This window comes from Hydra viridissima, unplaced genomic scaffold, assembly GCF_058129835.1.
Source record: "Hydra viridissima isolate aposymbiotic clone 2 unplaced genomic scaffold, HvirCarnegie_v1 scaffold_9, whole genome shotgun sequence".
In the NCBI taxonomy this organism is placed as follows: domain Eukaryota; kingdom Metazoa; phylum Cnidaria; class Hydrozoa; order Anthoathecata; family Hydridae; genus Hydra; species Hydra viridissima.
In genome coordinates this window covers 13034232-13177440 of record NW_028324308.1, presented here as the reverse complement: position 1 = coordinate 13177440, position 143209 = coordinate 13034232, and the positions used below count along the sequence as shown (strand labels likewise).

The following is a 143209-nucleotide window of genomic DNA, read 5'->3' as shown; positions in this document are numbered from 1 at the left end:
ACAGAGAGTGGGTTCATTTAAAAAAGTAAGAAAAGCTGAGAGCGATCGACAAATACGTTCTTGCATTGGACTGCGATTAGGAAGAAAAGAAAAAAATGTCTGCAAAAATGAAAATGGAAACGATTCTCCAAAAATACGAATATTTTCCCTTTGCTGAAAAAAAATTGAATTCGAGTAAAATAATTTACGACGATTAAAAAAGATGGGCAACAATCAAAGCAAAATTTTTAAAGATGAATTTTTTGGAGGGTATGAATTTTACAGGCCGGGTGATGAAAAAATAAAAGTTAAAAATTATAATGGGCTAAACTTAATCTGTTGTGGCATGAATTTATCTGTAGATAAAGATGGTAAGTTGGTAGAAGACTATACAGGCCCTTTAGGTAATCATCTATTTTTTTAGTTTCTTTGAAACCGTGGAAAATCTGCGATTTTTAAGATCATTTCATGATCACTGGAAAATCTTTGATTTTTTAGTTTCTTTGAAACCGTGGAAATCACAAGTGATTTTTAATTCTTTTTTAAGAATTGAAAAATGAATAAAATGGAGTCACCAAAACCTCAAACAATGGTTGAAAATCACTTGATCAGCCATGGAAAATTTGTTGAAAATAAAAAAATTGAATTCGAGTTAAATAATTGACGGAGATTAAAAAAGATGGATAACATGCAAAGCACACTTGTTGACAAGCTCAGACAGTCTGGAAAAGTGCTTGAAAAAATTCACAAGCTTGAATTTAAAGTTTATTGTAAACTGAGAAGACCGTTGATGAAAGATGCGTTTGAAAAGAACTACATGTCAATTCACAAAATGATTAAATTACTCCACCTTCTCAGAATTCAGCTGTTTGATGAAATCATGAGAAGTGATTTTAGCAAAACAGACATATACAAAATTAAAAGGCTTTTAAAACACGATATTTTTCATCTGAAATGGATATTGGGCAAAAAAAGTGATGTTGTCAATTCCTTTGACGGAGAACATTACCAAATGATCCAACTCTTTAGTGAAGAGAAATTGCTGATGGAAGACTATGACTCTCTAAAAGAGATGAAAAATCAAATCGACCTCGCCAATTTATTATTCGAATTGGATGAAATGAGGCTTTGAAACCGAAAAAGTTGAACTCGCTTTAAAAAAATCACGACATTAAAAAAGATGGAGAGGAAGTATGTGATTGAATTCGATACCATGGGTCGTGCACATCTGTTTGATGAAGACAAAGAAATTCATGCGGCTGGATGCGAATTTACTGCACATGACGAGTGGGGAAGAAAGTATACGATTAGATTTGATGAAATGGGTCAAGCGCATGTATACGATTCAATAAGCGAAATTTTTGCCAATTATCCTGTTTCATAAGATCATTTTTAGTTTCTTTTTTAGTTCTTTTTAAAGAATTGAAAAAATTGAATTAAGATGAATAAAATCTTTCAGTAATAAAAATGCATTACACAAAAAAGGAGAGAGATGCTGAGGGAAAATGGCGTTAACAAAACATCAAACAATTTGTTGGCTTTGACACTGATCGCGTATGAAAACAATTTGCTCGATAAAGAGGAATTAATGAAAAAGGTGAAAGAAAGAAAACCTGTGGGAAGGCCAAAAAAGCATGCAAAAAAGGAGAAAAAGCCTGTCGATCCTAAATGGGCAAGACTTGTTGAAATTAGAAACCATCCCTTCACTTATAAAATAACCCATGTTAAAACGGGGGAAGTGACTGAATGCAAGTCTCATTACCAATTAAGAAAAGAAACGGGTCACTACTGGAAATACTTTGACAATAAACACGGTTATCAAATAGAAGTGATTAAGTCGAAACGAGATTTTAATTTGCTGAAAATTAAAATTTTTAATAACGATATAATTTGAAATGTGTTAAAGATTTTTTTTCTCCTTTATAAAATGGATAAGATGACTGTGAAAAAGCTAAAAGAGATGGCTGATGACCGAGGTGTCAAAGGCATCTCAAGAATGAGAAAAGCCGAGCTCATTAAAGCTATACAAAATACAAAACCCATCATTGGGTATGGCAGACGCACGACTAAGGCAAGGCCTGCTGCAAGACCTGTGCCTGCTCCTCGTCCTGTTTCAAATGACTTGATTTCGTTTGGTCCTGCTCGCTTGCAAAATCGAGTAACAAGAGACATTGCATCCATCCTTGACACACCTGTTGTCGATTCAACAAACGTTATTACACCCAAACCTGTTCCTGCACCAAGATGGCTTTCAAAAATTGCAACGACTGTCTACAACGGTTTTAACCAACTTAATGCTCTCGTTGATCCCTACGTTCCAACTGCGGTGAAAAATGCAGTGAGCAGCGTGAGAATGGAAGAAACCATCCATTCTCTCAAAGACGTCGTATTTGGTCCTGCTTCAAGAGGTGGTCCATATACAGTAAAGTTTAATATGACTAAGCATTCAGCAGAACGTTCTGCTAGACTATTTTCATATGAGCCATCTTCTCGATACCAAGACATTGTTCCTTTTCTAAACTTGGTGAGGGAGTCTGCTATTCAAACCATGAAAGGAGAAAGAAACACAAAAGCAAGAATTGTTTTAGTCTGTGAAATGACTCGCGTAAGCATCTTAACAGGTGAGGAAACTACACAGACAGCTAACTTTTCATCAAACTCTGAACTTATATTAGAGGGCACAGATGTAAGAACGTTAATGACCGAAATGGAAGAAAAAATCTTGGAACGTGGTGCCAATTACAACAAGATGGGATCTAATTGCGTCTTGTCATAGATTTTAAGAATGGATATCAGCTTTGTCGATTATGAACCTTTCAGAGGCTCTTCCTACATGGAACTACCTGCCAAGTTGAAAAACAAAAAAGCCATCATCAACATGGAAAACAACGACAATGAATGTTTCAAGTGGTGTGTCACCAGAGCTCTTAACATGAAAGCTATGCATAATTCAAGAATTGATGAAGACTTGGTTTTAAAATCTAAAGAGCTCAATTTTAAAGGAATGGAATTTCCTGTAAAGACAACTCAAATCGAAATGTTTGAGAAAAATAATCTGGATATTAGCGTGAACGTCTTTCACTATGAAATGAATAAACCTCAACCTATGCAAATATCCAAATTTCATGATCGAAAGCACTGAGTAAATTTGCGGCATATTTCAAACAAAGACAACAGCCATTATTGCCTCATTAAAAATTTCAGTCGGTTTGCTGGTTCTTCAGCATCAAAGAATCAACACAAACAATATTTTTGCAGAAGGTGCATGCACTATGATCAAGAAGAAAAGCTTCAAATCCACAGAGAATACTGTTATAATAACGCTCCAATGAGAATCGATCTTCCTAAAGAAGGGTCAACCCTTGAGTTTAAAAACTACAACAATAGTATGAGAGTTCCATACTGTGTTTATGCCGACTTTGAAAGTTTCATCAAACCCATCGATGACAACACTAAATATGATAGTAAAGAGTCGTACACCAAACAATACCAAAAGCATGTTCCAAGCTCCTTCTGTTATTACATCGTAGGACCTGATGGCTTTAAAATTAAATCTGAGTACACAGCAGAAAGCGATGAGGACGACGTAGGTAAAATGTTTGTTACCAGGCTTGAAGAAGACTCTATAAAGATTTGTGACGATAGTTATTCACGACAAGAACAATGGAAAGAAAATAAAATAGAGACTGATGAGGATAAGAAGAAGTTTGAAGATACAACAGAATGTCACATTTTCAAAAAGGATCTTAACGGTGATAAAGTATGGGAACACTGTCATTTGACTGGAAAGTACCGTGGTGCTGCTCACAAAGCTTGCGAAAAAAAATATAAAATTCCAAAATTTATTCCCGTTGTCTTTCATAACTTGTCTGGATATGAAAGCCATTTGTTCATCAAGAGATTAGGAGGAAAAAACGGAAAACTCAATTGCATACCCAACAGCGAAGAAAAATACATCAGCTTCTCAAAAAGCATCAAAGTGAGAGATTCGATTGATAAGAAAGGCAAACCTATAAAAGTGTATAGAGATTTAAGGTTCGTTGACAGCTTCAGGTTCATGTCAAGCTCGTTAGAAGATTTGACTGACAACCTTGTTAAAGATTTGTGTGAGGAGTGCTCTAAATTAGACCTTAAGACATGCAAAAAGGACTGTCTTGATAAGAAAGGAAAAAAATGCAAGTGCAAAGCCAATTGTAAAGATTGCGCTTCTAGAAGATCTAAAAAAGGAGACATCATGTGCAAACATCTAAATTCATTCTACAGCGGAGAACAAAGAGATTTGCTACTAAGAAAAGGAGTTTACCCCTATGAATGGGTGGACTCGATTAAAAAATTCTCTGAAACGCAATTGCTTGGCTTGGGACGCCATGTTAAAAGAAACTAAAATTAAATTGGATTTGATAACCGATATTGATATGCTCAACATGATCCAAAAAGGAATACGTGGCGGAATATGCATGATCTCAAACTGACTTGGAACTGCTAATAACAAATACATGCAAGACTATGACCCTTCAAAACCATCTACATTCATTCAATACTTAGACGCCAACAATCTTTATGGATGGGCTATGAGCAAACCTCTTCCCGTTAGAGGATTCAGATGGATGACTGATCTTAAAAATTGGCGCAGCATGCCATGCATTCTTGAAGTCGATTTGAGATATCCTGAAGAGCTTCACGATTTACACAACGATTAGCCTTTGGCTCCTGAAAGATTAACCATTGGAAAAGTAGCCAAACTCGTTCCCAATTTAAACAATAAAGAAAAATACGTCGTTCACCATGAAAACTTAAAACTCTATGAACGATTAGGTCTAGTCATCACCAAAATTCATCGAGGAATCACCTTTGAAGAAAAACCTTTCATGAAATCATACATCAATGGCAACACCGAAAAAAGAAAATATGCTAAAAACGACTTTGAAAAAGAATTTTTTAAACTTATGAACAACTCCGTCTTTGGAAAAACCATGGAAAATATTCTAAAACACGTTGATATTAAACTTGTCACCACAAGAAAAGAAGTCTTAAAATTATCTAAAAGTCCTCGTTATGATCGAAACACCATTTTTGATGAAAAATTAATCGCGATTCACATGAAGAAAACACAAGTCACTTACGACAAACCCGTTTACTTGGGAATGAGCATCCTCGACATCAGCAAAACTTTGATGTTTGAACACCACTATTACTACATGAAGCCTAAATACGGTGATAAAGCCAAACTGCTCATGACCGATACCGACTCGCTCATTTACGAAATTAAAATAGAAGATTTTTACAAAGACATTGCTGATGATGTAAAAAGCAAATTTGACACGAGCGACTTTCCAAAAGACCATCCTGCCATTCAAAACGCTGGATTCAAAGTAGGCGAAAATAAAAAGGTTATTGGCAAGTTCAAGGATGAGACCGGTGGTAAACAAATCACACAATTTGTTGGGCTTAGACCCAAGTTCTACTCTTACTACATCCCTGAAGAAAAAGAAGAACATAAAAAATGCAAAGGGGTTAAAAAGAGCGTGGTTAAAAATCATCTCACTCATCAAGACTACTATGACTGCTTGAAGGATAAACAAGAAAAGCTTAAAACCATGAACGTCTTCCGATCCCATCATCATGACGTTTACACTGAAGAAATCAACAAAGTCGCACTCAGCGCTAACGACGACAAAAGAATTATCTCAGAAGACGGAATTCACACTCTAGCCATAGGACACTACACAACAAGGCACGGTAAGATATAAAAAAGGTAAGACCATAACAAATCTTCAATAACACATTTTCACAAATCTTCATAACACATCCATCTTTGCATCCTTAAGTATGGAAAAGTATCAATGGCTCAGAACCGGCATTTGCCTATATATAACAACAGTTGGCTAGTATAAAATTATTTGGAATTTTTTCAAATGATTTTGATGTCTTATAATAAGTCGTTTAACAACTTCTTATCACCAGTTTTTTGTAAAGTGTAAACAATTTTCTAAAGGGCTAGAAAAACAACCGTAGATGTTCGATAAAATCTTGTTAACTCAAATTGGTGCTAGGTTTATGAATAATCGCGAAGAATGCATAAAGTCGTTTAGAGAATTCGGTTTGCTTGCTACTGTAATAATTTGATCCCTTTTTAACTTGCAGTGTAGCGAACAACTGTACACAAAAGCTGTACACAAAAAGCTATTGAGATTCGCAAGGGCAGTTTTTTGAGAAATCAAAACTAAAGTTGTGGAAGATTTTTAGAATAACATACATTTGAGTGCTGGCAAAAGTTGGGGACTGCCGCAAGAAGATGTTAAAAAGAATTGGATATTGGATGCAGGTAAACGATTAGCAATTGGAACCAGTTTTGCAGAGACGTTGCAGTAAATTATTTTTTAAATAATCCTGTACAATTAGGCGGCTCTTGCTGTGTTGTAAAGATTGACGAATCTCTTTTTGCTCGCTGCAAATATAACTGTGGCAGAATTGTGGAAAGCCAATGGATACTTGATGGTTACAAGTCAACAAAAAAGGAAGGTTTTTTAATCCTTCAACATAATGCAGCAACTCTTTTGCCAATTATACATCGATGGATAAGGCCAGGAACGGAAATTTGGAGCGAAATGTAAGATGCTTACAACACTCTTGGAGCACAAGGCTTTTAACATGAAACATTGAACCACTTACTTCACTTTATAGATCCAGCAGCAAACGTGACAGCTAATAGAGTTGAAGATATGTGGTGTCGCAGCAAAACAAAGCTTAAAGCAATCTTTGGAACTCATGGAGACATGATTCCTGACTATCTCAGCAAATTCATGTGGATGCAGTTTTTATAAATTTAGTTTTTCAGTTTTGTTGCTAACACTCCAACCATTTTTTCTATTCTTTGTATTCCTCAACGATTGTAAAAACCAGATAAATAGTGTCAGCGGTTTGAATTAATGGTTTTAAAACTATCATTAAAATAGTTTCAAAATAGTTAAAAGCAGCATCGTTTTTATAGGAAAAATAGAATACTCAAATGTGAATTAAAGTACTTGTTATTTGTCAAAAATAAAAATAAATAGCATTTTTTTCCGATCCAGACAAAGATCTTCCTGAATCTGCAAAATAAAAATAGAGGGGGAGGTGCAAAAAATAAAAAAATTGATTAGAGGGGGGTGGGGTGGGGGGGTGGTGGGTGGGCGAAACCAGACTAGTGCCAAAGAGTGTCTGGTATAACTAACAGTGAAAAATACAAACATACTTAAATAAATAAGGCTAAAATTGCTGGAGAAACTCATAAAAACTACAAAGAGAATGATTTGGCACCAAGACATACTGGAGCTTCTTGCAGCTTGGTGTTTCCATCTTATTATTTTATTTACTCATGATTTTTTACCACCAATAACTGGTAGTAAATCATAACCTAGAAGTAATAATATAAATCTTATATTATTACCTTAAGATAATGTTTATCATTTTCTTTATTTACAGATGTAATTCAAAATGTATGGAGCTTGAAGATCTGAAGATGTTAGGAAAAGTACTAAACAGTTTGTTACCAAATTTGATAACAAAAAAGACCAAGACACATACTTGCTGTCATTAATTGAAAAAAAGGATATGTTAATTGAAAAGAAGGATATATAGAGTATAAGGATAAAAAGTCCTAGATCTGAAGAACCTAAGAAAAGAGAATTTGTTTTTATTTATCACATTAAAATAAACGCTGTTAGAAAAAAAGTGAGCAAGAAAACCTTTTGTAGTATGCATGGAATTTCTATGAAACAAGTTTGACGTTTTCTTAAAAAGAAATGAACAGCCCATTGATCACAGAGGTAAATCTGGATTATAGTGCAATCCATTACTTCGTGATACATTAACTAAAGTATGAAACCTTATGAAGCCATTTCTTGTTCAAACTGTGTACTACTTCAATAAAGATGCATCATCTTATTATTTAGATGAAAAACTCATTGTGAAAATTATTCACAAGTTATACAAACGAAAATATCCTGATCATCTTTTTAAATATAAGTTTTACTTAAAACATTTCTTGGAAAATTTTGGTTTATAATTTGGTAAAAAGCAAAATGATGTCAGTGGACTGTGTGACGACTAAACTAAAAAATCCACATATTAATGACAATGCAAAAAGAGTCTATCAAGCAGATATTGAGATCCATAAAATACAAGCAAATAAATGTTATATGAAAATACGGGAAGTGGAAACTAAGTACAAGAATGATCCAACTGTGCATTTGATATTATGCAAATTTTGCAACTTTCAAATATCCCTATCCAGGAGATTTTTTATCTACATCAACTATGGTTATATGAGTTTTGCATATATGATCTTAAAACAGCTAAATCAGTATTTTATTCTTATTGTGAAGGAGTTGAGAACAAGGTCCCAATGAAGTATACAATTTTGTGTTTGATTATACTAAAAAATATATTGACAATGATGCCAAAGAACTGCTCCTAATTTCAGATGGTTGCGCTGGCTTTGAAATAAGAAGACCTACTGAAAATATAAGTGCTATCTGTGTTTCTGTGACAGAAGAATACCCAAAGGCAAAAAAGCAACCTTTGGTATTTCTAAAGTCTCACATTTTACATTCCATACCTGGTCTAGTTACAAAACCATACCTGGTCTAGTGACAGCGTGAATACATAAATTGCTTAATCGGTCATGGTTTCCAGCTTTTACAAAAGATGGGTTCCAGGCCGCCCTTACCATCAAATAATACTCCTGCACATAATAGCAAAATGTCAATGAAAAAAAAATTCCAGATTTGAAAAAAATGAAAAAAAAAAATTCCAGATTTGAAAAAAATAAAAGACTATTCAATGTTAAGTAGTAGAGTATTAAAACTTCTATACAGAAGTTTTTGCATGGCTGACAACTTCAACAAACAATGAATACCAGGAAATAAATGATGATTAGCTAAGAAGTTTTTTGATAATCTTTTGATTTATATGTACAAAAAAAATTCATTTCGAATAAGGCATTAATCCAGAGGTTCAAATTAAAAATATTTGCATGATCTATATTTTTTTATAATAAATTAAATTCACAAAAGTTAGGTTTTTTTATTTATCAACCCTGTATTAAGTTTTATAATCACCAAAGACTTTTTTGATAAGAAGCATAATTTTCTTGATCTTTAAAATTTTTAACGGACTTATATCCTTTTTGAAATGACGGGTTCGTATAACTTTTAACAAAACATAGCAATAGATATTTGATGATCACTTAGGTTTGTCAAAGAAACTCAACAATTTTTATAAATATTAGCGGAGGTTCATGTGATGTACCTCAGTATTCTTTTGCTTATTAGAAGTTTTTAATTTTTAATCTTTGACCGCTGGAGGGACCATGGCATTATGCGTCGATCTGATAATAAAAGAGGAAATAGTGTAGAACCAGAGAACTGTTCAACATTTTGAAGTAATTTTTTCACCACACATCAATTATGAGATATTGTTTATTTATGCACATAAAAACGAACTTTAAACTTTTTATCAGATAGAAATAAGTTTTCCATAAAAAAATGCACGATTTAAGGTAGAAATGCATAGACGATTTAAGGTAGTGTTTTTTAATTTTTTGATATTTGATAGAAAAAACGAATATTTATTTTAAACATAAATTTTTCTTTTTTTTTTTTAACTTTAATGCAAATTCGAATTGTAATTAAACAATGAAAAAAACTACATGTATTTACAGAGGAATATCAAATCAGTATTTGAAGTAGCCATCTTTGGCAACATAACAGACTCTGACTCCTTTTGGCATTGATTGGATTAACTTCATACAGAGTTCTTTCTGAATTTCGGACCACCAAACTTTTTCCAACTATCGTTTAAACTTTTTCCAACTATCGTTTAAGATAGTTGGAAAAAGTTTAAACGATAGTTGGAAAAAGTTTGGTGGTCCGAAATTCAGAAAGACCTTCACGGACGTTTTCTTGATTGGTACTATTTTAGCATTTATTACCATATGTTCTCGATCAGCTTCAGATCGGGAGACCTAGCACATCATGCCGACTTTTCTACTTGATGCTCTTTGACTGATAACGCCGTATGAGCTGTAGTTTGGTCTTGCTAGAATTTAGAAGGTAAATTGATTAATTCGGCCTATATACACTTTGCACCTCCAGTGTCCTTGAGAGAAATGAAATCCTTGGTACCAGAAAGGCCTTCTCCCCTCTGTAACCTTGGTATAACGATTCAGTCCATATATCATTCGGACTTAATTTTTTTACTAACTCTTAATTTTCAATAAAAGAACTCAAAATTCGATTTATCACAGAAGATGACTTTGCACTGTGTAGAATCAGGTAGTCAAAAATTAAAGAAGTCAAATTCCACACTCGTAAAATAAGTAGGAAAGCGAATTTGAAGAGTTTTTTTATGGACTATAGTACCACCTGGCGTTCTTATTAGTTCTATCAACTTATAAACCCGGTTTAAAGAAAAACTTAAGACTGTCATTGAACTTACTCATGTTGTAAAAGACATTTTGATCTTCGACGAATCAGACACAGCAAGTGAATGTAAAATCACCCCTGAAAATGTAGAACATGCAACCTTTAACGAACACGACCTAGTTGACGAAAAATTTGAAGATGACAAAAATTTGGGTGAAAATTCTGAGTCAGAATAGGTTTAGTTATTATATTATTTTAATGATGCAAAATGTGATATTAAATTTATATTAAAATTAATTCTTTTTAAACAAATTTTGAGTTTTTTTCAATTTTCTCAAAATTTGCCTAAATTTCTCACAAACTATTTAAGCTGGAAAGGCGAAAAATTCACTGAGGCTAAGTAACCATAATAAGGGAATGTAAGGTATGGTGGCGAACGCTGTTTTTTGTATGTTGCTCTCTCAATATTTTTAAAATTCAAAAAGCAGGCAGTTGCTGGCATCCAATGAGCATATTTCTGTTCCAAGCAATTGTTAAAATTCAAATTGAGTGAAATTTTAAAACTCTTGGCACAAACCATTGATTTTCAAGAGTTATGAGGTTTGGTGTAAGGTTTGGTGTAAGGTTTGGTGTAAGGTTTGGTGTAAGGTTTGGTGTAAGGTTTGGTGTAAGGTTTGGTGTAAGGTTTGGTGTAAGGTTTGGTGTAAGGTTTGGTGTAAGGTTTGGTGTAAGGTTTGGTGTAAGGTTTGGTGTAAGGTTTGGTGTAAGGTTTGGTGTAAGGTTTGGTGTAAGGTTTGGTGTAAGGTTTGGTGTAAGGTTTGGTGTAAGGTTTGGTAAAAGGTTTGGTGTAAAGTATGGTGGTGGATTGTTTTATTCAATTTAAACACAACGTAGATGTGAAAGTTTTTTGAACAACTGGAAATGATGTAAAATGACGAAAATTATGATTTTTAAATTTAGAAAAAAACTCCATTTCAGTTGGAGTCGCAATTGAGGCAGGTGAAGTAGATGGGATTTTTACAAAACATCTGGCATGAACTTCTCGACCGCATGTGCCACAATTTCGTAAATTATTGTAGTTGAGCACAAGAAGCATTGGTTTTAGGCAAAGAACAAAAAAAATCTTGAGCAACATTTTCTTCTGTTTCATCAAGCTTCGTCTTTTTTACTACCAGATTTTTTGAGGTATTTTTATGTTTTAACGCATTGCGAACACATTTTAAGGTGATTTTTATGGTTTAACGCATTTCGGACACATTTTCAGGTATTTTTATATTTTAAATTTCAGATGATTTAAAACCGTGATTGGATTTTTAGCTGGTGTTCCCATCTTCATCGATCCAGCTGTTTTCAATCCATTATGTAGAGATGATGTTGAAGTGGCTAAACTTAGCATGTTGCCCAATGTACTGAGTATCGCAGAATACTCAGAGGTGGTGACTTTTTTATACGCAGCAGTTGAGCTCACCATATTGTGATTTGTTAAAACAAAAATACGGCACCGGTCTACTGGATCATCGTCTTCATTGCCATCACTTTTGGAAAAAACATTCCTGTTAAATGCTCTGTGGATGTTTGGGCATTTTCGTCCCACGAAGCTGGGTATTTGACTTCACAAACATAAACAAAAAAAAAATGTCATATAAAGTTTCATATAAAAAACGTTTAAAACAAGAAAAAGAACGAAACAATTAAAAAGTAATCAAAGCTTACTAGATAGATCGAAGAAAAATCAAACAAAATATTCTTCATCACATCGTTTTTCTTTTGAAACATCAACATTTGCTTCGTCGATTTTACCAATATAGCGTTTCAATGTGGTTTCCGGAAATTGCTCCGTTTGCTTTGGCAACAGACACCTTGTAATTGCCATGAATTTTTACCATTTTGATTGCCTCCAGCATTTGGTTGAAGTCAATTGTTTTTTCTACTCTTGTTTTATGTGAAATATCAAAAAAAGTTTAAAGAAAAAAATAAAAAAAAGCACGAAAAAATTAGCGCAAAAGCCACAGACCATGTCATTTGTCGATAATATACACTTCTGTGCACAAAAAATGATCTGCCAACATACCTTACAAAAATTCTCTTATCTTAGCTTACAATCCAAAAAAATTCCGCCATCTTAACTTATAAGCTAGTGTTAAAAACATGTGACATCACTTTCATGCGGTGCGAATTGAGAAAAATTTAAAACAACCAAAAGTGTTAAGGAAAGCCTAAATGATACCTTCCATACATTTACCTGACTCAATTTTTACGAAATTTTTCCTTTGAAACTGCAAACACATATATCCAATAAAACATTTTTTTTTTCACTACTTTTTTATTCAAAATCACAAAAAATAACGAAGTACATTTCCGTTTGGTACGAATGCTGCATGTAAAATGTTCCACACTATACTTTGCTCAAATCTTTTACGGTCCTGTGAAATCTTTCTGTACACCATTTTCGCCTTTTGAGTTTATCCGTGACTTTGAACGATGGCTTTATAGCTACTTTATATGAACCGACTCCTTTTTTTTTTTATCTAAAATCTTTCTTTTTCCCTACTAATACTAATATTTTTAAACTTACAAACTCACTACCAAGTTTACTGTTGTCGAGTGAGTTTGACGAGCCGCCTCATCATCGACAAAAATGCGTTATTAAATCAAAAATAAAAGCAACAATCGTGTTGTTAATAGAACTAATCACTGTAGAAAACTAAAATATACAATAAATATATATAATAATATATAACATATACAATAAATCAAAACTTGGGATTCACTTAAATTATGGAAATTAAGAATCTTGTGAAGAATGCGATAAGAATTCGGCGAAAACATTTATCGTTTCTTAATCTGAGCAATCGCCAGACTGATTAAACCTTAAAATATTTAAAGTGGTTATAACCCATCTGGAACGTTTTAAAAACTTGATAGAAAAATAAATCTACGAAAATCATTTGAAGATTATTCTTAAGCAGAATTAAAATTCTATTCTTAAACAAGTGAAGATGCGACAAAACGTCCTAACTAATACATTTGTAGTTTATTTCTTAAACTACAAATGTATTAGTTAGGACGTTTTGTCGCAAACTAATTTTTATTTTAATCTTAACTTTTAAACTAAATCGCATAATGTCTACCACCACGTTATAAGAGGTTTTTAAAAGCACCAACTAGAACAGTTCATTCAGAAGTTTACTCTCCAACATAACTTTAACAAAAAAAAACATGATGTAGCCGATGAAAAGTTCAACTACTAATTGTCCATTGTCTTTGTTTTACACAATTTTTTCTCAGTTTAAGCAAGAAATTGTTTAAGGATACTTTCGTTTGGTCGACTTTTATAGGGATTCTATTCCAATGGATTCTATTCCAATGGATTCTATTCCAATGGATTCTATTCCAATGAATTCTATTCCAATGGGTTCTATTCCAATAGATTCTATTCTAATGGATTCTATTCCAATGGATTCTGTTCCAATGGATCGTTACTTCGGCTGTATTTTCCCATGATAGCAGTGAATGGTATATTTGAGGCCTGCATAAAGTTTTCAATAAAAGAACTATTTAAAGGTTATTTGCCTCAAATGTTGAAATGAAAACAAAGAATTTTCAAACTAGTTTCTATATTTATTTTTATTTCTATTTAAATAGAAGAAATATACTGATATTATAAACTTTATCGTACCAATCCGTCAATCGTAGCTATGCGAGCTAATTCGCAAAGGAATTCGATCTGAAAAAAAAAAAAAAAAAAAAAAAAAAAAAAAAAATCCGCAAACATTTAGTTGGAAAAGTTCTTAACTTTCAAAGATTCTTTCTAGTCATCTGTCGTTCACACCGTTGTCATTCATCTCGGTAGTACTTCCAATGTGAGGTGGGGCTTTTCAACGGTTAATTTGTGAATTTTGGTGTACGCTTATGTTTAGGGTGATGGGGTAAGGCGATCGCGGTTCGTAGGTTAGGAAGATTGGGTTTATAAGGGTGTGGCAGTGTTTGGAAAGTTCCTTTTTATTAGCATCTCGTTCATTCTCGCGAGGCTTTTTTATTGTGTTTTATTTAGTTATTACTTTTAGAAAGTTTTTTAATATTTCTAATGTCCTCCCGGCCTAGTCTGCCTCTACATGTACTTTATACACATATAATTGATATATTAATTTCAGCTTGGAAGTATGAGTAGGGGAAAGTGGGATAATATGGGATACTTAATTTTAACGACCTGTAAAATGAAATTTTAAAAACTAATGTTGTTGCTAATAGTTAGTTAGTTTCAATAGCTATCAAATATCATTTCTGTAAAAAATGAGTCTAAAAGCTTCAATACACTTTGAGAAAATTTAATAAACAGAAAATGTTTGGGTATCCCATATTACCCTCAAGGGTGGGGTAATATGGGGCACCTGATCAATGTCAGCTAAGGATGGTAATAAGTTATGCAAGATCTTATAAATCAATGAAACAAAACAAAAATTTATAAAAAAAAACAAAAAAACATCTTTAATATTACAAAAAAAAGAAAAGATTAATAAAAAAGAATTTCAATTTTTAATCGCTGTCAAATTACATTTAAATTCGTCTTCATCAGCCCCTGCACTTTCTGTGTGGGCGTATTTTCTGCAAGTTTGGCACATGACCCACTGCTCTCCTTGGCCATCTTCCGAGAATAAGCCAGTACAGTATATGCATGGAGTGTAATTATCAACCATTAACGCACTCGTCATAGTTGCGCCTGTTTGTTTTGACTTTTTATTTTCAGCTGAAAAAAAGTTTTTTTTTCAATTTTGATTTTCCTTTTGTCTTTTCATTTTTTTCAGGCTTCTCACTAAGCGATTGTTTGTAAGGGGAACTTGTCAGCACGGCAGTAAATCCCTTACGCCTTCTGGTTCTGTTCACCCTTTCTTTGGCTACGGGGTAAGGACTTATGTCACTAGCCAACATGGGTGTATCACTAGAGGTGCTGGCCACTGGCGGATGTTGCGATTAAATGGTTATCTCACTTTCAAGGGTAGGCATTTCTGTTGTTTCTCCCGCTTTAAACTCCCACTCCTCAAATTCATTCCTATTCACTGGTCAAATTCCAGTCTTTTCATATCCATTAACTGCTGTTGCGAGGCTGGCAGTGCGCAGATAGGCCTTCGCAAATATAGAAGTTATTTGGAACTCTGTGCCCAGGATGTGAGCGGAGCCACATCTGAATCTCGGAGTCATAACAAGTAGTTAACGACTTCATAAATGCAAGAGGTTGCATTCTGTGATTGCAGTGCGGTGGGAGACAGATAATTGTTATAAAATGTTGTCTAGCCAAATTGATTACCTTTAAATTCTTGGTATGTGAGGCATGACCATCTAATATAAGTAAAGCAGGGTTTTCCTGACTAGGCTTTACACATTCAATGAAATGTCTGAGCCATTGGGTAAACAGTTCAAGTTGAATCCAGCCAGTCTTATGATAGGCATAAGTAGATCCTGGTGGTGCACCGTCCATAACTCCATTTTCATGCGCTGCCGAGGAAAAATAAACATAGGTTGGATATATGTCCCAGATGCACTCATGCAAAGTATTGTAGTAACCAACCGTCCTCTTTCAGCTGAAGAAAGGATGCCAACTTGTTTTTTCCCTTTCAGTGCTATTATTTTGGCATTATTGGACTGGACAGTGGTAAGTCCCTTTTCATCCACATTAAAAATTTGATGAGGCTTAAATTTTTTCTCATCAATTTCGCTTTCCAAAAGGTCAAAAAATTTTCCCACATTTACTTTATTAAATGCTGTAGCTCTTGCAATGGAAGTGGATTCTGGGGTTCTTATAGATAAGTGTGAATTTTTACAAAACTGTTGGATCTTAAGGTGGTTTATACTAATGAGAAACTGTTGTTGGTTTTTTAGCCTTTTTTTTTTATCATGAATAACAAAATTGGTTATAAATTGTTTATTTTTTAATCTCAAGTTAATACTTAACATACCGAGACTAATAATTAATGTTAATGAAACTACTGGCTAGCTCAATACTGACAATACAATAAAAGCAGAATTAGCATTGAAAATATAATAAGATGAAAAGAAAATAATGGAAATAACGTGGGTAATATGGAATGGTATCCCTTATTACCCCCATTTAGGTATCTCATATTATCCCACTATAAAGCACACATCTAATTTTGTTTTTTTTTATGTACCACGTGGATGGACAACCCTTAAAAGGTATTTTATGGTTAATAATTGGTCAGTTACTAATTAAATTCTGAATATAGTAAGATAGTTTACCTTTTTTGACTATTTTGGCCTCTTGTAACAAAGTCGATGTTCAATACAAACTAATTTTTCAAAATTCACTCAAGATATATAACACTACAGATCTACAGACATGAGAAATTATAAAAGAAAAGTAGACAGGCCAGTAAAATCTAAAATGTTACAAAAAATGATGTTGATACTATTTTCATAGAAGAAAAGTCTATTCGATCGACTTAAGAGCAATAAAACTTAATGTCAAAAAATATCGTTGGATAAAATTATCAAGAGTTTTCATAAAAAAGATGCGCTTGAAATTGATGCTTACTGTTGTTAAACTAGTCTCTTTTTATATGGTGTGCCAACTTACCATGAGATTATAGGCAACTTACCCCGTACCGGGGTAAGTTGCCTATACTCTCGTGGTAATTTGGCACACTATTTTGGGCCACCAATTTTCTTTTTTTTAAATGTTTGACACTTGCACATGCTTGCCAAACTCATATTCTTTCAGATTGCAGTTTGATATCCTCAAAAAAGTTCACCCAGAAATGCACAGAGCTAAAAAACTAAAACTGTAGCCAATTAGCCCCAGTCCCTCCTACTCTCTTCTTTTCGTAAAAACCAAATACCGCACTACTTCCAGCCGTACTTCTTTTTGGTGATTTCTTGGTTATGATCTATTATTATGAATAGCCTCTTGTTTCAATTAGATTTAGTTTAATCACAATACATTTAAATGTAAAAAAAAAAAAAAAAAAAAAATAGATTTACAATAAATTTCAGTTGACGAGCCGCTTCATCATCGAAAAAAATACGTTATTAAATCAAAAATAAAAGCAATAACCGTGTTGTTAATAGAACAAATAAAATTATTATGTTAACATTTTAAGATATTTATACCAGTTACTTCATTTAAAACCTCGAAAATTACATACATAACGGGTGATGACAAAAAAATGAGACTGCGTTCAATTTAAATTTGCATGTACTAATGCCATTAGCTGTATATATATTTTGTATGTACTTTATTGCAAATTTATTCTAGTTTTAAATAAATAAAAAAGTAATTAAAACTCAACGATTTAAAATGAAAGTAAACAAATGTAAGCAAGAGCTTCTCCGTGAACGCGTGTATGAATTTTGCATGCACAATAAGCAAAATGGTAAATATTACACTTATTGTCATTTTAAAGCAGAAAAAATACCAAAAGCAATCATATACCGTATAATTGAAAGCGCAAAAAATGGAATCGGAACTCAAAGAGTTAAAGGAATGGTCGAGTCGCAAAAAAAATGACGAAAAAGAACATTACCAAGTTGAAGACCATATTTGACCACAAGGATGGTGTCTCACAAAGACAAGCAGCTAGAAAATTTGTGTGCGATCCTTTATATGCAAAACATTGAAGAAACACACAGATATTAAATGCAAAAAAAAAAATAAAAATTAAATTAAGAACAGAGTCACAAAAACGCAAAATAAGAACCAGATGCAGTCGATTATACGAAAAATATAAAAATCACGATTGGATAATTAACGATGAATCTTATTTCACTTTAAAGCATAGCATCATTAACGGAAATCAAAATTTCTACTCAAGTAACACTGCTATGACACCGCCGAGCGTAAAATATGATCCAGTTGAAAAATATGAGCAAAAAGTGTTGGTCTGGATTTGCGTTTCGGCTAAAGGTATTTCTATACCTTTTTTTGTACCTTCTCAGCAATCAAACAAGCAAGAATTATACCTGAGCGAGTGCATCAAAAAAAGACATGTTCCTTTCATCAAAGCAAATCATCTAGACGACAATTACATATTCTGACCAGACCTAGAAACATCACATTACGCAAAAACTGTAGTGGAGTATTTTAGACAAAATAAAATTTTGTTGAAAAGGAAGACAACCCTCCCAACGTACCTGAATGCAGGCCTATTGAGGACTTTTAATCTCAATTGAAAGGAGAAGTAAACATCTGGCAAGCAGAAACTATAGATTAACTTTGCAATAGAATAAAGTATTGTTTGAATAAGATCGGCTTTACTGCTATACAACGCCTTATGGGATCGGTAAAAGGTTGAATCGATAATATTCGTAGAAATGGAGTAATAGAAGATAATTAAATATATGTTTTGAAAGTTCGAAAAATTCTCCACTTAATGCATTTTTAGTTTTAAAAAAATCATTTAAAATAAAGTAGGTATGCCCTTTTAAACGCAATCTCATTTTTTTGTCATCACTAGTTATATAAACATTTAAGGTTTTATGGAAAACTTATCTGAAATAGATATACAAAAACAAAATACCCATTTTACATTTCTTAATTTGTCTTTTACTTGTTTCCATAAAACTTCAATCGGATTCAAGTCTGAAGATTGCGCAAACCATGGTAAAACACTAGTATTAAAACATTTGTCGGAAGCCAAATTTGTGTAGCTTGAGCCGTGTGTTTTTGATCAGTATCGTGCTGAAATGTCTACAACAACGGTATTTTCCACTCTGTATAAGATAACATAATGTTTTTTAATGTTTTTATGTAAACACCACCAGTCATATTTTTATTCATCAGAAAAATGGGACACCATACTCTTGTCTCCATGTTTTATGGTCATTTTATTATGCAATCGCTTAAAAACTTGATTATAGGGGTGTCTAACATATTATTTCCCACTGTTTAACAATTTTTTTCCCAAATAACTATTCTGATTTCTATTCTAAGTCACGAGCCGTTGAAAAAAACACAATTTATTCCTATTTATACACAATTTATTCCTGTTTTAGGATGCAACTTTTATGAAAAAGTTAGTAATTTTACTTGAATCATGAAAAAAATACCCAAAAGATAGGAAAATCGCTATTTTAAGTGTTTTTGTGATTTCAAAAAAATCCGAACAGTATTTTGGGACAGAGGAAGTAATATAAACTGGATTTCAACAGTGAACAAAATTTTTTTTCCACATCTTAAACCCATCACAACGTAAATGGTCTCTAGCAAACTCTACACGATCTGCTTCTGTATTTTTTTTCTTAAAAGTGGTATTTTGCGAGGTGGATAACTTTTTAAATCTTGCTCCATTAATCTTCTTGTATTGTCTAACACGAAATATTTGCGACAGTTTCCACTAAAATTTTGAATGTTGAGACAAAAAGGTTTATCTTATTTTGGCGTAAAATTTTTTTTTCCTTTATCTATGAATTTAATAACTTTTGTACTCAATCCTCCAATCCCAAGGAACACAGAATTGCATTCTCTATTTCTAAATATGCAAATCCACCATTTTGCATCTTAACAATAATATTACGTTCACCAAGAGAGCAACTTTTTTTGTTTTGCCCTTTTTGTCTGGCAGTTTCTGTAAGAAATTACTTTACTGGTCAAGGATTTAACTTATTTGCCAAGATGCTAGTTAGCATTGAAAAGAGCCTAAAACAACCCTCGAAGTTATGAATTGGACTTTTGGATGTTTGATTAAATCAGATCACGGTGAGCAACTTTCTTTTTGGATGATAAATGAATAAGTTAGATCCAATTAAACTACAAAATCTTATTAACAGAATGCTAAGATTTATAAAACACAAGAAATTTTTTCTTTTTATGAGAAGAAAGTTTGCCTTATTTTTTTAAAAATATTTAGTACTTAGTTAAAGATTTTAACAAATTATTGCTGGCTTGGCAATTGTAAAAAGTTTCTGTCTTCAATTATGAACCATTTTTCTCGGTTTTATATAGCTTTCTAAAGCTTTTTTGAACGACAAACTTCTTTAACTAATAAATCTCTTTAGAGTTTTCTTTTTATGATGTGCTTTATATTCTTCAGATTTAAGTACTTTTCCGGTCAAAATTTGCAGGTTTTCTCACTGATTTACCTTTATCGATTTCAACAGGATGGAGCTGGCATCTGTAGTAGTGATCGACCGAAATTCTGGTTCCGTTTCTGGATTTTAAGATTTTGGTTCCGACCGGATTTCCGTTTCAAAATGTTACCGAATACATATTATGAAGCTTTATATAACGCTTCAGCGTTGCTATCATTTTAATAAAAGTTGTTAAATGTTTTTCAACAAGATCTTAAGCTCGAGAATTAATGTAAATGAGATTTGTCTTTGTTGGAAAACTAATTAATTTACTTATGTAAGATTATCTTAAATCAATCTTCGTACCTTTTAATATTTTTTATCGCTACTATTTTTCTAAACATTGTCATGACCCAAGTGGACAAATTCGAACCTCTGAAAGATGAATTGGCTCCTGCAACTCAAATTTTATCAAGTAACAGTTAAAAAAATTCATCTTTTTTGCACATTGTCTAAAATCTCAAACAGGATCAATCGCACATCATCTTCCAAAAAGAAAGAAGAGCTAAATAATTTTTGAATTGTCAAAACCTTGGGTTTTAAAACAATTGTGAAAAAATGCAAATACCAAAATCAAATTAGCATTGACTTTGACTAAGGCGGTAAAAGAGTACCTAACACCGCCTCCAACAACCGCAGATGCTGAAGGACTGTTTTTCTACAGCTGAAGATTCTCTCAAAATAAACAGATTTCTTTTAGAAAAACTTTTTTTTGTCTAGAAAATCTTCGAGTTGTTGGATTCCGTTTTTAATTACTTATTTTAATTCGATGTTTTGTTTAAATTAGATTCAACTTTTAAAAAAAATTTTTTGATTATCGGATCCGGTTCTGGTTAGGAATAATAATTTCCGGATCGGTCCGACTCCTGCAAAATTCCAGTTTCGGTCGATCACTAATCCGTAGCTCAAATTATACAAATAACTGATTACAAAGAAAATAATTTTTTAAAATGGTTTCGAATAAATCTGGAAGTAAAATCCTATTGAAAACATAAGGAGTTTCGTTCGTTTGATTTATGCAAATAGAAACCCTTTTTTTGAAATCGTTTGAGATTCTTTATTATTTGATTGTTTTATAGAAATACTTAATATATATTCTATGAATGTAATAAAATTTAGGATATTTTATTTGTACATGAGGTGCTTTATTATTTGTTTACAATAATAAAAATAAATACAAGTTCAAACAAGTTGATGTGATATTTCCACACTTCAGCGTATTCTATGTTTACTTTTTCTCAAGTCATAAGTCAGTTTTTCGTTGAATCCTTTTAGATTAACTGAATTAATAATGTCACTAGAAACATTGCTCCAGTTTGTTGATGCCCTGTGAAATATAACCTTGTGCCCAGGAGTAAAATTGGTTACATATCAATCATTTCGCATGTCTTCTTATTAAACGTTCTCTTTTGATTTTGAAATCTTTTATTAGCTAAAATTGTTCTAAATTATTAAATAGTTTATAAAGCTGAGTCATTGCCTCTTTTTCATTTCTTTTTTTCAATGTTGTAATGTTGAACGTTTCAGCCGTTTTTCAAATGGTAACTTTCTCATTCCACTGTTCAGTTGCGTTACTCTGTGTTGAACATTTTCTAATAAATCAGCTTGTGGCAACCATACACTAGCTGCAAACTCTAATTGAGGTCTTACAAATGTCAAAAAGAAATTTCTCAACAGTTTGACGTTATTAAAACTAGTAAATATTTTTCTGCTCATTTCAGTCATTTTATTAGTTTTGGATAAAGCAGCAGTCACTTGAGTTTTCCATTTTATGGTTTTTGGGAACGCAACTCCAAGATCTCTTTCCAAATTAGATGTTTTTAAAACAATTTCTCCATATCCAAATAAATGTTAAGTGATCCACTATGGTGATAAAAACAAGTGAAAAGATGCCATAATCTTTTCACTTGATTTTATTACCATGGTGGATCACTTAACATTTCTCCAAGAACAACTAGACAACTCAATCTCATTTTCTAGATCTTTTTTTTTTTAAGTTTAAAACCTTTTCTTTGGCAGAAACATCAGCAAATAACTTCTTATCATCAGCATAAATTTTAGTTAGGCTTTTGAGCAGCTTAGGTGAATCATTTGTAAATATAACCAGCAATAAACGTCCCAATATCGAGCCTTGAGGAACTCTACTAAAAACCTCTCTCTAACCTGACTTAAACTTGCCTAAAACTAGTCTTTGGCTGCACTTTTTTAAGAAAGCTTTAATCCACCTTGGAAACAATTCTCCAATACAATAGCCTTCCAACTTTAGAAAAAGCCTTTTATGAGGAAAGGTGTCAAAAGCTCTAAATAAATATAACAGGAAGTTCTAAGTAACATCATTAGGAACATTATTCAGTAATTTTGTTACCTCTTCTTTCAGCTAGTGCAAATCTTTTATATCAATTTTACCGAGATTATGATTTAAAAAACACCGAAAATTTTCTATGTAATTGAGATATGGACTATTGGCAGGTCAATATTTGAAATTCAAATATTTGACCTGCCAATAAGCTATGTTTGAAATTCAAGAATCAATTTTTGATACTACCAAAATGTCTTTGATTTATATTGCTGTTTATGTATATAGAAATGAATATAATGAAAACAATTTGTTCAATCAAGCATTACTTTATTATGAAAAGTTTGGTGAGTACTTCAAGTCTATAGATCGTGGTGGTCTTAAAATTCCCCTAGACAATGTTTGCCAATGGGTTTTTTCTTTTTGATTTGTCTTATTCCATTTGATAAAAGATAAAGCTTGTTTTAAGTCCTTAAATGACATCTTATTGCTGGTTTCTGAACTTTACCATTTTGAAACTAATCAAAAACATTGCAACACACTTGCTAATGTATTTTTAAACAATTTTTGTACACAAATTGCACTAAGATCTAAATAAAAAACCTGCATTAAAAGTTTTAAAGTTATCATAAATTTGTTTAGAAAAGAAATTGTATCTGTTGTTGTTAAAATATCTGCTAATATTTTCTTTGTTTTAATTTTTTTTTTAATTCAAAATTTAAACTTTTTATTACATTTTAATAAAAATATTTCTAAATAAACTGATAAAACTGATTGACAGTCATATTTTGACTCTAAAATATAATTTCATAGCAGTTGCTGATAATCTGTAAAAATAATAGGCCCCAAGTCATGGCTTACGGTTGTGCGATGAATGGGCCTTCAGTATAAATTGATTTTTGATAAAAGAAAAAAAAGAAAAAAAAAAGAAAAAAAAAAGAAAAAACCCGACAATTTTTTATTTGCTATTTCCTTTTTTATACAACAAAAATGTTAAGTATTTCAATTACAAATAAATGTAAAAAAGAATAAAAAACTTCAGGAGCTCTATTTCTTTCAATTCCAGAATGAAGTTTTTGATGCTAAAAAATGTTTTTAATAATAGTCTTTAATAATAGTCTAAAAAATCAGAAACAAAAATCCAGGAAATTTTAAGTTTTCTTACTATAATAAAATAAAAACTCATATACTAATATTTTGTATGTTCTCCTAGTGCTGCTATGACTTTTACTCAAGATTCATTTGATCTATTCCCACCTCAATTTCTTTCCAAAAAACCTTTGAGCAATCAATGATGAGCATGAAGAAGGATTCCACCATGAAATTACAAAGATGGAGAGCAACTATCAAGGCAAATGGAATACCAGCATGATGGGAGACTTCTGCTGGATGCTTTTGAGAGACATCCCGAAAGCAAAATACACTAAATCCTCTAAGAAAACACACTTTTGACTGTGTAATTGTGTCATTCAAGTATATTTATTCAATCACTGTTCCTTATCCTGTTTTACCTGCTGCAACTCTTGAAATATGCACATATATTCTCTGTTTAAACTAAAGTGAGACTGTTTAAATGCCAGAAAACTAGAGGTGATAGAGCAAAACTAGTTATAAATTTGAGTTCAGCACACTAAAGTTAGCAAAAAACATCTATCTCCAGTTTTGCTGCAGATTAAAAATAGATTTTTGTAAACCAGTGTAAACTTTTCTTTTACTTTTGCAAAATCAAACTTACTGTTTTGATTAAATAACGGCTAAAAGTAAGCAGGTGACCACCAGCTTTTTTTTTTTCAATATTTAGATTGGTATTAAGTAGGTTGTTATTAGGTAGGTTGTATTGTTTTACTTACAAATTGACTTGTAAAACGAGTTCAATTGTTTATTGTAAATATTAATATACAATTTAGTTAAACACAAAAAAGATATTGTAGATCACAGCTAGTAGAAGATGAAGTGCTAAAATCTGTTGTTGTTTGATAGTTGATTGCAAGAGAGGGAGATACCCCCGTAACCATGATATTCATACCTATTCCCAAGGGAAACATTAATTGTTTATATAATACTAACCAATCCAAACACGATACATTTAACACGATTTGATTAGCGCAACAAGTTAGTATTTGGTCTAGGAATTAATTCGTGCGGTTTTTAATTGAAAATTGAAGGTTTATTTCAAAAACTAAATGGATGAATACATTAATGAAAATAGTGTCCATCGCTAGTCACTACTTTTGCCCATCTTTCCGGCAATTTACGAATTCCGTGTCAAAAAAATGCTTCATTCTTAGAAGTGATCCAATCAGAGACCCATTTTTCGATATTTTCTGAAGAAGTTAAGCGCTGTCCAATCAAATCGTTATTCATGCAATCGAACAAGTAGTAGTCAGAAGGAGCAATGTCCGGAGAATACGGCGGGTGGGGTAACACTTCCCATCCGACATTTTCCAAATAGTTTTTGACGGGTTTTGCGACATATGGTCGAGCGTTATCATGCTGAAAAATGAGTTTATCATGTCTGTTACCCCAATCTGGTCGTTTTATGACCAGAGCTTGCTTCAAATGCATTAATTGTCGTCGATAACGTTCTCCATTAATAGTTTCACCAGGTGTCAGAAGCTCATGGTACACCACACCTTTCATATCCCACCATATACACAGCATAACCTTTGCACAGTGAATATTCCGTTTGGGTTGTGATGGACCTGGTTCACCTGGCTTTACCCAGGCCTTTTTTCGTTTAGAATTCTCGTAATAAATCCATTTCTCATCACCAGTAACGATTCGATGCAAAAATCCCTTTCTTTTCTGTCTTTCAAGCAGCAATTCACAAATGGTCTTTCTTCTTTCCACGTCTCTGTCTTTCAATTCATGTGGAACCCAATGAGACATTTTTTGAATCATACCCATGGCTTTGAGGCGTCTGGAAACTGTTGGTTGTTCAACTCCTAACGATTTTGCAAGGTCCTCTTGCGTTTGACAAGAATCCTGATCGAGCAATGCTGCCAATTCTGCATCTTCAAATTTTTTCGGCTGTCCTGGTCGCTCTTGGTCTTCCAAACAAAAATCACCACTTTTAAACCGTGCAAACCACTTCTGACACGTTCGCTCAGCTAGAGCATGGTCACCATAAACTTCAACCAAAATACGATGACTTTCCGTAGCACTTTTCTTCATGTTAAAGTAATGAAGAAGAATCCCCCGCAAAAACACTTTATCAGGAACAAAAATCGACATTATCAGTTAAATTAAAAATAATGTTGTTTACGCTTAAATCAAATGATTTATAATGAAAATGATGCGCAATAACAGTGATCTTCGCACGCATGCGTGGCTAAACGAAACGCTGAGACAATAAGTTAGTTTCGTAATCCCTTGTCAAACCGCACGAATTAATTCCTAGACCAAATATTAGGAAATACCATTAAATGCATAAAATTTGACGGAAATGTCTATTTGCTTTTTTTCAAAATTTGCCTTGTGAATAATTATCAGCTGAATCATCATTTTATTTTAGCTTTTATGATTTATGCATTCTGTTCTTCTTGCAATATATCCAGCAAGCACACAACGTTGAAATAACGTTGAAATAACGTTGATCAATGTCGATCAATGTTATTTCAACGTTGTGTGCTTGCTGGGTAGGTACATGTCATTATAAAAAGTCGGCTGTATCCCTAGTATTTTTGGCAAAAAAAGATAAACATAAATAACGAAGTTGTGCTCTTTTGTTGCCTTTGTTCCTAGTTTCAATGGCGCTCTCCGACAAAGAACCTATTGGATACTTAAAAAAGTTGGTGAAAGAATCATCATGAACTAATGCATAGACTGAGACATTGGGAAAACTTAAAAACTGATTGTCAGAAATAAGACCAAAGAGACGCTCAGATTTCTGCTTGAAAAGTTTTGTACCCAATTATATGGTTGCACTTATCGTATGATTGAGCAAGTCCCTAATAGTTTTACTATACTGCTATCTAAATTTTAAGTTCATCGAGTCACAGCTGAATTATTAAAAAAAACTTTCGTGCAATATTTTCAGAATTGGACGTACCGCTATCTGACTAGAGACCCTTTTTTTCAATTGTATTTTAAGTAAATGTTTGAATTTTTTTTTTTGTTTTCAATGAGTTCTTTACAATATTTTGTTGGAGTATTTCTTCCTTGTTTCACTGCTGCGAACTTGCATGCAATATTTAACATCCACTCCATATTGTATATCCATAAATAAAAACAAGTTCTAAGTTTTAATATATTCTCATATGTATTTTAATCTTCATTCCAAATGTCCAAAACAGTTTCCTTAGATTTTTCTTGACATACACAACGCAACATCACTGAATTGATATTTCTTTAAAAAAAATTTTTTTTATAGCACAACTTCAAGTGTTATTACATCATTAATTGTACTTATCAATTTTAAAAAAATGAAGGAAATATATATTACAAAACTTTCTTGAATTTTGACGCTGAATTAGTCTTAAAAGGTTGTTTTCGTTCTACTAGGAAATAAATTTTGTTTTTAAAGTAAGTTAAAAAAAACATTGATCAGGTAAAACAACAATGATGCATCTATGTGTGTGTGTGTGTGTGTGTGTGTGTGTGTTTGTGTGTGTGTGTGTGTGTGTGTGTGTGTGTGTGTGTGTGTGTGTGTGTGTGTGTGTGTGTGTGTGCATATACATATATATATATATATATATATATATATATATATATATATATATATATATATATATATATATATATATATATATATATATATATATATATATATATATATACACACACACACACACACATATTCTCCTCAGATTTATTCTTAATAGGATGAATCATACTTTTATTCGTAAGTAGATGTTCTCCAATTAAATTTTAATTCAATAATATAAATATATGAAGCTAAGAAAATAGTTTATAAAAACTATTTTTTTAAAATTCTATTTAAGAAATCAACCTCAAAATAACAAAATCCAAAAATATGTTAAAAATTAAATTTGCGAATAAAACACTGTTTTAATTATTGAGTACTTTTTTGTGTGCTTGACATGGTCGATTTGCGCAAACTATTTTGTGAAAGTATTACTATCTTATTTTTCCACCAATATATCAGTGGATTGACAATGGCCGATGACTTTGCGATCAGAGCAGCGCCGTGCAAGATCCATGTTGGGGTTTCATAGGTATATGCTGATAAAATGCCGGTGATGGCGTATGGTGACCAACATACAATGAATGACACAAACATCAGTATAAATGATGATCTTGCTTGTTCTTCTTTTGCTTTAAAGAGTATAGTTTCAGAGTTTTCTTTGCCGTAGATTTTGGAAAAGTATTGGAACTTTGAGTGAATGACTTTTGATGTTACTAAACACGAGACCGAAATTATGATAATTGGTATTAAATAACAAAACGTTAGCAACAGTAAGAGGTATGTTTTCTCCGAGGATTTTTTTGCCTGCCATTTAATAGAGCATCTGCTCTGTGTTGGTTCTAACGTAAACGATGAAACTCCAGTCAAAGGCAAAACAGACCAAAACAAAGCATACACCCAGGAAGCAGGTCCGATCACTTTAAATAGTTTTTTAAAGCCGTGTCTTTGAGTCAAAAAGGGGGCGTTGAGAAGAATTAATCTTGAAAGAGCGATAGATGTTAACAACGATATTGATGTCAATGCAGAAAACATTACAAAAAAAGCGGATACTTTGCATAAGTAGTTTGCGTCTGTAAGATACTCGTCCAGAAATAGCTCTGGTAGATAGCCTGATAAACTCTGCAACAGGTCACTCAACGATAGATTTATACAAAGAAAAATATAGCTATTCTTACTCTTAACTTTTTTTAGAGAGTATAAAAAGATGATGTTGAAGACTGCAGTGACCAACGCAATTAGTGACAACACTATTTTAGTTGCTATCATTCCAAAACGTTATGAGAAAAACTGGATCTTGTTTTACTTTTTTGCGGAAACAGCTTCTACTTAATAATTGATTTTGTTATTTTAATAATCTGTTGTTTAAATGTCCATGAACGCGATCAAAACACTGATTAGAATCTTTAGCGTCATTTTTAAACATAACCTTGTTGTTTTGATAACTTCTCGTTAGTTTGGCGGCCGGAATAAATCGACCCGAAAACGGAAAGTATTAAATGATAAATGGGAATCATCAATGGTAAGAATTACAACGAAGATGTAAACACTGTAGACCTGGCTATTTCTATTTCTTTTCTTACGGTGATGCATTATGTAAGAATCAAGTTTAAAAGTTTCTCCAGTCAAAGCATTATTCAAAGCTTGTTTTATAAATTTAGGTTATGCAAGCATGACGCCCCCATTTTTTTTAGATAGTTACTCTCCCAGCCTATTTTAATAGTAAACACAATCCATTTATTTTTCTCTTCAAAGCAGCTGCATGAGAACTTCTTTGATTATTCAATTTTGCCTTTTTAGCACTTCAAATTTTTATGGTGTGCTAAATTATTTACAATGATTTCTTAAATTAAATCCAAAGTCTTTTTTCTTTTTAGTGCTGGGTACATTAAGGATTTCTTTTATTCGAAACATTTCCTGATATAAAAATAAATCTGTTTAAAAAGCTGCCTTTCGCAAATGCGTAGTCATAACGATAATCCTGTTGTAAATATTTTTTGCTCATTCTCCTGTGGTTTTGATTTTTTTCTTAACTGTGTTGGCGTTCTAGTTATCGTATAAAGTCTCAAAAAATTGATCTCTACAGTATGCAAAGCCAAGTGTTACACATCTTTTGAAGAATCTATAGAAGAGAAGTTTTATAGCAAATCCCTACACAATTAAAAAAACACACACAAAAGTGCGTGGTACGGTTTATTATACAAAAACATAAAAAAATGTACGAAGCAAACAAGAAAAAAAGTTCAAAAACCAGTTGAAAGTCGGTATAAAAGTTTGTTAAGTCTGCAAACTTTTAAAATTTATAATTGCTCCTTGAAAATCGTGTTGATTTTTCCTTTCTATTAAAATCTTTTCTCTAGCTGCTGAACCTTTTATCCTTAAAATCAAAATTCAATGTATTATGTAAAAATTCTTTTAATTTATTCCGATTAAGGAAAACATATTAGTTATTCGTGTTTCGAGAGAGTTTATTAATTATTCGAAATTTCTGAGATGATCAAAAGTTTACACTGATTTTCCTTTTAGTTTTATTTTCTCTATCAATTATCAGTTTAACAATAAAAAGATATTTGAGAAAGAAAGCCTTTGAAAGATATTTAAGAGATAAAATGTTTACGAGATATTTGATAGATAATGTTATTGAAAGATATTGGAGAGATAATATCTGAGAAAGATTTTTTATTTTCTTGTAACGTTTAACAAAAATAATTTTTTTGGTAAATTTTGTCCAAGTATTTGTTGTTTATTGCAAAGCAACAAAATTTATTATGCAAGGAACTTTCAAACTTTCAAACTTGTTAATATAATAAAATACAGGCTTAAAATGCTTGTCGAAATGATAAAATATATATTTAGTGTTGATAGTAAAATTAGCCAGCCTTCAGCCATGTTAAGAACATATTAGGAACTGCACCAAAAAAAAAAAAAACACTGATTTTCATTCAGCTTTTTTTTCTCTATCAATTATCAGTCTAACAATTGAAAAATATTTGAGAGAAAAGCTTTGAAAGATATTTAATAGATAGTATCGTCACTTAAGGACATCAATATATACATAACTTAACTAGTAATGTAATATAACATTGATTTTTACTTAAGAACGGTATAAAAGTAAGGAATACATCAACCATTTAAACAAACTAGAGTATCATAATGTATGATACCAACAGCTACTGGAAAATAAAAATAAACGTTGGAAAATTATAATACAAGTAGAAAATTTACCAAATTATAATAACAGAGATTACAAAAGAACGTTACCTAATATCAGTAGTTAGTTATTAACAGTCCTGTATAGGATCCAGCATCATCTTAAAGATTAAGATTACACTGGATTCCATAGAGGTCTGGTAAAAAATAGTTGTTAAGTTTTTGATGAAAAACACAAATAAAATTTAAGCTTAATCATAGTTTTGTGTTCATATAGCACTAATCTTCTTATAAAGAATGATGCCAATAAAATAAAAACTTTCTAAAATAACTATCCACTTTTTAACAATTTAACAAATGATTTAAATATTCAAAATTTTTTGAATATTTAAATCATTTGTTAAATTGTTAAAAAGTGGATAGTTATTTTAGAAAGTTTTTATTTTATTGGCATCATTCTTTATAAGAAGATTCAATTCAAGAAGACTCAAAGAAAAAATGTGTTTCCACATGCCCATTTTTTATTGAAATGTTTTGAAGCTTAAGTCTCAATAATTTAGTTTTAATATTAAATTCTCTCAAGAACAATTAAAAAAATGTTTTTTTCTAGCATAGTAATTTTTGTTTGATTTGATCAGGACCATCAAAAGCATGCATGTCTTTAGCTAACACTCTAAATATCCAAGACATGATCAATGTTCAGTTCAATACATGAAATTCTAGCTCCAAAATGTTAAAAACTCTGAACTCATTCTGGATTTCAAAAAAAAAGCTAAAAATCCTGTACTTTTCAATTTTAAAACCTTCTTTAAACTTACAAACTTTAAGGTTGTAAGTTCATGTTTTGGAGAAATTTACCTCTATTTGCCAATTCTAAAGCTCGTGCTATTTTTTTAGAGATTCTAAAGCTCGTGCTAAATTTAGAGATACTCCTTCACATGTGAATATTCGTACTATCAAAAGATTTTCTTGGGAATCGCCATAGGCATTAAAACGTTAATTTAGAGTTTTTACAAAATTCACTTATAAGTGTTCCTTATCAAAATATTAGCCTGAAAGCACGTGATTTTAAAACTATATTTTTGCATTTGTATGGCAATTTTAGAGTTGGGCCATGTATACCCTAAGACAGACTGGAAGTTAATAAATCAATACTTTTTCTCATCTAAGTCATCATTTTTTTCAAAAATTTTTTGTATCTTTTTGACTTGCGTAAGCACTCTTTGCAACAGCAATTAGAATTAGTGTTCTGTAACTAAGTCTATAATACTTGTTCTTTTTTTCTTCTTTTAGAAAATTCTCCTTAATCTTCTGACAAATTTCATCAAGAATCAAATTTTCATCAAGAAATGGAATAAACATCTTCTTAAGTAGCAAAAGGTAGCTCCAAATAATTTTTAGAGGAATGGAGAACTATTTTTCTTCCAAGTTGTACGCAATGTACACTTACATTTAACAAACGAGTGGTTAACATTAAAATTTTGACTCCACGATTATTTTCTTTTTTTTTTTTTTTTCACTTTATCTTGGTTCCACGATTATGGAGCGAAGATTTTAATGTTAATCACTCGTTTGTTAATTATAAATGTACATTTACTGACCAAACTGGTTTATGGCGGGACATTCTCACATGTACTTAATCAGTGAACTCAAAACTCAATTTTTTATGCGTTTTGAATATTTTGAAGCGAACGACCACACAATAACATACTTCCACAAATATAAAACACTTTTAATGCTGCAAGTTGCTTGCAAACCTATCTTTATTGGGTACTTGATTAAGTTCTCACCGTTTTCAAATTTTTTCAAATTAATATTTTAGTTAAAAACAATCGCATGGTATTTAAGTTCCACCACTTCAATGAATAGTATCATAAATAAGCTTATAAATAACTAGTAAATAACTTTCGGATTGTTAAGAGGAAAAACGAAAGAAATTTTAAACATAACCATCAAGTTTTACTAAAATCAAACATATAACGCATTTCATCGAAGAAAAGTGCGAGAAAAAAGCATTTCCTAAAGACTAAATAAAATCTCCTCGCTAAGCAAGGAACCGTGCTTACAAATCACAGCCCTAAACACCACCACCGCGCTACTCAAAACGCCCACATAGAAAAATCACTAGATTAGTAGGTTAGACTGAGGCACGTTGGTCCTAGGGGTAGGATGGCTTTTTTGAGTTAGTTCACTGACTATGCGCTTAGGTGCGCTAGGAATCAAAAGGAAGATCGGCAGCACTCCTCCCCTCATTTTTCAGAAGTATCTCAGATGTCTGAGCACAGTTGACAGTGTTTTGTCTTTTTATCGATTTTGGATAAGTTGAAATATATTTTGAACAGTTTTTTTAGTGTGTTTGTGTTTACTAGTCTTAGACAGTAGTGCTATAGGTAAGTATCTTGTTTGAAGCTTTAAGTCTGAGGGTTACTTTAATATACAATGTTACACAGTATCTGTTGATAGGTCAAGAAAAAAATAATTTATACTCTAAACATGGCGATGGGGCTGGTTGACCCAGCGCAAACGAGTCACGTCGGCCATGTGGGTTAACGAGTCCCGTTTACTCACATTCATTTTTAGTTCATATTAAAATTTGTTTGTGATGAAAAAAAGTTTTAGTGATAGAATGTTTTTATTGAAATGCAATTTTTATTAAAATTTTTTAACCAGTATCAAAACATAATACATAAAAATTAAGCTTAATAAATCAATAGGTATTTAACAATTTTGTTAGAGTTTCATACTATGTAGGTAATATGTAAACTTATGTAAGAATGCAATAACGGTAAGTAAACTTGCTTTGTATTGTTAAAAAAATGCAATATTAATAATTAAATATTACATATATGTATAATGTAACATTTCTTTGATTATATTTTTAGATCATTTTAAAAATGGTGCGAAATTATGTTTGAATGTCAGAACGAGGAATAGTGTCGCAAGTTACAATGTTACTTGCAGTAATACAAGTTACAAAATATAAAAAATCGCTCAGAAAAATTTGTACAGAGTTCAAAATACCACGGAAGACTTTAGGATGGTATTGCATTAAGTACAATGGATTACCTTCTGCTAATAATGCTTCAGTTTAAAATGAGATGATTCATGAGAACTCAGTGATTCCTCCATTTTGTGATAATAAAAATGATTGTTGCTACTGTTGAAATGCCAGAGCCTAATGAAGTTTATGAGGTAACTACTACACTAAGAGATCTACAACTTCCTAAATCAAACAGAAGACCTTGGAACAAGTTTGGCTACGCCAAAAAATTTCAGGTATATTAATAGTATTTTTCTTTATTTACTGATTTCATTTTGATAGTTTGTTTCTATAATATTAGTTAAGACCCATACACACATGGTTCAATATAAAATGCAACAGGAATAATTAAATAGAATGTTTACGCAATGTGTAGGCTAATTCTATTTTCTTTTCAGGTATTTGAACCTAAGCAGGAAGACTTGCTTGAGCAATACCATATGAAAGTGAGAGACATATACTATGGTCTTACTTCTAAGGAGGTCAGAAGCTTTGCGTATACATATGCTGTTGCCTGCAGCAGAAAAATTTCCCAATCATGAAAAAAATTTCAAAATGCAGAATGTAATTGGTTTCCAGGAGTCTTGAAGAGTCATCCAAAACTTTCTATTCGTTCTCCTCAAGTAACAAGTTTAGCCCACTGCCCTAGTTTTAATCAGCATAATTTTAGATAGTTTTTTGACAATTAAGCAATGTTTTGACAAGGTTGAAAGTGACCCCTGCAGACATATGGAATATTGATAAGACCGGAATCACAACTTTGCAATGACTAGACAGTATCGTCGCTCCCGGAGGCGTTTCCTAGATAGGTCGAGTAACATCTACCGAAAGAGGATCATTAGTGACAGTGACTTTGTTAATACGATCGGCAATAGTGCACCCCTATATTTTATCTTTCCGAGAATTAACTTTAAGTCCCACTTTACCCTTGATGGACCAATAGGATGTAATGGATCAGCTCTAACAACCGTCTTTGCCTAGTTTTGATTGACAACCACAGCTCTTAACTTGATGCACAAGTTCTTAATTTTGGTATCACAAACTCATCCAACACTATGTGTAAATGCTAGCCTTAAGCTACAGCCATTGGATAGAAGTGTTTACGGTCCTTTTAACAAGTTTTCCAGATTTAAATAAAATACCAGGTGCCACTTCTAACCCTTTACTTTTACCACCTACTCAAGAAGTAAGGCGTTTTGAAAAAGCTAAGCCTAGAAAACAGAGAATATATAGGCCTAAAAATCAGAAACGAGTTTCTGCTATATTAACAGATACCCCTGTTAAGAAAGCCTTGGAACATGAACAGAAGACAGCAAAAGAAAAAAAAGAAAGGACTTTGAAACAAAAAAAATAAAACTCTAAAAAACTATTCTTTATTAAAATAGGTGATCTAAATAATTCTAAAACCAGCAAGATTCAATCTTGTCAAACTAAGAGGGAGAAACCGAGCAAGAAAGATGACATTGAAGATGACAACGAAGATGCTTTATGTCTCAAACAGTTTGATGCCTCAAACCTTTCTCAAACAGTCTTCCAGTGGATCCTGTGTTCTCCCATCAGTGCGCACATATGACTTGCATAGAAAAAGAACTCAAGGGTATATGTAATGACTGTTTACACTATAATGATCTTTTAGTCCCATTAGATGAAGACAGTGACTAATCTGTGACCAAGTATTATAATGTATGTAACAACAGTGGTTGTTCTATCATAGCATAATATATTAAATGCTATGATGAAATAACCACTGTTCATTTATATATATATATATATTCTCAAATTCAACTAGAAGTTATTTTGAGGGCCGATCTGCCCAAACCCATGGGCCAACTTACCCGAAGTACGGGGCACATTGGCCCAAGAAACATCATCTTAAATAAAGCATTTTAAAAACATTCACAAACTTATATAAGCTTTTAATAAAACATTTTTTGATTGTATATAGTTTTAGCAACCTTCTCTCATAAAGAAACAAAATAAAATATGAAAAGCGGAAAAGTTAGGAATCAAAGAAAAAAAGCCAACCAACGTGATCGGTCTACTCTATTTATTTTTTAAAGCAAAATATGTCAACTTGATAAAGAATTTGAAGTTAAAGAATTGGAATTATAACACAACGAAGATCATCCAAGCTAAACACTTCAAGAGGAGTTGTCCGCATAAACACACCATGACCTTACACCTGTGAGTACCACTTTTTATTATTGATAAAGAGTGGTATTCATAGTTGTAAGGTCATGGTGAGTATATGTTATCGAGAAAAATTAATTCATCAATTAGTCAGTTGAATCCAAGCATCAAGACTTTGAATAAAAGTATCAACTGGCTATAAAAGTAAATGTATAATTTTGTTTGAACAAACGTCTTTTTCTTCACTTTAAAAAACGGCAGATATTTATTTAAGTACCCAATATTTAAATAGGTTATGATTTATTACTGTTTCACTCTGGTCAAGAAAGCGATTGGATGTTGGTGTTAAGAACTGCTGCTAATTTGAAAGAGAAGCTTCGTTGTCTGTCGTAGATTTCAAACAGCACGCTCAATGTAACATCACAGATATTTACCCAGGTTCATACTATTCAAGTACTCAAGGAAAAAAAAACCAGTTCCACTGGTATGTCCTCTATTACTAAATAAGTCAGAAGCTATATAAATAAAACTGATGACGTGTTGAAGGCGAAGCAGGGAATACATGCAAAGCAGGGAATCAAATATATTTTTCAAAGATTCGAAACATAAGTTTGTTATATTCAGTTTGTTGTGTATATTCGGTTTTGGTTTTAAAAAGCTCCACAAATCTAAACTTTTAATTAGACATTAAAATAATGTTACTCATCACGACTTCTATTTTTAATAACAAAGATTAAATCAGCTCCTTACGTAACGCATACTTTGGGTTTACTTTATTATTTGTTTTTGTTGATCTAAAAGTGGTCAAACTTACGTTAATAAATAATTTTTACAATAGTTTAATACCAACTTTTATCTAGCATTGTATTTTGAATTTCACAATAGTTTGATAATTATGTTTAGTTTAATCTGAATAAAGCTTTCTTTATAACTTCAATTACTTTCTCGTTCTCTATGAAGCGTAACAGACACTAATGGCGTATGTTTTTGACGTTTCTAAATATATAACTTATATTTGATGTATGCTATGCATGAGAGAGAATTGTCTTTTATAAACGATGCCGTGGAAATCGACTTGGAAGATGGAGAAATTACCGTACATGTTATCAACAAAGTAGAAGAAACTCTCGAATACGAGAATTGTGACAAAAAAAACGAAAACTTGTCGAACTTGTCAGACATTTTAAATCAAAATGAACTTCCTTCATATTCAAGTCTTGATTTCATCGCCGATGAACCACCGAAGTACGAAGTTGTTACAGGAAAAAAGCTCTCTGACGGAATTGTGAGGTTATAGGTTTTCTTTTAAAAAACGCTTAAACAGTAAAGGCTGTTTGGTCACAAATTGTCAACACGTCGCAAATCCCACCTGTCGCAATTTGTAATAAACTGTGACAATTTTTGGTGAAAGAGCTGTTGCATTTTTTGATAAAATATATTAACTCGATTCTTTCAGTGGTATCGCAGTTTAATAGATTTCCCATCAAAAGTTTACTACTTTTAATTGGTTTATTATAAATAACTTTTGCAGAAAAAAAGATATCTACTAAATGTCAATGTAACTCATGTATAAAAACCCAGGACTCATATTACAATTGTAGTATGAGCCCTGGATTTTTCTCTTCAGATAGATGTACCTATATCTATTTGAGGAGCTTCTGATTCCCTTTCAATATGGGCTGTTAAGTATGCAGAGCTTAAAAAACTTAACTCGTTACAGTGTACATAGGCATGCAAAAAATTTCATATCAAAGCATTTATTTCCGACAACTTCCTCATCAAACCATTAATTGCCAGTAAAAATTTTCAACAAAGATCTTATTTTGGTTATACTCTTATTTTTATATTCTATAGTAGGTATGGCAAAGGAGAAATACAAATCATTTTATCAACCATGAAAAGATAAAATATCGCAGCTTAATCACTATTATTAAAATTCCAACATGCCTATGAGAAAAGAGTTTTTTTATTAAACAATGGTTAAGAGTTAAATCTTTAATTCATTGGTCATTGTTTATAGGAGTTATATAAGTTCATTGCAATCAAAAGAAGAACTTTAGGAAGAGATGTAGGGAAAAAAAAAATTTTTAACCATAAACTAAATCAGCGTCTAACTAAATATTACACCACTAAAACATCATATCGCACTAAAATGTCCCTAAATTGCAACAGACTTATTACAAATTGCTGTAGGTATAGCAAATTGCAACGTAATTACAAATTATGACAGAGCTAAGATCAAAGTATTTGTGTAAATTTTATCTGCCAAAACCAGGATGATCATATCTCCCTCTCCCATTGATCTTGGTTCTGTATTAATTTGTTTTAAAATGTCGGAAAGTTTACCAACAAATGTCGGAAAGTTTTCCTACAAATGTCGGAAAGTTTTCCAACAAATGTTGGAAAGTTTTCTGTTTGTCAACTCTTTTAATTCGGTATTAATAAGGTATTAATAGTAAGGTATTTCTGACTTAAAAATAATAATAATAAATCTTATCTTCTACTGCTCTCCTCGGTAGCTCTATCTCTTCGTAGTAACCACAATGAAAATTATTGTTTGTTATTTTTTCACAGTCTAGTTGCTGATTAGAATAATTTTAACTGCTATTGTATGAGAATTCATGAATGATTTGCAACCATGTCTAAAATTAATGCAAATTATTCTCTAAAAATAGAGAACTTTTAAGTTAAAATAATTATTTGCTCAGCCTAAAATCTAAACATTTTATACACGTCTCAACAACTTTGCATAAACAAAAATTGCTGAATGCGTTTTACATTTTACAACGCTGACTTGACCTCCCCGAAATGACAAACGTCTTTTTTAATTGAATTGAACTTGTTTTGATTTAATTTAGTTTTAAAATCTTTTGCTCATAATTTAGGCAACTGAATTCTAATAACTTATTTAAATTTTAGTTGTTTACATTTATATTAGCATTTAGACATATTTTGACACCTTTTTTACGGACTTTAAATTAATAATTAATATTACATTTGCAAACTTGTACTGTAACGTTTAAACACACGTGTTGTTTTAGGAAATAGTCCCCGAAGCTGTGGAACAAAATAACAGACAACGAACGTTAGCGTTTCTTTCTAGAAGAAAGAAGTTTTTATTATTAGCCGGGGGTATATTACTTATTGCTCTGGTTATAATAATCTTTTCGCTTGGAATACATCACTTTGTAAAGTAAATAATTTATTTTTGTTAACACTTTTAACAAATAATATAAACTTACAGTTTTTATCAATATTAGATTTTATATTCTCAGTTCCGGTCTCCAAAGTCGTTTTTTTTTACTGTATTTTTGTTGAAAAACAAATCACAAAATTTAGGGAAAACTTCGCAAAATTTTTAACGAGTAAGTTTATTTTTAGTTCGTGAATGTCAACCGACGACCGAATGAGAATCTAAGATTAAAGTGCGTATATTTTACCTGTGAAATAATTTTGTAAACTTTCGTAAATTTATAGAACTTATACAAAGAAAAAATAGGATAAACTGGTTTTAATTCTCTGTACTGATATTTTCTTTGCATCATGTGATTTTCATAAAATTTTAATTATCTGTAATATCAGTATTTCTTTTTTTTTTTTCTTTTCATTTTTCTAAAGAAAGTCCGACGTAATTCTATAAAATGTCCTACATAATTCTTTGAAATGTCCGGCGTAATTCAAGTTTTATTAAAAAGATAAAAAATAAAACAACCAAGCCCAAGTTTCAATGGATTGCAATATAAGGGGCGTAGATTCGAATGTTTGGTCCATAAATTTAAATTTCTATCATCAAAAGCGTTAGGTATTTAAAAACAATCAACACTCAAAATATAGTTATGCGCTTAACCGGAAAAAAGTACATATTCACCAAATCTGTCTAATTATTGAAAGTTGCCCATTAAGGCCAGTACAAATATTTCGATGCGGAGTTTTCGTTAGTTGATGCTGAGGCTCCCACATGGGAAAGCTGGTAATATTTACATTTTTATTCGGAGTGGTAATTTTTTAAAACATCGAAACGACAAAACTGTTAAAACCGCTCTATTGCACCCATTTAATTCAGGAAATTACGTCATTTTGTTTTTAAGTCCAATTAGAGGAGCTTCAAATTGTGTCTCTATTTGGATGGGATTTTTAATTTTGGATTGAGAATTTTGTTAGTGAATTTTGGATGAAAAGTAGTTTAAAGAGCAGAGAGTAGATCGGTAATTCAAGTGATTTTATTCTATGACGCCTTGAATTCACCATTGTTTAGAGCAGAGAAAAATATGTTGAAAAATTAATGATTTTACAATATATTTTTTTCTCTATTCTAAAAGACCGTATTCGAAAAGACCGTCAAAATTTTGATCGCTCTTATGTTACTCATGAATTATCTAATAATTCTATTTCGTAAAGGGGAAAACGAATTATGTTTTATCCTAGTTATTAGGTGCTAAGATGGTTGCCATTTCTTGTTCATTAATTATTGCATACACGTTTGACGCAAATAAAGAATTTTATTGGTGGTCACTAGAAAGTTTTGGATGAGCCACTGCTTAAATCTAAACAATGGTTGAATGCAGCGGTGTTTTTAGCACGTTTTCCTTAGGGAAAGGGTTCCTAAAAAAAGGGTTCCTAAAAAACGGGTTTCTAAAATAAGCATTTTTAAAATCAAAAATAGTATCTTGCAGATAATATTTCTTACAACTATTTGTAAAACAATACGCGAGGATTTCCTTCTAAATCATTTACAAATTGTTGCTTTTTAATGTTTTTTGCTAATTGATGACGTCATTTGTTTTCATTTTAATTTCACGATAGACAATTGACATTTAATTATTTAAACACTGATCTCAAGATACTATAATTATTTTTAATATTGTTATTTTGAGATCAGTGTGTTTAAACAATTTTGACCAGTTGAGTTGCTTAAATAGGTTTTCGAAAACGATCCCATTCGATTGTTGCAAAAGATGGCGGCATCATAAAAATTTCGAGAAGTTTTGTTAGAATAGGATACAGTTCTTATTTGGTAAAAACATCAAAAGCATTTTTTTTTTTTTTTTCTTTATTATGTGTAAGATAGGTAGTGACGTGTTGGAAAGGAATGAGATCTTTTGATGCGTATTTGTAAAATTTGTAGTATTTTTTTTGATACCCAAAAAATCATTTACCTTCTGTATAATCGGCTAAAAATTCTTATTACAGAAACATAGCAGTTTAACGTTTCAGGATGTTCATCATAAATTTAGTTTTTGAAACATATTGTGTATTTGATAAGTTATAGAATGTCTTGTCGAACTGCTCTGATGTAATAAAGGTTTAATGGTCATAACGGTTTAACACTGCGTTCATTGCATCATTCATCAAAAAAAAACCTTGCAACTCGATGTTCGCTTTAAAAATTTCTTTGCGACTGACAAAATAAATCTTGGTTAAAGGACGAGGACTATTTCTAAAGCTATCTTTAGCATAATTCTAGGAATAAAACTTTTAAACAACAACCATTGACGAGGACTTTTCCCTTGCTAAAATAAAATACATATTAATCCTTAAAGCATGTGCGGCCATGATAGTGGATTAGTGTAAACAAAAATCAAATGGAACATGGCCGCGATAGTGGCTTCGTGTATTATGCTCGAATTTTTATTGTAAATTCTTGGATATTGCTTTGGGTAAGTGAAGGAGTATCGAATTACGCACTGTTATTGTAAGATTTTGTTTACTTATTTATTTAGAAGAGAATAAGCGGGTAAAATATTGAAGGCCATGTAAAATTGAAATTATCTTCTTTTAATGAAGATTTTATCTTCATATCTTTAATTGATCTTATCTTCTTTTAATGAAGATAAAATAAATATTTAAATACACGCAATGCTCAAGAATGAATGCTCTGCGTCAAATGTCCGGAATTTTGACGAAATGAATAATCCAAAATTCTCTGTAAACGTGGTTCCAAGCGTCCTCTTAAATTTAAAATTTCAAGACTAGGTGTGTTTTGCATACTTACCAAAAAAATATACGCATGGCGATGAGGAGGCGAAGTAAAAAATATCAGTCTCTAAATTTTTTGTACCAAAAAATGTAGAGACTGATATTTTTTACTTCGCCTCCTCATCTTTGTAGTTAATTTTATTAATTAATCTACTTAATTGCTTTATTTCGGTTAACAATATACTTTAATTGTAAGGCTAATTAACACGTTTAACTTTAAAAGACAGTTGTTGTATAATTGAAGATTTTTTTTGCTTTAAAAAAAGTCAAATCAAAATAACTACAAGTGTTAAATGTTCTTGAAATGCGATATAAAAATTAGTTTGAAAAAATCACTGAAACCAACAATGTTTTTGATAAAAAAAGCCTGATCAATTCTAAAAGCAGACGTTGTGAACAAATTTTACAAGTTACTTCTTTGCGCCATTGTGAAAAAGTCAGTACAGAACTAGCTCTAGAGCTAGAATGGGCAACAGGTACCGTGCTAAATAAAAGCACTTATCGAACCATGTTTATAGGCTATAAAGTATGGTGGTAGTAATATATTAGTTTGTGGGTGTATTTCTGGTGAAGTGTTGGTGACTTGGTGAAAATAAAGGGAATACTAAGAGGGGAAAAGTATAGAGAGATTTTAAAGGACCATGCCGTTATCTTCAGGACTTAGATAATTGCGACAAATTTATCTTACAGCAAGATAACGACCCAAAACACGCTTACAAAACAGTTAAAAATTATTTGGAAACTTTAAAGGATGTGCTTCAAGTAATGCCGTGGCCTTCGAGCCCAAATTTAAATATTTTTGAGCACGTTAGAAAGAATGTAAACGAGCTGTGGAATGTACTTTCAAAAGAAAATGGGACAATATCTCCGGTGATTTTATCAAAAAAGTCAATGAAAGTGTTTAAAAAAGAAAAAGAGTTTTTAAAAATAACGGCGATCATTTTGAATGTTAAGGCAAGAGTGTATCAATATAACTATACCACTAAAATATAACTATACCACTAAAATAAAATGTGTGTGTGTGTGTTATATATATATATATATATATATATATATATATATATATATATATATATATATATATATATATATATATATATATATATATACAGTGGTTTTCATAAATTTAGACGCACTCATATTTGAGAATTTAAATCTTTAGTTTTTTAACAATAAAACAATAACGAAAAAAGATTTCGGATTATTTTTTTATTTATTTATTAGATAAATACATACAGAATACAAAATTTAAAAAAATTTACAAAAAAAAATACAAACACTAAGTAATACTTAGGTACAACTACATGGTATTAAAAAAATAAGACAAAAAAAATTGTTCATAAATTTAGACGCACGATACATTAGGAAGCGTAATTTATGAACCAATCAATATTTTGTGTATCCGCCTTTTGCTTTAATACAACTAAGAACTCTTCTAGGCATAGACTCAACAAGATTTTTGCACATCGCTTCTGGGACCCTATACCAGGTCTCCTTAAGGATGTCCTTCAGCTTGCCAATGTGGAAATTTGAACCTTTGCCAATTCACGGTCAATCCAAGCCCAAATGTTTTCAATTGGGTTCAAATCAGGTGAGTATGGAGGCCACGGTGTTGTCTTGATATTATTATCGTTGAACCACTTCTTTGTATAGTATGCAGTATGTGCAGTAGCGCCATCTTGTTGAAGTTTCCATGGTTTATCATTGAGCATAAACAGGTCAATTGGTGGAGTTTGTTTTCCAGTACTTCTACGTATATTCTGGAGTTGATTCTTCCGGTGTATGTTTGGCACATACCAACACCTTTGTAATTGAAGCATGACCAGATTCCTATCGAGCCTCCTCCACTTTGTACAGTCGGTCTAATGTACCTGGCGTAATACTTTTCGTGAGCCATTCTTTTGACTGTTATGTTAGATTTGCGATTGATCAGCTCAAAGTTACTCTCATTACTCCACGTAATGTTTTTACATTGTTCTATTGTCCAATACCTTCTTTCACAACACCATTTTATTCTCCTTTGTTTATTATATGGACGCAAGAGCGGTTTCTTCAAAGCAGAGTAGACTCCAATCTTGTATTTGATAAGTATTCGACGGACAGTGCTTTTAGAAATAGATGTATTTCGCGTTGTATTGAATTCTATGTTCAATTCTTTGTAGCTAATTCTTGGATTAGCTCTGACAGCTCTAAAAAGGGCACTATCGTCCTTTCTGGTGGTTGAAAAGGGTCTACCTGGCTTCGTTTTCTCGCTGGCACCACCAGTGTGAAGAAAGTTTTGCTTCGTTGTCCGAACGCATTTCTCAGAGACTCCAATTAACCTGGCGATTTCTCTATTACTTTTGGTTCCTTCTTTGATGTGAGCAATAATTTGCCATCTTTCAGCTTGAGTGATACGTCTTTTGCCCATTTTTTGTGTCTTTTTAGTGCAAAACTAACTTAACTTTTGTTTATTTATTAAATAATGATTAACTAATTCCAGGTAAGTTATATTTATATAAGGTTTTTTGACAAAATCGATTAATTTAGGCCTATTAATGAGAAATATGGGAAAAAAACTACTAATTAACTATCAACTAACAAGGTATAAGACTTTTTTGATTGTGCGTCTAAATTTATGAATAAAATAAAATCAAGCTTATCAATTAACTTTTTTGTGTTAATTTGTATAAAATGAGTAATAAACATCCTGTAAAAAAAATTAAGGTACTTTATAATAGAGTTTCACTTCCTCTACTAATTTATATATCAAACATAGCGGTAGCACTTTTATTTTATTTTTATTTTAAGCATTTTCTTACATATATGTAAAAAAAAATGAGTGCGTCTAAATTTATGAAAACCACTGTATATATATATATATGTATGTATGTATGTATGTATGTATGTATGTATGTATGTATGTATGTATGTATGTATGTATGTATGTATGTATGTATGTATGTATGTATGTATGTATGTATGTATGTATGTATGTATGTATGTATGTATGTATGTATGTATGTATGTATGTATGTATGTATGTATGTATGTATGTATGTATGTATGTATGTATGTATGTATGTATGTATGTATGTATGTATGTATGTATGTATGTATGTATGTTACTTAGGACATAATGGTTTATCACATAAATAACAGGTGATAACATTTATTTGGCCTTCAAAATTAAGATTAAATTTAATCGAAGACAGATTTAGTTTTTGATTTATTTTTATTATTTAAAATTGTTTTTTTTTTATCATTCCATTTCTACGGACAAAATCAACTTTAGAAACAATCGACTCAGCTAAGCTATGCATGAGCTTCGTGTCGATTTTATGAATACAAAACTGAATGCGTTTTTTTAATTGCTCTATATTTTCAGCTTGCCAACTGTTCTTTTATACCAGTCCTTTAAGAATACTCCAAAAGTTCTCAATTAGACAACACTCTTGGAAGTTTACTGGGTTGTTTTCTTTTTCAACAAAAAATCAAAAGTAATCAAACCACAATTTTAGCATAATGTACAGACGCCAAGTCAGGCCAAAATACATATTTCTCATTAGAATGGTGTTCTTCAATGGATGGTCTTTTTTGATACAATGTTCTAAATATTTTTTTTGGTTAATAGCAAGCTGGCTTAGAATGAAAAAAGGCGTCGACCATTTTTTGAAAAACATATCCAGATGAACAACTTCTTATAAAATTTAGCAAAAAGTTTGCATTTTACGTTTGTGGAGGTGTCATATTGTTGTGTAAAATCTGTTGTTCCCATTAAATGCTAGTATGAGTTAGAGTAAAGATTTATCACCTTTTAAGATGAACTTTTAAGATGAAAGCTCGATTTCAAAACTTTTTATACAGTTTTCTGCATTATGTTCTTGCAAATGCTTTCTGAATGTCGAAAAGATTTGGAATCTTATTATTTTTTTCTCGAACAAATCTGTCTTTTTTTACCAGCGTTTTACAAATGTAAACTTGGCTGCAATCGAACTTTCGGGCTGCTTGTCTTTGAGAAAGTCCATCCTTGTGGTCAAACATTTCCTTTAAGAGCTTGACATTCTTTTTAGTCATTATTTTGGGTTTACGACCATTTCCTGTTGCTTGTTGACAGCTAGCTCCGCTTTCTACACGTCTTGTTATAGTATAGTTGATTTTAGTACGATTCCTGCCATAAAATGGTCTGCGGTAAATTTTTTCCCTTCACCTTTATGCGTTTTATAAAACACGTACACACGCTTTCTTAAAACTCATACACACACTTTTTTAAGGTCTCTGACTTAGAAATCTTTTTTTTTCCTTTCTATTAATAAAAGTTTATAGGTAAATTATACATTTTTTTAAAGAGGAGAAACTGTGCAATACTTTGAATGAATTTTCAATGTTTCAAGTTTTAATTGGGTGTCAAGAAATAAATCTAAAACTGCAGGTCAAATTAAATGTTATCACCCGTTAATAAAAAGACATGCATTCATTGTACATAAAATAAGTTTGGACCTATTTTAAATCTTGTTTTGTAAAAATATTGAAGGTGCCTCTTTTTACTGCACAGTCCTGTACATACTCATAGCTTTTTTAATACTTCAGCACGCAACTAAAAATGGTGGGTGGGTTTAGAAATGAGAGTAATCATTTCTTCGCATATTATTTTTTCTTAAGGAACTTTTAATGCATGTTCTATTGCAAGATAAATGATTACGCATTATGCTTATATATTAAAATCAATTCCTTTTTCTCATAATTTAACATAACGCTGTGCGATAAGACATATTTCAAGCAACATATACAATATACATAAACCTATCTATCATATAAATTGAGTTCATACTCATAAAAGTATTTACACAAGATTAAAAAAATAATACTCTGAACCACGGATTATGGGGTTAAAATTTCACCTATTCGCACACAAATGCGATTTACAATTATTCACATTTCATACTTCTTAATTTTTGCGCTGATTTTTTCTGATGGGGGATACAAAAGTTGTGCTACTTAGATGACGTGCTTCTGTTGTTATAGGAACATCTGTACGAGAACTCATTAATCCCGGATCAGTTGTCGGTGTCATGATGCTGTTACTGTACTTCTCAATTAAAAAGGGGGATGCTGGGAAGACTTTCAATTTGTTAGGATAAGGAGTCGAAGCAGTTAGCGCAGCAGAAGTATCATTAAAAGAATCGAAAGTCGAATCTAATTTTTGAGTTTCACGATCCAGAACGCGTACATCCACATTACGCGCAACTTCATTAATTGAAGAACTCATCTTTTGTCGGATTTCTCGTATCTCTTCATTCTTTAGTGCTGTGCGATTAATGAAAGATTGTTTTTGTTGCATTTCTTTACTGAGTTGTTCCTTTAAGGTATTTATTTGCTCTTCTAAACCTCGTGTACGTTGTTTGTGTGCACGCTCACGAGCGTTGTGCGTTCTCTCCAAACTCTGTTGAGCGTTCTTCATTCTCTCTATTTCCTTCATCAGCTCTTCGCGATGACGCGCAGACATAGATGCTAGTCTTGAGTTTAAAAAAAAATACATTAGCATTTCTAACCTTCCATGAACTGTTTTATTACCTTTAACAGTTTTATTTAGCAGAAGAAAATAAGAAAATCCTAAAAAAATTGTGAAAGAATAAAAAAGTACTTTTTATTATGCTGTGCTTCCTTCTCTTCCTGAGTTTCTTGAAACTGTGACAACTGTACACGCAAAGAGTTTAGCGTTTGCTCGTAATTTGAAAGGGATTTATCCGAATCGGATTTAACTTTTTTCAATTGGATCAACTCCTCTTCAATCTGGAGTTTCTCTCTCTCTAACTAAAAGGTTTAAAAATAAATTAAATAAACTTCAAATATAAAAATCTTTTGAAATTAGCAACAAGAAAAATTAATGTCAATAGGATATTATTCATATAAAATTAATGCATAGAAACATAAAGCAAAACAAAGCATATGTTAAGAGCAATTTTTAGATTATAAATATATATTCATAACATATTTACTTGCTCAACAGTCGCTTTTAGAGCACGCCTTTCTTTGTCGACTCTTACACTATTTCTTTCAATATCACGTTTTTCTTGTTCCCCTTGAGCAAGAAGCCGTTGTTGTTGAGCAAGACGCTCTTGAAAGTTTCTTTTCTCTTCCTTAAATTGAGAAAAATAAAAGTTAACAATAAGCTGCAAGTATTATTACAGAAAAAAGCGAAAACTATTTAAAATACCGAAAACCCATAATTTCACAGTACTATTAAAATAACCATGATTTTACAGTATCACCTTGAATTTCTCTATTTTATTAACAAGCTCCTCATCGTTTACTTGTTTCTTCTGTAAAAGTGTCTGCACGTGACGAAGTTCACTTTCCAAACTAATACGTGTACTCTGCATTTCAGAATAATAACAAAAATTGATAAAGTCAAGAAATCAATTAAATATGTTAAGATGTAAATTACGTAGAAGACACAGAAATTCATAACTAAACAATTTACCTCTGAATTAGCAACTTCATTACGCAAATTCAAAAGTTTTTCGTTTTGTTGCTCACATAATTTCTTACTATCTTGCAACTGTTTTTTTAAATTTTCTACTTTTTCAAATATGGCTTGCTTTTCATGCTCATTTGAGACAATGCTGCGCTCTAACTGTTGTAACTTTTCTTGCAGTGAGATATTGACAGATTGTTTTTCATTAATAATCATAGAAAGCTCTGTAACTTTTGATTGAAGGAGATGCTCTTGATCGGTGCTTTTTGACAGTGACATGTTCATACGATCAACCTGATCCATAAAAATAATTTACATCCATTAAAAATAATTTTTTCAAAAATAATTTTTTTATGGATGTTAACGTAAAAATGAATTGCATAAACGTTTAATGAAATATACTCCCCCCTAAACCAAATGACCTTACGGTTGACTGAAGAGATGAGGACTTTTGCTCAAGGTCTTTACAAGTTCGCTGCAGCAGTTCCAACCTCTGTTTGGTTGCATGTTTCTCATTTTCAGTGTCATGTAATTGACTACGAAGACGATCAATGTCTCCTAAAATTCAAACATTTTCCATTTAAAAAAAATAAAAATTTACAAAGCGTTTTATAAAAGTTGTGCGTAAAAAAAAAAATTCTTTAATTCAAACAAACTTCATACCTTCGAGTGATTTTTTTTTTAAATCTGTACGCGTAATACGCGATTCTGCGCTGTCGATTTGTGAGCGCATTGCTTCTGCTTCTTGCTCATACTTTAATTCATTCTTGTGGGCTTTCGTATACTTTTCTTTAAGAGTACGTTTTTCTGTCTCCAGTTGAGCGACAACTGATTCCATAACTTGCAACTTTTCTTCAGCTGTTTTTCGTTCACGCTCAAGCCTACGAATAGTTTCTTCTTGCAGCATTACAGTTGTTTGAGCGCTACTTAAACGGCCATCGGCACCCCGTTTATCTATATTTTAAAATTGTAATGAGGTTAAACACGGCACATGGAAAGTGAGGTACTTTATGTCAGATGTTATGTAAATGTATATAATAAAAAAAAAAAAAAGAAAAGAAAAAAAAGCCAAACCTTCTGCGGTATCTTGGAGGCTTTTTTGCAAAGCGTTGACGCGATTGTCATAATCATGCCGATCCATTTCGAGATTTTCAAGTTGCCGTTGAAGTCCGCTAATGTTTACCAAGGCTTCATCGCGTTCGCGTTCTAAGTCTTTCAATTTTTGTGCCAGTTCACGCAGGGAATTGCGAACATACTCAGGATCCATATCACTACTTGAATTTTCAAAGCTTACTAAAAGGAAATGTCAAATTGGTTATTAAGATAACCTTATAAACACAACTATTAAACTTTACAACATGCAGTCTTTCGACTTGAATGCGGATACAACGTTGGAAAGGTTTGTTTTTGTTTGTAAATTTCTATTTTTTAATTTTTAAGTAAAAATTTGATGAGTTAAAAGTCAGCAGAATTTCACTGGACTCAACATATCTATTTCGATTAAAAACTTGCAAACTTAATGTTTTCATGTAGACGTATTTTATTAATGTCATCGCACTCATTGCTTGAAAACAATACAAGCTTGAAGTTCGAAGCACAATACAAGATAAGAACATTAGAAACATTGTTTGCATTTGCATTCAAGAGAAAATAGCCATCGCTATCCTTGTCGAGCTCACCTCTTTGACTCTAAACGGCTTAAAGTCTCGCCTAATTTATGTAAATCTGTATTAAATTCAGAAGTTTAACAGGGAAATTTGTTTTTTTTTACAACAAAAACATTGATTTTCTTTATACAAAACTCAAAAATTCTTAAAAAGTTTTAAATTTATAATATTGAAACTTTATAATTGATCGCACTCTGCACATTCTCCCGCTGTTCGTTATCCACACCATGCTTTGAAACGATTTGCTTGAAAAATAGCCTGGAATTCAGACTAGTTTTAAATTGAGTTTAAAAAACTAAGATTTTTGAAATACAGCACACAACAGTAAACTATTACCATCTTTACTAGGTGGAGTCTCATCATGTTCACCGCTTGGAGCCTGAGAATCTTGCAAGGAGAGTCTATTCCGAGCGTAAGGTGCACGACGCTTTGGAGTGATTTTCTGCTGAGGAGAAGGCGTACTAGAAAACAATAAAAGATCAAAAAAAAAAAAAAAACGTTAAAAAAAAACGTTAAAAAAAAACATATTTCCGCACAAAAATTAATCGCTCATTTTTTTTATGTGAATAAAACTTTTTATTTGGATACAAACAATCAGGTGAAGTGTATACTTCGTATTGTTACATGAACAAATGTGTTAATTTCAGTAGTGAAACATCAAGCTGCAGTAACAAGCAGAAACTTAAGTTTAAAAATTTCGTAGGAAGGATTGATGCAAAAAAACAAAGTTGCGATGCATTGATAGCGGTTCGATATAAACAAAAACAAAAAAAGATGACGCACAAATTGTTTAGCAGCATAAGAGCTGTATCCCTCGCGCATTCAAAGGAGCTTACTGCCATCTTTTCAGCATCGCATATGCGTTCCTCAATGGAATTTAAACTATCTAACAACTGACACAAAAAATCGCGTTGATTTGTCATGATTTTATAAAAAAATGAGCAACAATTAGAGGTGCCGATGCAAATATGACTTTTTACAGTAGAGAAGCGAAAATTCAAACCGAACATGCATTTTTAATAATCCTATTCATATATTAATTACTTTAAATTCAGTGAGATGTATAGAAAAAAAAACCTACTGATGTGATTCAAAAGTAATAAATTATTTGTAAAACAATGAATAGAGTAAACAAAATATCGATATGCACTTTTCTTGACAGTTAATGTCCAATTATGTATGTCAGTTAAATAACCAGTTTGTTTTTTTATCATTATTTTCTAAAAGTTTAACAAAAAACCATTTCACCACGAATAGAATCAATGTAAAGCAAGACACGGTAGTCACAAAGCTAAGTTTTTTTAAATATATTTTAAAGATTTTGTTGAGAGAGAAAGAGTAGGAGTAAGATTAGTGGTTCTTTCTAGTTTTCAAGTTGAATCCTTTTAAATGCAATTTTTAAAAAATTCAATTTAATGAAGATTTAATTGTATGAGATTTTTGTGAGATTTGATAGAACGACTTAATGTTTTTTTTTTTAAAAGTGCATTTTGTGAAAAAAAAATCTGCGCAGTTCAAATACCAAAAACATGTCTAAACATTTAAAAAACAAAGTTGTTAAAATTTTAAATCATGGTAGGTTAGTTGCCTTGGTAAATATTATTGATATTAATTTGTGTCAAAGATGGTACATGTTGTAAGGGACAAAAGTTGGTAATTTATGGAGATAGAGACCAAGGAAGTTATAGAGAACTTCACTGATGTATGAATTATAAATGTTATAAATGACATTTGATATGAATTCATAAAATGTTTTATCTTTGGTGAAAAAGAAAAAAAGCTTCTTGAAAATTTATTAGTTTACAATATGATTCAAAGAAAAAGTTAACTTTTTTACAAACTTTGTCAGATGCACCATCTATGTAGGGTAATTTATATTGCTAGGTATAATTTATTTCTTTATTCAAGTGACTAGCTTTCTTAATTTTTCAGTAAATCTTAACCTTTCAGTGTATGATTTCTATTAATACATGGTGAAAGGGATTTAGCCATGTTGTTATTAGAGTATCCAGCTTTCAGCTAAAAGATTTATAAATTTTACCTTAAAAGATAAAGTAAATTAATAGAAATAGATAATAAATATAAATAAATTTAAATAAATGTAAAAATAAAAATAAATAAGATAATAAATATAAAAATAATTAAATTTTAACATAAAATTTAAATATAAAGACAAGGAGGGTACAAACTTTTAAAATTATTATTTTTCTAAAATTCTTTCATTTAAAATTCTGTAAGGAAATTTTTGTTTCTTTTGAGAAACTGTTACAAATCCCCCTCTGAAAATCATTTCTCTTTTCTGTAGAACTTAGATTGTATTTACAATTTTACACATGTAATCAACATTAACATTTTTCTGTTTCTGTCACATAACTCTGTTTCTTTTGCCTGGATACATGATATTGATAATTTTTTTATTCAATATATACAGCAACAATTTTTACATTTTAAAATTTACCATGAAAATGCTCAATCATTAAAACATGTTAAGAAAAAAAAAAAATTTAAACTTATGTCATCAAATATTTAAAAATTGTGTGATTAAAAAAGATGCAAAAAGTTAATCAACATAAAAAATTGTAGGTAAGTAAAATTTTTAGAGTTTTCTGGAATTATGAAACAAGAGATTCAGGGAATTTTTATTTTGAATAAATATCTATTAGTTAAAGTGTTGCCACTAAAAATGCTGTTTAACTAAGTTTACATAAATAAATAAGATTTTCTTTGATCACTACACTCTGTAACTATTGAATCAAAATTTAAAACTTCAAAAACTCATAAAGGCATCTTTGGACAATTAAAGATTGGTTTTTAAAAAACTACACTTTGGAAATTTTTTATCAAAATTTAAAAAAGAAATAAAAATTCAAAACATGTTTTCAACAAAGAAATCTATTTGCACAGAACAAAGCCAGATCTGTTTTCTTTGAAGATCTTTTAGCTAACAAGTTTTTATTTCTGAGAAACTTAAAAATATCACAAAGAAATTACAACACTTGAACTATTGATTTGAGTTGGGCAAATCCTCTTTCAAAGAGGCTGTTATTATCATAAGCCTCTTTGAAAGAAACTTATGATGAAAGCTATTTGTGTGCTCTTTGGTATTTCATACTTTCTTAACAAATTAAGATATGTAATTTTTTTTCATTTGTATGTAATATTAAAGAATACACAAGAAAATTAGCAAGAGATGTTTATACCACAGAAAATTCAAGAAAAACATTTAATAAAAGAGAAACTTACCTGTTAATGGATTGATTTGGTTTGATACCTAATGTCCTTCTCAGTGAAGAGTAAATACTAGCCAACCTCAAATCTGAATCACTTTTTAATGCTTCAAGTTTTGTTAGCTGGTCTTCAAGCCCAGAATTACGACCCTCAGCACTTGATAATTTTAACTTTAAATCACTTTTTTCCTAGAGAATCAGAAAAGTACATTCAGAGTGAGTACATTTTTTTAAAAATATTTTTTGTGAAATTTTGGAAAAGTTGTCACTGGAAACATAAAGGCTTGGACTGAGGTTTCAAAATCTGCATTATGTAAATTTTGATTAAAAGAATCATTAATTCTATAAGAAACTTTAAAGCAATGACCTGAATAGAAGCATCCAAATGATTTTCAAGTTGTCTCATTTTCTCATATACTTTTACTTCTGTTTGACGAGCATCTTCCAAAGCCATTTGTAAATCTTTTTCTCGAAGTTCAAAGTTATCTGCCTGCTCTTTCATTTTAACACTTAATGTTTGTATCTCTGCTTTTAAGTTATCTTTTGATGACTCACATTCTGTAATTAAACTTATGTTAAAAAGATGAGTTTCTTTTTTTCACCTAATTTTCTGCATTTACAATAGACACACTGTAAACACTAAAGTGAAAAAACTAAAATGCAAATGACACTCCTAAAATAGTTAAGGATAGAGTTTGTGAGAAATAAGCGAATTATAGAACTTAAATAGTGTGTGATTACCTCGGAGTTTATTTTTAGTGTTTATTAGATCTAGCCGTTCTTCATCAAGGAGATACTCAGTTTTAGTTAGTTGATCCTTTGCAATATTCAAATCCTTCTTGGATTTTACACATTCAGTATCTAATAACCGAACCTAAAATAAATATAATTTGCTCATAACTATACAATTGAATTCAGAAATGTTTTTATCAGAAAATTACTTTGGCAAACCTACTTTTATAATTTTTCATCTTGTTTTTTACCTGGTTTTGCAATTGTTGCACTTCTTTTCTAGTTTCTTGTCTTGCTGTTTCAAGTTCACTGATGATAAGGCGCAAATCCTCTGCTTCTCGGTTTTGCATAACATTTGTGTCTTCCAAGATTGAAGCTAACTTTTTGCTATCTTCATAATTTTTCTTGTAAGTCATTTTTTCACCTAAATACATTACAGATTTTGTAAAAAATTATAAAGCTAATAGACATATAGACACACACACACACACACACACACACACACACACACACACACACACACACACACACACACACACACACACACACACAAATTATTAGGATTTCCCTTTAAAAATTTGCTGGACTGTTATCATTAGTGAGACTTGAGCTAGAACTTATTTATCAGCAACTTACCTTCAACATGTTTAAAAGCTTCTCGTAATTCATCTGCACCTGCAACTACTAACATCTTTTCCATCTCAGCATCTTTTAGAAGTCTCTTAAGCTCCAATGTGTATTTATTGGCTTCCTCCAACTTTCGATTTAAATCAATTAGCTTATTTGTCAATTCTTTACATTCTTTTTGTGCTATTTCATGATTTTCATGTAAAATTTTTAGTTGAAGCTTTGCATTAGACAGCTCTCCATGCAACTCCTCTTTATTCCTAAAACCAAATTTTAATTTAAAGGTAGTCTTAAAAACTTGTTAGAAAAATAAAAGAAAACTTTAAAAAAAAAAAGGAAAAAAAGAAAAGAAAAACACCTTAGAAGGTGGCCTTGAGCATTGGTGAGTTCTTTCAACTTAGCCTCATAAAGATTCACAGTGTCTTCCAGATTTTCCTTGTTTTTTTCCATCTCATGTGCACTATCATTAAGCAGTTCCTATAGAATAAATTAAAACAGAGTTTAAAATGTACAAAAGAAGTTGTAACAAAGAGTTCCAGGAACACCTTCTCAAAAATAAATCTGGATTTATTTTTAAAAAAATTATACATTCATACTCCCAAAATGCTTTATAAATCTTAACTCTTAAAAAAAAAACAACATAAAAAACCTGTTCTCTAGTAGTTTTCTCTTCAACATCTCTCTTCAATATCTCTAATTGCTCATTAGCAGACTCCAAATCTTCTTTCAGCTTTGTTATTTTCTCAATGAGTACTGATTTCTCGTTGTCAGCAGCTCTTAAATGTGCTTGTTTTTCTGCCTCAGCTTGCAACAGTAGATCATCCCGTTCTCTTTGAATACTTGCAACTTCATTAATTAAAGCTAGACGATCACGTTCAGCTTTTAATTGATAACCTTCCAGCTCTTCTTTAAGTTCATTGACAATACTTAAATGCTCCTCTTTTTTAGCAGATAAACTTTTTTCTTTGTCCTATTTATTTTTTAAAATAATTATAACTAATAAGCATAATTATGCAGAAATATCTTTAAAGGATAGTTAACTTAATACTAATCATAAAAATCTTAGAATTGACTTATCAGCTGCTTCCAACTCAGAAGTCACAGCATAATGAATTATTACTATCATAGAAATCTTAGCATGAGTTACTACTACTTAACCTCCACTATCAGAACCTGATAAAATTACAAGGGGGGTGAAACATAAATGTATTAGTCCCCTTAAATGCATTCTTTAACAATTTTTTTTAAAAAAACAACCTGATTAATCATCCCCTACTGTTCAATATCACTTCAATATCACTTAAAAAGGTGCAAGTTGCTGAGCAGCAGCATAAAATTCAAATATATTTAGCACATCCTTTTAAATTGGAGATGAAACTAAGTCATTAAGGCAGATACCAGCTGACATTTTATTGCCAAAAATATTATAACTTTGAAATGACAAGATCAGAAAGATTTTTAACTTTCTTAATGCCTGCTTTTTTGTTAATCTACTTGGCATTCCATGACTTATCTTTCTATGATATTTCAAAGAAAATCATATTCCCACTCTTGTTTTAATTTCATCACTATCTTCAGCAACATTGTTAACAACCTCCAAAATTGATTTGTGAGTTCTTAGTATTATTCCATAAATGCTCAAATAGTTTTTCATAACATTTAAAAAACTATTTCATATATTAGCATTATATTATACTAAAAGCATTAAAAGAGACAATTTGTAAAATTCTTTTGTACAAAACTGGTAGATTTTTGGAAAGGCTACATCATATTTTCTTATATTCAGTTTTCATTAAGGGTCATCTTTTAGAGGTAACTTGATTTGACAAAATGAAAACTGAACATTTTCATAAATCATCATTAATGATTTGAATATTTTCACACAATATAGCACTATCTCACAATGAGTGGACCTAACAGTTCAGATCAGAGGGGATAAGAGAGGGTAGAATAGGTTTAAATTCAGTTTTTTTCAAAACAAAATTAAAAATCTTTTCTCAAACAAAAAAAATTTTGAATTTTTTTACTGAAGTTTTTTCGTTTTTATATTTTCAAACTTATCAATCATTTTTGTTAAATTTCTTTCATAACTTTGCAGAAGCAAAACTCATATCTATAAATTTAAGTTTTATTTGGATTTAAAGGATATTTTTTCACATAAGCCTTCCTTCCATTGGTATGGGAGGAACCTTTACTTTGCAAACAGTTTTCAAAAAATTAAGTAAAATTTTGATAAAGTATAAATTTTACTTGTATTTGAAAAAATACTAAAGTAGATTTACTGTAGAACAGATATGTAGAAATAATAGTAAGTAATATAGAGCAACTTTTTTTCCAGTTTAATTTGTAAACCAACTTCAATAAAGGGGTCTGAGACCTAGGCTTCACTAGCCGTGTGCCTAATCTGCCACTGGTTACTATCCTAAAAATCTTAGTGTATAGACTTTTTACTATTTAAGAAGTCTAAGCACATTGATCCTATTACTCATGAAAATTTACTAAATTTATTTTAGCTTGTAATCATGAAGCCTAGAAAGAATTTTATTATGATAGTAAACAGAACTATTTTGCCAATCATGAAATATTTTACAGTTAGTTAGGAAAATATTATCTTACCATGACAATTTGGTGCAGCTGCTCTTCATGTTGTTCTTTCATGCGACTCAATGAAACATCACGATCACGCTCAACAAGAGACAATTTATGCTCTAAAAGCTCAATTTCTTTATTTAATTTCATCAATTGAATTTCATTTTCTCTTTTCAGATGAGTTAACTCTACAGCTAGTGTATCCTTTGCAAGATTAATTTCATGATTGTTTGCTTCGAGTTGTTCTTTACGTAACTCTAGTTTACCTACCAGATGTTGCATCTCATAGAGTAAAGACTCTAATGTTTCTTTTTCAGATTTGACAGAAGTATTTGATTCTGTCAAAACTTGATTTTCTTTCAAAGTACCAGTTAACTGAACTGATACTAGTGAGTTCTCTCTCACCAAATCTTCTTTTTCTTCCAACAAACGGTTTAGACTACTTCGCAATCTTTCCACTTCAAGACGGAGACTGATCAATTCATATTGTGAAGTTTCTTTTTCTCGAATAAAACTGTTTAAAGATTCATTCATTTTGTTTTTTGATAAAAAAACTTCTTGCAATTGCTGCTCCATCTTTTCTATTGCAGCATCATTAAGATTAATTGTTTCAATCAAGCCTTTTCTTTCTGATTCAAGCGATAATCTCTCTTTATCAGTTCGTAGTAACTCCTAATTTTTGTATTACATTATAATATATCAAATTACATGAAAAGTTATTAATATTTATCTAAGGAGAAAGCAACTGGAGACCTTAACTGAAGCTAGAAGTTTAATTATAGCACTAATGTCAATACTATATTAAGAACTTGAAATAAACTAAAAATGGCTCAAAGAGGAATACACAGTCACTTGTGAGAAACATGTCAATGAGAAATTTAATGATTTTTTTAGAAGTTTCAACAAGTTTACCTCTTTTAAGTGTGATTTCTCTGATTCAAGTTTTTCTTTTTCTTTATAAATCTCGTCTCTCTCTATTTCAACTTGGCGAACCACTTTACTAAGATTAATTTTATCTTCACCAAGGGCTTCATTTAAAGTCTGTAGTTTTACCAATGCATCTTTTAATTGAACTTCATCTATTTTTAGCTTGTTTACTAAAAATTTAGTCAAAGTGTGGAATATTGGAAAAAGAAATCTTTCTTTATGCTTATTGTAACTCAAATAACTATTTGTTATAGTATTCTCAATACAGTAACATAATTAAATCAATAAGAACATATTTCCATAATAAAAATAAAATAATCAATAACTAATAACCATCATTTTCCAGGTCATCCCTTTGTTCTTGAGCTGACTTTAACAACTCTTGCAGATGAGTATTCTCTTGTTGAAAAACATCTTTTTCAAGTGCAGCACGATTCAATTTCTCTTTTAAATCAATGCACTCTTCTTTCAGCAAAGATTGCTTGTTTTCAATATCTACTATCACATTCTGAAGTCGCTGATTATCATTAGCCAAACGTTCAACTTCTTTTAAAACTGCATTCTATAAAAGTTTTCATTTCACTTGAATAACAAGAGGATTCAAAAATGTTTTTCATAATTTACTATCTACAGTCTCCAGCTCAGAAATATGAACCAGATAATTTCAAGCATATTTTGAAAGCTTCATGTTAACAAATGCAATGAAATCATTGTTGTACATTTATATGAATTCTTCCTTACCATAAAATGCAGTCATAAGTAAAAAGAAAGCACAAAAATTACCTTATCTTCACATTCACTTTCATGATTATTTTTTAAGCGAATTTTTTCATGCTCCAATTTATCAACTTTACGCTCATATTCTTCAACCTTGCTCTGTAGGTGATTTTTCATTTGCTCTAAGCTCTGTCTATCCCCTTCATTTAATTGCAACTGATGTTTGTACTTGATGCAGTCTTCAGTAACTTTGCTGTGGCTTGATTGTCTAGAAAATACAAAAAATTTGATTATACAAAAACTTATCTAAATAATCATGATGAAAAAAGTTAGTAAAAAATACAGAAAATATTAAAATAGAGAGTAGTTTAAAAGTTGAATAAAAACAAAGTAATTAAATAATCATAATTTAATGCAACCCAATGTAATAAGTAAAAAAAATTAAACAGCTGTTTTATTTAGATTATTTGTGAATAAAAGTAAATGTATTTACAAAGAGGAATGATTGATTTTTAGTTCATTGTACTCTGTTTCCAATTGTTGCAACTTCAATAAACATTTGTCAAGTTGTCTTTTAAAGCTTTGTTTATCCATAACTGCTGAATCTAAGTGTTTTTTCTGTTCCTGCACATTAAATTTTTATAAATTAATTAATGAGTTATCTAACAAATATAAATCAGTAAACAAATATTCAATAAAGAAATCCATGTCTTAAAAGTTTAGTAAAGTGTTTTCTTGTCATTTTTTTGTTCATTTAAAAAAATGTTTCATTTTAGGCAACATTTGGGAGTATTATTTGTTAAGTATTAGTAATACTTATAAATATCAGATTTTAGCTGATTAACTCACCTTCAAAAAACCTGATAAAACTAAAGTTAATTATACAGGAAACAAAACGTACTGTGATTTGTAGGTGTCGCTTTTTTATGGCTGACTGAGCTACAGCTACTAGTGATTCAATATAAGCAGGTGAGCGTGCACGAACTGGTGACCTAGATCTCAATTTTAAATGATGAGAAGGAGAGCTAGATCGCACTGTATCTTTCACTTTTAATGAAGAATCAACATCATTATCAACATCATTCTCAGCATCTACTTTTAAAAGCAAAGAGTCAAGGAAGCTGGATGAATTGTCTGCATCCTCTAAAATGCTGTTAGCAAGCTCATGCAATGTACTTTGCAAAACTTCAACTTCCTCACGTAGTGCTTCTAAACCTATTTGATTACCAATTTCCCAATGCTCTGTCATTTCTGCATATTCTATTCCCTAAAGTGAATTGAATGTTCATATTTGACAGAATTATTTTAAAAGTAAATTGATAATAATATATAATGAGGAAAGTTGTCTCAACTATTATAACAATAGAAAATAATGTGAAGAATTTTAAAATACTGAGTTTATTGAGAAAAAATACCAATTGTTTAAGCTTTTTCTTATACAAGCTGATTGTTTTCTGCTGATCATCAACTTTTGCTTTTGATTCAGTTAAAGAGCTTGTGATCTCCTCTATTCTAAAACAAAAATTAGGATATTTCAAAATTCTATTATTTAAAAAAACTTATCTTTTAATCATTTTATCAATAAAGCCTTTTACTTATTTTCATAATGATCTTTTGTTTTGTTTAAGGTAGTTTGCAGATCAATTACTTCTCTGATCTTTTCACGCAAAAGTGACTCAGCCTGTTTTATAGAAAAAAACATTTTTTTTTCAATTGAAAAGAACTAAATTTTTGTATTTCTTACAGCTGTAGTAACAACTTATTAAAAATTATTTACTTTTTCTCTGCGAGTTTGTTCTTCTAGGAAAATATTTTGATTAACTGCTGACAGTCCACGTTGTGTTTTCTCCAACTCCATCGAAGCTGCTTGAATGGTTCGTGCAGATTTACTGAACTCAGCTTTTACTTGTAGTAACTCCCTGTATGAAAAAAAAACATTCCTCTTACATATAATTAAAATAATTTCAGACATCTCTTTTAATAGAAATTAATTTATACAACAACTTAGCATATCCTTTCTGTATTTAAGAAGAAAAAAATCTTTAAGAATAAAAACTTTAAAAATAAAATAACAGACAAAAATAATAACTTATTATTTAGTACTCAATATTAAATATTAATTTTTATTTTAACATAAAAAGTAAAGAAAAAATAAAAAATCAACAGGATATCCTGAGAACTCAATGTGCAAAGTAGAATTTTAGAAGTTGTAGATTCTTTTTTTATAGCATATTTATACTTTAGCTAATTGCTCTTTATTCTTCTAAAAATGAGTGTAAATGTTTTTTATTCATGCTTCATTTGGAGCCTAAAACACTTTGTTTCTAGAACAATGAGACATTTTACAGAGACATTTATCAAAGGATTTGTAAACCTTATTTTGCTTACTTTTGAGTTTCTAGTTTCACTAAATTAAAGGTCGATCGAAAATTGTTAATAGCATTCCAAAGATTCATCAGCTTCTTGTGTTCTTCAGTGAAATAATTTTCTTCATCAGAATCTCGATGCTGCAATTCCTCACAGGTTTTTGTTAACTCCATTGAAATTTTTTGTGCTTCTAATGATAGATGATTATTAGCAGATGTGGCTTGCTCTAACTGATCACGTAACATATTATTAACATGCTGGAGGCTGACATTTCTAAATAAATTAAATAAAGTTTGCTCACAAAAACTTACATAGTAAAACAAAGAACTTTTTAAAAAAAAAAATTATGCACAACTTTGAACAGGTAATAACCATTATGCGAGTAACCTTTGCTTTTCTTCTTCTAGCTGCACAACATAGTTCTCCAACTCACTGCTTTGTTCTTCATCAAACTCTCTTAGACGCTTCTCATATTCTTTAGCACTTGCTATGGTAACTTGCAACTAAATAAAAATTTTAAAAATGTATCAACTTATAGGAAATTTTTTGGATTGATTATTTTTATGTTTTGTAAAAAAGGAAAATAAAAAAAAAATAAAAAAGAAGAGAATAAACATTTTGGAAAACCATTACCTTGACATTTAAATGTTCAAGCTCATTGGACTTGTCATTCGCAAGCCTTTCAAGCTCACTGTTACGTAACTTGTACTGTTGAACCTAAACATAAAAAAAAAAAAAAAAAAAAAAATTTTTTTTTTAAGCACGAAACTTTGAAACTGTGAATCTGAAAAACAAGATGAATTTTCAAATATTAAGTTTCTAGGATAAAACAGTTTGAATACAAAAAAAAAAAAAAAAAAAAATTTGATAATTTAAAAAAAGCAAAAGGTTTCATTAATTCCTTTTCAATGACTATAAATAAGGGTTTTAATCTTTTTTTAAAAAAAAACCCAGAAGTAAGCCCTTTGGTTAATCTCAATACAACAAAAATTCAGAACTCATAGCTCATATTAGAACTTTTAAAAAATGGACTTATAAGGAGTTTTAATTTTATCAAAATAATATTTCTGCATTATAAACTTTTTCATATTTTTTAGAAGAGCAAAAGTTGCTTTAAAAAAAAAAGAAAAAAATTTATGGAGCAGATAACATACTTTGTTTTGCAGTTTTTGAATTAAATCAGCTTGCTTCTGCTGCCCATCTTGGTAAGCTTGTAATTTGCGTTTATAATTTGAGTGATCATCTTCAATTTTTTGCTTCAGTTGATTGATTTGAAGAGCATAACTTTCAGCTGATGGTGAAGAGCTAACAGGAGATTCCATTCTCAAAGAGTCATTATGAAGAGACAACTAAAAGTAGAAAAACCATAGGAAGACTTTACAAAGTTGTAAACCATAATGTAAAAATAATGTAAAAAAATATGTAAATAAAGCAGAAGGCAATATAATCTCCTGTAAATTATATACAAAAGTGGTAATAACAGCATTAAAGAAAGAAGACAAAAAGTATATAAAAATATATAAACTTAAAACATTTGCCTTTTTAATTTTTATAAAAAAGTTTTTTTTTCCAGCAAACTTTTGCTTTTAAATAAAGATTAACAAGAGCATATTTATCATTAAGTAATTGTTAAAGAAAACTCTTTTGTGATAATAATAATAAAAAAATAAAAAAAACCACTTTGTTTTCAAATATACAACAAAAAACTGAAGCTTTTCTATTGCAAAATAATATGAAGAAATTCTAAGGCTTTATTACAATGAAGACTTCATTTTCTGAGACTTTTTAAAATTATTTGAAAATTCTAATAAGTTTTTGTGTTTGATTCTGGTTACATGCACACTGAAAAACCCATCACAGATTTTTTACAATATCAAAAATATAAGGAAAAAAATCTCCTATTTAGCAATATAAATGAAAAATCACACTTAGAAAAATAGATTGGCAGAAAAAATTGCTTATTTTATTTTCTTAGCATCTATTTTATTAATTGCAAGGGGGCCTTCTACAAGTTACAGACCCAAAAATACATCAAGAAAAGAAAAACAATAAAGAAGAAAAAGAAAAAAATTAAGTTGCAGAAGAGAAAAAAGAAAAAAATATAATGCATAAACATTTTTAACCTCAACTGTGAATGATTAAAACTTTTATTAAAACATTTAAAAAACTCACTCTTTAAGCTGAAATAAATTTCCTATCTGACTGTGAAATACAACTCCATGTTTATAATTAAGTCACCAAAAAAGCTAAGTAAAGTTTAATAATTTATGATGTAAAATCAGCATGAGATTATTCTTCCACATTATATAACTAAGATAAATTATTTATAAGGTATTTAGAAGATGAGTAATAAAAAAAGTTCCCTAAAAAAGTATCATGGATGTTTTACTCAGAACTTTATTTAAATATATAACTTCCAATTAACCAACACATGTCATAAAGATAAACTAAGATTTTACATTAATTATGCAAATAAAATGATATCATTATATTAATTATGCAAATACTGATATATTATCTTATGGCATTAATTTTATTTTATGGTTAATTGATATGTTGTTTACTAATTCATACACATTTATCAATGGCAAGTTAATAAAAATTCAATATGAATCATGTGTTACTTATAATTCTGCTTTATTGCATTATATATTTAACTTAAAGATACTATTATTTATTGCAAACACTTTTTACAACTTTTTTAAGAATAAAATTTTCCAAGTCACTTGCCATATAACTATCAAATTAATTATCAAATAAAATATCAAATCAATTATCATTTTAATTATCATACTTTGATTTATCATACTTTTTTTTAATTTATCATACTTTTAATTATCATAATTATCATACTAATTATCAAAGCAATCATCAAATCAGATAACTGAAGAAAACAATGAATTACCCGCGAAGAATTTAAAGAATTTTTTGCTCCCTTTATATATGATAGCTGATTTTCACTCTTTAAAAGATCATCATACAATATTCTATTTTCTTCAATCAATTTCTCAGCATCTGAAGCATCGTGTGATATTACTTTAGTGACAATGTCACGAATACGAACAGGAATTTCTGAGTTAATAAGGGTTTCTCCAACTGGAACTTTAAAGTGATTTTCTTCTAATCTCTAAAAAGAAAAGACAAAAGTAATAAATAATATACAAAAATATATTTCTTTTAAGTTAATTAATTTAAACATTGAACTTACATATATCTCAAGGCACAGATCTAGATATCAAACATAATTTTTTTAGTTTGTTAGTATCATAAACCATTAACTTATAGCTTGTAAACTAGGTGTTTTAAAAAGAAGTTATCAAAAGTTTTTAAACTATGCACATATATTACTTCAATATTACCAGAAGCACTTTTCAATGAAAATAAAAAAAAAAGAAAATATTTCAGGACAAAAATAATATGAAACTTTTGTTAAGGTTTTATATCAAAATTGAATTACAACACTCTTAAAACTCTTAAAACCCTTTTTTCACCTGGATGTACTATATTTGAAAGATGGCAAAGTGAAACTATTACTTAGGAATTCTTAAAGTTCTTGGTGAATAAAACTTATAGAATGCAATAAAGATAATTGTTGCTGATATGATCAACATTAATACAGGGAAAATGAACAGAGTTGTAGTCAAACTGCAACAAATGTTCACATAGAAAGGTATTAGCAAACAAAAATTTATCAGTTGCCACATTCACAATCTCCAAACAAAAGCCATGCAAAAACCATTCTTGTTATCCTAACATTCATTCATTTGCCTAGAACAAAGAAAATCTTTTGGAGAAGGTACACAGATTTACTTCCTGTTAATGGACAGACTATCGATGTACTAATCAGACGTACAGTTACAATGACTTCAAGAATTTGTCAGAAACATTAAAACCTTATTAGCAAAAAAGATATAATTCATCCAAGAACTGCTGGAAGTAGGGGCCTTCTATACTCAACACACCAAGAAGTATTCAGTGCACAGAACATGCAATCAAAGTGATAAAGAAACAGTATGCTGCCTGCATAAACAAAAACAAACTACAACTTCAATTTCTTCTGAGAAAAAAGCAGTGATATACAAGTATTAGAACATTAGAACTTTTGTTAACACATATTTTTGTTTTTTGGCAAACATTTATCAAATTAAGATACAGAAATATAAGGTTATGAAAATATTATAACTCTACTGAATATTATGTGAAAAATATGCCAGAATTGAGACAAATGATGCCTAGCTTTTCTAAATGAAATATCTTAAAACACCAAGTTATTTAATATTCATAAAACTATTTTATCTACTTTCCTTTCTTAAAAACTGTATTTGTTTAATTAAATAAAGACAAAAACAATAGTTATATAATAAATATAAACCATAACTATTTTGATAATTTTTCAAAGCAACTATATTGCTCTTAAAATAACTGAAAGTTACCTTGATAATAGAGTGTAAATCTTGTCCATCTTCCTCATAATTTTTTTCACTAGGAGGCTTTTCATCTAAGAAACTCATTGGAGACAATCAGAACCAATATTCACTATTTCAAACAAACCCCATGTAAAGCTATTAAAAATTGAAACAGGAAAATCTTTATATAAATACACACACACGCGCACACACACACACACACACACACACACACACACACATTAAACAGAAAAAAGTGTTGTTTCATCATCTGCTTGGTTCATGACTTTAAATTACATATATAATAACAAGTAATTAGAACATTAAAACAAACTGCAAAAGTGTTAAAACAGTGTACCTGTTAAGATTCAATTTTGTTTTTACTTAGAAAAACACTATAAAAACATTACACAAAAGAACTTAATTATTTTATGAGAGTTGCAGATATTCAGCATAAAGAGCATATTTTAAAATAGGATTGTGAAAATTATATATATATATATATATATATATATATATATATATATATATATATATATATATATATATATATATATATATATATATATATATATATGCAGCAAAAACTGAACACACACATGTGTATACAGTTTTTGGTACCTACTATACATAAGCTTAGTAAAAGGTTTTTGACAACCTCATGTTAGTTAAGTTATAAAATATATTGCTATTATGATGGTGCAATCCGAAGAAAATCAAAATTTTAGATATATATGTGTTAACAGGTCAATTTTTTTACCTATAAGTGTGCCTAAGAACAATTAGATCGCAAATTTTAGTACTAAAATAGCAACCGAGAAATTTAAGCAGCCCATCTGGGCAAATATTGCAACAACAAAAAAATGAATGTGACATCTGATTTGTTTATATTGAAAAATATAACGAAAGTGAGGTTTTTAAATCAAATTGAGCCGGGAAAACTAACCCTTGTTTACACTGACTTTAAAATAAATATTCTTATTTCGACGAATTTTATTTCGTAAAGAGCACTAGGGTTAATTATAGGCCCAAAGTACGCTGTGCCTCTGGGTTCTTGAGGCTAATGTGGGATTCTGGCGCAAGGGTTCTGTCCCACCTAAGAAGTTGCCGACTAGATATTAAGGAAATAAAACAATGAGTAATTAAAATTACTTGATAATTCCCAAAATTATTTCTCTTGACATATTTTCGTTATGGGAGTTTAACTACATACATTTAACTATATTCATTTTCCCACTCATTGGATCTTGTGAAAACCGAGGATTATCTAAATTACTAGCAACTAGTCCACCATTTATGAGTAGGTTAAATATTTTGATAACAATTTAGACAAATCAGCAAAGCAAATGTAGAAAGCGAATAATCCAGTACAATGGACGAACGAAAGCCTCCGAGAAAACGAAAGACTCTGACATAATTTAATGGCAGTAGAATGTCTCATTAATCCAGTGAACCATTACTGTCAGCCCTATTTTTAATCCCTAGACTGTGTCATTACGGGACTATCCATCAGATTCGAGCCAACATCAACTACTAAGTATCTGACGAATGATTTTATCATCGGTAAATTAAGTAAGAAGTATTTTACAAAGATAAGTTCCATGATTATAACAAGTGAAGCATAATTGTCATTTGTTTGTAAATTATGCCAAATATGCGTAATAATGCCAATGTGGTCAATATTATTAAACTTACGCCTTCGTTACACAACGTATTTCGTGAAAACGTAAAACTTATTTTACTGCGGAGATATCTTCGTGATTAAAAATTTACGACAAATCTTTCTGATTATAAAAAAAAATAATCACAAGTTCTTGATTACGTCACACCTTTGATTCTTAAACGACAAAATTGTTTAACAATTTTGAAGATTTTTTTATTAATGAAGTACGAGAAAATTCTCGTGAATACGTAAGCGATAATTTCATAACATTTACCTCTGATCGCAAAAAATTTGCTCAATTACGTTTTTGGGAAGTTTTTTGAAACAAATTTAGGCTTCCAAGATGGTGAATGAATTAGTCAAAAGCTGAGGAAATTAAAGAAATCGCAAATAAGTAATAATTCAATTTCCACATTAAAGTAACAAAACGTAAGTCATTCTAGGACTTTCTTTGTAGATAATTAAACTGTTTATACTTTTAACTTTTTTTTGCACTTTTCTATGATTTATAAATCATAATATCTTTTATACTGTATCTCTTTACTTTAATTTATATTTTATATATATATCTTTTATACTGTATCTCTTTACTTTAATTCAATGCTAGTATTTTGATAAACACTATGAATATTAATTGAAATAGTTGAGGCTGCATTCTTGGGCTTTCTTAAAACTGGCATTGAGACTAGTTTTTAGAGGGCCCGAGACTGCAGTCCCAACAGCCCTTTACATTCCCCTGACTATATACGGGCTTTGGTAGCATAAAAGCACTGCCAGAATTTTTTTTAAAAAATCGTCATAAAGTTTAACAGACTTTATCATGTTCTGTAGCGCATGATGATGAACTTTTTAATCTTTTAAAAAATTTCTTTACATTAATTAGTTTAGGTTTTTTTGATTTTTTGAATAGTAAATATTGAGAAAATTTGTCTTTTTAAAGTTCTTAGAGAAAATATTTTTAAAGTTGTGATTTAAAAATAATTTTAAGCTTTATTCCTTTTCTTAGACAAATTCAGAGAAATTCCTGAAACTTTTGTTTAAACCCCCCTCTTTTGTGTAGAATTGTTACTATCAGTTAGTCACTGAATGTTGAAGAGTAAAAGATGAAGTGGAATGATAGATTAAATCGTATCGCTGCACTTAAGATAAAAATCATTCATTCAAAGCTACCATTTATATTACTTTTATCAGCAGAACCCACGTTTGCTTAGTGCATACTTTGGTTTCTCTTTGCGACAGTTAAGTTCATCATAATTTTTATAACAAATCTATTATTTAGTTAATAAAACTGTTTAGTTTTAATAGCTACATTAAAGTAAACAAGTATTAAAACTGAGCAGCGATGAAAACAGAAAACCAAACGGTTTCTCCTAAGATAGAAAAGAGATAAAGACATAAAGACGACGTAGAAACAAAAAATCGATAAAAATATTTCATCTTATTAAAAGATCAGAAACCAGCAAAAAAATTATCATATAAGTAAATTAACATTTACAAAATTAAAAATTTGGGTGAGTAAATAAAATAGCAATTCTACAATTTGCATAAAATATAACTTGCATATTAACGATATTAATTTATATAAATAAAGATCATATTAATAAATACACAAAAAAAGAATAAAAAAAAAATAAAGATGTATATAAAGAACGGTATTTAAAACTTTTATTTAGTTGAAAACCATTTCTTTTTTTTCTTTTGCTCCTTAACAGAAGGTCTTTTCACATTCCTAACAGCGATAGGGTTATCTGGATCGTAAAAAGTGCAAGAAACGGGTTGAGTTAAAACTTTTGAGGATTGTAAATTATTACTCTTTAACTGGTAATTTAAAATTGCATCATCTTCCTTGAATAAACACTCGTCAACATTTTCATTTGATTGGTTGCGTCTTCGTTGGAGTTGTCTGAATTTTAAATTATTTTGATCAGGTGATTGAACAAGGTCTTGACATAAGGACTCGTTTGGGTAACCACAAGCATCAATAGATTTTAAGTATATATGTTCGCCATTAGACTCTTCTTCACATGGTACTTGCTGTTCCTGATGACTTTGATCAATATCCTGAGATGTATAATTCTCAAAACCATCAACACTTAATGGTTGTTTCGCATGTATATCATTATGTAATAGTTGGCTACTTTCCGAGTTAACATGGCTGGCCTCATCCGAAGTATTTTTCTAAATCAAATTCTATTTCTAGAATTTTTAGAAATGAAGTACAACACAAATAAAATAAAAAATCAAATCAAAAAAACCTTGTATATAAAACCAAGTAAAATAGGAAAGTAATAGGATAACTGACATTATTGCATTCTCTCTTTCTTCTTTGCTTTTCAGCTTTGGCTCGTTTATATTTTAATGCTTCTTCATTTTGTAGTCGTATGGCAATCCACTGAAAACAAACATAAACGCGTTCAAAGCTGTTTCTGCAACCAATCAGATTATTGCATTGTGAAAGAACTTAAGTTCTCTTTAAAGATTCTCATAGTTTAAAACTTGGCATTTTTAATGTAGGATTATCAATGAGATCAAAAACAGAACTTTTGTTACAAAAAGATTTACTCTATCATTTTCTTCGTCTGCTTTCTTTTGCTCCTAAAAACGAAAATGTGTAATAAAAAATCTTAAACTAAAACTACCACCAACCCACCCACCCACCCACCCCCCCAAAAAAAAAATAATAATAATAATAATAATAATAATAACAATAATAATAATTATTATTATTATTATTATTACTATTATTATCATTATTATTATAAAAATAATAATAATGATAATAATAATAGTAATAATAATAGTAATAGTAATAATAATAATAGTAATAATAATAATAATAAAATAATAATAAAATAATAATAATAATAAAATAATAATACTAGTAATAATAATAACTATAACTACCAAATATTTACAAAAATATTACAGTGTAAGTATTTATAAAAACATTGTTATACAGTAGTTGTGAGAAAACATTAGAATTTATCAAAAGCAAATTACAAAATAAAAAACTTTCACAACCTCATCTCTAAACCTTTGTGATTCTACATATGTTTTTGATTCAGTTGCATCAACCTCATAGTCATTGTTCCTGCTTTCAGTGATTATTTCTTAAAAATAAGAAACACATTACAGACCAAGTGTTTATAACTATCACAGAAACTTTTTAAAGAAATAGTCAGTTATTACTGCCAAACTACTTGAAGAGTAACTTGTATTTAAAAATAGGAACTTCTTTTGGTTATGTATTTATAGAAGTTATTTGTTAAAGTTTTGAGTTAAAAAAAAAAACTATGTTAGAAATTATGTTTTCTTTACATTAAAAGTCTGAAAACTACAGTATGCGACCACAAAATTCATAAGTTTGTTAATTCCAAAGTAAAAGTTCTGTTGTTATGCCATGAATGACACCATGCCAAAGATATTGCCAAAGATATTGCCAAAGATATTGCCAAGATGCTTAACAAGTCTCTGAGTACTGTTTACACTGTGATTAAACGTTTTCAAATGACTGGTCATGTTGAGAGGAAGCCTGGCAGTGGTTTGAAGAGATCAGTTTAGACTCCTCAGTTGATCAAGGCAGTCAAGGTTGAATTTCTCGGAATCTATTACAGTCAATGAGGAAAATCACTAAAGAGCTATCTGTCAGTGAGCACACCATCAGAAATGTGGTCAGGAAAGATCTGAATGATCAAAGCCGAGAGCCAGGATTAAGAAGCACCTGGTTTCCCAAAGTGTCAAAGAAAAAAGATTTAAAAGATCAAAGAAACTTCTGAGCCTTCTGGAGAAGAGATCAATGAACATCCTATTCTCAGATGAGATATTGTTTACCATTGATTCAAACAGTAGAGCCAATCATTTTATTAGTCATCAACCAGTCCAGGTAGCCCCAGAACAGGTAAAGTATAAATTTAAGACCAAACATCCAGCTTCAGTTATGATGTTTAGCCTCATTTCTTCTGATAGCCTCAAAATGCTTCTGATTGATGCCCACTATTCTCTAGATGAAAATGTTATGCTTCAGCAGGATAGAGCACCTCCATATACATCCCAGAAGACCCAGAGGTGGCCCCAGGAGAGCCTGTCAAAACACTAGCCAAAAGAGTTATGATCCTTGAATCTCCAGATTTGTCACCTCTTGATTATTCAATATGTGTGTATGTGGAGCCAAGGGCTTGTCAACATCCCCACAACAGTGTCAACTCCCTGAAGGTTTCTATCAAAAAGGAATGGGACAAGATGCCCAAGGACTATATACAGACCACCTATTCCATGTTCAGGAGTCAAATTGAAGCTGTGATTGATGCTGAAGGAAGACATATTGAATAAAAACGTGGTAAACTTAATTCTTAACACTTCTGATTAAACAAAAATTTTTATTCTACATTAATTTTTGTCAAAAAAAGAGTTTTTTACAAAATTTTCAGTTGCATATAGTATATTCCTATAATTTGTGACATTGGTATGTTAAAAAAACTACTATTGCACAATCATGTTTAAGGCTGAGCTTAGGACTTATTTTAACTCTATCCCTAACCTTGGCAAAATCAGTAAAAATTAACTTAAATTCACATAACCCTAATTTTTTGTGCCTTTCAATTTTTTCATGCAAATAGCATGATTTAAAATAATATTGATGTTGAATTTCTTTGACAATGGTAACAATAAGTTGCTAAGGAAAAAAAAAGCAAAACAATTTAGTAGATTTTGTTGGGAAAAGTCAATAAAATGGAACATAAAAGTGGATACAATGTGTGCTAGATAAAACCATCTAATAAAATGAATTTCAATATTTAGACTTTTTTGGAATTAAAAAAAAACAACAAGAAATTGAAAACTCCATGACAACTATCTGACAAAGGTATTTTCATCATCAATCATCACCTTCTTGTTGCAAGAGTTGCAACCGTCTTTCTTCAGCCAGTCTTCTTTGTAATCTTATATTCCGATCTTCAATTAGCTTCTTCTTCTCTTTTGCTTGTAGATAACGAGCAAACTCCTGTTATAGAGTGTGAAAATGAATATCTCAAAGAACTATGTATTATTTTATTTTTCAAAAGCAAATAATAAAATTATATGTAATTAAATGACAAAATTAATTTATATAATTATTAAGTAATTAATAATGGCTTTTCAGAACCAACAAATGTTGGGCACATAAAAGTAATATACCTCATCTTGCATTTCTCTAGCTATTTTTCTTTCAGATTCCATATCCAACTAGAAATAATAACAAACTTGTTAACAACATTTTGTCTACCTCAAGTAAGTCATGTTATGGAAAAAATCTAAGCAATAGTTCTGAAGCCTTTACATTTTCTAGGAAACAAAAATATTTAACAAATACTAACAGTTACACATAATAATAACCTCTTTTTCAATTCTTCTTGTCAACTCTTCAGCAACAAAACTATCATTACAGCATCTTTAATAAATGAATTTTTAAAAAGTAAAATAATTTTGTGGAAGAAAAATGTTTTTTAATAACTTCAATTTCAATTAATTGTTTTTTAATCAAAACTTTATATGTAATCTTTGCAGACTAAAAAAGCACACCTGTCCAGAGAGCCTCAAAACATAAAAGTCATGCTCAAAAAATAAAACCAACTGGGTTAGGTAACCCATATATCCATGTTTCAAATATAAAAAAATTGAAATCATCTGCCTATGTCCAAGGAAAAAAAATGACTTTGATTTTTTGGATTTTTTTGTTCCTTGCTTAATCGCCCAGAGAGCCTCAAACCACAAAAGACACACTCAAAAAAAAGGAATAAATAATAAAACTGATATTACTATTATTGATATGCATAGTCTATACATAGAGGCTTTAAAAATAAAAAATTAAGCCATCAGTCAATGTGTAGGAAATCATTGTTACTTTGAACTTTTCAGTCATTTTGACCTTACTTTTAATGAAATTGATTACTTTAATCACCACTTTTTCTTTGAATTTGAATCATTTCTAAACTTAAAACACTGTCGCAAAATAAAAAAAACTATTAAAAGAGTGTCTCTAATTAAACTTTGGCAAAGGCTGTTTCAAAGTTCTAAATATAATAGGTTTTATTTACTAAGGTTTTTTTTTTACAAGTTACAATTACACACAGTTTAAAAAAATAAATATTTAAAAAGATTTAATCTCATGAATAAATTTTTGAATCAGTTTAAATAAATCCATAGGTATTTTCTCAGTTGTTTTTTTTGTCACAAACACTTATTCTTAAGTAGCAAGGTTTCAATGTTCATTAAAGATGCAACAGACATATTTCACCTAAATGTGGTTGCTATTGTATTCAACCACAAATCTTTCAAACCAATTTCCATATCTGAACAGAAAAATCTTGATGAAGAGTTTCTAAAGATTGTTCACTGAAAGGACCAAGGGGTTTTTTCTTCATTCTAATAAAATCATCAATGTGAAAAAATATGATGTGCACTTTTGGGGTCACACTTACAAATCCTAGACTTAAAAAGGATGTCCGAAATTCCTGAATTTTATTTTCATATTCCTTGTCAAGGACTTTTCCAAAGCAGGCTCTAAAAACACCACTGAGTTTTTTTAATGTATTAATGATGGCCATGATGAATCTAGGTTCTCAAAGAGCTGATCTATCACTTCAATATTTTTTAGGAGTTTTTGGCAATCATTGCCAGCAAATTGTCCGCCATGATATTGTTGGATTGTGATGTTGAGTCTTTTTGGGCACTCATCTGCTTCTGTCAATGCTTCTTTTAGTGCTTTGAACAAGTGATTTACTATCCCAACAAGCAGATGAAGTTCCATTGGGGGAATTAGTTCGAAAATGAATTGGCTTGGATCAACTTTTAGAAGCGGTTTATGGACAACATTGTTGAAAGACTTTACCCTACTAATGTCACCACCTTTTGAAAGAAAGTCTGTGTAACAATTTTAAAGGTCAGACAGCGTCCTGAGCGCACCTTTTTCAGCTAAGTTCTTTGCTTCACTATCACAGTATAGACATAGATGTGAGCTAGAGTGACATTGCAAACCACATAAAATTTTAGCAACTTTCAAGTTGCAAGAGACTACAAAGTCTACATTTCCTGGTTGAACAAGCTCAATAAAGTTTTTGATGTTGCTGTAATTCTCATGTAGATCCTCTGCAACTGCAATTAAAAATTGCTTTTTAACTTCAATGTCTTTTAGAGCTCAAGAGGTGACAATTTCTTTTGAAGGTGGGCTGCTTGAATTATCTTCATCATTCATTCTTTGAAGACTTACTGTAAGCTTTGGGAAGCCTCGACTCCTTCAATCCTAAGTTTCATGAGATGACCTGCTTGAAGTTGTCTCTTAAGTGAAATTTCTGCTAGAAAGTCAGAGACGTTTTTGCAGTGAACAATTGTGTACTCTGTGTGGCTTTTTTTTGCCTGATGATGCAAGTGTAGTTTTTGTAAAAAAATTTGCAATTTGCAACCCTGCATCATGAAAATTTGCTCGATAGTTTGGCTCAAAAAGAGGCGATTTGTAAACCAAATTTAGTGTTGTTGCAAGCTTTTTGACTCCAATATTAGACATGCCTGTAGCTTGCTAAATTTGCACCAGGTCTTGGGCACTTAACTTATACTTTTCTGCAGTTGTTGATTTTGAACATGATGCTCCTTAAGACAAATTTTAAAAAGCCTTGTTATGAAATGTAATCTTAGAACAGACAAAATGGGACTATTAAAAACAGGAAAGATACAAAATTTAAGTTACTGAGAGAAATAAGTTTTCTGTTGAAATTTCTCTAGGGTTTAAATTCAAAGAAGTAGAGTTGCATTTATGAGGTAAGCCTTTCCCTTGTGGTGACAAACAATCTGAAAATTCCTTTCAGGGGATTTGTGGGATTTGAAGTTGTAGAATTAATGTTGGAACCACTTGTCACAGTCTTGACATTGATAGTTTGATAATTGTAAAGAGTAGGCAGCTTGACAGATACTCCTCTTTCAACCCTTCTAAGTTGATTTCTACACGTTCCACACATTCCAGTTGAAACTCTAGAATCCAAAAAGTCAATGTATGTTGCAAAAATGTCTTTGAATCTCTCAAAAACTACACTAGAAATTGGTGAATTGCACTTTTTCATACATAAAACACACACTGTTTTTCTACACTTTGTGAGATTTGGCACTATTGGGCATTTTGAAAGAGTCCAAATAAAGTTAAAATTGCAAAAAGTACTTGTTTTTGCTTTCATTTGATACTTTATTGTCAGCAACTAATAAAAAAATTTATGTTTTTACTGCTTTATTTCACTATTAAATGACATAAATATGTAACACTGTAACATTAGGTACTAAGCAATAAAATGGACCTAGCTATTCAAAAAATATAGGTCTAAAAAACGTTTAAAACACTTGACTTTTAAGAGAAAGCGAAATAGTAGGTAAAGATACCTCTAGGGTTATGCAATTTAAAATGGATTTACAATAAAAGCAATTTAAAATGGATTTACAATAAAAGCAAGTTTATTTTATTTTGTTTTTTTTTTTTATTAAATTTTATTTTTTCTAGTGATTATCTATCAAATTTTATAGGCATTCATAAATAAGTATCATCTTTTCTTCCTTATGCCTTTAGGAAAGGAGCCAATAACATGAGAAAATTCAAAGTCATTTTTTTTTTCTTGGGCGTAGGCAGATGATTTCAATTTTTTTATTTTTTGAAACATGGATGTATGGGCTACCAAACCCAATTGGTTTTATTTTTTGAGCATGACTTTTATGTTTTGAGGCTCTCCGGACAGGTGTGAAAGATTTGCTTGAAGCTTTTAATAATGGTCAAAATTTACAATTTAAATTAATCTTACAGTTCTTTAAGTTGCAAAGAATTGAGTAAACCCGATTCCTCCACTTCTTTCATGAAAATCATTTTTGCTGTTTCTATATCCATTTTACCAACTCTTCGAGCCAACTTATTGTTTTCAAAGTACTTATTAACTACATAGAAGTATGTAAAATTTTTTATAAATGCATATCCCTATATAAGTATATATGGCATATTCTATATGTAGACACTGGCATTTCTAAACATTCCAACAAACAGTACTAAATTTGAAAATAAAAAAATTAATAAAGTTTTAGGAATGTTAAAAAATGATTAGATATAAATTTGTATTGAATAACATAAATCTGTGTATGAACTAAGTAAATCATTTTGTTGATGTAACTAAGTAATATTTTTTATCTTGCTCACATCTTGTGTAAAAACTGAAGAAATTGTGATAAAAACTGATGCGCAAACAAAAGCATCATGTGCAAAGCAATTTTTACACAAGATGTGAGCAACTTTCAAAATTTACTACAAATTGCTGTGCTGTTGCATTTGTTGTTTTTCCTTTTTTTTTTTTCCTTTGTTTATGTTATTTCAAATTCATGATAATAGATTTTTAGTAACTGTTCATAACCATAGAATATGCAAGACATTACAAAATATCTTGCATCTTCTAAATTCAAAAACTTAATAAACAACTCAAAAATGACTCTAAATAATATTAGCTATTCATTTGCCTTTTAAACTTAATTTGTATTTTAAATTAAAAAAATTCCATTTCTTTTTTATCTATTTTTTGATGAAGCAAAAAGTATATTGTGGGAATTAAAAACAGTTTTCTTGAGTTTATTAAAAACTAAAGTAAACATCAAAACAATTTTGTTTTTATATTATCTATTAGCTGCAAATCAAAACTATAACTTGATGATTTAAAGATATAGCTAATGTAGTTGTGATAAAAACTAATATAAGTAAACTAAATTTTTTAATTTTTAAAATAACTAAAAAACTATGTTTATGTTACATAAAATGATTTCTAAAAATGTTGAAGAACTACTTACATTCTTCGCTTTGAAGTTTATCAGCTAAACACTCATCTTCTCGATATCTGAATTCTCCAGTAACTTAAAAAAAAATGCAATTTAAAAAAGGCCAAAAATGTTTTTGTCTTAATTCATACTTTATCTCAAAATTATCATAAAAGTTCAAAACAAATCTACACCAATTCAACCATAGGAAAACTAATAAATCAAAAAAACTAAATAATGCTACATTTTTTTTATTAGGTTTATGGCTAATTCTGTGATAACTTGTTCACCAGTTTGAACATAGTAACTCATAATTTAAATTTTTTCTAATTTTTTCTTAAGGAAAAGTATTGCTAATGTATTTACAATTATTTATGCACATTTTTCAATGGACATGTGATTTCCATTGTTGGGTATCTAAGTAGGAGTGTTGCTTTCCTAATAGTTTTTTTAAAAATGTTTTGAAATGTTTTTAAATAAATTTTGACTTTTATCATTACATTTATGTTACATATCAAAATTAGAAAGATTAGGTATGGCATTTGTGGGAAAATTACCTATGTAACTTGTCAGTAGTAAATACTTCCCTTTGTTTTTGCTTTTGTTTTTTTTTTTTTCTTCATAAACAGATATTCCTGCAACGCATTGATAATCTTATCAGGGGCACTCAAGCATATATTATACTGTTTGCAAAAACTCAAATAAATTATTGGCTTTTAGGGATTCTGCCTTCATGTTACATATATTTTATAAGAAGAATCATAAATAGTGTACCAGAGTGACTGCCAGGTCCTCTCTACATCAAACTTTACTTTTTAATAGTCAGTTACATGATGATAGTTATTTGATATGTAAAAACTTTCAGGAGTGGACCAATACTAAAATAATTTTAAAAAAATAAAAACCTAGTGTTTTTGTAGTGTGTAGAAAATGAGTAATTATGTACTGTAATAACCTTTAGAAATAGCAAATTTTCATAGTAACTAGAGAAACTGAAGTAAATGTAAGAACTTTAATCTGGGTTAGCTATGATCAAAATTTATCAATTCAATGTCAATTTTACTATAGTAATTGTTATAAGAACCTTTATTGTTTCAAAAAAAAAAAGAAATAAAATACCTTGAAAACATACATTTCTTATGTACATTTTGACTTGTTTTTTTACTTTTTTCATAGAGTACAAGTTTATAACAACTCTACTAATTTATTATACTTTTTTTTTAATTTCAGAGATACAATTTATACATAAAATTAGTTGAAAAATATTTTATATGCTTTTTTAGTTTTGTTTCTAAAGAATTATCCAAAGTTATTAACATAATCAAGAACAGAATAGTAGACTATGCTCATAATGATATAAAATTGTAGCTATAGGTATTATTCACCTGGATAGACATGTTCAACCTGTGAAGATTTAGTGGATGTAACATACTTTTTGAAGTATATGCATGATAAATAATTAGAGTGGGCTACATGGTAAACCATTGAGAATACTAGCTCAAGACAATAAAAGTGACTAGGCCATACTTATTCAAGTTTTTTTCAAAAGGGTCACAGAACTGATTAAGTGTTTAGAATTTTCCAACAAAAATGTTCTACATTCAAAATGTTTATGGCATGAGAAAGAACTCTCTGAAATCTTGTGAAAAAATAACCCATGGTTCCCTAGATTTAAATCTCAGAAATTAGATTTAAGTTGGAAAACCAAGATCAAAGATTTCTGAGAAAAAGCTAAATATTTTAAAGTTAAAATTTTTAGGAAGATTATTGTTGGCTATTTAAGAAAATCTAGTACTTTTCATCTTAAACAATACTATTTCAGCTGTCCTTTTAACATTTACACAGAACAACAGACAAAAATGTAAAAGCAAACAACTTCCTTAAAGTTAACTTTTAAAGCTCTGTATAAAGCTAACAGGGATCTATTAAACTAAAAGTTTAAATGTATAAATTTAATTTCATAGTTTATCTCGTGAACTATTGTAGAATTTAGTGCAAGTAATTAAACCTTCCAGATAATGATATTTGTTTCTGCAATTTAAAATTACAACCATGAGATATAGCAAACACTACATCATGTTTCTGCAATAAATCTACAAGCCTGTATAAGGAATGATCATCTTTCTAAAATTATATTATAGATGATTACAAAAACATAAGTAACTCTAAATAACTAACTTTTTTCCACATGCTTTCGCCCATGTAGATCTGGTGGTTCATATACCAAAGGTTTTTCAGGTTCAACATGATGCTTCAGGATATTCGACATGTTTTAACTAAACTATGTACAATTAATGAACGAACAAAAATCCAAACAAATATCCGAATCTTTTTTTTTAAAAAAAGATCATTATACTATGCATACAATAATATGATTAAGAGATTATATCTGCAGCTAGCAAACAGATTTTTTAGACTCATCACAAAGTGGAACAGATTTTTTATATCAAATGAACAGAAGTTTCACCTCGATTAGTTGCTTAAGTTATTATTAGGCATTTGTTGAATTTCAATGAGTATTAAATATAAGTGAGAAATTGAATGAATAATTAGTTCCTTTAAAACTATATACGAAGAATGTTTTGGGTTTAAATTTTTAAATTTTTTAGCTGTCCTTTTCTTCAAGTAATCAAAGTGTTTGCATGCCCGGCAGCCGGGTAGTAAAAACGTAGAGCATACCACTGATCTCAAAATATAACTGGATAGCGTATACGGAAAATTTTTTGAAGCCAGTTTTGGCCTCCCAAGATGGCGGCGGAATTAACGAATGCTGATATGAAAATTAAGAAACTGATGATAAACAAGTTTTATATCTTAAGCTCAAGTATTGATAAATATATAATTTTCTAATAAAAAATCTAGTTTTTTTGCTTAACATAAGATTTTTTTCATAAAAATAACGGAATATTATATATTTACATAAATTTCAAATGTAAATATTTTTTTATTTAACAAAACATATTCCTACAATAAGTTGCTCTATATTAACTTTCTGTTTTTCGTTTTTAGAATAAATATAATAAAATAAAAATTCTCAGTAAAAATAAGTACAAATTTTAATTTTAAATTGCTTAAATTTAGTTTGTTTAATAAAAGTAAAGGAAAAGTATTTGTTTGCTTGTGCAGAAATCTCAAGTTTCAAATAGTTAACATTTGTTATATAATTTATGTACCTTTTAGTTCTTAACTACCCAATGCTGTGTGCTAGAAGGTTAATAACACAACAGCATGGTAGGCAGCTGATTTAATTTTAAGATAAAATGTTTTTTAGGCATTAGTTAATCAGATAGGCACTAAAAAATTATAAATGCTGCATGAACTATTAGCTGAGCGCTGCGATTAAACACAACTCAGAGGTTCCTTCTAGAGTTATTATATATATATATATATATATATATATATATATATATATATATATATATATATATATATATATATATATATATATATATATCATATCATATCATATCATATCATAAAAATATTTTTGATTGGTTTTTAAATAGGATAAGTTTTGTTAGTTACTTCCTAAGCTTTTTTCCAGTTATTTTGGCAGTTTGTTTTTTACCCAGGTGATAAAGATATATTTTTGCATAGTTTTCTGAAATAAGTTTAATCAGTGCAAACATGGTTATTAGTTATAACTGAGTCAAACATATGAGAAGTTTGTTCATTAAATATTTTTGAGTAATCAACTGATCTCAAAACAGCACAAGAAATGGCATTTTGAATTCCTAATTCATTTGGAAGGTTGACATTTATTGAGGCAAGCAACCTTAGGAAACATCTTTCAGTTTCTTCACATATGATAACAACACTTTTGGTTGGTTTAATTAAACCTCTGTCTTTGAATTTTAAAAAACTGGTTTGTTTGAAATGATAAGAAAGTACTAATGCATTCTGACATTTTATGCAGATAATTTATTGTAAATTTATGTATCATACATTTTTGATAAGATACATAATGTTGATGTTTGAAGACATACAAAATAAATATTATCAAAAAGTTCCCTTTATAAGTCATTTTGAATAACAACTCAAAAACAATTGACTCAATCATTGAGAGCTGGAATATTACAAAGAATACGTAAGTAAGATAATATTTTGTATTTAAAGTTCTTATTAAATACTATATCAATTAATTACATTTATGTATAAAATAATTCTAGAAGGAACCCCTGAGTTGTGTGTACTCACAGCACTCAGCTAATAGTTCATGCAGCATGTACATATCTGGTATCTTGCTACAAAAATTGAAAATATAACATTTTTCAAAATTGAAAGTAGACACCACTGCCGCTTACCATACAGTTATGTTATCAACCTTCTAGCACACTGCATTGGGTAACTAAGAACTAAAAGGTACATAAATTATGCATAAATATTGTTTAATCGTAAATTGCACTTAAAAAATATATCGAGTATTTTGTACCTTAACATATAAATAATTTCTTTAATTGTCTGATTTTTTTAGATATCATTTCATTTCTTTAAAATTTTTAAAACTTTATTTCATAGTCTAGTTTTTCTTTCAAAACTGTTTAATTATTTTCTTTCATATTTCTGTAAAAAGCCTTATAAAATGTAAGTCTGTCACCGCTAAGAGCTCCGATCGCCGCCATCTTGGGAGGCCAATTTTGGCTTCAAATTTTTTTGAAAAAGACAATTGAATCAATGATATATTAAAAATAACTAGATGTCTAACTTTCGCGTATTTTTTGAAGCAAAAATTGGCCATTATGGGGGGCAAATTTAACAAATCAAAAGCTTCGTATTTGTTTTGTTTTGATAAATAGCATAAAGATTTTGCCCCCCATAATGGCCGATTTTTGCTTCACTTTTTCTTATACCGATTTACGGCAGTTAGACATCTAGTTATTCTTAATATATCATTGAATTGAATACGCTATCCAGTTATATTTTGAGATCAGTGAGAGCAACATACCAGGCAGTTCAAGTACGCATGCGCTTCTTTTTATAATTGAAAATGCCGGGCGGATTTAAATATCTACAACTGGATTAGAATATTTGCCCGACAGTTATATATATATATATATATATATATATATATATCAAAGCAGAACTTTCTCATTTTAGAATATTATATTTAGTTATTTTTATTTAAGTAAAATATTGCAGTATAAAAGTGTGTAAATAATACCCATTACCCATGGGGATAAAAGTAAGGGACTGCAGCATCCCTCTGCTGAGCTGTAAATAATACTTTGTTAAATTCATTCAATAGGTAGTATTTTGTCCCATTCAATATGCGCATCACTTTATCCAAAAATGATTAGTCACACCAAAAGCACCATTAATTAAGCTTGAATGCTTTACTCACTGTAGTACTAGAGACTGTTATCTATTTAAGCATGGAACTTTATTTTCCATAACTTCAAAAATTGCTGCAAAATCAGAAAAAAAAAACGTTTTTAAAAATTTTTACATTCGAAAACACAATAACATCCATTGTCATTACGGTCATAGAGCAATAGGATGGATGAGTCGGTCAGTTGAGTTCTTGTTTCTATCACTCTTTGTTACAGGAATTTGAATATCCTTACATCTATGCTTCTATAAGAATCTGAGTTTGTCCCATTCAATAATCGTCCCATTCATTAAGGTTCTCCCCTATTTAAATCCTACTTTATGTTTTTTTTTTTAATTTGTGTTCTTTAGTTATTTTTTTTTTTTTTTAGTCAATAACGTTAAGTGATTCAAAAGGGTTCATTTTTAATTTTTCTCATAATGGTCTCAAGCTTTTGGCCGGCAGTGTATATACTATATATTACCTACCGTATATAATCGCGTATATGCAAAAGTTAATATACAGTATATACACTCACGGTTTTCATGGATTATGATAATGCCAACCTAGCTGACACAAGAACCCCTCTTATATGGGGTGATAGCGCACACACCAAGGTTTCCATGCGATGCAAATTTTTAAATTTTTAAATTTTGTCCGCGGAAAATAATTTCATTTGAATGTTCAAATTGAGTGAAATTTTGGCTTCATAGTGCGCCAATAAAAAAACATATAGAATGAGAACCACTCTACATAATTCGATAAAAGTTGGTGCAAATGTAGCCTATAGCCACACCAAACTCTGGATAAAATTTCAGTCGGACTGGTTAACTGGTTAAGGATTTATGGCAGTTTTAGTTTAAATTTTGTTAGTTTCTTGCTACTTCTACCTCAAAACGTTACCGATTACTATGATACTTGGTCACTATTTTCAAAATATTTGTTACATGAGTGTTCTACTATGTAATACCAACAGTTTTTATTATAATTATTTAATTGCTACATGTACCGTTTTCATTTTATAGACCAAAATATTGATTTGCTATTTAAAGCGTGGTTTGATTTGGCTTATGCATAGCGTGAAAATCTCAGCAAAATATTGAAAAGCTTTTCTAAGGATATCTGCATAGGATACTTATTTCTCTTAAAACAGAAAAACTGTGAAGAAACAAATGTTTTTTATATTGGCTAAGATAATTGACTTAAAAATTTTTGATAAGATATCTAAGATAACTCTCTGCTAAAAGGTTCGGAGGGCCAGTCAGAGGAAAGTCAGTCTTTACAGATTTGGGTTGTTTTGAAACAAAATTTGTTAAAACTTTATAAAAGAAATTGCAGAGGCACAAAAAGAAAAAACCTCTATCAAAAGTTTTCTGAAAGTGCAATAAATTTTTGAAGAGAGAAATGTTATGGAGGAGAGAATAGTCTTTTGAAGAACAGTAAAAATAGTTTGTAGGACTGTCTCATCAAATAGGATCTCATCTAAATTGTCATTATGTGTAACAAGTATCTTTAACTTAAATAATTAAAAGTATGCTAATAATTGTAAGTATATTAAGTGGATAGTTATCCAATATAAATTTAGTTTAAGTTTTGTAAAAGGCAGAGTTTGATTTAGTGAAGTTAGATTTAATGAATTAACACAATGCCAAATCAAGCAAAGACTTATAATGAAAATTTAAAGTTTGTGTGCTTGTAATGTCTGAAAAAATTTTTAAGACAACTTACTATTTTCCCAGTAGATTGAATATGCCAACTGTACAAGACCAAGATCAATATCAGTGATTTTCGGGTACCACAAGGGCTCTGAGAATTGTGCAGAACTACTTTGCGCAGGAAACAAGAGGGTAAAGAAGTTGCACTTTTGTTTGATTTCAAGTCAATACAAATGAGATTTGAAACAAGAGACAAAATGTGTTATAGTCCAATCTGCCAAATTGCTCTTTCAAAGCTGCAAGAAAAACATCATCTTGAAGAGCAAACCATCGTTAAGAAAGAAATAAGTGTGCGTTGCAGCATATGCCTCAACCCTTTAAGAAAAGATTTGCCCCCACGAATTCTCTCAAATAAAGTATAGAGAAAACCTTTAATCTTTAAAAACAAAAAATGCCAAAGCAGCCGAACAAATTGCATCTCGAGTTATTTCCAGTAAAGTATTATCCCCGGAAGGAACTATTCGACTTGCTAAAGCATCCGGCGGGCTTTCACTTGCAATTACCTCCGGTAAATATTTATACTTTAATTTTTACATACATATATTAAAAGAAAGTATTGACTATTAAGAAATGAAACTAGATAGATTTCAGGAAGTATAATTTTGACTATTTTCTAATCTCTTTAAAAACGAATGATTTAAATAATCCAAACTTTCTAAGTTTATTATAAACATAAAATATGCATGATTTGTTTTCAGGTCAAAGTAATGTCCAGCCACAATCAAGCGCTCCAAAATTGACCACTCTAGCTCTTGTAACTGTATAATTAAATACGGTCCTGTCAAACAACGGGTTAAAAAAATCGGTTAGAGTTGTCAACCAAACATCAAGCAGCAAGATGGTAGAGCCAAATTTTACAAGAATTTCTTAAGAGCAGGTCAACACTTAAGTGATTTCTTCATCTGCAGTGACTTAAAAATCACCGACGGAAAAGGAGATTCTGGTACAGTTCAGTTTGTTGCTCACTGCAATGATTTATCAAGTCTTGTGAATCATGTTATTCCATCTTGCAAAATTTCTGGTGGCTATTTTGTTAAGCTCAAAATTGATGGTGGTAAAGGTTTTCTCAAGTTTCGTCTAAGCATTGTCCATACTGCGTTCAGGGATGAAAACAGCTCACCGCCACAAAAACAACCTCTCATTCAAAGGAATAGTAAAGACACTGGAATCAAGAGACAAATTCTTGTTGCGGTATCAGAAGATTTTCCAGAAATTCATTTCAATATCGAACAAATTTGGTCCCTAATTAATGCTAATGGCTTAAACGAATTTTGGCTTGTGATATGAAAGTTGCAAATATAATTTGTGGTTTTCAAACTCATTCAAGTATGCACCCTTGCACATGGTGTGACGTCAAATACAAGTGTCTTGGCAAATCTGGAATCTTACGAACACTGGCCTCAATTAAATCTAGCCTCGAGTCTTTTCAGTAATCTGGCGGGGTTGTTACTAATGCAAAGTTGTTCGACAATAACATTCGAACGCCAATCATCAGCTGGTTTTGGAAATTACCCCACCAATGGAGTTGTCAATCATCTTTTCAAGATCCTTAAAACGTTTTGGATAGAAACTGTATAGTGGCCAGCTGCCCTCCACGTTTAACTGAGCTCATATCATGGGGGCCAGTTCTACAGAGATGAATGCACAAAGCTTCTTAACCCTTTTACCACCGGCGAGCGGATTTTATTGAAAATAATTATATATTTTTTATAAGAAACCAGATATCAGTCGCTAATAATGCAGCAAACTGCATTCTTAACCCTTTAAAATGATATTAAACATGATGGCTTACGGTTTATAATTTTAACTAACTTAACCCTTAAATGCTGTTATGTTTAAAAATTATGAATTTTGATGTTGAAAATAGTATTGTAGAGTATTTATGCTAAAAGAGTATATTGAGCTATTTATTAACAAATTTTTGTGGAGAAAATTAAATATATGTCTTAAATTGTAATCAGATGCTGTTTAATGGTGATGTAATGTTTAATGGTGATGTAAAAAAAAGGGTTTAAGTAGTTATTTTTTCATTTAATTTTGAAAGTAAATGTATTTACGAAGGTTTCAAATGTCAAATAAAATTTGTTAACAGAGACTTTGTGTTTTTTTTTTTTGTTTTTCACTTTTCTCTTAGGATTTTTTTTCATTTTGGCAGTAGTTTACACCTAAGGAAATGCTGAGATTTTAACGCTATACAGTAGCGTTCAAAAGCAATCGCACAAGCGCATAACTTGAGATAACTTTTAAATGAAAAGTCTAATTTCTTTCAAATTTTCACTGGAATGTCAAAAAATTGATTACAATTCTAAAAACAAATTTTTCACTAAATCTAAGCAATCTAATCTTAAAAGTTCATTTTATTGAAATATGCGCGTGCAAAAGCATCCGGACAGAAAAAAATACTTGAAGTAGATTTTTTTAAAAGATTCTTTTAATCAAAAATATTGTAATTTAAAGGAAATTTCTTTAATACTTCGTCGGGAAACCCTTGGCATTGATTACTGCTTGACAGCGACAAAGCATTGAGTCCACCAGCTTCATAATCACATTATTGTCAATTTTTTTCCATTCTTGCTTCAGATTTTTAAAATAAATCATGTTTACTTGTTGGTTTTCGACATAATATTTGTCAATGAAGGTGTGTCCCATAGATATTCAATAGGATTAAGATCAGGACTTTGCGAAGGCTATTCCATTAATTTTTTTGGTCTTGAAAAAGTCTTTCACAAGGGTTGAAGTGTGATTTGGGTTATTGTCCTGCTGAAATATCCATCTTTGAGACATTTTGTCTTTAGCAAGAGGTAGAATAACATCCATAATGACTTCTTTGTATACATATATGTCCATTATGCCATCAATCAAATGTATAGGACCGACACAATCTCAATTGAAGCAACCCCGGACCGTAACGTTTCCACCTCCGTTCGTTACTGTTGGTAGCTGGTATTCAGGATCGTTTCTATGGACTTTTGGTTGACGAACATATCTACTACCATCAGATCCAAATAACATAAACTTAGATTCATCACTAAAAAGTACTTTCGACTATTGTTTTCATGACCATTACAAATTTCATTTGCAAATCTCAAGCGTGCTTTTCGATTCTTTATAGAAATGAAAGGTTTTTTGCTGGACGTCTTCCAAATAGATTTGCAGACCTCAAACAGCGCTTGGTTGTGTCAACGTTACATTTTACATTGTAAAATTTCTTCACTTTTTTGTAAAATTCCTTCACTCCAGCATTTTTGCGTGGATCATTTTTTAGGGCACAAATTAAAATTTTATCGCGTCTTTCTGATGTAATTTGAGGCCTTTCTGACTTTAGAGAGATTCTATTGTTATTTCTTTCCTTATATCTTTTATTTATATCCACTACTGTTGATTTTCCTATATCAAACTGATCCGCTATCTCTTTTTGTTTTGTCTTGTTCAATTGCATTAACAAAATTTAAAACTAAAACTGCCATAAATCCTTAACCAGTTAACCAGTCCGACTGAAATTTTATCCAGAGTTTGGTGTAGCTATAGGCTACATTTGCACCAATTTTTATTAAATTAAGTAGAGTGATCCTCATTCTATACGTGTTTTTATTCGCGCACTTTGAAGCCAAAATTTCACTCAATTTGAACATTCAAATGAAATTATTTTCCGCGGACAAAATTAAAAGATTTCAAAATTTCCATCACATGGTACCTTGGTCTGTGCGCTATTACCCCATATAAGAGGCGTTCTTGTGTCAGCTAGCTTGGCATTATCAAGATCCATGAAAACCGTGCACTGCCATTAATTAAAAAAAAATGGAGAAATACTTCACGTCAAAATTGCCATTTTGACGTGAATGTAATTCTACTCTGCTTAAAATTTTTTTTTACTTTGACGCAGGTTTTTAATTTATAATTGAAAATTGACTCAGAAATATAATTTCGACTTAATGCGAGTATATAAGGTATATTAAAAGAAGTATTATATATATATATATAAATTATAATAATATATATTAGGAGTATGCAAAATTTTTGTCTTTTTTTTGTTTTAATTTTATTTAAAAAAATGATTTTAAATATTATACTCATAATTAAAACATCTTCCATTATAATTGATGGCCTTTCACTATCTTGTAGGAAAGATTGCGAAAAAAATGGCAATCTGATGTTGCTAAGTCTGGTGAATAAGCAGAAGTGGTATGACCTCCCAGCCTAGCTCAAATATTGCATTTTGTATTTCCATAGCAACGTGTGGACGAGCTTTTTAAGTAGCAATATGACTTTTCGCTTTCTATGATCTGCAACAGGTTCTTTTTCTAAAATTACTTCATTCAAGCGTCTTAATTATTGAGAATAACGTTGAGAATTAACAGTTTGTTAAGGTTCCAATTACTGAAAATACAATATACTTTTTATATCCCACCAAACACATAACATCAATTTATTACAGTAGTAGTTTCATTTTGGAGTTGCAACTGTTATTTGACTACGGTTTAAACACTATTTTTTTATTATTAGGGCTCTCAAAATAGATCCATTTCTCATCTCCAGTAAATACTCATATTAATCAGAAAAAAAAATCTTTCTTCGAATTATGTATAAAATATAGAAATAGTATTTTAATTTGCATAGTAAACTTAAAATTAAAGTTTGACAACAAAGCTCCAGCGTGCTATTAATAGATTACATAATGAAAAGAATAAAATCGTTATTTTAAAACAATATTTATATACATTTGTTTGTTTTTCTCAATTCTTTTCTTTTTTTCTTTTTCAATGCTTAATTTAGAGGTGAGTAAAGTTGGTATTAATCAAACAGTAATTTCTAAGAAATTAATGAAAAAAGAATCACACGGAGCCACTTGCAAATAAATTACGGGTTGTCGGGAAACAACCAAAACACCCTGGCGATATAATCAAAAGCCTAAAAAAAGAAATAGGCTAGTTGATGGTGAAGGGGAGTAAGAAATATATCTTCAGTACAAAAAAACTTTTTCTGCTGCCGCTGTAATTTTCAGCAAGTTGCAGTATAGAGATTATGACTGGTATGTTTCTTTAATACCAAAATACTGGTATTTTCCGTCCAATATCGGATTTCTTAGTTACATATAATTGACTTATATCTTACAGCTTATAGACCCAGCTCCCCTAACTGTAGCTCTTTTTTCCTTTTGTTTTGCTTATTTTGCACTTAAATCTCTAACTCACCCTAATTACTATTAATCATAAAAAACCAAGTGACTATTGTTGGACTGACAGTTTTAAGATTTGTAATAAAATCAATAACATGACAACAAGTAAAAAACTTTAATTGAAAAAATTCAGACTCAGAAGGTTCAGTATATCCATTTTCAATATAAAATGATAAAAATGAAAATGAGTCATTAATTGAGGGCATTACTGAAGGTCAGTCCAGTTTATGAGTTTGATTAAAGTTTCTTATTTAAGAGGCCAAATTTGAAGAAGAATGGAATGGAACAAACCTTAGGCGTTCACTTGGACATTTAATTACGCTGCTCAATTCACGAGAGCCGTATTTTTTACACTTCTCCAGTTCCAACAGTGTGAACGAAAGATCACATTGTTGGTTATTAATTTTTTTTCCTATTGCTACTAAGTGATATAAATTACTTAGTGATATAAGTGATATAAATTAATTAGTAGCATTGGGAAAAAAAGTTTTATAATTTGACCATATAACACTCCAAAAAAACGATCTCTTCTAAATTTCATCCAGATTTTTTTTTTTAAACTTGATTTCTGTTTTGCTTTTATAAAATGCTAATTTATAAAGTAGCAGCATAATAAAAAATATTTTATATTAATAACATAGAGGTTTTTTATAAATAATAAATGTAAATAATCTCGTTGTTCTTCAAAACAAAAACATTTTAAAGTTAATAAAACTCATAAAGAAAATCAGCCACTAATTCCGGTGTTTCCATGAAAATAGAAAAATAAAAAATTTACTAAAATTGTCATGTAAAAAAATAATACTAAATATACTTCAAATAGAATTTGTGCAATAAAAAAAGTGCATAAACTTGACATTTTCATCCATAAACGCTATCATCGCTATATGCAAAATAGAGGAACGAATCTTCTTCTCGATGGTCTTTGTAAATTTGACCCATTGTAGAGCTTGTAGGAGGAATGATATTGTTTACAAAAAAGAAGAGGGCGTCTTCAGCTCGTAAATATATTCGTTTGCGAATCAAAAAGTAAAATTGCCCGACTAATACAAGAAAAGGAATCACAAAAAATAATAACAGTAATTGAACTTTATTTCGAACATCGCTAAACATAAAAGAAATCATAAATCAAAAAACTAATTGTTATTTGTCAAATGCAAATTTATTTTCTATTTATGTATAACAATAACATTCATTATTGTTATGTATACATAATTTTACTATACAAAAATAATAGTTAAAAGATCATGGATTAAGTAAAAACTTTTTGTCATTCATCTACCATTTTGTCATTCATTTACCATTTATACCTAGCAAATAAAACAAAATTCCAAAATGAGTTTTTAATAACATTTTACATGATTTGGTCTCCTTAGGGATTTCAAACCCTGAAGAGTTCTAATTATGTAAAAAATATTTAGAGGAAGAAAAACACACAATATTGTGATTTATTTAACTTAAATTAATAAGTTGATTACAAGCTTTACTGAAAACAAGTATGTTTGTCTGTGCAGGTATTGCATAATACAGATAAAATCTCTCAAACATACAAAACCTCTAAAAGTAAAGTTTTTAAACTTATGATATTTTATGATTTAATTGACTATTTACATTTGAAAATTTTCCACTTTCTCTGCAAAAAATAATTGAGTTTATTTTTGTTTATATGTCATTTTAAACATAAAATATTTTTAAAAAGCAAAATCTATCCAATTACCCAACTTTTAGCATTTAATTTTAAAGGATAACAAAGTGTTATAAATACAATGATATATTATAAGAGTACAAAATTTAACAAGATTGCATTTGAAGCTTATAGCTCAAACATATCTAGAAGGCCTAAAAGAGTAAATTATGAACACATATCATTGTGCTTCAAAATAAATGGAAAAAAAAATGTAAAAATTTACAATAAACAAATTTTAAATGTTATTAACAAAAAAATTACATATGGACCAAGGATTACATGCCATAAACACTCTCATCGCTGTAAGCGAAATAAAGGAAAAAATCTTCTTCGTGATGTTCTTGATAAAGTTGACCCATTGTGGCACTAGTGGGAGGAATGACGTTGTTTACAAAAAAGAAGAGGGCATCTTCAGCTCGCAAGTGAATTCGTTTACGAATCAAAAAGTAAAATTGTCCGACTAGGATAAGAAAAGATTGAGTCAGAAAATCGAAATATTAGTTAATGTTTAAGGATGCACACAATAAAGAAGGTTTTTAGTTCTCTTTTTTTTGGAATTTATGGTAAAACCTCAAGAAGTATATTTGAAGTGTTAGATACAAGTTAAAACCTTTAGACAGACAAAATGAAGTTAATTCTTTAGTAAGAAAGTCTACTAAATAATTAATAAGTTATTCACTTGATTTATTTCTTTAAAAAATTATTTCTAGAAAAGTCGTGCATGAGAGTTGATTCAATTAATTTTTTAGTTCATTATGTTTTACTATTTTTTTTTTTTTTTTTTTTTTTGTATCAACTTTGTTTTCATTACTGATAATACAAAAGTTTGTGATTGAAATAAAAAATTTTTTTAACACTTTACACTCCAGAATCTTTAAGTAATCATTACTATATAAATGCTACAAATCATAATTTCTGAATTACAAAAATAAAACTTATTTGATTGAAAAGGGAAACATTTTTATGGATATCTTTAACAGAATAAAAAAACTAAATTTAAACAAATGCATTTGTGTGTATGTACAAAGTGATCAGAGTACTTGATAAATTTCATACCTGTCAAATCAGATGGAACCAGGTATTTCTTTTTATCTAAGTCACCAATTCGAGCTTTTGGAGCTTTTTCTACAATAACCTTTGAAAAATAATAAACTATAAAACTCTGCATGCCTTCTCTCTTTTTATGAATCTAAGCATGTATGTATGTATGTATGTATGTATGTATGTATGTATGTATGTATGTATGTATGTATGTATGTATGTATGTATGTATGTATGTATGTATGTATGTACAAACCTTCTAAACTATTTTAAGATAATTTATTTTTTGAGTTTTAAACAGATGTAGGTACAAACATATAACAAATAGAAACATAGATAACGATAAACTTTTAATGTATCTATTTGAGCTAGAAATACTCACTGGAACTCTGTCAGGATATTTTCTCCTGATTTTTTCACCCTCAGATCTCCTTTTTTCGAATGGATGTTCTTCTTTGTATTCCCATTTCATGATAACAGAAGGAAACAAAAATAAAAGAATGTGTTTAGTAAAATTGCTGTGCTAATGTATAAATGTTTACGTCGCTTTTATTTACTTTTAGTTCGCCTTTTCATTTCAACGATGTCATAGTTTCGTTACCGTTAAACAAACGAAGCGTCTTTTCTAGATATATAGGATCACGTGATCTGCAAACTGGAAACGAGTCCAATAAAGGGTCTGCAATTATATATATTAACAAGATACCTAACTCGCGCTTCCTTAGTGAAGCAAATTTTTGCCAGCCCAAGTTTGTTTTGCCAGCCTGATGATAAATCAATGCAAAACAAAATGAACTATTGTCAGTTTAAATAAAGCGGCTACCGGCATTAAAAACTTTAAAAACTTGCTTCTTTTTTTCTTACAGAATTTTTGTGAAGTTAGACATCTAGTTAATATATATCATTGATTTTACATATCAGTCATTTAAAAAAATAATTGATTTAAATATTTCAAAATTATATTTATAAATTAGTAAATGTGTTAAAAAATTAAGAATTATTTTAACGTAAGCGTGAAAGATAATCAAATTTTGGTAACCTTTCTTTTTTTCTCAATACAAAATTAATACAAAAAAGATTAAATCAAATAAAAATTTCTCAATACCATCATGCTTAACAGTTCTTTTGAGTTTTTAGAAATTTGAAACTATCAGATTATGTTTTTGTTTTTAAAGGAAGTTTGTTGATAAGCACGAAAACTTCAAACTTCCCAAAAAACTGCTGGAATGCAAAGAGTTTACCGTGCGAGTTTTGCTAAAAGATGGTAGGTGTTGGCCATCAGTACTCAAGAATAAAAATGCTTGTCAAGTTAAGAACCCTTTGCTCCAATCTTTAGTAAATTTTTGGTTTGATTGGATAGAACTCCATCCGATTTTACAAAACAATTTGTTTGTAATCTAGTTTGAGAAAATAGCATGACTCGTTCATTAAGTTTCCCGAACAAGCGATTTTGTTAACATAAGCAGTCAATAAGGCGCACTTTGCTGGAGCATTTTTTGAAATATCCGTATTTTGAGAACTTTCTTTTACAGTTAGATGAAGTGTTTAATCAACACAGAATATTTCAGTTTGGATCTCTGTGCTTAATTTCATAGCCAGGTTAATATTGGAACCAGGATCTTTTACACATCATCTGTGTTTCTTCTTAATTTTATAATTACACTGTAGCAATAAGTTGGTTTAGTTTTAGATCCTGTAAATAATCTTCGAGTTGGAAAAATTCATAAAAGAGTGGCTCAAGCTATATGAGCATTTACTAAAAAATTCTGTTTTTTTTTTTGTTTTCTACGTTTTCATTCTTATGCAAGATTCAAACCAAAGCTTTGTGAAATTTTTTTGCACTGAATTTAATTTTTCTTACATTAGTTTTTTTTTAATCTACTTTTGCTTGTGAAATACTATTTTCCACACCGACCTTTTGTAAAAATTATTTTTTGTTTTATGCAGCGAATTAAAAAATTAAATTTAAAATAAAAGAAAAGTAGCAGCAGTGAAGAGGATAAAAAAATACAATAGTCCTCTATTTCACACACTAATCACACAAAAGACTCCAACAGAGCAAAATTTTCCAAAAGCTAATTGCTTTCCTTTCCGTTGAACTGACCGCCATTGTATGGTTGCATGCTAATGTGCAGCTTTGAAGGCCATTCTTTGGCACCTGGTCACACTTGAATGGAATCAGATCAAGAGTTGATTATGATTCATCTCCTAAAATGATTGGTGGGTAAACAACACTTTTGAACTGTCGGGCTTGTTTCACATTGCATTCTGTTAATTCAAAAGCTTTGAAGCATTCCTTGATGGAGCTTATTGTTCGGAGGGCACTAACATTGGCAAGATCTGTTGATGCAATTTGACACCACCAGCAAGGGAGGCTACTAAATTGTGCCTGAATTCCACAGATGATGTTGGCAATCTTCAGGTCACAAGAAACAACAAAAGGTACCTTGAAGAAGGCAAAGACTTTTGGACTTCTTAATCTGTATTTGCCTTTGATACATTCATTAGTTGCATTAAGTCCTTTTTTATTCTCAGGCTATTTAGTAGTGTCATTACAACTGAAAAAGGTCTACCAACTAAGACAGTGGTTCCTTTTCATTGGGTTAATTTAGCTAAATGCATTGATATAAATCAACATGAAGAAGGCCAAGACTTTTTTGATATTTTCATAAGTTTCTGGAACGTGAAGCCTCTATAAAAACTCAAAAAAAATTCACAGGAAGAAAAAATAATAGCAACAGCTGTGATCAATCTTTAGAAACGCTTTTTGAACATTGTGAAGGCTTAGTTTCAGCGCCATGACAAACTCATGGCAGCATACAACCAATCCCATGTGAAATGACAGTCAGCCGTAACCATGCGCCTAGGACAGATCAGCACAGCCCTGGTATTAGTAGGACAGTCTTAAAATTATGCGGACCTTGCTATCGCGATCTAGGCCTACCAAAACACTCGTGTCAGACGGGTTCATCCTGATTCGCGACTATGTGGTGGTTTCATCATCTCTAGGAATTTGCTGACAAGCAGCTTCCATGATCCGATGATTGACTGATTTGAAAGGGTGAAAAAAACAACAACTCCAAAATAGGGTTTTAGCAGATCAACCGCAAGGGCTCTTAACCTATTTGGAAAATCTTTGTCCCGGCTGTTCCATTTTTCTTTTCTTTTGTTCCTCAGTCTCTTTTCCTCCATGTTCCTCAGTTCATTTCTAGAAATAACTGTTCTTTGGGACTCTTTAGTGAACAAACAACCGAGGCAACGCATTCCAACTTTGCTAATTATCGGCAGCGATTCAAAAGGGACCAAACTCATCCTGATTACAATCTTCAACTTTTGCAATGTGTTGTGGACTTAAACAGTAAACATATGTGAATTTATCTGGAATGACAGAAATTGTAGTATCAGAATGTGTTCTTTATACATGCTGAAGTGAATTGGCCAGAATAAAATTCTGTTTGTTACCTTTATTTGTCTGTTTCATGCTTTGGCTTAAAATTCATGATATGGTTAAAAATTACACCCTAGTATATCCACTCTGTCAAGTACATGATTGTGGTACCAATGTTGCAAACAGTTGCTGTTTCTACTAGTAGTAATAAAAAGCTTCTCAATATAGAAAAAAACAAACAACATGCTAAGTTTTGACAATATCTAATCTGCGAAAATGAGAACTATGGACCAAAAACTTTGAATGTGAATATCTCGCTTGGACGGCTATTTTTGATTTTGAAATTTCTTGTGGTGAACCTTGTACCCATATACTATTTACCCCTAAAAGGATTTTCAGGGGACATGAAGTTGGTATTAATTGTCATTTTTACAGGGTGTGATGATAATACGACAATTACCCCCTCTGTTTCACAAAAAAAGCGTTCTAAAAAAGATAAGGTTTGTCACTCGATTACCAATAGTGTGAACTGGGTTTTTTCTGATATAGTTTCTTTTTATGTAACATTTTAAAAGACTTTTAAGTATTCTCTGTTCTAAGGATTTTCTGTTGTTGCATTCCTTTTTTGGAAGATTTTTTTCCTTATGTTTCTGATTCGCTAATTGTTTTTTTCCTTATGTTTTTGATTCGTTAATAGTTTTTCTCAACTTATCTCCGACTTTTTTATTCTCCGAAAAAAAGTTGAGAAAAACTATTAGCGAATCAGAAACATAAAATCTTCTAAAATTTTTGAATTGGTTTGTCATCTTGATTTCCTTCATTAGCGATATTTGTATGACAAGAGTCGGCGATAGAGCTCGATGGTTGGCCTTAAAAGAAACTGTGTCCGTTGGCAAACAGCGATTGGCTGATATCGATATGTTTGGGATCGATATCAGCCAATCGATACCAAATATAAAACAGAGAACCCATTTTTTGAAGATAAAACAAGAGCCCTTCTTCTTCTTCGAGCGTAAAAACGGATACAAAGCAATCTAATTTCTTTCTAGAAGATCCACTCTTAATGTGTCTGTGCAAAGTTGCGGAAGGAATGCCATATATTTTAGTTGCTTTTAACGTTGAAGTTTTCTTAGCTTCCTCCATTGCTTTAACTAAGTTTTCCATTGCTTTAACTCAGACCAACGAACTTGAGTACTCTTACGCTTATAATTATACACCATCTGCAACAAATCATTTTTTATCATACAATGTATGAGAACACACCGTGTAAATAAGTAAACATTAAATAAGAAGGACAAAATGGACACTGCCTTTTTTACCCGGTTTCGTTATGCTTGTCTGGCATGTTTCGAAATAACCTCAAAATTAGATAAGCATGGTTTATAAAACACAAGATATATTATACTTGTTATACGTTTGATAACATCAAGTTTTACTAAAAATATTAAAAGACGAATAGCAATCAACACAATAAAACTAAGATATGGTAATTACGTTGGTTTTATGACTAATTTCGAAGCAAAATCACTTGCAAGCTCGTGTACAATCAATCGGCACCGTCGTTTATGCACTGTCCCGTCACCCTTTGAGTGCAGCGCACCCAGTAAAACTACATTTTTAATTTTCAAACGACTCTGTGGTGAACTAGACCAAGTATTATTTATGCTCGACTTATCCTTTTGTACGTCCGTCCCCTAACACATTGAGTTCTGCAAATTGCTTGATGAAGTTACTGTTTTGCTACATTTAGGACAAAAATTATATTTTACCAACTCATTTAAAAAAAAAAAAAAGAAGAAGAAAAAAAGAAAAACCAACCAATGATTTTTTAAAGATCTTTGATGAAAGGGTTTGAAAAAAATATTTTCGTGTAAATTCGACAACCGAAATCACATAAGTCAAATTCTAAAATTTTTAATTTGTCCGCAAATGTTTTTCTACCATAAGAAAACCAATAAGAAAAGAATAGCCAATAAAAGATTATTTGTTTTATTCTGTACCTCTTAACCCTGATAGCTAAACTAGTCTTGAAAGATAGAATGCCAGGATAATTTATTCGTGCAAATTATTTATGTAAAAGATTTAAATATTTTTCGAAGTTGTTAATAAACCATTTTACTATTAAACAAACCAGATAGTCACTTCATCAAAAAAAATTTTCTGTTATGTAAATTCAGAATTGGCCTAAGAATCAGAATTGAAAATTGAATAATAAGTTTTTTTGTGAAGCATTTCTGTCTTATCTAACGATATTTCAGTTAATATAAAATTAAGTTAATTAGAATCAAGTTTTCTGCTTTTCAAATTTGCTTCCGAATGCATTGTTGCTACTTCCGAATGAATTATTGCTACTTCCTTGCTTGAAGTCGCAGCGACTTTTTTTAACGTCTCGTAAGATTTATGCGAAACTCGTTCGTTACTAAGAAGGTGGTCAACAGCGATTTGTATTTCATATTCGCATTCATGAAGTACTTCGCGGATTGTATCTTCGTCGACCTCAGGAAACATCACAAATAGTACCCGCAGACTTTTGCTTTCGTAATCTTTTGGTCTAATCTTTGAATCAGAATACAAAATCTTGTTTATTAGTGTTGGGGGTATGTTTAAACGAGGATTAATGGGCTGGTTAAACCGCTTGTATTTTCTATCTCGTTCTTCGTATGGTGAATATGCTGCAATAGATTTGTCTTTTAATCTAACATGTTCGGGATATTTTTTATTTGTGAAGTGTGGATCATTTTTCGTTCTTTCAAAGTGGCTGCTTGGCGAAATAGGATGAGAAAAATCTCTATGTCGTACATAATAAGGTGATTCTCGGTAATAGTTATGTTTCCTTTCATAAAAGTTTGCACATGCGTTGTGCGCCTTTTTAAATAAATTGACTGTGTTGCTTGACGAATGCGGGGACAAATCAGATCTTTCTAAATCATCAGAGCAACTTGGTCTTTCTCCAAAGTCTCTACATGAACTTTGATCTAAAGAAAATGAGTCTCAAAACTAAACTTTCTCATTATTTCATTGCATTTAGAGTTTAACCTTTTATAATATGCAAACTTATATATTTTTTTAAAATGGAAAAATTATTGTGAATTTTTAATTTCCTACCATGAAAATCAGATTTTCTTTTTTCGAAAATTCTAACTTTATTATGATCGTAATGGCAATCATCATGCAGTCCATTCTTTTTAACCTCTTCGGTTCCATTCTTTTTAACCTCCTCGGTTCCACTTTCAAAGTTTCTACTAAGCACATACTCTTCTTCTTCGGTCAAAACATTAAAGTCACGAAACTTTGGTAATCCTTTTCTTTCAGCCAACTTTCTTTGATGGCGTAAATGTGCAACTCTTGCGGCCGTCACTTTTTGTCTCTCAACTACAACTAAGCAGGATCGGCATACACAATCTTTAAACTCGCATTTCTCTTTATGACCTAAAAGTATATACTTTAAATGAAATATCAGTTCCGGCGAAATAACCAGTTTTTTAATGAAATCATATTATCTTATTTTCAAAGGAAAGTACTTTTTTCTTGTGAGAGTTAAATTTATTACTTAAGTAATAATTTTTCATAAAGTTTCTTAAAAGAATTACAACAAAAAACTATTCAACTTTTCAGACAAAAACTGTGACATTAAAATTGTGCTTTCGCACCAACTAAGAGAACCATAAATAATATATGAAAAGTATCCTCTATTAACGATGATTTCGTCTATCGACAGATTTAAAAATACATTTATTGACTTTAAGCCATTGACCTAGGAATAGTGACTTAGGAATAAAATTTAAAAAATATTTTTACTTCAGAGCTATTTAATACCTCCCTCTCATAAAATGCAGTGAGCTTTAAAAAAATTAATTTCTTAAATATGAATTTTAAATCAAGTATTTATTTTTATTTTTTCTGTTGTTTTTGCATTCACATTTCAATATTTATTTTTAAAAACGGTTATCAAATGTCGTGTCAAGCGGGTTTAGGTTTACAACAGTATTTCCAACGTTGGGCAAAAGTTTACTATTGCGACTCTCCTTTTTTTCCGTGAATGATTCAGTTTTTGAATATTAAAAATAATAAATAGGTTACACGAGGAACTCTAGAAAGGTTTTTTTGGGGCATGGTACGAAAAGGTTGAGAAACAAAGGTTGGTTAAAAAATGCAATAATTTCCTTCACTTTTTAAACCATCAATTTATGGGAATATTTTACCGTCATAAAACTCGTGTTTCAATTTTATGAAATATTTTTGTACTAAATCTGTAAAGTAAACTATCATAATTTAAAGACAATTAATCAAAATTGGCCAATTATTTTTGATTGATTAAGTTTAGAACTTCATAATCAGAATAGGAACAGCTACCCTAAAAACATCAGATAAATAGACAATCTGCGTTAGGTTTGTATATAAAAAAGTAATTTCTGCTGAATCTCTCCTCTACTCTCTCTTCTTTCAACCCATGAAGCGCTGATCAAAGATTGATAAGAGATGAGAGTGTTTTTAGGATTACCTTTTTGAAATTCAATGAGTCTAGAGAAAAGTTTTTATTCTCTTGAGTGTTGAAGATATCTCGGAAATTTGTGCAAACACCCTTCAACTCCTCAAGACATTGAATAACAAAGATATCCAGTATGTTGTAGCCTTTAATTTTATGATGGCTAATACTTGTTACGGGATCTTTCTTGTCATAAATTTCCCAAAAACATTCAGGAAGTCATGTAATGAAAGATACAATATACAAATTGTGCATCCAGACCAACAGATGTTTAATCCAGTGGTTATGAAACGTTTTTTTACTTAACTTTTATTAAAATACTTTTAAAAGTTACATTTTTATGTTTAAAAACTTCCATTATGTGAAATAAATATAGTGTCAAGTATGATGGTAGAAAAATTGGAATAATACTAAAAAAGGAACGAAGGATAAAAATAAGACTGTAATTTGTCGACTAAATAAAATATATAATTTATCTTTACCTAGATTGATATATATGGCCGGGGGGAAGGGGGGGAATTTTTGTCTATTTTAATTACGATTTTCTTGATACGTGTGCCAACTCTTTTGAAGTTTAAGAAATCCATCTTACATTCTGAAACTTTGGTACCTGACTCACAGTTTTAATTGCAATAATTTAAAAAAAAAATTTAACCTTTAAGCTCAAAGTCTTCTCCATGGTTTCTACATCGTGCACATTTAGGTATTCTTGAGTTGTTCTCAAAGTTTTTATGCTTATCATATTCCAATTCCGTCGGTTGATGGGATAGAAATGATATGGACGAACCTTCATTACTAGAAAAAAATATTATCTTAGGTCTGCTATTAAAAATGAAAATTTATTTATATTTTTGTATTTAAACCATAATTATCTTTCATAAGAAATAAAATTATGAAAGAAAAAAAAGCCCCAATTGTTAAATAAAAGACTTTTTTCTAAAATAAATCATATTGATCAATGGAAAGTAAAATCTAACTTATCTATAGCAATAAAAATCACAAAATTTGATGAAAACAAATAGGTGTTAGTGTAAATTAAAAATATAAAATTTACCTCATTTTTCTACAACCTTGTTTGAACTACAAACGTATGGAGTTACACATTAGTAATGTGATTACTCTCCGTTAAACATTTTTCAGTGGTGAATAATTAAAGCGATCGAAACGTTCAAACAATTAATTGAACAAGTTGAATCGATGTAACCTGTTTCATACTGTGCAAGAAAGTTTACTCTTTTGCCCAGCAATGAATTGGAAGCTTGCTGTTCCGGCAGTGTAACTCTGTTATTCGTGAAACGTTGTGCTATGAATAACGCTTACAAGCTGTTGATAGTTGTTTGAAATTAAACTTGTGAAAAACTTACAAATGAAATCTTCCTAGAAACAACTTGTCATCATTTACATATATATATATATATATATATATATATATATATATATATATATATATATATATATATATATAATTTTAAATTTATGTAATTGCAAATATATTATATATTAATTTTTTATTAATTTTTACATGACATTAATTTGTTTTTAAATCGTTATAATTGGTTTTAAAGAACTATTAGTAAATTAGTTTTAATATATTTTTTTGTTACAAAATGGTTAAGTAACAGACTGGTCTGTTTTTTTTAATTTTTTTCTTTATCTTATAGTGTTTTTTCTTCGACCGCGGTAAAAGCTAAAAGGAAATTCATCTACCCAAACCACTTGTCTCTGTTGGACTTTAGTCCAGTCTTTGTGCACAATATACATCCAAGTAGTTAAAATGTTACCCCTCGTAGAGGCTCCTTCCCTAAAATTCTATGCCGCTTCTTGGGCTTTTCATCTTAACTAGTTCAGTTCCCACAGAGACTCAAGAGAGATTCTGTAGCTACTCCCTCTGCTTATGCTATATTAGAAAGCACGCGTCGTTCTTAGGTTATACTATTCACTTTCACAAGAAGTAAACCGCTTATTTGACACATCTCTTCGTCACTTTTACTTAGTGATATCAACATATCTAAGCTGGTTGCAAAGCACTTTCATATGCATATAACTTAATAATGAGCTCCGTTTTATAATGCAGGCGCAGTCGAATCTTACAAATTAAAGCAGGGTCACATCTATTTGATACCTTTTTCAACTTTTTTACATTCAAGACTTATTTAAATAGTTTATTCTCAACATTTGATGCCATAGGCAACATCGATGTACTCTCAGTCGTTTATCTCAGTTTTCATTTCTAATTTAAAGAAATTTAATTTACTTCAACCATTCTTAACGGATGTCTGTATTATTTTAGCTATTGTATATACTTTGAGCACAAACTTTATTAATCTTTTTTTCTTTTTCAGAATCATTTAATGGACTCAGATTACCTTATATAATGCCTAGAAATTTCAAAAGTTCACCTGAAGCCTTTTTTTTTACGTTATAGGCATTTTATGTCATTAGCGCAGCAAAAGAAAATCACGGCAGAAATTTCGAAAATTAACAAATGGTTGCCCATTGAAGTTCAAGACAAAATGTGGACACCACATTTGACTTGCAAACGAAGTTGCTGTTTATCAAGAAATTGAATCAACTAACAAAAACTTTATTTTCGATTTGCTATGATTTAAAGAGAGTTAAATAATCTCACTAAATGATGACACACTGACTGTAATTTTTTCTCTGTTAATATTACTGAATTTTTGTCGAAAAGCAAACACCAAATTGTGTACCCGAATTGTTCCAGTACAACCGGTTAATGGGTTAAATTCTGTGAACGGTACAAACATAGACGAGTGTACGACTGATTTTTTTTTACTTTTAAAATTTATCACAAATGCATCCTGTGATTGGCGTCTGTTTATTGATTTAATCTAAGAGAAGTGATAGCCATTATGCAAAAATATGGCTTTTAAGGCCGTATATAAGAAGCCGCAATCAGAAGCCATGTATTTCAATTGCTCATTCTGTATATTTATATCAAACTCACAAAAGTATGAAAATATTGCTTGATTCTATAACAAAACCCATCATTATTGTATAATTATTGCTGTGATAGCGAGTATACTTGCTTGCGCGTATTTATAAGAGTTTTTGTGTTCTTGTTATTATATTACATGATACCACGGTTTAAATTTGTAATTGTATAGAGGATTTTTCTATAGTTAAACTTGCTATAAAAATAATCTATTTTTATATTGATATTAATAATCTATATTTATACTAATAAAAATTAGTATTTCACCGTTATTTAAAGTTATATAGAGGGTAAAGATTGGTTGGGAATTACAACTTAAGGATTTAAAGGTCATCGGAATGCTTATGGGTATGCACCAAACTCCTTCGTTTGCAGAGTTTATCACCTTGTGTTGGTTGATCAACCTAAAATTTTCTTACCACTACTTCATGTCATACTTGGTTTAATGAAAAACTTTATGAAAACAATTAGCAAAACTGACTTGATAGGGTTTTAATACTTGGTTGAAAAATTCCCAAGATTATTGCAGCGAAACTTAAAGCGAAGACTTTTACCGGATCTCAAATTCGAGAGGTTTTGAAAGAAAAACATTTTAAAGAATTACTTAGTAATGATGAAAAAGAGGCATGGAAAGCATTCGCATGTTTTTGTAAGTATTTTCTTGGAAACCACAAATCGCACGAATATGAAAATGGCTACTCGATTCGGTTAAAAAAAAGGCTGTCGTATGTCGCTAAAAGTGCATTTTCTACTTTCGCATATTTTTTCCTGAAAACTTGGGCGCCGTGAGCGATGAACAAGATGAACGCATTTACCAAGTTATTCAAGATATGGAAACCCGTTATTAAAGAATTTGGAATAAAAGCATATTAGCTGAAAATTAGCAGAAAAAATCTACAAAAAGTACGTGCACGCAGAGATTTTGATTGACTCTTGTAATAACAACTTTAACTAAAAGGATTATAAGTACGTTAGCAGCGTTAGATATCAAACTATAACTCTGTTAAGCTTAGATATTAAACTATATAACTGGATATTGAGAAACATGGAATGTACAAAAAGACATAGTATCTCAACAGTTAGACGTGCTGCTTTTTATACAACGAATTTTTGTTCCATTTACAAATATTCGTTTAAGTAAAAAAATATTCGTTAAACAAATACTTTTTATCAATAAATTATTTTATCAATATATTTATTAGACTGCTGAGTATTCTATAAGATTGGCTACACTTATTTTTTTGGCTAATTTTCTTCCTAATTTTTTGCAACAGTTTTTGCTATTTTGTGTACTTCTTTTTGGGTTTAGTTTTTCTTGCTAAAAGTTTACAATTAGCAGAATAATGGAAAATTGTTTAGTAAATTTGGTAGATTTAGCCCCATTGCCAACGTCAAGGTCATCCTAACAATGGAGGTTTTTTTTTTTGTTTGTATGCTTTTTTGTCTTTATTTTGCTACTTTTTGGTTTAAATTCTTATTACTATAGTATTAAAGTTATTAGATTTGATTACCAAAACTTTCAAAATCACGAAGTTGTGTTGTCATTTTTTTTTTTGTTTGTAACTTTTTTACATAGTTTTTGTTCATCACTATCTTTATATCCAACATAAAGTTAGAAATAGTCTTCATGTCTTTCTTCAAGTAGCCAAATCTCAACATTGTCAATGCTGAGATTAGTTCTTCGTTTTAATTCTAAATTTCCAGCTGTTGAAAATACTTGGTCTGAGGTAGCTTTTAATGCTGTGATGCACAAGAACTTCCTTGCCAGCTTTCTTAGAAGTGAGAACTTCTTACAGTTGGTCTTTCAATATTCAAGAAAATCTGAGTCCTCGGGGTCAACCTTTTCATCATAATGTAAGACAACTACATACTTTGTCTATATACAAGAACGATTTTTTTCAATCTGTTTGGTAGGATTCTTTTTTAAATCTGTTTGGTTCGAATTGTGACCATAAAGCTTTTTAAGTGCACATGTTGAGGCATCTTTATCATTTAGGGAATTCATCCTCTAAATGAGTTTGCTGAGTGATGACGAGTTAGTATTGCTAGCAGGGCTTCCCAAAACATCTTTTCCTCCACATTTTAAGAATTGTTTAAGTAGCGGCTATCTTTATATCCTCATGTCTTACCTCATCTATTGCAAAGAAGCACCCTTAAATCACGGGTAAAGAAAATGTGATATTGAATACTCAATGACAACAGCAAGTGATTTTCTGTTGCCAATTTGATCTAATCTTTTCTTAAGATTGTAGATTTTCAAGATCACTATGTTAATTACTAGACCTAGGTCAGAACTAAGACATTTCCAAATCTTATCAATTGGATTTTTCATCATTATTTGGAAATAACTCTTCAATAACATTTGAAGTCTCTGGCATTTTAGACAAGCACCATTCGAGGTCAAAAATGGATCTCAACTGCTTAAGATCTGAATTCAAGTGAGTTAGCGCTGAACAAGAGTTGTTCAATTTTCCTAATTTACTCAGTAGCATCTTTCTTCAAGATAATAGTTGACTTAGCAAAATGATTGAAGCGGCCAAACAATTTCTTTAGTAGTTAACTTATATATTCATTTAGATTCTTAGACCATGGCATTACAACATGAGGTTGGTTAGGAACTTTAATTGATTTTTGGAGTTTTTGTTACTTGAAGATAAGCAGAGGCATATAATGCAGAAAGTTAAGGTGGTAGGCCTATGAAAAATAGAGATTTTTGATCAAAAATTGAAAAAATAGGTAATATATTGTATTTATGTAAAAATTTATCCTCGATCTTCTGATATATAACTTGTTTAGGTTTGATCAAACTAAAAGGGTTTAAAATAACTTATATTATCAGCTAGTTTGTTTATTTACCTTAGCAACGCCATAGCAACGAAAGATTAAAACCTTTATTTTACCCAAATTTGATGGTCAAAATGACAAATCTTGTGAAGCTTCTTTTTCCAATTTAATATAGATCTGCGCTGTTTTTGGTCATGCTTTAAAATCACATTTTCTTATAATAATTGTCGTATTGAACTGTATATTGGTTGTGGAATAAAATCATTATTTATGAATTTTTCAACTCTTGATTTAAATCAAACAAGTTGTACTGGTGTATAATTGTAATGTCTTCTGGAAAAAGCAACAAGCAAAATTTTTCACGAAAAAGAAAGAAAAAGCCTCCTTTAAACAAATATTCAAGAATAAATCTTTCAAATATTTCATCAGAAAAAGTTTCATCTTGCATAAGTAAAAAGAGGCTAATTATAGATCAAACTAATCTCAATACCAAGAGTCTTTATTCATAATATAATAAAACCTATTTTTAAAGATTTATCTGATGACAATTTGCTAAGTAAATGTTTACATGGTCAAACCCAAAATTCAAATGAAGCATTTCATTCAATTTTATGGACTCGATGTCCTAAAAACATTTTTGTAAGTAGAAGAACATTTGAACTTTGTATAAACTCTGCAATAGTTCATTATAATGACGGTGGAGATGGGGTAAAATCTGTTTTAAGTCACTTCGGATTGTTAGGATCATTGACTATTCCAAAACTGATTTTAAAGGACCAAAAGCGAATTGTAAACAAGCGTCGTAAATCAACTTCAATATGCAAAAGGCAAAGAAAAAAACTTAGATCTCTTCATAAAGGATACTTAGATACTGAAAAAACTGATTCATATAGCACTGGTAGCTTTTAAGGAGTGTTTTTAGACGTAATTTTTTGATTTTAAATTTTTGACTCGATTTTTCTCATTTTGAGATTTTAATTTTTTTTTAAATTTTAAAACATGATATCTCCAGTTTAAAGTAAGCAATTAAGCTGAAATTTTCAGGATATGTTCTTCATACATGTAGAATTCATTTGTCATAAGATTTTTAAAATTTCTTTTTTTGGGGCGCTACAATGTGGTTTTATCTGCCAGAGTTTTTTTATAAAAATATATATTCAAGTTTAAAAGTCAATATAATCTGAACTAGGAAGGCAAATTTAAAAATCCTATGACAAATGAATTTTATACATATGTAGAACTACCATACCAAATTTGAAGTTTTGATTTATTGTCGTTTTTGAGAAATTGTGTTTTGAAGTTTTCGTTTTTTTCACACTTTTTAATATAATTTCGAGGCAAGCGAGGCACTTTTTTATATATTTTATTGATTTTATGTTTAATTTCATAATTATTGTTAACAACGGATTAGTTTTATTGTAAATATATCTTTAATACTTGAAAAAATTTTTTCATAGGCCTACCACCTTAAGAATATGACCCAGGGGTGACAACAACTCTAACTCTTTTTGTTCTGCTAATAAACTTGTCATCCGAAAAGTTGTTATCTTTTTATTCCTATCTCTGATAAAAAAAAAATTTTATGCTCTGTTTTCCAGAACAATTTTTTTAGTGAAGAACTGTCTTTACCTGGGAAATTTCTTTACTAGAGAAATTTTTTGTCTATGATGTTCCTTTAACTCAAAAGTTTAGATATTTGCTCTTAAGAATCAAGGTTTTTTTTAGAATGCTATTATTTACGATTAATTAATAAACACAATTTTTATCATGTCTTCCAAAAGTTTATTATTTGTCTAAGCAAGAGTTATTTTACAGTGATTACATGACATGATCTTGCTTCTCTTATAAAGAACTGAATTTCCAAAAATCTTGACATGAATATTTTTAACTACCAGGTTTGAATCAACTTCTTTTTTACAGAAATGTAAATAATACTATAGAACAGCATCCTTAATTAGATGAAGGGCTTGTTAAGTATAGCGTTCAGTGACTATTCGCGAACTTTGTCTAATTTTTTATAAAAGAAAAGTTGAGATAAATGTAGTTGATCTAAGAGAAAAGAAATAGTGTATCTATGAAGAAGTAATTTTTATCATTCCTAACTTCAATGCTATGTACTTTTCATTGGTCAGCAGTATTCTTTTTTTCTTCTTTTCAATTGCTAGAATTTAATGAAAAATGTTTTTAAATGTTTGTGATTTAAGAAATTTTAAAAAAAACTCATTTTAACAAATCACTATTTTGAATGCTTTTTTTCCTAATATGTAAAAGATTTAACAAGGTATTTGGAGAAGACACAAGTAAAACTTATAGATTTCTCATTAATACGTAATGTTCCAGAATTGAAAGATGATGAATTACTAGAGTAGTAAGCGATATTAAAGGAGATTTCAAGAGGTGAGCAGAAGGCCAGACTAGATATTCCCTTGACATAGAGTTCCAAGCACTTGTAATTGACCTTGCCCAATAAAAGCACTTTCATTAGGGCTCGTAGAACGCGTTATTTTGTTTTTATCTAACAATTGCCTTTAATTTAACAAACTGCCCAAATGCAAATATCAGCCATTGACGAAATGTTCCTCTATAAGCCATTTATAATCGGAACATACAAATAATAAGTTGCTCATAGTTCGGTATTTTCAGATTGACATCATGTGCGGAAAATGTGTCAGTAAATCCTTTTAAGAGCGTACAGATCATATTGGTTTAATGCTATTCATTCTTTTAGTGCTAAGTTACTTTTTGTAATCTCCGTTCGAGTATAGATCCGTTAGATACCCATTTGCCCGATAACCAGAAACAATAATCAAACTGGTTAACGGGCAATCGCAGCTAAGGAACCGAAACCGATAAATTATCAGGTACCCGTTTGGGTATTGAATTTTTTAATACCTGAAAACCAGAACACGGTTTTTATCTTAATCACCGTTCGGGTCGCGAAACTTAGTAAAAGATTTTTAAAAATAGAAAAAATCGCAAAATTCGTTTAGTCACTAAAATTTGCTACGAGTTATTGCTTACGGTAATTTTAGCATCTTTGAAATAGTCTGTGAAATGTATAAACTAAAATTTAAAAAGCTACCAATTTAAAATTATTTGAGCTGGGAGTTAGTTAAAGAAGTGTCTAATTAAACAGAGAGTCCACAGTTATTTAACAACATGAGTAAATGAAACAGGTTAAATGATGCGAAAATAAATGCAGTTTTGGCATTTTCACCTTTGAATCTTTATCTAACACTGATTACAAAATAAATATTTAAAATTTATTCTACTGTTTATTTTCACAAGTTTCTAAGCATGAAATAAATTGAAAGAAACATAAACAAAGGTTTAAAAAATCATTTTCAACAAATTCTTTGTCTTCTTCAATGTCATACATGTCCATAATGTTAATTGGATCAACAGGAGCTTCCTAGATGCCATTATCCGGCTCCTCATTTAGAATTGATGAAGAGCTTTTCATTTTTGAGTAGACTTTAAGTAGGATTTTTCTCTCAAATTAAGAGTAGTTGCTTTTGATTAGGAGCAGTTTTTCAGCTTTCAAAAGATCCATGAGATTTCTTCCCTTTGTGACTTTCAAGCTGGTAGCTCTGAGGAGGCTGAACTTTCTCAGCTTTGGCAAGAATTGGATAGACGTTCCGTTTTGTCACCCAGAACTGCATTGGCTTTCCCATAATTAAATGATCTTTCACATTTTTAACAAGGGTCTAAGTGGTTGGCAACCAGGTTGACAACTTGTCTAGAATTCTTTGCAACTTTAAGCAATGGTTGAAGGCAATTAGCACCCTGTGTAAAATTTACAGGCACTAAGCAGAGATTAAATTAATTGGCACTCTATTTACCTGGTTTTTCGGCTTCGCTTTCATGGGGAGGCAGGTCATCTTTTTCACGATCACTTCCTTCTTCGTTTTCAGTATCAAGATCGTCTTTACCTTGCGATGACAGAGCACTTGATTGGCTAGCGAACATTTTCGAAATGTTTTGCTCTTTTACACACGCCTGCTTTTAATTTTTAAAATTATAAACTTTCTAACATCATTTTAAGAAACGGAAAAGGACACGTTTGAAAAAATACAAACATCGTTTACAATCGTTTTCGCTTACCTTAAACTGTTCGTAACAAACAATTAGTCGTGCATTTCAAGTAAAAGGTGAGATACAGTAATTTTATCAAACGGATTGCGTTAATAGCATGAGGAAATATGGTTTTATTTAAGTGCCAAAAGGCCAAGTGAAAGTATAATTATTGCGATTATCATGGTTATATTTCACAATTATTTTTGAATAAAAAGGACTTTTTTCGTAGAATACTCAACAGTACCGTTAGGGAAATTTTTTTTTTAACAAGTAATCGGTAACCAGTAGGATTAATATATTTTGGATACCGATAATCTAAATTACTCGAAAGATTGAGTCGAGTGTGAGAAATTTTCAACTACCCGATCTTATCGGCTAATAATACCCGTTCGGGTAACCTGAGTCCGATAAAAATATCTTTAATTTTAATCGGTGTCCGATAACCGTTCGGTTCCTATCGGGACTCGGACATTCCCTATTCCTGATATTAATGGTCAGAGTAATTTTGACAAAAATCTTTGATACGATTGGTTAAGAAAAAGACAAAAAAAAGTCGGCGACGGAGGGTGAATTTAAGTAAACATTTGGTACACTGAATAATTTAAGAGCCAAGAGCTAAACGATTTTCTTCTTCAAGATGGTTTTTGCTACTCATGTGCATTTTCCAAGGCTGAGGCCCATTAAACTTTTTGTCACAAATCTCACAATAGTATTTCTTCGCTAACTCATCTGATTTTTGACACGAAGTTTTTTCCTTAGTTTCATAAGCTGTCAAGAAAAAACAATTAAAAAAGTAAGAGAACACTTAACTAGTAAAAAAAAGTTTTTAGAAAAAGGCTTACATGAAACATAAGGTTTAATTTTAGGCTGTTCGTTTAAGGGTGAAGAAAGATGATTGTTTTTAGCATTTATTTTCATTTTCAATTCAATTTTTTTCTCTTTTTCTGTCATAAGACGTTTATTTTCTAACCAAGGTAAACTTGTCAGTTTTTCTTCTAGAACCTAGAAGGAAATAATTACTCTACAAAAGTTTAATGACAACTTTTAAGATAAACTAAAGATTTTAAAAATTTTAAATACATATCTTACCAAACAATAATTTGCAGGAACATAACCGACTTGATCTTGAGCGTTCATAACTTTCCACCACAAAGGGTTCTGGCTTGGAAAATGCTCTGGTTGGAGTAGGTAAAGTTTTTCACCTTGCTTAATTGTAAGTTCAACAAAACCACCAGGCTGTTCTGTATTTTCTGTATAACTGTATTTAGCCATAAGCATTGGTAGTGCTAAAATATACCATAAATCTTTGACTCTATTTAGATATATCTTATGAAGGCCAAGCTGTCATTTTTATTACTGACATTAATATAAGTTATGCAGCTCTCAAGGAGTTGTTTAGTTACATGATTTATTAAACATACTGTTTTTAAAATACTTTTTAAAAAACATTTTCTAAAATACTAGCTTTGAACAAAAAATTAAAGAATCAGCAAGAAATATTGGCTAACTAAGTAAGGAAACATGATGGCATACTTGCGCTAATAGGTCCAACTCAGTTTTAATGTAGAAATGTACTCCAAATTACTCCTAGAACTAGCCAAGTTGCTAACAAATTACAACGTTTTTTCATAACTAACTTTCAGAATATTGGAAATTTATTTCAAAATTTTAACTAAGGAAACTATAGGTAAAAGTACAATAAGATCATCTCCAAGTAAACATCAGAGCGTCAGTAGGGAAGATATTGTGAAGTCAATGGATCGGTAATTTTTTCCAATATCCATCCTATGATACTGATACCGAATAGGTATTGTCTCGGTAGGAGGGATTTTTCCGATACCAACTTTGAAACATCGCCGATGGTAAGTATCACACATAGGAGACTTCCGAGACTCTGATGCTTACTTCCAGGTACTTTTAAACTTAAAGTTTCATAATGAATTTCAAAATGATTTCTTTTTTTTTTTTAGATAAATTGGATAATTTGTAAACAATAAACATTTTTTTTGGGAGGGGGATTTCATAATATATTAATTTTCCAAAGTCATATGTTTGTTTGTAATTACAGACACATCCCTAATTCTGAGTGAATTCAGCCTACAATATTTTTGGTAAAAAACTAGTTGTACAACCAGTGTAAGATGACCTTGATTTTATATCACTGAGTAGTTAGTCTTTATGCAAAAAGAAGCTAGAAAGGTCTAAAGATTATAAAATAAATTACAATTTAAATGTAACTTAAACTCACATGAAATTCATATAAATTCTAACAATGTACCTTCTTTATTCACTTCATTTGGATTTATAGGTTTGACAACATTAATTTGTTTCTTTAACTCCATTGGTGTTGGACATGGCATGAATGATTTCAGTGCTAAGACCCCTCTACCACGCCCTTTACTATAAATTTGCTTTACTTCTGACATATAGGTTACTAAAAACAAAATCAATGTTTATAGAAACAAACTCATGAACCTTAAGCAAAAAAGCAAAATGAACCAAAATACATGAATGATAAATGGTAATCAGACAGTATGAATACTTGAAATATCATGTGTATAAATACTCTTTCAATTATAAGGTCATCATTTTACCAAGAACAAGATTAAAAAAAGTAATTAAACTAATTTCTGAAAAACTCAAACATTTTTTAGAAAAAGACAGCTTTAGATAAAAAATAATAACATTTAGATATCAGACTCACACAGTTAAAGGAAATAGATTTCAGGAAAAATTCTCTGCTTACATTTTCTTTGCAGTAACTTTTGTAACTGATTTGCAAGAAACTTCATAACACCAGATAAGAGATTTCCTGAGATAAAGAGACAAGCCAACACAATAGCATAATATTGTGTCATGATTTATACAGAAAATATATACACAAATCACTGAATCAATATAACAGAGGAAACAAACTCTTTAAATAAAATTTAAGTTAGCTCTAAAGTTTTTGTTGTTTAGTAGTACTAAATAGAAATTACTATGAAATATATTAACAAAGCTTTTAGTCTATCAAATTTGTTACAAGAATAAACTAAGCTCTGTAAGCTGGCAATCAGACAGTATGAATACTAAATTTTCATAGTAAATACTCTTTTTGTTTACTTAAATGTCATCATTTTACCAAAGCCTACAGCCACACATAACAACACATAAATGGGATTATTTTTATGTGACATTAAACACTAAACAAAGTGTTGCTAAACTTAAAAAAAAAATTTATTTAATCACTATTTAGTAATTTTTACAACTAAAATTTGGCGCTTGCTTTAAGTATATTAAAAAGGCTTTTATTTTGAATAAAATGTTTATTTTAGTCAAACTATTTACAAAGTAAGGCAGAGTACCCAACTCTTCTAATAAACTGCAAATACTAAACCATAATCAGTATACAATTTCATTTAAAGTCCTAGATATATTTAAATCTTATATTCCATCTAATCGCCATTTTCTTTTGTAGAGGAACCACGAGACCTTGAGCGAGACCTAGATCTACTCGCACTACGAGACTTTCTGGGACTAGTTGATCTACGTGGAGAATATGATTTACGAGGACTGTGAGAAGGTGAGCGTTTAACAGGACTTCTAGATTGACTTCTTCGCCTTCTTGGACTTCTAGAGCGAGATCTAGAAGAATATCTTCGCCGACGCCTAAAAACAATAACTCCTTAAAAATTAAATTCCTTGCTATCTATCTGCTAAACACATGTAAAACAAACTCAGCTAAATTTTTTACAGTAGCTAAGTTAACACTTAGCAGACCACAAAATATGATTTAAAAATTGAAATCTAAAATTTCTTTACTTAAGGTAAACTCTAAAACCTCCAAATCAGAAAGCTAAATCAGAAGATAAGAAGATAATTGAACAAACAGTAGATAATTTTTAGACCTAAACATACTTAAAGCAGGAAAGTACTATTTAATCAATTGGCTTACAAACCAATTTACACAAAAAGAGTTGCAGAAGTGAAAATATCTGAAGAATTTCTTTTCTATTTTCTTTTTGAAAAAACTAAACTTACTTAGGTGAACGAGATCTACTACGGCTTCTTGAATATCGCCCTCCTCTGCGCCTGAAAAGTATGATAAATTACTATTAAAAAAATAAAATAATATCAGAAGTAACCAAACTAATACAATAAGGAAAATGCAGTTAATTCTAAAATTCTTTTTAAATAATTTAAAAAAAAAAAAAATCATGGAAGGATTACAGTGTTTCAAAATTAGGAACTAAAAGATGGCCAATAATAAATTCTAGCATTGCCAAGTTTTTGAAGCATTAAACCCAAGACTGCTAAATTTAACTACACAAATATTTTTTTAATAGCAGATATTCCAAAATAAACACTTTACCCTCCAAATCGGCCTCCATCTGAATATGAACCAGTAGATTCACGTGTTCTCATTTGACCAGGTGCTATAACAAAGTAAATAAAGAATTAGGAAAGTTATGAGGAGCCTCTCAATTTCATTAAATCATATACATATATGCATGTAAATGGCTCATTGACTTTAAAAGGCTACTGGATACTTTTTATTTAAGAAAATAGCAAAAAAGTTTAATAATTTGTTGTCCTTCAATTTAGCAACTAAAATTAACAACTACTTAAAATTAGGATCATATATTTAATTAGTTCATCAACATTTGATCAACTTAACTATTATAAATGTCTATGACAAATTGAAGTATTATGTGTGTAATTAGTCAAATAAAAACAATTTTTTAATCAAATTATAAATCTATATTACATTAATGTAACAGCAACTACTTTAATCAAAATTGAGCTGTAAAGTAACTACTGATGTAATGTAACTTGGCAAAGAGGGTTAATCTTTGATAAAGAACGATGTCACTCACTCTTTCTATCGCCTTCAGCATATTGAATATCAAGTTCTCGTCCGTGCAATCTTGCATGAGACTCGTGATATAAAGCATCTTCAGCATCTCTTATATCTTCAAATGTATTAACAGTTAAAGATGCGATTTAACAGATTTTTATATAATCATGAAAATTTCAACTTACAAAGTTGATTCCCTCCTCTTTCCATAGAAAACAAAAAAGTAAAAAAACTCACTGAAAACTTCTTAAAGAAAGAAAACCAGTAAATGTTATCTTATTAAAAATAAATATCTTATAAAAGTTGTTCAAAATTTTGGTATCTTGATTTTATTAACTAAAAGATTATTACAAACTGATCTGAACTAACAAAAATTAATTAGAAATTAAATCATAGTTTAATCCCTCATATTTCTGTAATAAATCAAGATGCTTGCAAATATATTTTAAGCTGTTTGGTTACATTAAGGCAATCAGGCCTGACAGAGGAATTAGAATGATTCTAAGTAACTCAAACATATTTGCAAAAAACAATTGTCCTAATGATCATAATGGTAATTCTATAAGATGGCAAAAGGAAACTTATAAAACAGATATAGCATAAATGGGAAACAACCAATCAGCTATCTGTTTCTAATGTCTAAATATACTGGTGCAACAAGCATTCATTAAACAATATTTCACAATTATGATTTTTATTTTTTGATTATAATTGTATTGTTGATGGCAAATTTTTCAAGTAAGGTATATAAATACCCCAACTTTATTTAGAGTTGCATGTCAGCATTAAGCAAGATCAGTAATTATCACCAACATCAGAAAAACAGGTCAATTTGGACTACCAGCTTACAGATAAACGTTGCTAAACTTCAACCATCATTTTTAGTTTTATCCCAACCACTAAGCTAATTTTGATTTAAAAAAAAAAAAAAAAAATTTGTGTAAATTTTTAAATTTTCCAATTTAAAAGAAAATTAACTTTTTTTAGCTAGCATTTTACTAAAGCTGTTCTTTGTCATTGTAAAAATTTCATAACATTTATATATGACAAATATGATGGAAACCACATTTAATTTCAGCTTAAAATGCTGTTAAACTTTTTTTAAAATAACATGATTATCCATTATTACAACATGTATTTTAGGCCTAAATAAGCTTTCACATAATTATATTTTGTAAATTTTAAAGGCTATATGAAATTGTGTTAGGCAACAAAAGTGCAGCCCTAAATTAATTTAAATGAAATCCCTTAAATAAAAAAAACAAACAAAAAAAACACAAAGCTTATAAATAGAAAATTTGATTTATAGACATCATTTTTGCATTTAACACATTTTCACCACATCCTTTTTTTAAAGCTGACAGCTTAGTAAATGTAGTAAGAAGTTTTTTATAGCCACTAGTATACTTATAAAGTTTTAGAAAATAAATGGAATACATAATATTAAATTGATCAAAATTATTTCAGAACAACAGTATAAAGTCTTTTGTAATTGGTAAAAAAATCAATATATATTTTTTTGAATTCAGGAAACAAAGCCTCATTAGAAAAGCAATTGGGATGAACTGTTATGTTATATTTTTAAACTGTGGACTTCTTCAGAGCAAGCATGTTACACAGAAATCAACATATATTTAAAGAGAACCAATAACTAGAAAACAGTTTCAGGCTTTGCACCTACCAAAAAAATTTTAATTAAATACCTGTAGAAGGCAAAATCTTTCAATTCTTTTTTACATTAAACCTTTCCAAATACATCAACTTGGAAAATTATCTTTACACATGATTCTTTTTTATTTTTGACAAATCTGTATCTGTAATCTGTTTAAAGCTTATTTCAAACCAGACTTGAAATATTCTGAAACTTGTTCTGTTATTTCTCAAAAGAATAGATTTTTCTGTATACAACGAAATTGCATTTAGAAGAAAGATTTTCTGTGTCAACTTGACTTTTGAAGGCTTGACTGTTTACTCTGTATTCTGTCAAATTACTTGACTTTAGCAGACTTGTATGGCAAACAAAAGTACCTTTCTTTAACTCACTTGATTCATGAACTAAAAACGAACACAGAGAATTTACTTTAGGGGCATTTTTGGACTTATTAGCAGTAAGTTGACATTTAGGCCTTAAATCCTACACGTGTGAGCTAATGAGTAATTTAAGATTAATTCTTGTTGATTGAAAATTTTGGATAAATAACAGTGGAAGTCTAGAGTGTTAAAACTTTAAGCCTGATGTAAAACAAAAAGCTCTACTTTATAATGAGCTTTTTTTTTTAACGTATAGCAGAGAACCAGCTAACATTAAAATGATTTGCTAAACTTTTCAGAAATATTAATTTTCCAAAATATTGCCTTTTCAAATCATGAAAAAGATATTGAACATAACAAAAGCCTCTTGGTTCACGAGTGTAATAATCCAATGGAATGTAAATATCCCGTATAGGCCCATATTTTGCAAACATTCTTCTCAAGTCATCACTCCTATATATATATAAAAAAAATCAATTAGGATATTTTTGAAACTCTTTTGTAAAATTATGTTGATTAAAGTTTAACATTAGGAATTAAATAAAAAGTTTTTTTAAAGTTACTTTTTAGCAGATTTTTAATGTTCTCTTAAAATTGGCTTTTAAGAGAACATTAAAAATCTCCCAAAAAATGGGGAAAAACACAAGTCTATCTTAACCTAGCGTTAAACTACTAGGCTGTAAATTTAAGTTCCAGTAAAATGCTTAGGTTATAAAGATATAAAATAGATAATACATCTGCAGCTACTTAAAGCATGATATTTAACTAAATAATACATTTGTAGCTATTTAAACAAAAATCTAATCACAACCTGTAACACAAAAAACATTTAAAAACAATCATACCGGGTTGACGAGCTTAAATTCCTTATATAAAGAGATGTATTTGGTGGTCTTGCATAGCGATTCCCAGACATGATTTTAAGAGAGTTTAGCAGCACTGATAACGACCAGCAACGTGCGCAGAGAGATTTAGTGAAAAGATTATACTGTGAAAAAGATTACTTCAAGTTGTCTTCTAAACTAATTTTATTGTTAGAACTACCATGTTGTCAAGCAAATCTAAAGTATTGCTAAACAGTCATAGGGATCAATGTTATAAAACTTACGCCTAAAACTTACGTTACAGTACGATTTCGTGAAAATATTGATTGATTATGAAAGAAAGTCATAAGTTCTTAATTAAAAACACTTTTTATTTTTAAACAACGACGAACAGTTTCACAATTTTTACATCAATTTTGATTTTTTTCTATGGTACGAGAAAGTTCGCATAAAATAATACGTAACTTTTTACAACATCAACCCATGGCAATAGTTAGTGAAATATTTTTTTTAGTTAAAAAAGGTGAACGCCAGGTCAAAGCAGTAGCAGATTCAGCGAAATTATCTGGCGAAGTCGAGACTAATTAACAATTATTTTGCTATAACAATATTTAATGGGCAGCCTGGGAAAGGCGCGCATTATGATTTCTGCACCATTGTAGAGATTGTGCATATATAGAGCGCTTTTTTTAGAATGTTGAGAATAAAAAAAAAACTTATATTATATGCAACATACCTATTGAATACAATAAACTACAGAGACTGAAACACCAACTGGTTTGCAGTACAGTCAACCTAATCTGGCATTTATAACAGTGGAAAACGAACAACAAAACTCAAGAACTATTTCTTTCACTACCAGACTTTTCTTCAGATCCCAAACTTTACTTTAATACAAAAATAAACGCGCGATTGATCTGGAAATTGTGTGAAACAGGACCATGTGAATCAGGCCTCAAGAAACCATTTCATTTCCAGCAGAGATTTGTTTAGAATACTCTTGGGGCGAGAATTTAAAATTGCTTAGTATACAAAACGTTTTTAGTAGAAAAAAAAGAACCAAAAAAAAAAAAAAATAAAGGCGTATTCTTTCACCAACTGATTAAAAAGTGTATTATTATGCTTTTTGATTATTAGCTGATTGTAAATCTCAAAATTATTACAAGAAATGATATCAGTCAATTGAAAAATGTCTTGAAATGAAATTGCTAATCAACATCAAAATGCAACGCGCCTATGTTCACCATTCAGAGATAAGATATATTTACCATTAGAGGACAAAAGGAATATTTAGCTCGAGCGATGGTTGTAGTATGGATACTGGAAACTTTAATGAACTTTTGTCTTTGTTACCCAAATTTTTTCGACTAAGGAAAATCAAATTTTATCAGGTTCAATATTAAATTTCATGAAGGCTAAAGCTTTCTCAATAAACTGACTTTAATCTGGGATATAATGCTTACAAAAATTTAAAAAAGATAAAGCAGTTATGTTAGTGCAGAATGAACCTCCTTTTCTGTTTTATCTTATACTTTCATAAGGTATTTTAGAGTGTTAAGTAATAAAATAAGTTATAAATATTAACCTTGGTTGAGAAACCCATTTCACTAATAACATTTAGAAACTTGGTTACATACTAGTAGAATCTTGGTTCTAATCTAATAGTAGCATCTAAAGCAGCGTTGTAGAACTCGTTTAACTTTAATCTTCTCACCAGTAGTCATTGGATACTTGATGTTTACGGGTACTGGTCAAGTAATAATCCCCATGCAACAAACATTATCTTTCGGGCATTGTCCGTACGTACTCGTACACAAGTGCGTACGGGCATTGCCCGTACTATCTGTATCTTGCCCGTAAGTGCATTTTTGTTAAACTCGTTTATACCCGTTAAAAGAAAGTTGGATTTGAGGTTTAAGATTTCATAAAATCTCAGAGTGAACTTTTTCTGTTTAATAAAGTCTCTCAGAGAGAACTTTGTGATCCAAAGGGTATGCGGAACTTCTATCTGAGACTCTTCTCTTTTCTTCTCCAGTCAGAAACTCTAAATTTTTAATAAAATTATGAAGTTCAGAGTTCAGAAATACCCTTCCTATAATGACTATAATTTGAGGAATTTTCAGAGATCAGCTCTAATTGAAGTTTTTGATTAACCAAATACTTTGTGACCATTTACCCAATCACCAATTATGATAAAATAATTGTATGTTTGTGTATATAGCTTTGCATGTTTGTGTGTATAAATGTATTTAATTTGAATAACAGTTGAAATATCTTATCGTTTTATGTAATTTTTTAACTGGTATTTTCGAGCATCCTAAAGGTAATAGGTGAAAGGAACAGGCTTTTACAAGTAGTAGCTTTTTTATTCAATTACTTGCATAAACTATGTTAGTTGTATGGCTTTTAACTGGCAATATTGCTGGTACTTGCCCGCTTTTCGAACTCGTACACATCACATCGAGTATCCGTACACATCGAGTATCACCAGTAATAAACTCTCAGAATGAGTTTTTTTTCACATTCATTTCACGCACTCGCGTTTAACTTAAGAAATAATATCGGCCAACACTCTTACCAGCCTTTAAATTAAAGTCAAGAACGTGCTACTTTGTTCAAAGTTTATTTAAACAAAATATTTAGCTGTGACTTTATTTTAATAGAAGTTTTATAACTAAACGAAATATAGTTGAAATACTATTTTCTTTCAAATGGATGCCAATGCAGCTAGTAGATAAAGTCACTTTATACACACTTTATAAATATATTTTGGTAAATATATATTTTTTAATTTAGAGATGCATAAATATGGCTTTAATAAACAAAAAAGATATCTTTTGGATTAGTATTAGTGCCAGTGCATTCATTTTAATGATAGTTTTTGTTGATAATACTTACCAGTGGGTAAACAAAAAGCTTCTTGCTTCTATCACATTTGTAATGACTTATAGTTACTTTAAGGTGAAGTCTATCAACAGAAATACAAAAAATTTACATTTTGATAAAAAGCAAAACTTTGCATTAGTTATTGCTCATCCAGATGATGAAGTTATGTTTTTTTCTCCTACTATATTAGCATTACGTCATCATGTTAATTTATATGTTATTTGTATTACCAAGGGTAACTACTATGGCTTAGGTAAAGTTAGAAAAGTAGAGTTATTTGAAAGTTGTCATTTTTTGGGTATACCAAGGAGTAAAGTTTTATTTTTAAAAGATAAAAAGTTTTATGATCACCCAACCCTGAAGTGGGACACAATTTTACTAACTGAGAAACTGCAAGGCTTTTTACAAAATCTTCAAATAAATACAGTTTTGACATTTGGTCCGAAAGGTGTTTCTGGCCATGTCAATCACATGGACTTGCACTGCGCTGTATGTTCTTTAACTAATTATCGAGTATTGTTTTTGACAGATGTTAACATCCTGAGAAAGTATGCAAGTTTTTTAGATGTTATCTACACCTATTTTTCTCAACCTTCAAATAGTCTATTGTTTATTAATGATAGTATATTAAAGACATTTTCATCATTAAGAAAGCACAAAAGTCAATTTGTTTGGTTTCGATTACTGTATATCATATTCTCAAGATATGTTTTGGTCAATGATTGGATTGTGCATGAAACTAAATAAAAAAGAAATTTCAATGTTGGATAAATTATTTATTGTTACTGCTAGCCTGCATTTTGTTTATGTCAAAAAATCTTTTTTTTTCAATTGTATAATAAACTGTAGGTTCTGTAGATTAAGGTTTTTTTTTCTGTAGGTTACAAATAATGTTCAGTTTTAATTTAAATCTTATTCTACCATCTTGATTTTTTTCTCCTCCTATTAAAGTTTTCTGTAGCTTAAATCAAGTGTTTTTTGTTAAGTGTTTAAAATTCTACTCTAATCAATCTCCTAATTACATATAAAAAACATAAAGGTGATGTTTTTAAGAAATTCTGTTAAATATTTGCTTTATGAAAACTGCATTCATTTATTTTGTACCATATAGATCTTAGAAAGTTATGTAAGTTTTAATTAAAAAGAAAATTTGGAAATTTTTTTTCTCAAAAAAACCTGTTAATTGACTTTAATTACATTACATTTTAACTACATTCTTAAAAGTTTCTTTATGGTCTTTTAATAATAACTGGAATGTCTTATATATTTAAGAGTCCCCAAGAATCTTTTTTTAAAACTGACAAAAAAGTAATTTAAACGTATACAAGTTTAAATAAATGCTTTCTAAGCTAGGGATAACTCTTTGATCATATGATCATTTGTTTGTGAAGTTATTTATTGTTAAAATCTGGAAATATATAATTTTTTTGTGTACATGTGTATATTGTATTATGTATATAATGGAAAAGTGGTCTCTTAAATAAAAATCATTTTTTTTTTTTTTTTTTTTGTAAAGTGAAACTACAGATCGGCAATCTTTTGTACAGTTTTACTTTTTAAAACAGTTTGGTTTAGTTCTAAATATATGCCCGTAAGATTGAAGTTTTTCTAAAAATTCGTCAATATAAACTGGTGTATTGATTGCTACAGCCTTGGAAGTACGAAACAATGGCTCGGACATACCACGGTTAGACACAGCTGTGTTAACAATGTTTTCGGAAATTTCTCTTTTCCTACAAAGTAAACATTTCTGAGTATATTTGTTAGATGTTTGTATATTATCCAAATTTCCCTGGCAGCAAAAAAATATATATTTTTCATCATCGATGTGTAGAAGTGATTTTATATTTTAGTGTTGATTAACAAGTTTTTTACTTCTTTTCTTTGCTTTTATTTTTAATTCAATTGTGTTTTAGGGAGTCTTTCACGTTGTCTGTATTGAATACTCGTTTTTTGAAATTGACGACCGAATTTAAGACCCATTTTTCTCTAACTGACCCTTTTTTAGTTGTTGACAAGTCTCTTTAGATTGGTTTTCTTTTATCTAATCCAGGATATCGGGCGGCCTGAGCGCTTTTTATCGAAAATAGACTAACCAGTTTCAAGTCTTTTTGAGTTCATCACGTGACTGTTTTTTTAACTATTCCATCTTTTTGGAAATGATTTACTATTCACTATTTTTCATACAAGGTTTATTACCAAAAAAAGGTTTCAAGACGTTTCCGAAAAGTTTCTCGTTCAGATGTATTACCACTAGAAAAGGGGAGTTCTGGGACAAAATCATTTTTCATCATCGTTGTCAAAATTTTGATAATCGCAGGGTGAAAATTTTCTGGGACAAAATCATTTTTTTCATCTTCGTTGTGAAAATTTTAATAATCGCGGGGTGAAAATTTTCTGGGGGGTAAAATTCCGACGACAAAACATTTTATTTTTCATGACGTGATAACGCGTAATGAAAAAAAACTTTTTAATTTTTGTAAAGGCGTTTAAATCTTGACCGAAAAATTTCTTTTTTTCTTTGTTCTTGTTCTTCTTCTTGTTTTTCTTCGAGAATTAATTTGTACCTTTCAATTTCGCGCTATCCTACTCCTTTGCTCCTTAAATATTCAATTTGGTCAAGTGTTTTTATACTTCTAATTTTTCCGTCCTCATTTCGTAAGAATCTAGTTTTTCCGTTCATTTTATTATGCCAAGAAAATTATTTAACTCAAAAAAAAAATTTTTTTCACAAAAATAAATTTAATAAAGGGATGTTTAAGAATGGGGAGTTTGGTCCGAAAAGCAATCCACGTCCGATGGGTTCGTACCCACTTCCGCTTTTGACGTAAATTCCATCTCTGAGTGAGCTTCCTTTGACCCAGAGTGCTAAAAATAATCCGTCTCCTCTGTGGATACCCTTTTCATTCCATTTCCATTTTTTTTGAAGTAAACGAAACCTCTTCCTGCAATTTTGTCGATCACAGTGGATCCAAGCGAAGAGGCAACTCCACCCAATAATCTGTTAGCAACCACTGGGGCGGCTCGAGCTGCAAGCATTCCCAATAAAGGTAAAAGAGCTCCAATAAATCCTCCTTTCACATTTGCGTTGTGTTCCACTTGAGTTTTGCTCATTTTAATGGTGACTCCAACTCCTCGATGGAAAGCGTCCAAAATTTTTCGATGTTGGCTTTCTGTCACAAGTAAAACGTCGTTTCCGTTAAAATCGTTTCTTGAAATCCGGATGCTCACGGGTTTTCCTTCCATCATTGATTTTTTTTATTTTTTCGATCTGTCCCTGAGACATTTAATTTGACACTAACATATTTACTCATTTTTTAAATGCCGGAAAAAATATTTATTTCACTTCTCGAATGTGATAACGGATCGTGATGTCCTCTCCGCGAAAGTCGATTAAATTTCCGTTTTGATCGACGATGCGAGTGCTCATCGTGGAAATTTCTGGGACTTTTACAGGTAGGTAAATCAAACAGGTAGGTCTTTTGATGATTTTAAAACCTGGACCAACGTCTGGATAAAAAGAGTAAATGCAATTTAATTGCGAGCCGTTGATGTACGCCGACCCGATAACGTTGTTGACGATTCTGATCGTGTTGACGCTCGTAATTCTGACAATGTCGTCGGACTCGTATTCTGAATTGGAGTCTAATTGTCTTTTTGTGAATCCCAAAAGGGAGGCGATGCTGTTTTCAACATTCAAGTCCATCAAAAAATTCAAGCCAAGTTTGATGTTTGATTTTAAAGTGTTTGAATTGGATCCGATTTTGATGTTATCGCGAAAGTAGCTGATTTTATTTATGGCAACGTAGCTTGCGCTTTGAGACGCGTAATTTTTGATTGTGTTTGAGACGGTCTTTTGCACATAATCGTTGATGTCGCCGATGCCGTAGCTTCCGTCTGGAATGACTACGTTTTCCCAATTTCCTCCGTTGTTTATGCTGTACCGGAAAGAATTGTTTTTGCTGGTAATGTTTGGAAAGCTGTTATACGTCTCAAGACCGAGAAAAGCCATTTCATAAGTTTTATTTTTTTCAAAAACGATTTTGTCTAAAAATTCTGTTGTTATTATGTTGGAATTTCCATCCACGTCGATGATTATGCCTGACATTTTTTAAATGGACGAAAAAATTTTTTTAAATGGATTCTTTTGGAAAATAAAAATTGTCAAGTCCGCTTCGGTATTTTCCCTCGTTTTTTTTTGACGACAAATCGATAACAGCAAATCCGTGAGGTTCAGACCAGCAATACTTGCAAAATTTTTTGAATTCTTCTTTTTTCATGTCGCTCGAAACGTGGTCTCGATAAATGTGGTCCATACTTATTGAATCTTGAGGAAAGAAACAAATAAAATTGGCATTTTCTCTGATAGTTTGTCGGGGGAGCGTAAAATAATTTTGAGAGAGGTAAAAGCAGTCGATGTTGGAATGTCTTCCTCGGGTGTAATATTTTTCGCACTTGCTTTGTTGGGCCCCCTGCAAATCGTCGAAGATCATTAAATTGTTTTTTGTTGAATCGAGATTTTGAGGCTCAGGCAGATTGTCATCCGTTTCGAAAAATTGGCACTCTATGCCATCGGGTTCGGAATAATTTTTTGAAAGGTCGTTGATGACGCATTCAGGAGTTAAATTCAATTTTTCCATTTCGTCTTGTACATCGAACAAATTTCCGATAGTTTTTTTTGGTGATTTTTTCTCGAACGAACTTTTCAGTAGATTGTACTCGGGTTGGAAAAGAGATTTTGCATAAACTTGCAAATTGTTGTAATCCAACCATCCAGGTTTTAACAGAAAATTTAGGAGCAAAGTTGTTTTTCCACAACCTGATTTTCCGACGATGATTCCTCGAATGCTTTTTGGTAAAAGATCGTGGTTGTTCCTTTTGGTTTTTCCAATATGCAATGACCAATTGGATATTTCCATCTTTTTAATTTAAAAATATTTTTTTTTAAAAAATGTACTGCGTCAAATGCAAAAGGAAAAGTCTGAGAAATCTGAGAAACGAAATCTCAAAAAACAATAGAAAAATGATAAAAGGGACTTGCGACTCTTGCGGAACGACAAAATGCAAGTTTATTTCTTCGACGACAGAAGGGGGAGACTTGGTTGATTCGATCAACAAACTGTCGAGCAAAATAAAGCTTCCGTGGACAAAATTTCCTGGAGAAATGCATATTCTAGGAATGAATTTTGCAGGACCTGGCACAAACTTGGGCAAAAGGCTCACATCCACCGACATGTATCAAGGTTGGAGCAAGCCGGTAGACAGAGTGGACAATGCAACGTATCACCACGATTTGGCTTATAAATATTTCAACGACCGGCAAAACAGGAATGTGGCGGATCAAATGATGCTTGAAGAGATGAAATCCATTCAAAATCCCACTCAAAAAGAAAGAAACGAAAGAGAACTTATCGAACACATCATCAAAGCCAAACTCAAATTCGGACTGGGTGTCTCTGCTAAAAATTTAAAGAGATCTAAAAAAAAAAATGCCTCCGAAATGGACGGATCAGCTTGCAGAGGAGCTTCATAAACCGGTCATTCGCCATTTTAAAAAAAGAATGGTGATTGTGAACGACATTGATGAAATATGGGCTGCAGATTTGGTTGATATGCAATCGTTTTCAAAATTTAACAACGGTGTAAAATATTTGCTCATGGTGATCGATGTGTTTTCAAAGTATGGATGGATCGTTCCGTTAAAAAGCAAAACGGGTCTTGAAGTGGCTGAAGCGTTGAAAAAAATATTTGAAAAAAGAAAGTGTGTCAAAATGTGGGTGGACAAAGGAAAAGAATTTTACAACAAGCACGTGAGAGCGCTGGGTGTACATATATATTCCACTGAAAACGAGGAAAAAAGCTGTGTCGTCGAGCGATGGAACAGAACGATGAAAAAAAAAATGTTTAAATATTTTTCGGCCAACAGAACTAATAAATACATTGACGTTTTGGATGAAATGGTAAAAAATTACAACAGCACAAAACACTCATCCATCAAAATGACTCCAATTGAAGCCAGTGATGAAAAGAATAAAAATAAGGTCTGGATGAACCTGAATGGAAATACGCAAACAGAAAGACCAGTGCCGAAATTTTCCACGGGTGACAAAGTGAGGATAACAAAAAAGAAGTCCAATTTTGAAAAGGGTACACGCCGAGATGGACTGAGGAGGTTTTTACCGTGTCAAAAATGTACAAGGTTACTGACGCCAACGGTGAAGAAATTCAAGGAACTTTTTACGAACAGGAAATGCAAAAGACGCATCAAGAAATATTCAGAATTGAAAAAATAATTCGCCGAACAAAAAGCAAATCACTGGTAAAATGGAAAGGATATCCAGACTCGTTCAACTCATGGGTAGATAATAAAGAATTGATCCGTTTGAAAAAAAAAAGATATAAAAAAATTTTCTTTTCTTTTTAAAAAGATGAATTTTGTTACGATTGAAAATTTTGACGAGAGCAAATTATCGGTTGGAGAAATTTATTCCGCAACCAAACGAATTCAGTACCAAAAGATTCCGCTTTTTTATGAGTACCCCTGTGGAAAAGGTCCTTTTATTTTAAGAACCCCAGTTTTGTTTTCTCTGGGTGTGTTTTTTAAATTGCAGTTTTGGAACGAACGAACTGGAGGGATATTCCATGTCCTTTCTCGGTTTCAACGAAAAAAACGGAATGAACGAAAAAGAAAAAAAGTTTATCGAGGCGATTGAAAAAATATCAAAATTTCTTCGCGAGAAAGTCAAGGAAATGATTCCCACTTTGAAAAAAGGAGGAAGAACTAAAAAAATAACAACGGAGGATTTGTCCATTTTTAAAAACAAATCCGATAATCCAAACATAGCGCCCATTTTTTTTCGGAAAGTTGTTTTCAAAGAAAAACGAAAAAAACATTGAAGTTTCTTCATTGTTTTTCAAAAAGAAAACGAAAGAGTTTGTGAAAGTTAATCCTTTGGAATATGTTCGGCAAAAGTGCTACGCCGTCGCCTCTTTGAAAATTGAAGGTGTTTTTGTCGGAGCGCAGATCGAGTCCATTCAGGTTAGAATTCCAGAAGTGGTCATTGCAAAAAATGTACCTTCAGTTCAAAGCATCATGGGTGACGATTTGGATTCGGGAGAAATTGAATCTGACGAAGAAATGTGAAAACACGAAGAAAAAATTGAAAAATAAAATGATTTAAAAAAATTTTCTTTTCATATTAAAAAATGCATGTCCCTCACAAGTTGTTTAAAAACAGCGCCTTAGCACAAGTTCAAAATTGTAATATGAATTTGGAACATTTGAATTTGCAGTTGGAACATTTGGAGGAGAATAAAAGAGTTGGAAAAAAAAAATCCGAAAAATATTATTGTAGTAAAAAAAAAGTTGGAACATCCCACCTATTTTAACATAAACGGACAGCATGAGATTTTTGCTCAGAAAGACATTTCTGAGCAAAATTTGCTGCTCTTTCTAACACGACAATATAATTGTCCATTGGATTGAATTTGGACAAAAGAATTGCTGTCGTCACTTTAATGAACAAAATCAGCGATCAATTAAACTTTTACAAAAACGATGCTATTTTTTCAGAGTCTGTGGACGACATCGTTTTGGATGTGAGCAGCAACAGCATCCATGACGTCGTAGTCAAAAAAGGCGAAAATCTCTGTAAAATAAATCACATCGATTCGAATTAAAAAAATTTGTCTTTGTTAAAAAGATGGAGATAATAAAAAACACTGAAAAAATTTACCCAGTTCTTCCAACGGCACCATCCGATGGGGGACATATTTACCGGTGTTGCGTTAAAAAAGTTAGTCGTTAAAAAAGTTTATTAAATGTGAAATCTGCGCATGCGCAAAATCATTAAAACTTTTTTAACGCCTTACGGCGTTAAAAAAGTTTGCCCGTTAAAAAAGTATTCAAAATGGTACCGTCAACCGAGGTAACTTTGGTTGCCGGGGTGACTTTGTTGACCGGGGTCAATTGTTGATTTTTTTTTAAATTCCTAAAATTTAACAAAGATAACATGTTTTAATTTTGTTAGAGATACCAACAATATATATCGACTATTATATCAACAATTTTGGTATATCAACAGTTTTTGTGAATATAGCACAGTTACTTCGTAGACTACATTGACTTTATTTTGGCATCTTTTGACACTTCTGATACATTTAATGAACCATTTGAATTCTTAGCCGGTGAAAATGCCGAGGAAATATAAGCGAAAGCGTGGTTCAAGAGCATATGCAACTTCATACAATCAAGAAACGTTGTCCAATGCTATAAAAGAATGTTTAACTGGAAGAATAAGCGTGAAAGGCTAGTCGACAGTTCGGAATATACGCTTCCCATTGCTTCAACCGCTGGACGTTGCTGTTTTCCGTCCGCTAAAGATAGAAACGCGCATCAAAAAATCAATAGCAAAAAATCAGTTCCTCGGTCTTCTTGCTCTACTGCAACGTCAATTGAAAAGCGATAATTTGAGATCTGACTTCAAGGCTAGTGGAATATTCCCCTTCAATAAAGAAATGGTCATGAAGCGTTTGCCACAGGTTAACAAAGACATTGGAGGAGGTACCGGTAGTACTGTTAAGGAAGTATTCAATGAAGGTATAGGTCAATTAGTGAAACATTGTGGACAGGATGGGAAAACAAATCGCACCAGAGGGAAAAAGATCACACCTGGCAAAGCGATAACACCGCAAGATCTGGTGAATAACACAACTCTTACCACATCAAAGAATAACACCAAGAATAACAGTAACACCAAGAATAACAAGAAAAGGGCAAGAGTTGAACAAGTGTCATCATCCTCAGATGACGATAATGACCTACTAGAAAATGACTTTTAATGACTTTTGCACAATAACAGGGAGCTAGTTGCAAAATTTTTTGTCCATTTAAATGTTCTTTTCATGTTTCTCTAAGTGTTTAAGGACTGATGATTTTTTTTCATGATAAAAACCTGGGGTAACATCGGCCACTTTTCGGCGTTTAAAAATAAATATTTGTAATAAAAAAATTAAAAAAATAAATATAGAGGCCTATAGCCAAGACCTATAATGTTATTACCACAAGAGAAAACTGTAAAAAATTAATAAGATTCAGAGATGTTTAAGAAAAACTGCCGAAACTGACCTAAGTTACCCTGGCAAACGATACTCTTTAATTTGCGCAACCCTCAAATCCACAACAGAATATGCTTTGAAATTTTGATTAAGGCATTGGGAGGCATTCTTTTTTTATTTTTGAGCAAAAGCTCTCAAAGAGAGTTGCAATTATTTTTTCCAAATTTTTTTTCCCTGTAATTTTCTAATTCTACAAAGTTATACAATTTTCATGACATTTTTTTTTCATTTGACCTCCTCATAGTATTAAAGCTTTTAAACTCCTAAATAAATTATATTTCATGAAAAAATAGAACATAGATACTCACTTCTAAAAGAATTATACTATACTAATTATAGTAATATATACAAAATCAAATATTTTTAAATTCTCATATTATAGTTCAGAAATATTAACATTTCACCATGAGCTCCTGTTAAGCTATATCTCTTTGCAGTATATACATTTCCACCTATACTAAAGTCTTTAACTCTTCACAGAAGACGGTGGGCAGCTTAAATACTTTAAAGCAAGCTTTGCTAATAGTCGCATTTTGGTTTTCTGTGATTTCCACCACAACAAATGATTGCTTTCTTTGTCAATAAGGTCTTCATTTGAGTAGTGTTGAATTTTGTTTAATAAAGATTCATTTGAAATTAAAGTTTGTGGTTGACCAATTTATTTAGAATTAAATCCTACAAGTTCTTCGAAGCAATTGTCAAAACCCATTTCTACTATATCTTTCTATTCATTTAGTACTGTACCATTATTTTCATATTCTGAGTCAATATTTTCAATGTCACAAGCTGCAGACCGATCATTTTCAGTAACTTTAATGTTTTTTATATTTTCATGGGTTTTAATAAGCTGAATGGTTATGTTCTCAGTACTTTTTTCAGCAGCTGAAAAGGTGTTTTCATTTTTGAACATTTTTAATTTGAATCTGGGATCAAGAAATATTGACAAGATGATGTTATAGTTATCAGTATATTGTTTGAAACAATTCTCCATTGAATTAGTTGTCATCAATTAAAGCTTTATTAATGAAATGTTTCAAAAACTGTATCTGTGGTATAATATCTGAGACAATAGAATTTCTTTCACTCAAGGGAACTCTTGTTTTGTGGAAATCTTTTAGCAAAACACAAAACTGTCCAATAATCATCCATTTGTTTGCATTTAATAAAGGAAGCTTACCATTTTCAAGTGCATATATGGTTAGAGTTTTCCTTTGTTCATAAATTAGTTCTAACATATGACAGGTACTATTCCACCTTGTTGGAACATTTTGAATAAGTTTGTGCTTAGGAACATTGTTTGCTTCTTGAAGAGCTTTAAGTTTAGAGCAGGCTTGGGGAGAATGGCTAAAATGCCCAACAATTGAATGCCAGTTTACAATGACATTCTTGACAACTGTTTGTTCAAAAATACACTCATTAATTACTAGTTGCAGTGTGTGTAAAAACAAGCCATACTATCATATGGGCTATCTTTAATAGCCTTAACAATATTTGTACCATTATCTCTAGCTATTAAATGAATTTTTGAAGGTGATATTTTAAATTCAGCCATAATATCTTCAATCAATTCAGCAATATTTGCTGCTGTATGCCTCTCAGGAAAAGGAGCTACTCTAAGTACAACAGTTTTCTGATTAAATGTATTGTCTAAACAGTGACCTGTCAGGCTAATGAAGCTTTCATTTGAACTACTGGTCAATATATCAGTATTAAAGCTTATGAACTCAGCAACTGAGTAAACATGGACAGCCATTTTTAACATAAAGTATAAAATAATTTCAGCAACTGAGTAAACATGGACAGCCATTTTTAATATAAAGTATACACTAATTTTTATTATTTTACATACCCTAATGAAACAATCAATGATATATTAAAAATAACTAGATGTCTAACTTTCGCGTATTTTTTGAAGCAAAAATCGGCCATTATGGGGGGCAAATTTAACAAATCAAAAGCTTCGTATTTGTTTTGTTTTGATAAATAGCGTAAAGATTTTGCCCCCCATAATGACCGATTTTTGCTTCACTTTTTCTTATACCGATTTACGGCAGTTAGACATCTAGTTATTCTTAATATATCATTGGAAACAATGCAACTTTTTTAACGTCTAATTTCATTCCCTAACGAACACTCCTTTGACCATACTGCGCATGCGTAACGCATGTGCAGAACTATTTGTTAACTTTTTTAACGATTAACTTTTTTAACGCAACACCGGCTTCAAAAAATAAGCGAGATCCAAAAAGAAATGGAGGATGAAAAAGTGAAAAGAATGGCTTTGAGCAAAAAGTACCATCGAGCGGCAAAAATTATTCATTTCGCAGACGACGGATTGCAAACGGTGTGCATTGTTTTGGGAATTACAGGGATTGCACTTTTGTCAACCGTCGTTGCCACTCCAGTTTCGATTGCGTGCGAGAGGGTTGCTGTTGGAATGGGTGCTTTGTCCATTTTAGGAAATCAACAAAACAAAAAATTGATGTTGAAGGCTGAAAAGCACGAAAAATTAATAATTCTTTCCAATTCAAAATTGAACACGATTAGCGATCACATTTCAAAATTGCTCATGGACGGATTTGTGAACGATTCCGAATACGAATTAATTCTCAGCGAACTTCAAAAATTTAAAACCATGACCGAAGAAATCCGAACAAAAACAAAAAGCAGCATTGACGAATTGACCAAAGAGTCGTTGATCCAAAAAGGAAGAGAAGAAGCCATTCAAGCATTCAACAACATTTTTAAAAAGGGAAAATGAATGCAAACTCGTTTTTGTTTAAGTTTTTTTTTCTGTATTTTAAAAAAATGCCCTTTATTAAAATACAAAACCCGGAAAAAAGAGATGAGATTGCGAAAAATTATATAGCCAGCAGAGATGAGATTGCGAAAAACTATATAGCCAGCAGAGAAAAGCCTTACGATGTGCATTTGTTTGGGGATGAGGGTGTCTCTGTTGGAATGAGGGTGTCGATGTTGGTAAATGAACGCAAACGCAAACTCGTTTTTGTTTAAGTTTTTTTTCTCCGTATTTAAAAAAAATGTCCTTCTTTAGAATACAAGACCCGAAAAAAAAAGATGAGATTTTAAAAAATTATATAGCCAACAGGGAAAAGCTTTACAATGAGAGCCTAAACTCCAACATTTCAGATGCGAATTATCAGACTGATTTGACCAAGTTTTTCAAGCCGCTGATCGAGAGCAACAAAAAAGTGAAAAACGAGCTGAAAAGCATCGCATACAGAGAGGTTGGAAACGGCCCACTGGCTTTGACTTATCCTGAAAGCGAGCCGTCTTCTGAAAGTTTAAAAAGTGTTGATAAACCTTTTGGAAAAAAGAATATTGGAAATACTGCTTTTGAATACTTGTGAAAATACGCAGCCAAAAAGTTTTATGCAGACAGAGTGTTTGGAATTCACTCAAAAGAACGCGGAAAAATGTTTATTGGAAACAAAGAAGTTTTCATCGACAATAACGACATCATTATTGATGGAGAAAAGTACGAGGGGACGGTAGGTTTTTGGGAGTTAATCACAAGATCCAAGCCTGATAAAAATAAATACACGGATGAGGACTTAAAAAAATATGAAAAAATACTGGTTGAAACGCATGCAATGGAGAGAGAAGGGAAACCAAACATACCAAAAGCTTCGAGAAGCGAAAAGTGGGAAACAATTGTTTCAAAAATTTGGGAAAAAAATTACACAAAAACGAGGGGAATAAAAGGTCGTGGAGTGATCATTCTTCCGAGCGATCCGAATGCGCTTGCGCAAAGACTTAGCTTGAGCATCGACGCAGGACATGCTGGAAATATCGCATAGAGAAACGAAGCTGTCGCCATTTGTGACGAGCTTTTGAGGCAGGGGGAAATCAACAAAGAGGAATACAGGTCGATTCAAAAATACATCGAGTCTTGAAACACGACGGATTTAAAAAAATATTTTCTCATTTTAAAAAAATGCTCATTGTGAACAACAGAAGATATTTAAAAAAGAACGTCGTCGTCGTCGGAATCATGAACACGATTAAAAATTTTTTGAGGAGAATGGCAGCTTCAAACGCATCGAGATCGTCTCTTCATTTATTAAGAAAGGCAGCAGAAAGCGAAATTGGAAGAGAAGCGATCACCGCCGCCAAATCTGCCGGAAAAGAATTGGCCTCTTAAGCCATATCGACCGCCAAATACGTTGCCATCGACAAAGGAAAAAAAGTGGTTGAAAAAGTTTACGCCAAGACAGGGACGGTGAATCCAAACCAATTGGTCAACACGATTTTCAACGAAGCGGCAAAGGTGGACCAGTATGCACCTATTAATCCGATGGAAGAGCTGTATAAAAAAATGTTTGGTTCGTCCATTCAAATAAAAAGAAAAATGACGAAAAAGAACGCTTCCAGAATCCAAGATCTCGTCAAAATGGGGAGCGGGCTTTAGATTGAAGCAAATGTGGTACAAAGACACCTCAAACGCCACTGGAAACGCAGGGTTCGTCGTCAGGCGTGACCACTTGTTTGCAGACACCACATCCATTGGCTCATTTTCGTTCAGGATATCTTTAAAGCACATTTTTGGTTTTTGCGAAACTTACGACAAAGTCGTTTACGGATTTAGACACACGATTACATTTACAAAAAAAGAATACGACAACGCCATTTACAGAGCCGGAACTTTCGCTGCTGGAATGATCGACATAAAAAAATTCCGACTTTTCATGCCTAGAATTGAGCTGGATGTTTTGAAAAAATCAGAATTTTTGAATTTAATGACAAAGAAAATTTCCGTTCCAGTGGCCTACAAAGCAAACAAAGTTGATAGGCAAGCCATTCCCTCGGGTCTTACAGAATTCACCTGGACCCTTGGAAGGATCACGGACAAAAGCGTTCCGAGATATATCGTGTTCGGCCTTCAGACAAACAGAGGTTCCAGTCAAAACCCAAATTCATCCGTATTCGATCATTGCGATGTCAACAATTTTTTCGTTACCGTCAATGGGATAAAATATCCAAATTACAATTACGACTTGAATTTTGGAGAAAAGAAAATTGTCATGGCCCATTCCGACGCGTTTACTTTTGACGAAAAATATTACGGCACAAACGAACTTGTTTGCCAATCTGGATTGTCTCTGCTTAAATATAAAAATTTGTTTCCGTTGTATTTTGTCGACATCAGCAAACAAAAGGAAAGAGTTGTTTCCGAAACGGCTGAATTGGTTGTCATTCTAAAATTCAGTTATTTTCGTAGTGATCATTTCCGACAAATTGATCAAATTTGTTTCAGACGGAACCAACATGAATGCTGCTTATTAGGTTAAAAAGACCGTCATGAGATTCTTGACAAAAAAAACGATTTAAAAAATTTTTTTCTTTTTAAAAATAAAACATGAGATTAACAAAAAATTATCTGAAAAATTTGCTTAGGGAAAATGGAGTAACAAAAGCCTCAAACAATTTATTGACTTTGATGCTGATTGCGGTTGAGAACAATCTTGTAAGCAAAGATTTACTTTTGGAAAGTGCAAAAGAATACAGATCGGTGGGTCCATCGAATTGCCCCTTTTTCGTCAAAAGCTGGTATTATTTTGGAGTCGACGGATTTGGGAGAATTTTACGAAAAAGCAAAAGAGGAAATCTTGGAAAACATGCTCAATTACAACAAAATGGGTTCGAATTGCACGGTGTCCACCATCTTGAAAATGGACATTAATTTAATTGATTACAAGCCCATCGGGGGTCGGTCGTACATTCCTCTCAACAACTTTCTGGCAAGCAAAAAAGCAATAATCAACCTGGAAAACGAAGACAACGAATGTTTCAAGTGGTGCGTCACAAGGGCGTTGAACATGAAAGAAAAACACGGAGAAAGAATTGACAAAGACTTGATTGAAAAATCGAAAATTTTAAATTGGGAAGGGATTGAATTTCCGGTCAAACTCGATTAAATCAAAAAATTTGAAAAAAATAATCCCGAAATCAGCGTCAACGTTTTCATGTGCGAAAATAAATCCGTTCAACCTTTACAAATATCCAAATTTTTACAACGGAAAAATGAAATTGATTTGCTGCTCATTTCAGACGAAAAAACAAATCATTATTGTCTGATAATAAATCTGAGTCGACTCATTTCTTCCCAAGCATCCAAAAAAAACGGAAAAAAATATTTTTGTAGAAATTGCTTGCAGGGGATGAAAAGCGAGGAGGATCTTTCAAAACATTCAGCCTATTGCAGAGAGCATAGCGCTGTTCGAATCGATCTTCCTCCAAAAAATTCGTTCATGAAATTTGAGCACATAGAAAAGTCGATAAGAGTCCCATTTATTGTTTACGCGGATTTTGAAAGTTTTACCAAACCGATAGACTCGTGCGAACAAAATCCAGACCAGTCTTACACCAAAAAGTTTCAAAGGCACGTTCCGAGTTCCTTTTCCTACTACATCAAATGTTTTGACGAAACCGTTTATGACAGCGATCCATCAATTTCCGAATCGTCAAACGAGAACCAAGACGTGGCCCAATTTTTTGTTGAAAGTTTGGAAAAAGAAATAAAAGAAACTTTTGGAAAAACCGGAAAAAAAAATATGGTCTTCACAAAGGCCGATGAAAATAATATCAAATCCGCAACAGTTTGCCATATTTGCGAAGAAAAAATTCTCGATAAAGAAAAAGTGCACGATCACTGCCATTTTACTGGAAAATATCGAGGAGCGGTCCACAACGATTGCAATTTAAAATACAAAATTCCAAAATTCGTTCCTGTCGTTTTTCTTAATTTGTCGGGATACGACAGCCATTTGTTTATCAAGAAATTGGGCGGAGAAATAACCTGCATTCCATGCAACGAGGAAAAATGCATTAGCTTTTCGAAAAAAATCAAAGTTGAAGAGTACGTTGGGAAAGATGGAAAACCCAAAGAAAAAAAATTTGAATTGAGGTTTATCGACAGTATTAAATTCCTTTCCTTCAGTTTGGATGCTTTAAAGCCAGAACAGTTCAAAAACCTTGCAAAATATTATGAAGGAAAAAAATTTGATTTGCTTTGTAAAAAAGGCGTGTACCCTTACGATTGGGTGGACGCATTCGATAAATTTCAAGAAACGCAATTGCCTCCAAAAGAAGCGTTTTTCTCAAAACTCTACCACGAGGGAATAAGCGACGAAAATTACGCGCATGCGCAAATGGTTTGGAACGAGTTTCAATGCAAAACGTTCAGAGATTATCACGATTTGTACAACGTGTCGGACGTTTTGATTCTGGCGGATGTCTTTGAAAATTTCAGGGACGTTTGCATGAAAAATTACAAGTTCGACCCCGCCTGGTATTACACATCTCCCGGATTGGCTTGTTCGCTTGTTTGAAAATGACAAAAATAAAATTGGAATTATTAAGCGATCCTGACATGCTTCGAATCGTTCAAAAAGGAACCCGTGGAGGGATCAGCATGATTTCAAACCGACATGGAAAATCGAACAACAAATACATGGGCGACGCGTACGATCCAAGCCAACCGTCTAAATTTATCCAATACTTGGACGCCAACAACTTGTACGGATGGGCTATGTGCAAACCTCTTCCCACTCACGGTTTCGAATGGATGACAGAAGACGAACTTTCCGATTGGAAATTGGTTCCGTGCATTTTGGAAGTTGATTTGGATTATCCAGAAAATCTTCACGACGAACACAACGATTACCCTCTGGCTCCTGAAAGAATGAAAATTGAAAAAGTGGACAAACTCGTTCCAAATTTGAACGACAAAAAAAATTACGTCCTTCACAGAGAAAACCTGAAGTAGTACGAACGATTGGGAATGAAAATGCACAGAGGAATCAAATTTAAGGAACGGAATTGGATGAAACCATACATTGACCTAAACACCAATTTGAGAACAAAATCCACCAGCGAATTTGAGAAGGAATTTTTCAAACTGATGAGCAATTCGGTGTTTGGAAAAACCATGGAAAACATTGAAAAGCGAGTGGACGTGAGACTTGTGACAAAAAAGGAAGAAGCAATAAAATTATCGGCAAAACCAAATTACGACCGGCACACGATTTTCGACGAAAACTTGCTCGCCGTTCACATTAAAAGAACAAATCTTTTTTACAACAAACCAATTTATTTGGGAATGTCCATTTTGGATTTGAGCAAAACTTTAATGTTTGAATTCCACTACGATTACATTAGAAAAAAATACCCCGGAAAAGCAATGTTGTTGATGACGGACACTGACTCGCTGGTTAACGAAATAAAAACGGACGATTTTTACAAAGAAATTTCCGACGATGTGGAAAGCAAATTCGACACGAGCGATTTTAGCAAAAGCCATCCAGCCATTCAAAGCATCGGGTTCAAAGTTGGCTTAAACAAAAAGGTCATTGGGATGTTCAAAGACGAAACCGGAGGAAAACAGATTGAAGAGTTTGTTGGCCTCCGGTCAAAATTGTACTCTTACAAAATCCATGAAAAAGAGCACAAAAAATGCAAAGGAGTCAAAAGAAATGTCGTCCAAAAATACATCACCCACGATGATTACAAAAAATGTCTCGAAACCAAAAAAGAAAAAGTAAACAAAATGAGCGTCATCCGATCTCATTTGCAAGACATTTACACGGAGGAAATCAACAAAGTCTCTCTCAGCTCCGACGACGACAAAAGAATCATTTTGGAAGATAGAATACACACGTTGGCTTGTGGCCACTACAAATTAAAAGAAAATGAGGAAACAAATTTAAAAAAGGAACAAAAGGTAAGTGACAAAAAAATAAGGGAACAAAAGGTAAGTGACAAAAAAAATTAACAAAAAAATTAACAAATTAAAAAAATGAACAACAAAATGATCAATGTGGAAGGAGTTATTTTACCGAACAAGGCTTTGACCAATTTTCAATTGATGGAAGCAGCAAAAAAACTAAAAATAAAAAACTTTCGTGGAGTTTTTGTCAGAGACATATTGCCAAAAAAACCGAGAAAAAAAGAATGCGGGATTATCAACACGGGGGATTCGAGCACGGGAGGGTTTCATTGGGTGTGCTGGTACAAAGACGGAAACGCAAAGTTCAGCTTTGACTCTTACGCTCAACCCTCTCTCATCGAATTCGTCGACTATTTAAAAAGCCCTGTCTTTTACTACAGCGAAAGGGTTCAATTTGGAAACACGTCTTATTGCGGTCACTTGTGTCTTTACGTCTTGAAAAAATGTGAAGAGGGAAACAGCTTTCAAGACGTTGTCAACACCCTTTGGTGATTGCAAATTGAATTTTAAAAAAATTTCGCCCGTTTAAAAAATGATTGATAAATTCAACAGAAACGAATTCAGTGCTTACTTCGACAATATTGCATCAGACTCAACAAACAACATTTATATTAAAACGGACGGGTCCAGCACCATCACTGCAGACATTGATTTTAACTCTCAAAAAATCATTAATTTGGCAGAACCAACCAACTCACACGACGCAGCCACAAAAAATTATGTGGATACGCATGCGTCAGGAGGAACTTCAGTTGGAACCGCAGACTTGGATTTAAATTTTCACAAATCGATCAATTTGAACGAACCGACCAATCTTCACGACGCCGCGACAAAAAATTACGTCGACGTCAGCTCGAGCATGCGCATCAAAACTGACGGGTCAAGCACCATCACTGCGGACTTGGATTTAAATTCCCACAAACTGATTAATGTAACAGATCCAACCGCTTCTCACGATGCTGCCACAAAAGGATACGTTGACACTCGAGTGACTTATTCGAGCATCAATTACTCAGACATAAACATGACTTCACACAAATTGACCAATTTGGCAGAACCCACTTTGTCCTCAGACTTAGCCACTAAAAATTACGTGGACACGCATGCTTCACGCGGAACTACTGTTGAAACGGCTAACTTGGATTTGAATTCCCATAGTAGTAGAAAAAGGCCGGTTCTGGCGCATTTCATGCTAAGCTAGGATTGAAGCAGAATAATTTTCTTATCATGCGCCAGAAGCGTCATGTAGTAAATCGTTGATGAAAAAGGTCGGTTCTGGCGCATTTCATGCTAAGCTAGGATTGAAGCAGAATAATTTTCTTATCATGCGCCAGAACTGTCATGTAGTAAATCGTTGATGAAACACATCTCATAATCTAAAACATGTTGTGTTTTTTAGATGTGTAATTTCATGATGAAAGTATATCATGAAATTTTAATGAGATTTTTTTTTTGATCATTATAGAATTAAATTTAGAAAAGGGATGCTTGAAAAAGGTGAATTTGGTCCTAGAAGTAAACCAGATCCAACAGATTCATATTTTTTACCGTTTTTGGCATAAACTCCTTCTTTTAAGGAGCTTCCACTTACCCACGGTGTTAAAAACATTCCTGATCCTGCAGCAGTCATTTTCATTCCTTTTCCGTTCTTTTTCAAGTAAATGACACCTTTTCCAGCAATTTTATCGACCATGGCAGCTCCTGCAGAAGATCCAACACCTGCTAATAATCCGGTAGCTAAAGCAGGAACGACTCTCGTCGCAAGTGTGCTACCTAGCATCCCCAAGAGTGGAAGCAAAGCACCGATAAATCCGCCTTCTATTTTGGAGTTGTAAGATAATTGTTTTTTGCTCAGTTTGAGGGCGACTCCGGTTCCGTTGGTGTACGCTTTTGTAATTTTATTCAATTGGGCTTTCGTCACTGCAAGAATGTGTTCACCGTCTAGATCTGAATGAGATAGTCTTATATTGACGTCACTCTTTTCTCGAATCGCTTTTTTTATTTTATCAGCTTGTCCTTGTGAAATGTTTAGTTGTACTTTATGGTAGTTGCTCATTTTATATACATAGGAAAATATTTATTTCACTTCTCGTATGTGATATCGGATAGCAATGTTTTCGCCGCGAAAATCGATAAGTTCTCCGTCTTGATCAACGATTTTTGTAATCATCGTAGAAATCGAGCTCAATTTTATAGGGAGGTAAATCAAATGAGTAGGTCTTTCAACGATTTTATAACCAGGTGCTACTTTTGGATAAAAGGTGTAAATGGCGGTTGAATGTTTCCCGTTCACATAGGAGGAGCCAACCACATTGTTGAGAACCCTGATGGAGTTGATCGTTGTAATTCTAGAAATGTCGTCAGACTCGTATTCCGAATTGGGATCCAACTGTCTTTTTGTAAATCCCAGTACGGACGCGATACTGTTGTCCACGTTAAAATCCAGCATATAATTTAAGCCTAATTTAACGTTTGTTTTTAAAGTGTGTAAGTTACCTGTAATTTTGATGTTTTCAGCATTGTAACTGATTTTATATGTAGAAACGAAACTAGGGCTTTGGGCTGTGTAATTTTTTATCGTATCTGAAACAGATTTTTGCAAATAAGTGTTAATGTCAGAAATGTCATAGCTCCCTACTGGAATGACGATATTTTCCCAATTCGCTCCATTGTTCATGCTATACCTGAAAGAATTGTTTGTACTGATGATGTTTGGAAAGCTGTTATACGTTTCAAGGCCTAAAAAAGCCATTTCATACTTCTTCCCATCAACAAAAACGATTTTATCTAAAAAATCTGTAATGATTACGCTTGAATGCCCATCAGCGTCGATTGTAATGCTTGTCATTTTATAATATGAGATTTTTTATTTAGATCTTTTTAAAAAATCATTCATTGGGGAAATAAAAAGTGTCAAGTCCACTTCTATATTTTCCTTCATCCTTCTTAGAGGACAGATCAATCACAGCAAATCCGTGAGGTTCAGACCAGCATTTCTTGCAAAACTTTTTAAATTCTTCTTTCCCCATATCGCTAGAAACATGATCATGATAAATGTGGTTTATATTCTTCGAATCCTGTGGAAACAAGCAAATGAAATTGGTGTTTTCTCTTATCGTTTGTCTAGGTAACATAAAATAATTTTGTGCTAGATAGAAACAATCCACGTTGGAATGTCTTCCTCGGATGTAATATTTTTCGCATTTGTTTTGCTTGTATAACTGCAAATCGTCAAAGATCATCAGATTGTTTTTGGAGGGATCGAGATCTTCAGGTTCTGGCACGTCGTCTGCTGTTTCGAAAAATTGACATTCCATGTCTGCTTTGTCTCCCCATTTTTTTGAAATATCTTCAATCACGCATTCTGGGCTCATGTTTAATCTTTCTATTTCACCTTGAACTTTGAACAAGTCGAGAATGATCTCTTTTGGCAATCTTTTTTCAAATGACCTTTTCAGTATTTTATACTCTGGTTGAAAAAGGGATTTACCAAACACTTGTAAATGGTTGTAATCTAACCAACCAGGCTTGAGTAGTAAATTCAACAGCAACGTTGTTTTTCCACAGCCAGACTTTCCAACAATGATTCCTCGTATACTTCTTGGTAAAAGTTCATTGTTGTTTCTTTTGCTTTTGCCGGTATTCCATGACAAATCAGTAATATCCATTTTTATATTAAAAAATTTATATTTAAATAAAAAAATGTACTGCGTCAAATGTAAGAGAAACACAGAGACAGAAAACTCGCGTCATGCGATAAGCAAAAACAATAGAAATATGCTCAAAGGAACTTGCTCCGTCTGCGGATCAACCAAAAACAAATTTGTTTCGTCTGCCAAAGGAGGAGACTTGGTTGAATCGATTAACAAACTCTCTAACAAAATCAAACTTCCATGGGCAAAGTTTCCAGGAGAAATGCACGTCCCAGGGATGAACTTTGCAGGACCTGGTACGAATTTAGACAAAAGGCTAACTTCTACAGACATGTATCAAGATTGGAGCAAGCCGGTGGATAGAGTGGATAACGCAGCCTACCATCACGATCTCGCTTATAAATATTTTAACGACAAGCAAAACAGAAATCTAGCAGATCAAATGATGCTTGAAGAAATGAACTCTATACAAAACCCTACTCAGAGAGAAATTAACGAACGAAAAATAATTGAGCCCATCATCAAAGCCAAAGCCAAATTCGGATTAGGAGTGAAAAAAATCAAAGATTTTTCCACAGATTCAAAAAATCTGAAAAAAAACCACCGGAGAAAATAAAATGGACAGATCAGCTTGCAAACGAGCTTCATAAACCGATGATTCAGCATTTCAGAAGAAGAAAAGTATTTGTGAATAATAGGGATGAAATATGGGCTGTTGATTTGGTTGATATGCAATCGTTTTCAAAATTCAACAACGGGATTAAATATTTGCTCATGGTGATTGATGTGTTTTCAAAGTATGGATGGATTGTTCCATTAAAGAGTAAGACTGGAGTTGATGTAGCCAACGCTCTTAGCAAAATATTCGAGAAAAGAAAGTGTGTGAAGATGTGGGTGGATAAAGGAAAAGAATTTTATAACAAGCATGTAAAAGCTCTAGGTGTACCGTTATACTCTACTGAAAATGAAGAAAAAAGTTCTGTTGTCGAACGATGGAATAGAACGATGAAAGAGAAAATGTTTAAATACTTTTCAGCTAACAACACCAATAGATACATTGGCGTTTTAGACAAAATGGTAGATGACTACAATCACACCAAACACTCTTCCATTAAAATGACTCCAGTTGAAGCGAGCGATGAAAAGAATAAAAGCAGGGTATGGATGAGCCTCAATGGAAAGTTGCAAGCAGAAAGACGAGAGCCTAAATTTTCCATGGGTGATAAAGTGAGGATCGCCAAAAAGAAGTCTCATTTTGAAAAAGGATACACACCAAGATGGACAGAGGAGGTTTTTACTGTATCAAAAATTCAGTACACAGACCCGCCCACATATAAAATATCAGACCATCATGGTGAAGAGATACAAGGTACCTTTTATGAACAAGAAATGCAAAAGACCTCTCAAGACGTATTTAGAATTGAAAAAGTCATTCGCAAGCAAAAGAGCAGATCCTTAGTCAAATGGCTAGGATATCCTGATACGTTCAACTCTTGGGTGAACAATAAAGAATTGATTTCTATGCAAAAAGGATCTTAAAAATCGAAAGATTTTCATTGATCCTAAAAGGATTTAAATAATTTTCTTTTCTTTATAAAAAAATGTCATT

The 143209-nt window shown here is 31.1% G+C and overlaps 12 protein-coding genes, 2 long non-coding RNA genes and 1 pseudogene across 19 annotated transcripts; 6 read left to right on the top strand and 9 right to left on the bottom strand.

Moving 5' to 3' along the window:
* Positions 1–3244: 3244 nt before the first annotated feature.
* Positions 3245–10621, top strand: LOC149884139 (uncharacterized; annotated as a pseudogene).
* A 4850-nt stretch (positions 10622–15471) lies between these two features.
* LOC149884138 (uncharacterized) lies at positions 15472–15861 on the bottom strand. Its single transcript, XM_090098699.1, has one exon. It carries the CDS (start codon positions 15859–15861, stop codon positions 15472–15474), a length of 390 nt encoding a protein of 129 aa, XP_089954825.1.
* An 11814-nt stretch (positions 15862–27675) lies between these two features.
* Positions 27676–28905, bottom strand: LOC149884137 (melanopsin-B-like). The gene has a single exon (XM_090097963.1). It carries the CDS (start codon positions 28673–28675, stop codon positions 27776–27778), a length of 900 nt encoding a protein of 299 aa, XP_089954089.1. The 5' UTR covers positions 28676–28905; the 3' UTR covers positions 27676–27775.
* Positions 28906–36627: 7722 nt separating this feature from the next.
* LOC145185871 (uncharacterized) lies at positions 36628–39231 on the top strand. 2 transcript variants are annotated; one of them, XR_016456013.1, is made up of 3 exons: positions 36628–37016; positions 38768–38919; positions 39108–39231. XR_016456013.1 is itself a non-coding variant. In XM_090098975.1 (3 exons), the coding sequence occupies exons 1-3, from the start codon at positions 36745–36747 to the stop codon at positions 39112–39114; spliced, it is 426 nt and encodes a 141-aa protein (XP_089955101.1). In that variant the 5' UTR covers positions 36630–36744; the 3' UTR covers positions 39115–39231. The 2 variants fall into 2 exon arrangements, 1 of the variants encoding a protein (XP_089955101.1); XM_090098975.1 differs by having other exon boundaries at positions 36630–37011.
* A 7164-nt stretch (positions 39232–46395) lies between these two features.
* On the bottom strand, positions 46396–66277 carry LOC145185616 (uncharacterized). Of its 3 annotated transcripts, XM_090098579.1 has the most exons (32): positions 66179–66277; positions 65446–65574; positions 63918–64139; positions 62167–62361; positions 61646–61729; positions 61400–61515; positions 61034–61285; positions 60423–60564; positions 60241–60326; positions 60061–60157; positions 59547–59912; positions 59139–59269; positions 58712–58913; positions 58262–58490; positions 57914–58098; positions 57029–57673; positions 55062–55382; positions 54771–54889; positions 54422–54672; positions 54037–54209; positions 53795–53927; positions 53421–53611; positions 53070–53242; positions 50163–50287; positions 49234–49452; positions 48823–49113; positions 48587–48717; positions 48166–48453; positions 47954–48058; positions 47681–47821; positions 47326–47495; positions 46396–47197 (listed from the first exon to the last, which is right to left on the bottom strand). In XM_090098579.1, exons 2-32 carry the CDS (start codon positions 65521–65523, stop codon positions 46630–46632), a joined length of 6429 nt encoding a protein of 2142 aa, XP_089954705.1. In that variant the 5' UTR covers positions 65524–65574; positions 66179–66277; the 3' UTR covers positions 46396–46629. The 3 variants fall into 3 exon arrangements, with proteins under 3 accessions (XP_089954705.1, XP_089954706.1, XP_089954707.1); XM_090098580.1 differs by lacking the exons at positions 63918–64139; positions 65446–65574; positions 66179–66277 and adding an exon at positions 63185–63305; XM_090098581.1 differs by lacking the exons at positions 63918–64139; positions 65446–65574; positions 66179–66277 and adding an exon at positions 63136–63212.
* A 2210-nt stretch (positions 66278–68487) lies between these two features.
* LOC145186109 (uncharacterized) lies at positions 68488–81861 on the bottom strand. The gene is made up of 12 exons (XM_090097910.1): positions 81824–81861; positions 79350–79563; positions 79061–79158; positions 76916–76978; positions 75892–76021; positions 72452–72506; positions 72254–72301; positions 71966–72080; positions 70103–70191; positions 69644–69676; positions 69384–69473; positions 68488–69259 (listed from the first exon to the last, which is right to left on the bottom strand). The coding sequence occupies exons 3-12, from the start codon at positions 79149–79151 to the stop codon at positions 68747–68749; spliced, it is 1227 nt and encodes a 408-aa protein (XP_089954036.1). The 5' UTR covers positions 79152–79158; positions 79350–79563; positions 81824–81861; the 3' UTR covers positions 68488–68746.
* Positions 80356–85860, top strand: LOC149884136 (uncharacterized). Its single transcript, XR_016455685.1, has 3 exons — positions 80356–81244; positions 83930–84413; positions 84604–85860. It is a non-coding gene; the product is annotated as an uncharacterized LOC149884136 (long non-coding RNA).
* A 4662-nt stretch (positions 85861–90522) lies between these two features.
* LOC145185446 (gamma-aminobutyric acid receptor-associated protein) lies at positions 90523–92437 on the bottom strand. The gene is made up of 3 exons (XM_090098572.1): positions 92192–92437; positions 91825–91903; positions 90523–91228 (listed from the first exon to the last, which is right to left on the bottom strand). Exons 1-3 carry the CDS (start codon positions 92279–92281, stop codon positions 91044–91046), a joined length of 354 nt encoding a protein of 117 aa, XP_089954698.1. The 5' UTR covers positions 92282–92437; the 3' UTR covers positions 90523–91043.
* A 4795-nt stretch (positions 92438–97232) lies between these two features.
* LOC149884135 (uncharacterized) lies at positions 97233–100857 on the bottom strand. The gene is made up of 4 exons (XM_090099125.1): positions 100738–100857; positions 100339–100478; positions 98303–98626; positions 97233–98172 (listed from the first exon to the last, which is right to left on the bottom strand). The coding sequence occupies exons 1-4, from the start codon at positions 100740–100742 to the stop codon at positions 97472–97474; spliced, it is 1170 nt and encodes a 389-aa protein (XP_089955251.1). The 5' UTR covers positions 100743–100857; the 3' UTR covers positions 97233–97471.
* Positions 100858–101242: 385 nt separating this feature from the next.
* On the top strand, positions 101243–106366 carry LOC149884134 (uncharacterized). The gene is made up of 2 exons (XR_016455975.1): positions 101243–105375; positions 105501–106366. It is a non-coding gene; the product is annotated as an uncharacterized LOC149884134 (long non-coding RNA).
* A 3687-nt stretch (positions 106367–110053) lies between these two features.
* On the bottom strand, positions 110054–112710 carry LOC145185618 (uncharacterized). Its single transcript, XM_090097169.1, has 5 exons — positions 112247–112710; positions 111779–111934; positions 110590–110786; positions 110343–110502; positions 110054–110268 (listed from the first exon to the last, which is right to left on the bottom strand). Exons 1-5 carry the CDS (start codon positions 112356–112358, stop codon positions 110102–110104), a joined length of 792 nt encoding a protein of 263 aa, XP_089953295.1. The 5' UTR covers positions 112359–112710; the 3' UTR covers positions 110054–110101.
* Positions 112711–112788: 78 nt separating this feature from the next.
* Positions 112789–117376, bottom strand: LOC145185619 (serine/arginine-rich splicing factor 10-like). 3 transcript variants are annotated; one of them, XM_090097172.1, is made up of 7 exons: positions 117217–117340; positions 116696–116824; positions 116044–116395; positions 114360–114542; positions 113855–113918; positions 113524–113574; positions 112789–113151 (listed from the first exon to the last, which is right to left on the bottom strand). In XM_090097172.1, exons 5-7 carry the CDS (start codon positions 113905–113907, stop codon positions 112938–112940), a joined length of 318 nt encoding a protein of 105 aa, XP_089953298.1. In that variant the 5' UTR covers positions 113908–113918; positions 114360–114542; positions 116044–116395; positions 116696–116824; positions 117217–117340; the 3' UTR covers positions 112789–112937. The 3 variants fall into 3 exon arrangements, with proteins under 3 accessions (XP_089953298.1, XP_089953296.1, XP_089953297.1); XM_090097170.1 differs by lacking the exon at positions 116044–116395 and having other exon boundaries at positions 114360–114463; positions 116720–116824; positions 117217–117376; XM_090097171.1 differs by lacking the exon at positions 114360–114542 and having other exon boundaries at positions 117217–117361.
* Positions 117377–119561: 2185 nt separating this feature from the next.
* LOC145185537 (N-acetylglucosaminyl-phosphatidylinositol de-N-acetylase-like) lies at positions 119562–121230 on the top strand. Its single transcript, XM_080061469.2, has one exon. It carries the CDS (start codon positions 120004–120006, stop codon positions 120826–120828), a length of 825 nt encoding a protein of 274 aa, XP_079917595.2. The 5' UTR covers positions 119562–120003; the 3' UTR covers positions 120829–121230.
* An 8963-nt stretch (positions 121231–130193) lies between these two features.
* Positions 130194–130951, bottom strand: LOC149884133 (zinc finger BED domain-containing protein 4-like). Its single transcript, XM_090098697.1, has 2 exons — positions 130654–130951; positions 130194–130591 (listed from the first exon to the last, which is right to left on the bottom strand). The coding sequence occupies exons 1-2, from the start codon at positions 130949–130951 to the stop codon at positions 130194–130196; spliced, it is 696 nt and encodes a 231-aa protein (XP_089954823.1).
* A 4234-nt stretch (positions 130952–135185) lies between these two features.
* LOC149884132 (uncharacterized) lies at positions 135186–139328 on the top strand. The gene has a single exon (XM_090098340.1). The coding sequence runs from the start codon at positions 135186–135188 to the stop codon at positions 136548–136550; it is 1365 nt and encodes a 454-aa protein (XP_089954466.1). The 3' UTR covers positions 136551–139328.
* Positions 139329–143209: the final 3881 nt, after the last annotated feature.

What these genes read in the sequence shown, in the direction of transcription:
- LOC149884138 (XM_090098699.1), bottom strand. Translation starts at nt 15,861, where the DNA reads ATGGACGGTGCACCACCAGGATCTACTTATGCCTATCATAAGACTGGC.
- LOC149884137 (XM_090097963.1), bottom strand. Translation starts at nt 28,675, where the DNA reads ATGATAGCAACTAAAATAGTGTTGTCACTAATTGCGTTGGTCACTGCA.
- LOC145185871 (XM_090098975.1), top strand. Translation starts at nt 36,745, where the DNA reads ATGTATGCTATGCATGAGAGAGAATTGTCTTTTATAAACGATGCCGTG. An exon ending in AAAAGCTCTCTGACGGAATT is followed by an intron (nt 37,012 to 38,767) that starts GTGAGGTTATAG and finishes GTGTTGTTTTAG; the next exon opens with GAAATAGTCCCCGAAGCTGT.
- LOC145185616 (XM_090098579.1), bottom strand. Translation starts at nt 65,523, where the DNA reads ATGAGTTTCTTAGATGAAAAGCCTCCTAGTGAAAAAAATTATGAGGAA. An exon ending in AAAATCAATCATTCCTCTTT is followed by an intron (nt 58,914 to 59,138) that starts GTAAATACATTT and finishes TGTATTTTCTAG; the next exon opens with ACAATCAAGCCACAGCAAAG. An exon ending in CCTCCAAGATACCGCAGAAG is followed by an intron (nt 49,114 to 49,233) that starts GTTTGGCTTTTT and finishes TTTAAAATATAG; the next exon opens with ATAAACGGGGTGCCGATGGC.
- LOC145186109 (XM_090097910.1), bottom strand. Translation starts at nt 79,151, where the DNA reads ATGTCGAATATCCTGAAGCATCATGTTGAACCTGAAAAACCTTTGGTA. An exon ending in TAAACTTCAAAGCGAAGAAT is followed by an intron (nt 76,022 to 76,915) that starts GTAAGTAGTTCT and finishes ACTTCTATGTAG; the next exon opens with TTAATAAGTACTTTGAAAAC. An exon ending in CACAAAGGTTTAGAGATGAG is followed by an intron (nt 69,677 to 70,102) that starts GTTGTGAAAGTT and finishes TTTCGTTTTTAG; the next exon opens with GAGCAAAAGAAAGCAGACGA.
- LOC145185446 (XM_090098572.1), bottom strand. Translation starts at nt 92,281, where the DNA reads ATGAAATGGGAATACAAAGAAGAACATCCATTCGAAAAAAGGAGATCT. An exon ending in AATATCCTGACAGAGTTCCA is followed by an intron (nt 91,904 to 92,191) that starts GTGAGTATTTCT and finishes TATTTTTCAAAG; the next exon opens with GTTATTGTAGAAAAAGCTCC. An exon ending in GGTTCCATCTGATTTGACAG is followed by an intron (nt 91,229 to 91,824) that starts GTATGAAATTTA and finishes TTCTTATCCTAG; the next exon opens with TCGGACAATTTTACTTTTTG.
- LOC149884135 (XM_090099125.1), bottom strand. An exon ending in AGAAGACTTTGAGCTTAAAG is followed by an intron (nt 98,627 to 100,338) that starts GTTAAATTTTTT and finishes ATATACTTTTAG; the next exon opens with GTCATAAAGAGAAATGCGAG. An exon ending in AAGAAAATCTGATTTTCATG is followed by an intron (nt 98,173 to 98,302) that starts GTAGGAAATTAA and finishes CATTTTCTTTAG; the next exon opens with ATCAAAGTTCATGTAGAGAC.
- LOC145185618 (XM_090097169.1), bottom strand. Translation starts at nt 112,358, where the DNA reads ATGACACAATATTATGCTATTGTGTTGGCTTGTCTCTTTATCTCAGGA. An exon ending in AAATGAAGTGAATAAAGAAG is followed by an intron (nt 110,787 to 111,778) that starts GTACATTGTTAG and finishes GGTATATTTTAG; the next exon opens with CACTACCAATGCTTATGGCT. An exon ending in AATTAAACCTTATGTTTCAT is followed by an intron (nt 110,269 to 110,342) that starts GTAAGCCTTTTT and finishes TTTTCTTGACAG; the next exon opens with CTTATGAAACTAAGGAAAAA.
- LOC145185619 (XM_090097170.1), bottom strand. Translation starts at nt 117,287, where the DNA reads ATGTCTGGGAATCGCTATGCAAGACCACCAAATACATCTCTTTATATA. An exon ending in GATGGAGGCCGATTTGGAGG is followed by an intron (nt 113,575 to 113,854) that starts GTAAAGTGTTTA and finishes CATACTTTTCAG; the next exon opens with GCGCAGAGGAGGGCGATATT. An exon ending in AGTAGATCTCGTTCACCTAA is followed by an intron (nt 113,152 to 113,523) that starts GTAAGTTTAGTT and finishes TATTGTTTTTAG; the next exon opens with GCGTCGGCGAAGATATTCTT.
- LOC145185537 (XM_080061469.2), top strand. Translation starts at nt 120,004, where the DNA reads ATGGCTTTAATAAACAAAAAAGATATCTTTTGGATTAGTATTAGTGCC.
- LOC149884133 (XM_090098697.1), bottom strand. Translation starts at nt 130,951, where the DNA reads ATGGCTGTCCATGTTTACTCAGTTGCTGAGTTCATAAGCTTTAATACT. An exon ending in TAAAGATAGCCCATATGATA is followed by an intron (nt 130,592 to 130,653) that starts GTATGGCTTGTT and finishes TTGAACAAACAG; the next exon opens with TTGTCAAGAATGTCATTGTA.
- LOC149884132 (XM_090098340.1), top strand. Translation starts at nt 135,186, where the DNA reads ATGTGCGAAAATAAATCCGTTCAACCTTTACAAATATCCAAATTTTTA.